At 40.5% G+C, this 130184-nt stretch overlaps 3 protein-coding genes across 5 annotated transcripts; 2 read left to right on the forward strand and 1 right to left on the reverse strand.

The window, feature by feature from the left end:
• Positions 1-1149: 1149 nt before the first annotated feature.
• On the reverse strand, positions 1150-48742 carry rabep1 (rabaptin, RAB GTPase binding effector protein 1). 3 transcript variants are annotated; one of them, XM_063486455.1, is made up of 19 exons: positions 48602-48742; positions 41034-41162; positions 40460-40663; positions 34136-34296; positions 32313-32432; positions 30673-30808; positions 28136-28314; positions 26673-26783; positions 24664-25125; positions 23726-23830; positions 23499-23615; positions 19425-19523; positions 16830-16970; positions 13947-14136; positions 13805-13816; positions 8200-8255; positions 5146-5244; positions 4653-4769; positions 1150-2467 (listed from the first exon to the last, which is right to left on the reverse strand). In XM_063486455.1, the coding sequence occupies exons 1-19, from the start codon at positions 48645-48647 to the stop codon at positions 2366-2368; spliced, it is 2586 nt and encodes an 861-aa protein (XP_063342525.1). In that variant the 5' UTR covers positions 48648-48742; the 3' UTR covers positions 1150-2365. The 3 variants fall into 3 exon arrangements, with proteins under 3 accessions (XP_063342525.1, XP_063342522.1, XP_063342524.1); XM_063486452.1 differs by having other exon boundaries at positions 41034-41189; XM_063486454.1 differs by lacking the exon at positions 13805-13816 and having other exon boundaries at positions 41034-41189.
• An 807-nt stretch (positions 48743-49549) lies between these two features.
• Positions 49550-67085, forward strand: LOC134636844 (ring-infected erythrocyte surface antigen-like). Its single transcript, XM_063487070.1, has 5 exons — positions 49550-49655; positions 50378-50499; positions 56322-56370; positions 59069-59145; positions 63702-67085. Exons 1-5 carry the CDS (start codon positions 49645-49647, stop codon positions 64202-64204), a joined length of 762 nt encoding a protein of 253 aa, XP_063343140.1. The 5' UTR covers positions 49550-49644; the 3' UTR covers positions 64205-67085.
• Positions 67086-80751: 13666 nt separating this feature from the next.
• Positions 80752-127627, forward strand: vps37d (VPS37D subunit of ESCRT-I). Its single transcript, XM_063488266.1, has 4 exons — positions 80752-80955; positions 91303-91474; positions 111619-111701; positions 122134-127627. The coding sequence occupies exons 1-4, from the start codon at positions 80833-80835 to the stop codon at positions 122668-122670; spliced, it is 915 nt and encodes a 304-aa protein (XP_063344336.1). The 5' UTR covers positions 80752-80832; the 3' UTR covers positions 122671-127627.
• The last annotated feature ends 2557 nt before the right edge of the window (positions 127628-130184 follow it).

The raw sequence follows: 130184 nt of genomic DNA on the forward strand, positions 1-130184 counted from the left end.
AAGAAACAGTGGCACTAAAAGATCTCATTTCAAACAAATGCAGATAGGCACTGTTTAAGTCGAACAAGTATTATTTTAATCATCCAATCATGTAAAGCTATCCTACTCGGGTCTAAGGATAAAGATATAGAGCTGGAAGTGGGCAGAGTAGGTAACCTTTAAATCTGCTACTAATGGTGGGCTGTGAACTTTGTAAATAAATCCAAGTGTTCTCAGCTTTTCACAGCAGAACTGTGACATTAAGCACGTTTGAATGTCAGATACTCAGAAGTGTTGAATAAGGTTTGTCTGAGTCTGAGCGTTTAGAAACAAGAGGTCATTGGTTGGAGAGTTTACTGACTGAGAGGCTGTGTCCTTTTTTAATCTGATGGGGACCATAATTTACAAAAAACTAGTGAGTGAAACTGTAAACTCATCAGGAAAGTGTTTACTGAGATCAAAGGGACTGAACGTTTATTTTTCCATTGATTTCAACATTAGGCCTCAGGCAGGCCTAGAGACTGATAATGTAACAACCACCAGTTGCTAAAGAAAATGCTTCCACAACAGGTTGCCGAGTGGTTGCAGAAGGTTGGTGGCGGTCTCTCTAGGCCCAGTCATGCAGGCTTAGAGACCAGTCGGTGACGCCCTGCTAAACACTGGGTGCTCTGCAACCTGTTGGAAAATGGTTGCTGGAGATTGCAGGCAGTTGCTAGCCTGAAATCGATCTCAATAAACTTCCTTGCGATTGCTTTGGTCGCTAGCAGATTGCCGTGGACACAGTAGTTTGCATGGATTAACACCGGCTTATCTGCAAATAGTCGTCATTTAAACGTCGTCATTTGCAACAAGTAGCAAACTCCAATAACTACTTGCCAACTGGTTTGGAAACACATTTTTACCTAGAGACCAAGTCGCCCCCTGCTGGCCATTATGAAGACTGCAGGGTTTGTTTTTTTTTCCTTTGTAGATCTGGTAGCTAGTGCTAGCATTTATACGATTTTGGTTGTGTAGAACCAGCCAAAGTGATTTTTACTGACTGGTTTGGTGTTCTCCATGAACAACTGCAGCACCTTCATTTAGTTATTCTTGGTTTTTTTTTTTTTACCCAATCACACATGAACCACAGGTCACTGATGGTTAGCCTCTGGTGCACTGAAGTCCTTAGAGAGAAAGACCCCGACACTTAAAGGTGATTTAATTTAATTAGTAGCTTCAGAGACAACAGAATCCTCGTAGTGATGAATGAACCGTTTCTTTACACTTTAGAAAAAACACTCGTCGTGGGGACAACATGTCTGCGGGCCATCCATCCATCACACCTTCAAAAAGCCAGCGATAAATTAAGATCTTCAGATATACATTAAGGAAAGTCAAAAAAAAGAAAAGAATACCAGGAACAAAGTGTGTGTTAAAAGCCATTACTTTGCCGTTTTAATTCTGTAATTTCCCTCCTCACCTAAACATCCGTTTACCTGACATGACCTGGATTAACTAGTGTTTCTTCTTTTAATTTTTTTTTTAAAACATGTTGAGAAACAAAACACAAGTTTGAACGTGACTAATGTTTCTTCACTGTATTTCTGCAGCTTTAAAAAAAAAAAAAAAAAAAAAGGTTTCTGTCAGACACTAAAGAGCAACAAACAGAGCAAAAACACAGCAGAGGGTGCTGAAGACATGAAGGGTATTGCTCGCATTTTGTTACGTTCCTTATTTTCTTATCCCGGTTAAATTATGTGCAATTATTTTCCATCCTTCATCGTGCTGCTGTCACAGAGTTAAAAATGACCAGAAGAGGGTGGAAATGTCACAGAGAGAAAAAAAAAGAGCAAGAAAACTGGAGGAAAAAGGAAAAAAAAACCCAAAACAAAACATGGAAAGAACAAGCAAGAGGAGAAAGGAAGCGATTATCAACCGCTTTGAGAACAGACGGAGGAAAATTTATGCATCCAATTATTTTCTATTTACCTGGAAAGAGAAGTCGCAGATGAAAAGTGCTTCAGAGGACGACAAACCTTTTTTTGGTCGAGCTAATACAGACAGTCGTATCTACAGTAGAAACAAGACAGACAGAACCCACAGGGAGAAGCACCTCCACCCGCTCCCTCCGTCCACATTTAGTTATTTACATTTTATTTTTTTAGTAGTGTTCTTCTTCATTATTCTATCTGTGGTGTGTTCAGAGACTTCTAATGTACACAAAAGGCCATGAGCTCCTCATGCCACGTCTGTCCATGTCCCTCCAAACTCTTCCGAGGAGGTTATGGGGGGGGGGAGGAGGAGGAGGAGGAGGAAGAAGAAAAGGAAGGGCCGGGTAATATGTTACTGGGTCGGTAAAATAGAAAGAAGGGGAAATGAAAGTGAAGGCAGTTGTCCTTCAGTGGTATCATGTCTCTGGAAGCTGATTGATGTCAGTCAAGTTGGTGTCATTGAGGATTACTTTGATTCGATCCAAGGAGTCCGCCTGTCGTATCCGCTCCAGCTGTACCTGAGGACACGGACAAACGGCGATTAATTCTCTGACACGGGAGGATTTCTCACACAGTACTTTAATGCTTTAATAATCAAATATCATCTGAAGGGAGTTTTCCACATAAAAAAAATGCAGAAAAGTTACTTTTTTAAAAAAAATATCCCCCTCCCCATTTCTTTCTTCTTTCTAATTTTAGTACCTTTTAATTTTGTTTTCTTCATTATATGTTATTTTTGTACAAGGTTTATTAGTCTTGTGACCCTTTATTCACATATAGAATAAAAACATGAACCATGTATAAGTGTTAGTACCTTGCATAGCCTCTCAGATCTCAGAACATAAATTAATGCAATTCTGTCAAGGTCTTTGGCGTGGATCATTTATGAACAAGTAATCCCTTTGTGGTGGAGCTTGATGTACTTAGTTACATCCTTTTATTGGACAGGACAGAGGACACAGCAGACAGGACAGAGGGGAGAGAGAAATGGTCTAAGGTAGACTTGCACTGAGGCCTACAGAAGTGCTGCAAGTTGTCATTTTTAAACATGAACAGCAGCTAATGTGAAATAATGTGTTTATTAAAGATTAAAAAACTCTATTTAAGCCTTTAAAATGTAACTGACAAATAAAATCAAAAGAAGAGTAAAGTAGCTGGTGAGTGTATATTTGAGTAATCTCAATATTTTGTGTCTTTGAGTAAGTAATGTGTTGTCCAAAGTGTTACAAAGTCACCAGTTCTCCTATAGTTTGCTGTTAAATTGACAGTGACGTCACTAAAACATTTTTTTCCCCTCATTGTTAAAACTAACAGATGAAGACTGTGACTGAAGCTTGTGTTTTGTTTTGTTTTTTTAAATAAAAATGATAAAAAATGACTAAAACAGCTCGGTTGCTTGAGGGTTAAATATATAATACAGTGACTCTTTGATTGCTTTGCATGCAATCTTAAAACCCAGTTAAGAGCAGCTGTGTCCCTTCTCCTTCATAATGCAAAGTCATTTTATGGTTTTACACTTTAACCACCTCGGCCATCTAAAGCTTTGCCCTGCATGTGTTTTATTTATTTTTACTTTTAGTTTTTCCATCCCTCCTGTAACGCCCTTAAACATGCTTCTTTTAAATGTTGTGCTACTTTAATAACTCACTTAGCATCTGGCCTGGGACAACAGCTGGAAGGCAAGCATTTGGAATATTTACAGCGGTGTTACAGTTGTGATACTGCAGTGTCTTCTAGCGTGCAATAGACCGCTGGTTGCGACCACAGCTACAGTCACTGCTCCCTCAGTTGTGGCTGCACCGGCTCAAGCCTGCACCGCTGTGTTTAGAAAGATACGTCGAGCAGCTAACTCTCGAGCTCTGTGGCTGACCACAGCCGGGACTGACTGCAGATCTGATTGTGACTGCAGCCAGATGATGACAGCTGTCCCCGCTGCTGTGGCTGCTTTGTTTGTCATGACTCGGGCTGTGACACGCCGACTACATGCAGCATCAGAAGCTGTACTGAAGCTACTGCGCTCATGAGGTCCTGTGGTGTGTTTGTAATACATGTGCTACAGACAAACCACAGTTTACTCAGCAGAAACACACGTTCAGAACACCACAGATTCACACCAAGTTACATTTCAGGCAGGTAGTGTATAAACCCACCAACTGTACACATGAGGTAAAACACAGGAGGGGACTGCAACAACCATGAAAACATTCCTCGTCATGACCTTTTGGGGGCTCTAGAGAGTATCAGAATATTTGCTGGTAAAAAAAATTAGATGTAAATTGGGTAAACTTCTTAACTACAATATTTTCAAATAAAATCTAAACATCCTGCATTAAAATTAAAGACAGTATTCACTGTTTCTGATAGATTTTCATAATGGTTTGGTATATTTACTGGCTTGTTATGTTTTATTTCTGTGTTTTTGTTTTTAAGACAGTATTTATTAATAAATGGACGCGTTCCATATATTTCTCCTCTGATTTTTACCTGTTATAGTCGACTGAGAAGCTTCCAATACATATACATAAAGTTGTGGTCAGAAGTTTACAGACGTTATTTATATGCACAAACAAAGAACCTGAAGTCATCAAATAAACTCAGAAATTTTTGGCTTTACGGTTCTTCTGTTTGGTTGAATGTAAGCTGAACAACTCTAACTGGCTCGTTGTTGACCTGGTGGAGGTTAAACAGACAGTCGCTGCTTACCTGAAGGGTCTGAGAAAGTTTCACAAAGTCCTTCTGAACCTGCTCGCTGACGTCCAGCTCGGTCTGCAGCCGCTGGGCTTTGTCTTTCTCGTCGAGGACTTGACTTTCAAGTGCACTCTACAAGGACGTGCGCACACAGGTTCGTTCAGAAAAGCTACACAGTCTCAGTATTTAAAATAAAATACTAAAGTGAAACAGAAACATCACAAAACACATCTGCTGAATAATTTTACGGGTGCTTTATTTTATATCAATCAGACTGGGCCTCATAAAGCTGTCAGTAAACTGTGACACGAGGTTGGGATTTTACTGAAATATGAGCTGCTTGGTGGATCAGATGCTGCATAATCTGTCAGATCCTGATAAACTGTATAAAATCCCACAACAGCCGGGTTAGATGACGATGATGATGTTACTGATCGAGTTAAAGTGACTTTTTGGACAGGGGTGGTTGTGGTGGATCAGCAGATAAATGTGCGTGCCCAACACGGACCTTTGCAGTGGTGAGCTCTTTGAGCTGCTGCTCCAGGCTGATCCTCAGGCCCTGGAGGCTCCTCAGTGTCTCAGTCTTCTCGGCCAAACTGCTCTCCAGCTACAAAAACAATGTAACGCAAATAATCAGTCGACAAATAAATGAGATGCAGAGATGTTGATAAAAGATCAAGGCAGATCCTATGAGCAGCGGTAAAATTAATAATAAGGTTTAAAGGCTTTGTTCATGGATTTTTGCCCACTGTAAACGACATCTGACCATATCATATCAGCACAGCATTTTATTAAGTACGTGACCTTTATAGCTCTTTATCTCAAAAAGGTCCTACATGTGCAATCATTGCAATGACTGAACAAATGATAATTTCTCTGTTAATCTGTATTTATTTATTTCAATAAATGCAAAATAATGTGCCACCTACAGGACATGAGTGTCTCAGTGGGAAAGTACAAAGACATTTGCAGGGTAGATTAGCGGCTTTATGTGTTGAGGCTTTTTTGGTCTCTTTAGGGCAGGGGTGGGGAACTCCAGGCCTCAAGGGCCGGTGTCCTGCGGGTTTTAGCTGTCTCCTTGATCCAACACAGCTGATTTAAATGGCTAAATGACCTCCTCAACAGGTCTTGAAGTTCTCCAGAGGCCTGGCAATGAACTAATCATTTGATTCAGGTGTGTTGACTCAGGGTGATATCTAAAACCTGCAGGACACCGGCCCTTGAGGCCTGGAGTTCCCCCACCCCTGCTTTAGGGGATTCCTATTGGCCTAACATCGGTAGATGTTTTTGATTTAAACATGACCGTGCCTGGAGAAAAAAGCCTTTTTTCTTTTCTTTTCTTTTTTAAGAGAGTGCCTCAGAGTTCTTTGATGTTTGAGAATATGTGTTTCGCTTGGAAAGAGCAACTCAAACAACAGTTCAAACAACAATTCCTGGAAGCAATCTTATTACAGGAAGCGCTCCTTCTTAAAAACGGACCCAAAACAAATATTTATCTTCCGACTGTGTGTGTTATTTCTCAGCTATGTTTGTTTTGTCTCACGGGGAAAACAACACCAGTTTGTTGCTAACCTTGCTTTGTTGTGTCACCCCATTTGCAAGATTATAGACCATATCTGCAGGGTTTTCCCCCTGTGTACGATCTGTGTGGACTAATCGGTCAAAGCCGATCTTCACCATCTGGAAATCTTTTGAAATATGAATTACTGTAAAGTATTTTCTTTTAATATACAGTGATGTCCAAAAGTCGTGAGCCACCCCTTATTTCTTTATAGTTTGCTGGGAAAATGAGAAATAGGTGCAAACATGCCATGTAAATACAGTAAATACAGTACATAAGGGAAATTCTAACTTTCTGATAGCTTCAAAGTCAATACCATTTTATGCCTGTCAAACTGTTATCTTTGGCATTTTTCAAAGAAAATATGAAATGGAAACACATTTGTGAAAAGCTCCTTGCAACAAAATGCTTGAAGACAGAGTAAAACTGGATCTCTCTGAAGCTGTCTGTATACACAACACTCGTTCATCCGTTGATTTAGTTTTAATTAATTTTTTTATACTTGAATGAATCAAATCATTCCTATGAAAATGATCAGGTACAAGGACAGGACAAAAAGTGGGTGAAAAAGCAGCTAATATCCAACAAAAATTTTGAAAAACCTTCAGAAAGCCTGAAAAACGATTGTGCAAAACACCTTGAAAAATAATTACAGGGGAGTCTGGCTCCATGGAAGCAAAATACAAAGAAACGAGAAAGAAGAAGAAAAGGGAAAGACCATCTCTGAACCAAGGATGGACGTAGGGGTACACCTATCACCATCTTACAACGCTGTACAATCCCCAACTCTCAGTGAAACGATATTCATGGCCAGTGATCAGTGGTCATGACATTTAGCACCCTATTGTTAGGAAACCGTACCAGTTTCAGTCGTTATGCCAGTGTGCTGTTTATAAGTTTGAGCAAACCTGCAGTTAGCGAAGTCTGAAGCAGTCACTCAGATGAGTGACAAAATGCAAAAAATTCAGCTAACGTTTGCTCAGATTGGAGCAAACTAAGGCATTAATTTTAATCCCACGAGTCCACAGAGTGAAGCAGATTTCCTCAGTCTGCACAACGCGCTGCAGAATCCGAGACAACGTTCATCTCTGCTAATCCTTCTTGGTCACAGCACCCAGGCCTAATGACTTCATAGTGTAAAACCCCTAAATACCTATTTTATACCTTTCTATTTTTTAAATGTATTTGTTTATACAACAGTGACGATACACAGTTACATTGCTGCAGTTAAACAAAATGCAACTGATACTAGAAGTACTATGTACTTTGCAACATCTAATTTGCAACCTTGACCTTGGTTAGAGTTAGAAGACCTTAACAACAAAAACAATGACAGCAATAATAATAAATAATAGTAACAGCAACGACTACAAATAAATAGAAACATTTAAGAAAAACCATTAAGTATGACAAAAAAGCCATTTCAGGAATCACAGATTTGCTTTTCTTTAAGTTATAATTTTGCTTTTGCATTAAAAATGTTAAAATCAGGTAATATTTTTTATTTAAAAGAAGCCTGACCAAATGTTTCTTTACATTTTGGTAACTTACAATCCTCATTAATAGCTCCCCTTGTGTTTACTTCCTGTTTGAGTATCTCAAACAGGAAAGGTCAGTTAAAAGAGAGTTTCTCACAGTTTTTTCACTACATAAGTTACTCCAATAAAACTGGAAACAACGTTGAGTTTGGTGAGCGTGAGTCAAACAGCGAGGAGGCTTTATAAGTAGCTTCTCTGTGGGTTCACCTCTACAGGTGCCCCCCTCTATATCATAGTCATTTGCTCCAAGTATTGATCAGTGCAGATATATTTATCAGGATGAGGAGAATGACCTTCTCTGTCCACACACAGGTTAGATTAAAAGAGTTGCAGGTACATGAAAAAAATAAAAACCTGTGCATTTCTCCGACATCTACATTAGTATTTAGATTTTTAGCATTATTTGAAGCACATTATCCAAATCTTTTTCCTTCACTGCATGACAATTTCACAGAAGACGTACCTGTTCCTTCTCCGCTTTTATTCGCTCCAGCTCCGTCTTCAAACTGGAGAAAGACGCTGTGGGAAGAAGACATCATTAGAGGATCACGCGGCGCTCATCTGAATCTCAAAGCCCAGATATTCTCTCTGGAATTATTACGAGATCCCCTGAAAGTTATGAATAATGCAACAAAGCTGCTTTGCCCGGAGCTGCTGTGTGTTGAGCTCAAATGAGCGCACAACTAAAAGAAACAAACAGCACAAGCATGAAACACTCCAGCTGTTAATGACTACACTGACTCACTGGCCACTGACAACAGAACCGGCACCAAAAATCATCAATCAAGTGGAAACACTTGTGTTTAAATAGAGATAAACCTCCTGGTACGTTTTAAAGAGTGTGTACTTTCTTCAGTCAAAATCTCCCAGAGAGAGAAGTCTAAAGCAGTGCAATGCAAACAGTTCGGTTTTACAACTAGTTTTATCAGTCATCAGAAAATGAATTAACAACGAGCCCTTTCATAATGTGTATACGAACCAGCTGTTAATGCAAACAAAATAACATGAATATTACTGGGTCTCTTGCTCTAAAGCATTAAATTAGATGTTAAATATCTCCTTAACCTCTGAACTTAAGCATGACAAGGGATAAAGGATCCATTAAAACACACTTGGGGGAAAAAAGCAGCTGTCATATAAATGTACCGTATTTTTCGGACCAGATTATAAGGCACATTAAGCGAAACAAAACAGTCAAATAAGTCAAACTTTACTCAACTTATTCTTCTTGCTTCCTCCACTTCCGTACCAATGATTCATTAATGTTGAATTCTCTCGCATCTGCTCTATTCCCATGTTGTTGCAGTATATTGATGAGTAACCTCGTATTGTGGATGGATTATCTCAGTTGTTCTTTTGACTGAAGTTTGGTCCATTTACAGCATCCTGCCATGCGATTGCATTTGTCCCTAACCATCAGGAACCCTCACATTAACTTTTATTAAGTGGAAAAAAGTTAGCATTCATCCTCCAGCTTCACTGTGTTTATGTTATGCTAACATAGCTGTGTCACTAGCGGTCATGTAGCACATCATTATATACCAGCTAGCCCAACTTCAGTAACCCTACAAACGTCACTGCTGTTTAGTTTTCTGTCTTCATTTATGTTGGAAGTGATAGCAAAGCTGTACGTTTAAATTTTGTCAGAAATCGCTCAGTCAGAACATGCTATATCATGTTTAGGTGGAAGCTAGCGAGCTAACTTCCCGCTACCTTCTAACTCCGTTAAATTTAATAAATTCTGTTTTCATGGATGCCTGGATGTTAAACTTAATTGTTACACCTGGTAAAGCACCAACACTGATTATTTTATTAAAGATGAAAGAATTTAGACAGTTTTTAACTCTCAGTGTTCGTTTGACTTTCAGACCTGAAGTGGACGGAGTTTTGGACCCAGATTACTCCGCGAGGCTCCTGACTACGGTAGCTGTAATGCTCTGAAAATCCATCAAGCCGTGCGGCTTCGTAGCTTACCAAAGTCATACTAAAACATTTTTTGACAGATTTTTGAGTGCCGTGTACCACATAAAATCGGTTCGAGATCAGTAAGCGCAACCAGAATTCATACATAAGGCCCACAGGATTATAAGGGGCTCTGTCGATTTTTGAGAAAATGAAAGGATTTTAAGTGTGCCTTATAGTGCAGAAAATACGGTATTTTACTTTTTTTAAACGAGAGAGATGATGTGTAAAAATGTATTTATGACCCCGTTACATTCAGCAAATGATTGCCTTTTTAAAATGTGCTTATCGTTCCTGCACTGTTTCCTTCATCTATGAAAGATATTCTAAAATATTCTAATGCCGTGACTTTATACACTCTTTATGGAAACCGGAGTTTGTGCAGACAGCTCTACCAGATATTTATCCTGTAGTTGGCTGGTTTAAAAGGGAGGTATTCCCTGAAACTGCATACAGAATAAAGTATTACGAAATTAAATCATGATAACTCTCCTCTTTGCTCTAGGTCTGTTAGTTATGATTCACTGCAAATCATCACAATGCTATGGCTGCAAGTAGAAATGGGTTTTGTTTTGTTTTTTTAAAAAAGAAGAAAATCACAAGTTTCTATGACCGTTGCCATGTCAATGAACAAAATACAGTAAAAACTAGAGAAAATTCTCGTGATATGGATGAGGGCTTTGCCATATCATCCCGTTCATGATAACATGTATAACTTCTAATGGGTTATCTTGTAAAATGAAAGATATAGCAACACGAGGTGTTTACATTCCCTAGTGCAACAACAAAACCAGCACAGACACATCTGAGAGGGAGAAGAGCCCCTCAGCTCCCAACGGTGACTCCCAAAGAGAGCTGCTTTATCTCTGTGAACGGTTTTTTTAGGAAGAAAACAGTTTCTCTTGAAAGGTGGAAACACAACAAACCTGTTTCACCACTTCAGCCCTAGTGGGAGTCGTCCCTTGAGAGGGTCGTTGACTTATCATGTGCCTCATCACATGAGCCAAGGTGTGGGAAAAAAAGGGAGTGGGGCATTATCAGCAGAGGTTTCGGGTGAAACCATTGTGAGATCTTGCCTCACCCTGTTATGTGACTTGTTGAGATCAACTGACACAAGATGTGAGTGGGCGTTAAGTGTAACCAAGGTAACATCCGACCCCACTCGGAAATCCATTTATTGTGGCGGGAATGAACTTTGCATAACTTCCGGGTCAATCTGCTGCATCTTCCCTGCTTCACCGCTGCTGCTGTCTCTGTGGTTGGCGTGCTTGTCAGAAGTTGACTAATTACTGACGCCATGTCGCTTGACAGTGTGAAATAACCCAGCCAATTCATTCAGCATTGTGCCTCCACTCGATCCACTTGATGGTGAGTCGGTTACTTTGTTTGTTTATTATAATTAATGAAAATGCGGAGCCACAGTCGCTCAGTCAAAACACCGGTAAACTAACGCTAGGCTAGTGAAGCTTAAGTTTAATTACTGGTTGTATTTATTGAATACCTGTTGTTTTTGGTTTTTCACTATGACTGAATGTTAAATTAACACTTCCGGAGTTGAGTGAACGATTTGATTTTTGTCCGTTTTGGATGTTTTTTGTTACTTTTCTAATTGAATGCCAAAACAGCCTATGGGACTTTTGAATTGACTTCTAGATTATTGAACTTGTTGCACAACAAATTCAATAATAATGTGTTAGATGTTTATTTATTGCTAATTTACTTTACTTTGATGGGACCCATACATATATTTGCGTATAATATTATTTGGAATAAAATTCATTACAAGAATGAGCTGTTATGACTTGTTTGGTTATTGGTTTATTAGTTGTTGTATAAAATATGGCATTAATTATTTGACGTAGTTATATATGGATTTATTTATTTTGTGATGGCAGTAGAACGCTGTTCCAATTTAAATGTGAATGCTAATTTATGTTTTTGACCTTGTTTAGGTCAGGTTTTTTTTCCCATGATCAAACCCCTGATCAGTGCGGGATGGCGAGCCACCCGACCACCACCGCATTGCTGTGGGACCAATGAATCTATGAACTAAAGCTAGACTTGAACTGTTGGAACATGACAGGTCAACTGAACTGAACTGGACTAAACCTTGTCCCACTTCCTTTTGGGACCAAATTGGTCGCTTTGCAGTATTATTATTGTTATTGTTGTTTATAAAATATATGTTTTTTTTGTGTGTTGTATCTCTGTCTATAAGGTCCACATTACCATAACATCCATCCATCCATCCATCTTCATCCGCTTTATCCGGGGCCGGGTCGCGGGGGCAGCAGCCTAAGCAGAGAAGCCCAGACCTCCCTCTCCCCAGCCACCTCCTCCAGCTTATCCGGGGGAACACCAAGGCGTTCCCAGGCCAGCCGAGAGATATAATCTCTCAAGCGTGTCCTGGGTTTGCCCCGGGGCCTCCTCCCGGTGGGACATGCCCGGAACACCTCACCCAGGAGGCGTCCAGGAGGCATCCTTGTCAGATGCCCGAACCACCTCAACTGGCTCTTTTCGATGTGGAGGAGCAGCGGCTCTACTCTGAGCCTAAAGGACAAAGGTCACTCTTTTGAGAGTGACCTTTGTCCTTTTGATGCAGACGTACAGCTGAGTCTTGTCCTGTCGAGGTGGCTCTTCTATGTTGTGCCATGCGTTTATGAAGTGGCTGTTTGGTTTCTCCAATCTAGAGGTCTCCTCGCTGCACTGCACAGTCCAGGAATGGCAAACTATTAATCTTTGTATCTTTCCTAGTGAACTTTATGTTTCTTTCCAATGAGTTGATGTGAATAGCAAAGGCTTTTACTCTTGGGTTCCTCCCACCTTGGCTCATGTGATGAGGCACATGATCAGTAGTAGGTCAACCATGCTGTCTAGGGAAAACTCACACTAGAACATCTTCAAGGAGAGGTCCACTCGCTTTTCTTTTCAAGATCCTTCGAACACCACTGAGTGCAACCAGGCTATAAAGACGCTACTAAAACTACACAAATGACTCAATCGAGCATCACTGAAACCACTCTATAGTTGTACTCCGTGTAACAGGATGTAAATGTTGGATGGAAACTAGTGATGCAGCTACGTGCTGGAAAAGAAGAGCTTCAAGCTTGGAAAGTTTGGCCAAGATACAACACCCATGGTAGAGAATACTTTTCAAAGACGCTCCTGCCTGCAATGAATAAAGCATGCCAAAACAAATCAGCAGCAACGCCATCGATAATTTATCTTAAGAAATATCATTATTGGGCACTTTCCTTGAAATACTGTGATGTAATTCTGAAGGGACAACAACAACCCCTAACAAAGACCGATAATTTATGGCAACATTTTTGTGATTAAAAACATCACGACGACACAAATATACTCCTCGTTCACTTGAAGGTTAGACATCCTAGTTTCAGTAAACTAGGCGGTGTGCAAGGGCAACACACAGCAAGGTACATTTTTCAAATAGCTTAACAAAACAGATAAGGCCTCAGTTACACAGGCCTGCAGACCTGTCAGCGACCATCTACCAACCATAAATCACAAGGGAAAAATTTGTGTCCTCAGACCAGTTGCAAGTGGTCGCAGGAGGTTGTTGGCAGTTGCTAGAGGACGTGCACGGTGGACGTGCACGGTGCTCCACCAAAAACCTCCTTGCAAATGCTTGGGTTATGGTGACAAGGAGTTTGCATAGAATAAAATGCAGACTTGTCTGCAATCCTTTGCAAACTACTTGTCAAGCGGTGGTGAAATTGTGAGAAGTGTGACGCAAACCTTAAGCAGAGAGTATTTGCCTTCAAAATAAAAGCTGCATCTTCTTAAATGTTTTGTTTGGTCAGGCACAAATTTTACGTGAAGGTGGATGTTTTCCGTTGTAAGTTTTTTTGGTACACCACCCAGCACAATCACCAACCTATAGCAACCACTTGCCAACCAGTCGGGGGACTGGAGGTTGCTACAAAGAGGCTAACTGGTCTCTAGGCCTGTGAAAACTACATTAAAAACATGTGAGGGGAAAGCATCATGTTAAATGCTGACTGCATCATTAGTCTGCCAACTAAGTCATCAATGCACACACATGCAGGCAGCTAAAGTGAGCTTGTTCAAACTGCTGATCATACCTTCCAGGATGTCTGAATGACAAATGGGGAAAAACAAAAAACAGAAACGGAAGATCGTTTAAAAAGGTAGCAGTTAAAACACAAATACACACCCTATAGCTGATCAATGACTTAAATACAAGCTGATCATTCAGAGTCTCACCTATTTCCTCCTTACATCCCTCGATCTCCAGCTGCAGAGTGTCCTCCAGGTTCTCCTTCAGGCACTGCTCCGCCTGGATCTGCTCCTTCAGAAATAAGATCTCAGCCTTCAGCTTCTCCTCCATGTGATCGGCCGACGTCCGTAACGCCACCATGTCCTCACGCAACCGCAGCACCAGGCCCTGGAGCTCCTGAAGAAGAATCAACGAATAACTTTACAACCACTAATGTGGACATCCCCGTCACCTCCATTGTATACACAACATTTTCTTTTGATGTGATGCGACTGTTCTGCAGGAAATGATCAGAAAACCTTAAATATCCAGGGTACCAGTACGTACTTCTATTCATGTCACAGACATTAAATTAGTGCAGTTTGCTGTTAAAAATATTATAAATATACACTCTGCGATATTGATTCGGCCCTTCATATTAAATATGGCTATCGTCTGTATGAAGTAAGTTACGAGAGCTTAAAATGCTGGAAAAAACAAAATTTCAGTCCCTCTTATGTATGTAAAACATGATATATGTAGGATGAAGGAAACCAACTGCATGGCTTCGCTTAAACTAAAGTTATTGTGTATAAAAAGTGGGCCAATTCTGATTGGGTTCGATGGGAACTTGTTTTTATATTTGGTTGATTTTATATGGGGTTACTCAGTAGTAGCCAGACAGAGGGATACTCTCCTGGGGGCTAATTTGTAACCCGAACACTGTATTTCTACCATACTTTGCTGAGTTATTATGGCTGAAAGGACTCTATTTCACAATGACAAGTTTTATAAACCTCTTTTGGAGTACTATAAACTGCTGTGGCCTGTTTTGGTTTCTGATAAATTACTGAACTTCTTGGATCATATTTCTCATTTGACAGGTACCCGAAACAACACCTGTAGAACACAAACTTATCCAAGCACGCATGAATGATTAAAACAGATACCTGTACATGGTCATAAGCCATCGCTTGACGTCTAAGACTGTTTACATTTGTAAGTTATGTGACAGCTGGGAGAGAGAACGGGCAGTTAAATGACTCAGAGCAGCGGTCTAGACGTCCAGCTGTCAAAAAAGGAGACTCAGCTGATGTGGCGCTGATGGGGTATGCGCTCAAAAACCACTCAGTTATTGGTCACTCCTCCCAACCCCCCTCCGTTAATGGTTTTTGACTGGATGGTGCTACAGATGTTTCTGATTGTGTAGGTTTTTACGAGATAAGACACGTTTATATTTAAACGATGCGACTCTGAATCCAACTAGTAGTTACTGCAAATTAACGAATGCAGTAATGGATATTCACGAGGCTTCTGAATGCATAAATCTGCCTCTGCTCTCATCATGATGAATGCTTAGAAGCACATTTAGAAGTGGAGAACCACTGAATGAATTGCCCATCACATTAACATGATTTCTGGTATCCAACAGTAGCTGAAAAAGAATGCACACCTACTATAACTGGAGGAGTTCTGGCTCTCACAAAGCAGATTTAAATGATTATGTATTAACCACCAACATGTTGCGAATGTCACAAGATCATCAGCCTCCGCTAAAACATGAGTCCGCTCTCTTTTGTAATGCTGAAGAGTAACTCAGCGTGAGGCTGAGAGTAACAGTGTGGGAGGAGATGTGTGTTTGAGGCGGGAGGGCAGCCCACGAATGTATAATAGATTTATGTGTGCAGCAGACTTTTTTTCCACCTCATCAGATCAGCTCAAAGTAAGCAGCGCTGCTGTTAATCACTGAATATGAGCTGGTGGAGCCACAGAGGTGTTACCACTGAAGCAATTAGCCGAGCGCTTCACTGCAGGGATTACTGTGTCACTTTTATCGCTGTCTGTGGCGTGAGAGCGGACAGAGCTGCTCACGCTGCGACAGCTTTTAAATGAACAGTTGACTCTACTGACCAAGAGCAGCAGGCTGTGAAGGTGCTTTTATATTTAAACCCTGCATCATCTGTATTCTTTACCAGCTCAGGCTGGGTGGAGATGATTTGCTTAAAAGTTGGAGAAACCCGGCGTAAATGTGGAGGAACTTTATACAAGGAAAATGCTTAATCTGTCTTCTTAAAACCTGGCACAAAGTTTAGATTTGAGCATCAAGCAGCATCATCCAACCCGCTGATGTAGTAAGAAGCACCGTCCACTAAAAGCACTTAACAGAAAGGCTTGCATATGGGACCATCGAAGATAGGCTCAGATTGTTACAAGGTGATTTTTTGGAGGGGATTGTTTTAATTCTTTAGTCTTTTGGTTTAATAAGTGCAGTCGAACAAACATTCACCGAGCTATCTGGACTCTTCAAATTTCAACCCAATACTTTTCCTTGTAAAGAAACTGTCTTCAGCAAACCAGCAGCAAATGGGAGCAGGTGATAAGGTTGTTCCATCTAAGCACAAGTGCAGACTTCCCTCATCCCAGCCTCCTCTTCTAATCCTCTAGCAAATCCTGGGTTGTCCTCCAGGGTCCTCTCCTAGTAGGACATGCCCGAAACACTTCACGATGAGGCATCCGGCTCTATTCCCTCTTGAATGCCCGGCTCCTCACCTCATCTCTAAGGGAGAGTTCAGCCACCCTTCAAACTAAACTCATTTCCCCTGCTTGCATCTGCAACCCCATTTTTCAGTCATCACCCAGAGCTCATGATGGTAGGTGATGTAGTGATCTCGTTTTAGGAGTCAGAGAAATGCTGTTTGTTTGTTTGCTTGTTTTTTGTGCTTAAAGTCTGTCCAAGTGCAAAGAACTGCACAAAAGCTATAACCATGAATAATTTCAGACTAAACAAAACTACAAATCTAGACTTTAAACTGGTCTTTGGATGCCTCCTTTCAGACACATTTCAGTAAGTTCCACTGTAGTGTTATGGATGGTGCCGAGGCTTCACGTACTTGAACAGTAGTGGGCATTTGGAAGTCTTCTTGCTGCTGCAGTTCTAAATGCAGCCTGTGCTTCCCCTGCAGACTCTCGTTGTCTCTCTGTAGTCGACTTAGCTCATCTGCCACCTGCTCCCTGGACTTCAGCAGCACCGCCTGAAACAAACAAGCACAAAGAATAAATCATCTTGTCATGTGTCACTTTTTTTTTTTGGCGACTCCTGCCATATGAAACCATCAGCCCGTGAACACATGTGAAGAGTGACTCACAGGCCAGTGTCTGCTTTTAGAGCCACCTCCACCTAAATCTCTCTGCAGAGCTAATATTCAGCTAGGTGTAGCTCTATAAATGAATTTATGACGCTAAGACTTCTGCACATCAAAGCCACCAGAAGCAAAAGGGATGCCTCTCATCAGTCGAAGACAAGACTGTTTGCAAAGTCTTTCAAGTTACTTTGATGCCTGTGCTGATGCAGCTTGCAGAGGCACATTCATTATTGAGAATGCTTCTGTTTCAGGTGCTTCCTGCTTTTCCTTTCGGACAATAAGCTAGGAGAAGAAATGTACCTTGCTTAGAAATGCACTTCACATATTGACACAGAGATTTTTTGCAAAACCTCTGTACATGAGCTGATATGTAGATTCGGACATATGTATTTAAATTTCCTTTATAGAAGACTAAATAACTGCATCTCGACCGCAAATATGTGAGGTAGGGACGTCAACTGATGTTGCATGTTTATTCAAATTTACTTACAAAAAAAAAAAAAAAAAAAAAAGGAATCTGGGAAAACATCGGGCTGATTTAATGACTTTTCAGGGTTTCCACTTGTGAATATAATGCTCCAATATGTGGATCGGATATGCGTCTGATCCTGACCTAGAAATCATTGACCATGGGCTAACAGAGCAGAGAGCTAACAACAACTAGACATCAGTGTGGAGATATTTTACGCCTGCTACACTTTTTCTTTGTATGTTTTTTTTAATTAACTGCAAACTGTGGTCAAAGCGAATCAACGTGAGTGACAGGTTCAGATGAGATAATGCTTTCTCTCACACTCTCATTACGTTCATGTAACACTTGCAGGAAGCTTTTAGAGCGCTGACAGTAACATAACATGCTGTCAGCACCTCGCACAATATTTCACTTCACTTTCTTGTGTCTCTTGTCATCTCCGCTCCACACACCGTGCGTTTATGAGGGCAACGAAAGAAGAAACTAACAAGACCGTAATTAACATCCGGATTCAGTTCATTAAAAGATATTATACTAAGAAATACCAGTTTGATAAAATGGATTTAGTTATTTGTGAGCAGGGACGCACTGATTCAATTTTATCTGCTGACATGGACTCAGTCTTAATGTTTAAAGCGACACCAGTCTGAGACTCAGCAATTCTTCATAAAATAAAATCAACCATAAATACATCAAATAATGTAAATTTATTGAGTTGGGTTTTATTAGTGAGAATAAAGTGCAGTAATAAATGACAACGGGCCAAGGATCCATCATAATTCACTGGTTACTGTAAGGTGGGAAATGCAGAGAGACAGTGGTAAGGCTTTTTGTCTGTATTGTCAACAATTAATTCTGTCTTGAGCACAGTTTGGGTGATCATTTGTGCCAAGGTCTCTAAAATCTGATCGATGCTGTAGGAGGAGCAGCGATTCTTGTGAACTGTGGAGGGTCAGATGGATGCTTTGCCACAGTACAAGCTCATTACGCTCGTTATGCTTTGCAGGCATCTAATTTCACTGGGATTCTACACACTGCTGTTATTTACAGTCACACCAGCGTCTCAGTTTCCTGCACATCCTCACACACACACGCCGGCACGTGGAGCTGACAGAGAGAGCAGAAATTAAATCATGTTAATCAAGACAACGACAACATGTTTGTTACCTAAGTGTCGTAAAAGCTTCCCGGCAAGCAATACACAGAACCAATGTAACCAGAAAGGAAAAAGCGTAATTGTTTTTTGTCTTTTCAGTCTTGTGAGTAGAGCAGGGCGATATGACCAAAAATATTTATCACGACATTTCTTAATCATTCAAGATTAAACTGGTTATTAAATAAGCCATCGGGTAGTTAACTGGTTAGTTTAACTGATAAATGTTGTGCCGTACTTCAAAAACACTAACATTTTTAATATTTTTGAGTTTTAAATCAAATATTTTGGGGCTTAGCACTGTTTTTGATTGGGCAAATATTGGGCCTTCTTAGGATTCAGTGCTGACTTAACACTCTTAATTTTACTTAGTAATGCAAATAACATTTTCTTCAGCTGTGCACTTTTGCTGCAGACAGGAGCAACTTTTTGACACTGAAGCAAAAGATTCTTTAGCCACAAGCTCTGTCACATCAGCAAATATTTGTAGTTGGGGAGGAACAGTGAAGTTACTTCTGTAGAGGCAGAAAAATGCAAATCCAATCATTAGTGCCTCTGAGGTGCAATTCAGTCTGGCAACACGTCGAATAAGTGACCAAGAGTCTGCTATCTGAGCATTTATTTGAGTATGTGCAGACTTGCCAGAGCTGATATTAAGATCCAGACACAGCTGGCAGGAACAGGCGACACAGAGCTCACAAATGAATATGCTGCTCACCATCTGTTCCTGTGTGTTCCTCTTAGCGTCACTGAAGGCTTGCTGTAGTGTGCTGAGCAGTGTTTCTGATTCCTGGACTCTCTGCATGAGGCCAGATACCTACAACACACATGCACAAAAAACAAAACAAAACCCATCAATAAGACAAAAGCAAGCAGGCCACAGTTACACAGACATGCAATAGTTCTGCACAGGGCACAAATTACTTGAAATAGTGAGATCATAGGTTCAGGAACTAGTACACTAGTTCGAGCCAGCTGTGGGCAGTGCTGCACTAAATTAACTTCTGGTTTGAGAAGTGACAAAATGCATTCACACACTTTGTTTTTTTTTTAAAGTTTGTGGTCAATGTGACATGTTCTGCAACAAGAAAATAATGAGGTTCATGTAGGGGCAACACAGAAGCAACATGCCGCTCTCAGGTACGCTGCAGGACGGCTGCACAAATGCAATCAGATCTCAAAGAACAAAGAAAATATATATATATTTCTCCATTACTTTCTGCAAGAGAACTGCCTTTCCTACAAACTGCATTTTTTTAGAAGTAAACCCAATAAAACACCTTCATACTGAAGGCAGACAGTGCATTTTCATGACTCTCTGAAAAGTGCATATGAGTGTGCAGAGAGCATGACTGCACAGTTTGTTGAACTGATTTGCTGGAGGCCTGAGCTGCACCCTGGAGTGTGCAGAGCAGCAGCGTTAGATAAGAAAGAATCCATTATCACACATCATCTGTGGGCAAGTTAGCAACAACAGTGTGTTCGAGGATATTAACAATGAAGGGCGATCACATCCGCTCCACTCAACACTTAAAAGCTTCCCTTTTCTCATTAGGGCAGAGACAGTTAAGTAACGAAGCAGATTCTGGGAAAGCTTTTCTACATTACCGCTCTCATGTTTTCTTGTGCGAGAATATTTGTCTGAACCAGTGACATCTAGTGATGTGTAAACGTTTTGGACATACTGGATGCTGCATTTCTACATAGCCTAACTGGTAACACGGGTGGAAACTCTCAGTGTAGAAATGAGTTCAGTCAAAGTGTTTGTGAGGCCACAATATGCAGAATATCTGCAGGGCTGTTATTACTCATTAAGCAGGGATGAAAGTTGGAAAATGTGCTGTGGAAGCTTTGACCCAAACAGATCTCGTTCACAGGGACCCTGCAGTTTTAAGTAAACAAAGGAAATACACTCGATATAACAAGTGTTAAGTCATATCTATCACTTATTTAATTCAAATGTGTGCGAACGCCTCTTTACACGTATGCAGACATAGTTCGATGCAGAGGCTACCCAATCATGTGATCAGTGATGATTCTCAGGCAGAATAGAGAAAAGGATGAGTTGCTGCTTTAACTGGAGGAGTTTAAGTATCTCCCAGGGTGTTCCTCACAAGTGAGGGAGGGATGGAGCAGGTAAGCAGCAGACTGATGGGTGTAGCATTGAGAGAGAGGCAGAATAAAGGCGAAGATGTCAGTTGATTGATTCAGTTACACCTGTAGCCACAAGCAATGGATACTGAAGGAATCAGATAGTTGATAAGATTCCTCTTAAAGGTGGCTGGGCTCTCGCTTACAGAGAGGGGCAAAAAAGGCCAGTAACCACCAGAGTTTGTTTATACAATATATATATAGGCCATGATATAATATACAGCACCATGAGGCGACTATTAGCAGAAAACATTAGTCAATCACTGACCGACCGAGGTGTTCCTCAGGGCTCAATAGATTCATATCAAAGATTTCCCCTATAATTGTAATGTCTGTTAAATTACCCAAGAAAATTATACAGAGAGCAATAAGTGTTAAGAAATGTAATAACATTACACTGCCAGCTCTGCAAACCACCTGTAAACCACCACCTCAGTGTTGTAAAATCAAAGATGCAGTTGTGGTTCTTCTCGTCATCGCATTCACAGGATTGAATAAAGAGGCTAAAAGCTTCAGGCTCACAACTGCTGGCCATGCTGCTGTTGCCCTGGTAACAGATGAGAGAGCTGATGGGACTGGGCATATAGAAATACAGACGTATAAGATTTATTTGGTCAACAGGGTGTCTACAGGTATACAGAAGTTAAATTTAGGACTTTTTTGGATCTTGTACATGAACAGACAAACGCATATGAAACTGACTTTCTGTGGATCTGTGAATGAATATCAATCAACTACAGTGACAGCAACAGTGAGTATGGGTGCCCTGGATTGAGCAGGTGCACGGTACTAAACTGTTAAAAACTGTGTTTCACAGTTTCATTGCCGGTTATTTCTCCTCCCGCTGTGGCAAGTCATCCAAACATCAAAGCAGTGCTGATGCAATGCTGCACCACCTGCACACAGATGGTGCCCATTTTATCACACAGGATGTTAGCACCTTCACATGTATCAACACATTACTGTTCGGAAGTACTAAACTTCCTTTCCACTGAGCCAATGCACTACACCGAGGAAGACGGCCTTAATAATTATACAGTAACAGCATTTTTGGTGGTGACACTAAATAATTTGAATAACTAGCTTTAACTAAGGCCACCTGTTGCCTTGTTCACAGTAGACCTTTCATCTTTTTTATAATAATCACCTAAATCAGGGTCACTAGTTTTTAATCACCTCGGCGAGTTCCTGTTTCCAAAAGTTGCTTTCTGAAGAAATTATTAACTTATATTAATGTGTATTTATTGAGCAGATCCATAATTTTAATTAAATCATTTGCTCTACTTTTTATACATTTTCTTTCTCCCACTATTCTGAGTGGTAGCCTGTAACCTCATAGTAGAGCCCTTTGCTCTCACATTGCATACTTGTGGTTCCAAGGGTGTTTACCTTATAATACAAAGTGTCTAAAAGTGACTGCTGTTGTGATTTGATCCTACTGAATACTTCCCGAGTTGCTCCGGAGGAGATATCGGGGAAAAGCAAAGAGTAGGAGATAAGAAGATAAACTGTTCCAGTCATTGTTAGCTGAGAAAATGGGTCCTTTTACAGTAAGACGGATGGAGAGCTAACACTGTCAGCGTGTCTGATGTGTTTCATGGAGATGTTGCTAAACTCACACTTCCTGGACAAACATGTGACTGTACCTGGCTTCAGGGCTTTTTTCGGGTGGACAGCGATGTTAATTTGAGCAATGAAGCAGACGTCATCTAAGTGACTGTGGCTATGGTGAAAGCCTGTGGATAATGAGTGGATCTGACAACCCTCTGCACCACTTACTGGACATGCAGCAGAGCACATAACGCTCTCTTCTCTTTCCCCTCACCCCTCTATATGGCTACCCCTCCTTGAGCGTGCATCGTGTGATCTTTGAAGTCTCAAAAAGACAAAAAACAAAACAAACAGCAGCTACGTGAACGCTGATTGCTGACTGGCTGAAAAGTTGGCTTGAACAGGAAAGAGATTAAAAGTGTTGTTCGCCACAAAGAGGAAGAAGTGTGGAAAAACACCACCAATAAGCTCAGACAGAGTGGGAAGTTTTTGCTAGAAAGAAATTCTTAATCTATTATGACTTAATCTAAACTTATGTTTTTGGCACTGCCTCCAGCTGACCTCACACAGCCACCACATGTAGACGTGTGTTTACAAAGCTCGGCACAGCACCAGTGCCATGCTGGGACCATTAAACTGAAGAACTTGCTTGAGCTGTTTTAGATTTTTCTTGAGTATGACAGCTGGGATAGCCTCCAAGACGATGGCTGGATGGAAATCCAATGAAAGTAACGCGTACATCAGCGGTTAAGGCATGAATATGAACTGCTTTTAAGTAATTCAGCAGCCTTTTATTATGTTTATTTGCATATGTGGTAAATGTGGAAACTGGCCAAATCTCTGCTCCATTGGCTTTGTCTGTGAGAAAAAATCCGCCAGACCTCACACCAAATTTAACCAACGAATGAACAAACACAGCTAAAAGCAACTCAAATAAATCCAATTAGACTCCAAACGAATGATTTTTCTACAGTAATTATTCTAATGTCATCAACTCTGACTTGAGTATGACACACTGGAATAAAAAGTGGGGGTTTAAAGTCTTTAAATCCACACGGACATCAGAACCAAGAGAACACATGGTCCTGACCTTAGCAGCAGTTTCCTCGTTTCCTGCTTTGACTGAATCTTCCAAATTCTGCTTCTCAGTCATCGTCCTCTCCAGCTGATCGTTGGCCTGACGTAGCATCACCTGCAGCTTCTTCACCTGTAGGACAGTAAGAATTGAGAACCCCTCTGATGAACATTGCAAGTCAAACCTTAAATATCTGCTTGATGTGATTAAAATGGCAATGGCATGAAAGAGAAAACCCGAACCTGATCTCTCGTCTCAGCCTCCTGTCCTTGGATGGCCTGAAGCTGCTTCTCATAGTTTGAGCACATGTCGCACCTTCGTCCGAGCTTCCTGCCAGCATTTTTCAACTGGCGACAGATAAACAAGAAACCCATGTGATAAAAAACTACTTAATACTCAATAACGATGCTCAGCTCTAAGATGTAACAAATTAAGGCTTTGTTATGACTGAAAACATGAAAAAATGAGTCTTGCAGATTTCACAGAGGGAAAGCGCTAAGTGGAGAAGGCTGATCTCCTGATATCCGTCAGGATGCTTCAGTCGGAAGCTGTTTTCAGCTACTCCCTTATTCACAAGGGGTCGCTTCACGGCTGGTAGCTTTCATGTATGACTTGGCAGATTTTTACACCACATGGCCTTCAATGCCCAAAGGGATCTGCCAGGGATCTTTCACTCGTTAGGCGACTGTGTAAACGACTGCGCTATAGAGCCACAACAGACTAAAAAACTTAATTAAGACCATTAAAAACATATCAAGCAGGTGAGATGTGAGTGGTCAGATGAGCACTACTCATCTGATATTTGCTGTTCTTGTTTTATTACTACATATAGTCAGCCATGTTCATTGTGTTTAGCGTTTATTATATTTCATTATCACCATCATTTTACTTTAAGCCACTTTGAGCTTTCCCAACTTTGGGGAAAAATTTGAAGAAAAAGGAGGAAAATGTGTTTTCTTTTCTAAATGCTGGTAAATAAAAATGAGAAACCCTCAAAATTGCACTACAACGTACATATGCTGCTCTAATGTCAAGGTACAAAGAAGAACTAGTCAGGAAGTAAAAACCTTATGCGCTGTAAAAATGTTACGTCCAGTCACAACCATTAAACCCTTTGAACCACCTTTGACCCCTGCAGCGTTCAGACCATTAAAGCTCTTGTAAAGCCTCGGTGAAGCACCTCTTGCTGTAGCAGGTTCCACTCGCTGTCACTGACGAGCCGGTAGCCGGCAGGCGGTAAGTAAGCGGTGTCTGGGGCGTGAGAGATGCTGGACAGCAGCGACGCCGTCTCCTCCTGCTCCGGGGTCATGGCTTTGATCGCCTTCTCCTGGTCTTTAGTCAGCAGGAAGTGACTTGTCGGCAGCTTGATTGAGCTGATTGACGCAGTCTCTCCAAAACTACTGTCTGTCACCCCGCTGTCGGCCCCAACCAAGGGCCCAAAGTCCGACTCGTCTAAGTGGCCTGCTGATTTGGCCTTGTGGTTCTGGCCGCCGAGACCCTGCTGGGCGGACAGCGAGGAACCGAGGCTGTCTGTGGACTGAACTCGCCGCAGGTTGTCCTTGTAAGGGTCCATGGGGCTGCCCGTCACCACATCAGTGTCTAAGGAGTGCATAGAGCCGTGGGCGCTGTGGTTCACATGGGGCTGGAGGAAAAAGCGGAAAAAGGCATCCTCAGGAAAATCTTTTCAGGAAAAAAATCTTTCATAGTATCAGATTTATTTAATAAGTGGGATGAAGCAGGGCAGACAATATTTTTTAATTCATCTTTTAAATATATAATTTACAGTAACACTCGCCAGAGTGTTCACACTTCTACTGTAAAGCCAGGGGTTAATGTGTTAGTCTCCCGAGTCTCTCACAGCGTGGGCCTCTCAGTGCCCACATCCGCACCCAAAGACCTTTCTACGTGGTGGCTGCTGGCTAGCAAAAACAACATGATCCCCGACCGCCTCCACCTCTTTTAACCCACATTTATTTATTCATTTTCATTTGAATAATAACTCAAGTTCAAGGAAATCCCCTGTAAAAATGTTGCCATTTTTAAAGTTCATTGTTACATGTGCCCAAGTCTGCCACATATTCAGCATCTGGTCATTTTCTATCATTGTTATTAACCTGCTTTCCTTCTCTGGTTCGTTCTTAGTGCCAGTTGGCATTGGACAATCACTCGCGTGCATATAAAGCTATAATCATTTTTCTTCCGTAGCTTTTTGCAGCTTTGCTGCTTAGTAATTATTCACTTTTTAAGGGGGTGAGGGTTTGGTTTTATTGGTTTAGTTTCCCAGTGCAAGATGAAGTGAGAAACCTGATGATCAGAGGTGTAATCTTCCTCTTCTGTTTGTTTTTGCCAGCGTTTCCTGTTCCAAAATTTTTTAACTTTACAAGTTAAAAATAAACCGAAAAAAATTAAGTTCCTTGAACGGCAGCAACGTGGCATTTCACATGCTGAGCAGTTTGGGAAGTAAATAAATAATCATGTTGGAAAAACTTGAGACTGTTGACAACATCGTGATTTTAAAGTCTGATTTTTGAGCGGCCTTACAACACGGACCAGTCAACTGGCACTTTATCCACCGACAGCTCAGATGCTGATTTTTATCCCGATTTTGTCCTGATTCTGCTGCAAAGTTAATACCATTTTCTTCAAGATCAGCCAGGCTGCAATGTGTAAAACGTTACTAACGCGAAGACAAGTTTCCCGACAATCTGACAGGTCTTTGGAAAACGAGCTCAAGCTGCTCAAACTTTAAACAGTGATCATAAATTTCTGACATCCAACAGATTCTCTCCAAAAGCAGATCAACTATTTATCACAACTCTCGAAAACTGCAAAACGAAATCCAAATTCAAACTTATTCCAGTGTCTGCACAGCTGATGTAGCTCGAAGCCATAAAACCATGATATCGTTACAACAAGACTTACAGCATGTCTCAGTAAACATGTTTTTCAGAAACGGGGATGACTGAAATCGTGCAATCAGATCAAATATTTACACTGAGATTAAACTGAATCATAAAAGTATATTTCTCAGAAGATATTGTTGCCATTTTCCCCCCAATTTAGGACCGATAGAGACACAACACATAACCTGGAACTTGAATGTGAAGATGGCTCAAAGCGAATATATTACAGACTAATCCAATTACAGACTGCTCAGTGGGGACGTATCAGGTTACTCTCTGCTCTTACCTCCTCGACGCTGAGGCCGAGGAATAAGTCCTCCAAAGGCTCGGTGTTGTCTCCTCCGTCGTCCTCCTGCAGGTCCTTCACTTGACTCAGGCGCTCCTTTTCGTCATCCTCCTTGGATGGAGAGACAAAATGTTTGGTCACATTTTGTTTTGCATTGATTAAATTCCCAGTCAGTGGACACTTAAATAGATACTCCTTTAAAATCTTAGATTCTACCTTAATAAATAAAATAATACTGAATTTTACTGACATCATCATCACATTTTATTGTTATAATAAGAATATATTTGTTTCCTTAGCACAGTCCTAAATCCTATAGTGTACTACACATGGTAAAATGGTAAATGGCCTGTATTTATATAGCCCAAGGACACAACGACCGAGACTGTCCAAGCCGGGGCTCGAACCGGCAACCTTCCGATTACAAGGCGAACTCCTAACTCTTGAGCCACGATCGTCCCCTAACTGTATATATTTAACTGTATATATTTAACACATGACCACCACAGCCCGGTACCCAGCTAGTCTTTTATGTGGTGCCAAAAGCAGCTCAGTTTTACCAAAGTCTGGACTCCACTACCTCTTTGTCAACAACACGGTGCCCGTGATGGCGCACAACCACTTCTGCTTTTGTGCGTCATGGTGGACAGAATCTGAGACACGATGGTGAATTTGTTCCTACGGCAACTCGCAACAGTGTTGGCTCAGCAGCTTTGTGGCGTCCTGCCCGTGTCACGTTTTTGGCACCAACGCCATTTTTCTAGTTGAAATACATGCAACTGGTTCTAGATCTATCTGCACTATTCCTGCTTTAGTGACAAAGGGCACAGAGTGAGGTGAGACATTTAACAGACACTTGATTTTAAACGTGGAAGCTGCAAGTCGGAGCCAGCTCCTGACCAAGAGCATCCTCAAACCTTACAGTTGTTTTTGGGAATACTCCACCTAACATCAGCATCCACCCAAACTGCTCTAAACTATTAAAGATGGATTGTTATGATCACTCCCAGCTCCATGATTTAATTACTGGAGTAGCTTTGCATGATGTAGTACTGGTACTTGGTGCAGACGCTCAGTTTATCTTCTCTCTGAAACAAACTGCCTGAAACTGAGTGTTTAGAGCAATCTGAGCCTCATTATTTGAAATGTTGGCCATGCTTAACATCAGCATGCAGATTTATAACTGTATATATTTAACAGAAAATAAGGAAACACATAAAAGATCTCCTTTAAAAGGTCGTGATTTTGGCTTTTTTTCAGTCCTCTGATCCACAGTTTGTGAACACTCTTGTTCTTGGCAACTTTTTCTGGCCTGGTTGGCCTTTCCCCACTTCCACAGCAGATAAACCCAATAATTTTATTAACTCTAACCACTGCAAAGACGATTACGCTTCCCAAGTGGAAAGCCAAGCCTCTTTAAACTATCTGCAGAGCTGACACTGTTGTTAGGCTATGTTATGTACCTGGTCTTTCTTCTTCATCTCCTCCACCTGGCGGAGCTGTTCTGATGACAGCACGCTCTCGATCCTCTGCATGTCCCTCATAAGGAGGCGGTGAGACTCCAGGAATTGGTCGTTGGCTCGCTGCCATGTGTGCTTCAGCTGGTTGTGCTGCTGCCGCTCCAACTCCAGCTTGTGACAGACTGAGGTCATAAACAGCAGAGAGAAAGGCAAAAGACAAAGTTGGAGCTGCAGACTAAACATGAACACAATGCACACACACACGTCCTCCATGGAGTCTGCAGCTATACAGAAGTCATATACAGGACATTTAAAACCCTTTTACTGGCGTTTTAAATCAAATTTAAGACCAAATTTGCAATGGAAATGCAAACTGGCATCAGTTCAAAATGAACACAATGGTAAAAGGAGCTTGTGAACGTTTATTAATGTGAAAAGCAAACAAAGAAACACCTTTAAGCTACAACACAGTTTGCTCTGCAAGCATTTCCAAGCACCAGCTTTAACCAGAGAGAGTAAACATAACTCTCAAGCAACAACAACGAGCAGCCTGGCTAGAAAACCTTTCTGCTTCATCTTGTTCATGGTTTCCATCGTTCTACTGCAAGCACTAAATCAGGGTTGTCTAACAAGCAGTCCAGGGGCCAGAACCGGCCTATAAGAGGATCAGAGTTGGCCTTCCAGCTGGATGGCCTTGCTAAGTGTGAAAGTTGCAGTGAAGTTATGAATAAGATAAATTATTGGAGTCATCCAAAAACTCTGCATGGGAAGGTTTTCCACTTTTCCACTCCATCTCTCAGTTGTAATGTGCACACACTTAGAGCAGAGGCACTGAATGTGGAAAAGCTAAGATATATTACTGCGGTTTATTTTTCTAGGGACATCCCAGGCTATTTATCATTTTTTATAAAGTGGATGACTCATAAACATTTCTGAATATTGTTCTTTACGGTAAAAGGAGGAAAAATTAAGAGAGTGGTTTTGTCACCTCTGTCATCAACTGACCGCTCGCTGAATATGAGCACTGGGGAAGTTTGTATTTTTTTGACTTTTTTTAGACATAACAACTCATATTCACTTGCCACTTCATTAGGTACACCTGTTCAACTGCTTGTTAATGAAAATCTCTAATCAGCCAATCACACTGTAGTAATTAAATGCATGTATGCATGCGGACATGGTCAACATGATCAGCTGAAGTTGAAGCCGAGCATCAGAATAAGGAAGGAAGCTGGCTTAAGTGACTCTGAACCAGATGGGCTGCTCTGAGTACTTGAGAAACTGCTGATCTGCTGGGATTTTTCCCCACACAACCATCTTTAGGTTGAAAGAAATTTGTGCAGAAAACAGAGAATATCCAGTGGTAGTCCTCGGGGCAAAAATACGGGAAAAAACAAAAAACAGATTGCTTCAAGTTGGTAGGAAGGCAACAGTAACTCAAATAACCACTTGTTACAACCAAGGTATGCAGAAATGCATCTCTGAATGCACAATAAATCTGGAGCCTTGAAGCAGATGGTCTACAGGAGCAGAAGACGCCACTGCATGCCTCTCTGAGGAACCTGAGGCTAAAATTCACATGCCTCACCAAAATTGGACCAGAGAAGACGGGAGAATGTTGGCTGGTCTCAAAGCCATTACACGTGGTAATGCAGTGAACTTAAAGTAAGTTCACTGAACATTTTCAGAACATTTTAATGACTGGGGGAACTTACTTAAAGTAAGTTCACTGTACTCAAATGAGCTCCACAGTCACCAGCTCTCAATCCAACAGAGCATCTTTGGGATGTGGTGGAATGAGCAATTACCATCTTGGATGTGCAGCAGCTTGGTGATGCTATCATATCGATATGGACTGAAATCTTTCAGGAGTGTTTCCAACACTGTGTTGCTCTCTGCCACCAAGAATTAAGGCAGTTCTGAAGACAAAAGGGCGTCCAACCCAGAAATAACAAGATGTTCCTAATGAAGTGTCCAGTGAGTGTAGGTTATTAGGCTACAGCTACTGTTTTACATATATAAAAACACATTGACAGAGACAGTCGAACTATCATTTTAACCAGGTAGATTTCATGAATTTCTTTAATGTTACCTTTAAGTTGTCCAGCTGATATTTCCAGACTTGCACACTCACTAATTACAGCAGACTAAATCATTCAGCACTGTTTTTGAGGGAGGTTAATCGTGATTCGGTGCTTTGCTGCTGGAGTTTAGCTCGTTTCCAGAAAAGCACGTTTGTCTTAACGATGCAGTTGCGACTAAAGCAGCACTGTGTGCAGAAAAATAGGCATGAAAAAAACAAACAAACAAAAAAATAAACACCCTTCCAAACTTAATCTAAAATAATTAACTATTTTTGAAAGCCTTTTATTAGTGAAGTGTTTTCAGAACATTTTAATGACTGGGGGCCACCCTGCCTTTAGCAATACAAGGACCTCTGAGATAAGCTGTTGTGTGACTGCTGGCACGAACAGCAGTGATATGACTTCACAAAGCATCTAATTTTTTTAATTCATCAAGCAATTTCCACAAGAAATTACCGTCATGAAGCTCCTTCCGTAGTTTCTCCGCATCCTCCTGCAAGACGGACTTCTGCGTGTTCAGCACAGCGACATACATCTCCAGATCCGTACGACACGACTTCTCAGCCTCCAGAACGTGATTGAGCTCCTTGACCTGTGAAAGACAACAAGAAAAATCATTTATACGATGAGGGCACATAAAAAAATCCTGGAATATAAACAGGAGCTGAGAGTCTAATAATCTAAGGTTACAACAATTTTAGCTGAACACCAGAAATCAGCTAAAAATTTACTTACATGAAGTCTCAAAACTTCACTACTTAAAGTGATTTATCAAGAAACTGTGCCTCATTTTTTATTTGTTTTAATCCTTTATTATATTTTATTCATGATTATGTTTCTTCATTAATCTGTGGGTTCATTTATGTAATCTTCTCTGTAAAGCACTCTGAATTACCAAATTGAAATAAATGTGAATTCACTCAGCTCCGTGATGACGGTCCGTTATGTCAGAACAAATTCAAATCTACAAACTGAAGCTTCGCTGTTGTCAGCGGACATATCCAGCAGAAATGGAGCTTCATTTCTTCAACTGGGTGAGAAACGTGTTGGTTTTTCAGCATTCTCACCCCCCTTTCAAACGCTATAGGGATTTTTCTTTTTCTTTTTTTGTCCTGAATCAGTAACTTCTGTTCCCTGAATCTCTGTGACAGATGTGAGAAGAGTAAAGCTAGGATGAGCCACAGAGACACAACAGCTGCATCAACGGGAGGTAACACAGGCTCAAATAAACTGGAATTACATCGTCCACCATAAGAAGCTGAAATACTCCATAGACTCAGTGGAAACTGCAGAGCCAGTGATAAGTAAGAGTACAGCAGTCATACAGCAACCACAGCCAAGCCTGTGTATGAAAATTTCAACTGGCAGTTGTTGGGTTTTTTCTTTTTCTTCACACCTTTGACTGCTGAGTACTTATTACAGGTGCTGTACAATTTCATTTCTCTTTTTGCTACTGCTGAAATAAATGTGAGTGCAAATTAGGGACCCTCCAAGGTAACATATTTAGTCATTAAACGAAAGAAAACACCAATCAAAATCAATTAGTCTGAAAACACTGAGAAAAGACGAGGTCAAACACTGCCCACATAAATATTAGCCATTAAGACAATTAATCAAAAACGTCACTAATCAAACAGTATTTTAAATGTCGCTGAAATTTGCTGTGCCATGTATACGATAGCACACACGCCCACAGTCCATTACTGTATTTTATATAAAGACTGTATAATAGTTTGGCCTAGGGTAGTCAACATTAGCAGTGCTAGCAGCAGCCGTAGCCTTCCTTCCTTGTTTATTAGCGTCCACACATCTGTGCTGAAACTGGTTATGCATCACTCCGGTCGAGCAGTTACAGCTGACATACACCCACTCACGACCTACATCACTTTACTGCAGCACCGCCCTGATTTGCACAGCTGTCTTTCACGTCTCATGTTTTAAGTATGAATGATTCTTTTAACCGCAGAGTATTTCTATTGCCGACTAGTGAGAGCAAAAACGCTCAATCATTAATCAATCAGCCAATACTGAAAATACTGAAGAAACCCCAAAAAACCAAACCAAAACGCAAAAGCATTGATTTCTTGCTGACTAACCTTCGAGGCCTCCAACTCCTTCACCTTCTCCTCGGCTGTGGCCAGTTTGGCCTTCAGGGCTGCGATCTCGTGCTCCATGGGCATCACTACTGAACGCAGCTTCTCTGCATCCTCCTGGGCCTTCAAAGTAATTTGCATAAGATAATTATAAATGTGCACACAAGGAAACATCTGGAAACATTTTCCTTTTAACCAGCAGATCTTTAGTTAGATCTGTATTCTTCTTCGGTATTAAAGATAAAAATAGGACTGATATATGATTTTTTTTTTTTAAAAAAAGGACCAGAGATGGAGGTCGAGAGGCTGGATGATTAATTTTTTTAAGGTGGTTTTTGTTGTTATTTTGATAAATTTTTGTTCAATTTGGTAAATCATGAACCTGAAAGTCATCAAAGCATCTCCTAAAAAGAGCTGCCAGTTGGTACTAATTCCTCGTTCACAGAACAGTAAATGACAAACAAAACAACTTTAAAACGTGCACTTTCCCACTCTGGTCTTCTAATGGCATATTGTTTTTATTAAGCTTTTTATTTAACCAGGATAATAAGAGTCTGGAGATTAAAAATCTGTTTCCTAAGACTGTCCTGGCACAGACAGTACAATCCACAGCAGTTTCACAGACACTTAACACACATGCACAAAACAATATAGAAAAAATACCCAATCAACAAGAAATACAAAGTACAACACCTAAATTCATGAACTTCAATGCAATTAAAGCCTAAAACATCAGCTTATTTGTATCAAGCTAAAGAACACAGTTAGTGATATTTTATGAAAACATACCTGCCTCCAGGTCATTTAAAATTAGCTTTAATTGGTTCGAATAGATCAGCTCCTTGAGTTTTAGTTATTTTCAGCTCCTCAGCTTTTAGACATTTAAGGGCTCGAAGCAGATGTGTTCATAATCTGATTAATAATCTGATCCAACCAGATGATCAATAATTCAAAAATTTGCATGTTCCTGCAATCATGAGCTCCTCAGATGACCACGACTCCCCAGTTGGGATGTTATTCCTCTGAAGTCACAAAGATTTGCTGATTAATTAGGACATTACAAATATGATAACATATATTTTAATGTTAAAAAAAGATTTTACACTGGGGGTTTTGCACTGTTAACCAAAACCTTGTTACAATAAATGAAGAATTATTGCCGACTCTTCACCTCAATGATTGAACTCACATCACTAGGAGATATTGATCAGATTTCACAGCTTCCTCTGCAGCTACAAATGGCTTAATAAAACTTCTTCTTACTTTAAATCACAACAGCAGCACAGATCTTGATTACAGAGCTCTTCTTAAAAATGTATCCCTGTCTTAATTAAGATGTCTCTTAGAACGTGGGTGAGGGAGAGGGCCAGCAGTCCTCACTCCATTTTTACTAAGAACGGGCAGATCTTTAAGACAGCCAGTCAAAACTGCAGCATGTGAAAATAAACCCTCTTGTACTGTTACCGTTTGGATGATTTTTTTCATCCTGGCAATGAAACACAGTTAAAAATGCATCTGACAACAAATGACACACAGTCCCAGCCATGAGCAGTGTGAAACTTGAAAGCTCTGATATGAATTTTGGAATTGGCCTGCAAGACTCAGTATTGCTTAAGACACAGGAAGGAGTCCAGCTGGCCGAAGCATCTGGGACATTGCGTTCTGTTCTCTGGTATCCATCTTGTATTTTTTTTTTTTTTTGGGAAGGAAACTTGAGAGGAAGCAAACAAACTTCAGAAAGTTAAGATTCCATATTAGCAGAAAAAAACAACTCTTCTATTTAAGGGAGTAGACAAAACTTTGAAAAATGCACGTAGCAGACATACTTTCTTCATTTCATCCTCCAGGTTCTCCTCCTCCTGACCCTCGGAGAGCCGGCGCCTCAGCTCGCCCAGCTCCCTCTCCACCGCCTCGCGATACTGGTTCCACTGGGCACGCTCCTGCTCCAGGCGTTGGTGGAACTGGACCTCATACTCACACACCGTGTCTGCACGGGGAGAGGAGAGGAAGCAGGCGATGAAACCGAACAATAGCACATTCATATGGAGTCATGCAGTCAAGCATGAATACATATAAACAGGAACAACATTTCTGATATAGGTGGGGATAATTTTCATTTCAAAATGTTTTTGTGATGATTATTCATGATAAACAAGTAGACAACAGATTTTTAGGGTTGCATTTATTTTTTAAAATCAGTTAATCTTTCGACTATTTTCTTGGTTTACTGTCTTAAACTAGTTCAAATTTACTTACAAAAAGTCTATAATACCCTTGTTTTGTACAACTCATTTCAAACTGGTTTCTTGAACTTGACAGGGAGTTCACCGTACTCAAATGACCTCTGCAGTCACCAGGTCTCAGTCCAATAGAGGACTTTTGGGATGCGGTGGGCATTCACATCCTGGATGTGCAGCCGACAAATCTGCAGCAACTGTGTGATGCTGTCATGTAAATATAAACCAAACCTCTGAGGAATGTTTCCAGCTCTCCGTGGAACCTGTGCCATGAAAATTTAAGGCAGTTCTCCAAACAAACCAAGTACTAGAGATGGACCGATCCGATATTACGTATCGGTATCGGTCCGATACTGACCTAAATTACTGGATCGGATATCGGCGAGAAATTAAAAAATGTAATCCGATCCATTAAATATCAAAAAAGCACCTCACAAAACTTGCGACACGACGTAACTCGGCTTGTAACCGTAGCACGTCGAAGCAGTGTGCTCACGTGATAGAGCGGCTGTGTTTATTTGTAGCCTCGCTAGCAATCCAGCATTTCATCTCCGAGGAAGTTATCCCAGAGAGAAGTAAAGCAAGTGTGTAAGTTCATCTCTGAATGTTTGTAAAGCGTACCTACGTTAAGCTTAACAACCGATATATGGAGCCTCTTCTCTCTCCCTCTCTTGCCGCTACTTCAATCGTGAAACTGCTTAATGATCAGCTGATCGGCTTTTCTGTCGCGAGTCCGTCTCTCTTCTTTGTTTTTGGCCCACTTTGCACCAGAAAGAGGAAACCAGCGGCTGAACAACAGCAGCATGTTTAACCTTGATAAGCTGTTGTTAGAATTTATTTAATATTACTTTCTAGACCAGGATCCTTTTCTACGTAGCTGACGGCTGGTAACTGTGCAGGGGCGGATCTAGCAAAGTTTAGCCAGGGGGGCCGATAGGGCATGAACAGGGAAAAGGGGGCACAAAGACATACTTATCTTTCTTATTCTCATTTAAAATGTCTAGCTTTTAATAAATAATTATCTGAATCTTACACCCAAAGTTTTAATCTGATGTAAAATGTATAGAAGTCCATTACTGTATATAGTAACTGTTAAGTCTAATATACCCTAGTAAGCTATAGTACTTTTTCCTTTGGGAAAGTACCATCTGTGCAGTCTGCAATTCTGTAGAAGAAAGATGTTGAATATATTTAATTATTCTTGAAAAATAATTTATTTCTGTGCATTTTTTTCACACTGCATCAAATTAAAGTTGATTACGCCGATTAAGCATCATGAGGTGGAGGGTGGGGGTGGTTCCCTTTTTTTTTTTTTTTTGCTGGGAGTTTGCAACCCTATTAGTTAGGTTGCTTAATATTTCTGCTAAGTACTTTTTAAAATACCAGAATAGTAAGGATGGAGTAGGTTTAAGTCTATTAGATTGATCAGTGTTGCTGAACTATGAAATATTTTGGGTGCAGTGTATTTTTTACATACAGGTATAACAGAATAGCTTTAGTGTTGTTGTTTATTTAAACTTGAGTATGAACTTATACAAAATGCAGCAAGATATTAAAAAAACAGTTTTATTGATTAAAAAACACACTATATCGGATTAATATCGGTATCGGCAGATATCCAAATTTATGATATCGGTATCGGTATCGGACATAAAAAAGTGGTATCGTGCCATCTCTACCAAGTACCACCGAATAGTGGAAAGATATACCAAAGAAGTGTCTGTTGAATTTAGAATTTTAGCTCTATACCAACATATACGGTTGGATCTACTTTTAAAATACACTTTACATTTTCCCAGTGCTTTCCCAAATGTAAAACTTTGCAATTAAAACAATCTTACTGCATGTCACTGTGCAAGCTTTTCACATAAACCCTGGGTCCTCAACATAACTTTAACACATGTCAGAAGGTGCAGTGAACACAAATTGTACCACTATGCCATCTTAATGGTGGTAAAAACTAGTGCAAAGGTCAGTTTTATCATTCAGAATCAGGTGACATTTTTAGACAGTGCTCACTTAACTGTCTCTTTACAGGCCAACTGCTTTTATATTGCAGGAAACATCAGTCATCAGCAGTGAATGGTGTAATGCATGACCATAATCGCACTATTGCACTCAATTCGCTAATCACGCTAAGCAGTTATGTTCTTACTTGCTTTGCAAGGATGGTTTGAAACTTTGATGTATTATGGCCTGTGTGTGTGTGAAGTACAGTCACCTGATCTAGCTGACCTCTTTAGGTGACAAAGCAGAGAGGAACAGGCTTGTAGGATCATTCATTTCTACTGGTGCTTTGCGTAAATTTTCAGCAGTTGCATCAGAGGTTAGTCAAAACAAGTTATAGCACGTGAATGATCTCCTTTTTACCTACATGTTTAATAGAAAGTTTATCATCTAGCCAAGATTCCCTCCATGCCGAAAAAATCTGTTCGCTACAGTCCTCTAATCTGACACTGGCCTGGATCAGAGGGCTCAGTATGAGTATGAGCCAGCAGATGAAGACACTACACACAGGCGTCACAGGTAGTTCTCACTGTGAAGTTGAGATAAGTGAGTAAAAGAAAAATTGTCTCAATCTGAAGAGACAATATTCATATTTGGTTGCATTTATATGGAATGACTCAACTGTTAAATGATTGTTATATGACAATGTATGTAATACTGCAGTTATTAGAAGTTTTAAGTGTAACCTTTCTAAATTTGTTAATAGTGCACTAAAAAGTAACAAATTATGTGTAAATAACATCCTTTTTCTTAGAGTAGCATCCCCAACACTGTCTGAAGATCATTTCCTGTAGTTTCAGGAGTTGTTAGTGCACAGACTTTGGTCATGCTTCCAGTGTGAATGCAGAGCAATGATGACACGATGAAAGACAGCAGGAGATATCTGATTGGTTTTTACTACTGATGTGCAAATTTGGTTCTATGAGGTGCAACGTCATCATATTTGTTGAATTTTTTTTTGTAAGGACCACCCGGGGTGTTCTTCAGTAGACACAAGCAACATCAACAGAGGCAGTTACACCTTACTATGACACCTGATTATGCCTACGTAACTTTTACAGCCACTTCTAAGGCCACCAGACTCCTTTAACAAAAAGTGGAACTTCGCTTGACAGAAAACGAAAACCAGAATACGACTTTCTGGTTTTACCTCATTGATTCAAATGTCAAAAGACGCATAAGAAATCAAGGAAATCAGCTGTGGAGCAGCAAATTAAGTGAGCTGAGATGTTAAATTACTGCTGTAATCCAAGGAGACTGAACAGTATAACAGTTCCCCCTCAGAGAGAGCTGTCTGGTAGCACAAAGATAAAAAATATTTTTTAATCAATAGTTACTTATTCACATTTGTTTATGTTATGGTTTCACTGTAACCTCGCAGTTAATGTAGTGAACAAACAGCTGAGAGAGCAAGCCTAGTCTAACTGGTTTGTCTGCCTGTGTACGGATGAGCTGCACACATACCACTTCAGTCAGGCTGAGGCGACAGATGAGTTGAAATTGTATGCAGTGTATGGATTGTGCGTGTGTGTGTAGTCTGTGTTTCATAGAAACCCTGGCAGCTTGGGTAACATTAGAAAAGAACACCAAATTTATGGTTGTGTGTATTAGAATTATTCCAAATAAAGTTTGAAAATGAGTTTCCCAGTATAGCGTCTTAAAGTATGGGAAAAACCCTGGAACAACCGGAGTGATGGAGTGTAGTGGTTTAAAATATTCATCTACAAATGCAAAGGTCCCTAGTTCAGTTCCAGGGGTTGACACAAACCCTCTGGGTGTTGCATCAGTAAGGGCACTGGTTATAAAAATCTGCTCGTGAATTAACAGCTTTCATACCCCGCTCTCTTCATGCCTTTAAAATCAAATGATCATTATCTACCTGAAGCCTCGGTCCCTCCCTCTTTAATTACATTAAGCACACCTGGCATAAGTATGCACTGTTTTCACAGTCAACAGCTTTCATTCACCCTTTACTGCTGCACAGACAATCACAGGACAGCTTCATTCATACTCACAAATATTCAGTGGATCTACTGGAGCTTATTTCAGCATGCTGATAGTACTGTGTTTGTTCAATTTACTTTAAAATCGAACAAACTTTCAGTTGTAATGGTAAATGGACTGATTCTTATATAGCACTTTTCTACTCTCCCGGAGTATTCAATGCGCTCTATACAACATGCCACATTCACCCAATCACACCCATTCTCACAAGCACTTTCTCTCTGTGCTTTCTAACTACATTCACACACATTCACACTCCGATGGATGCATCGGAGAGCAACTTGGGGTTAGTATCTTGCCCAAGGATACTTGACATAGTTGGATCGAACCACCAACCTTCCAATCAGTAGGTGACCTGCTCTACCTCCTGAGCTACAGCCACCCCAGTGCAACTCACATTGGATCCATCTAGGCGCTAAATGAAAAGCTCTATTGAAGTACAACTAGACGTTCCTCAAATTACATGTTTTTTTCTTGGTGTGTACAATGGACTATAGGAACTACCCTCACTATTAATGACATTTTGATACTTCTGCAGCAGTAACAATTACTAAAGATGAACTGTTAAAAAGGTTAAACATGTGTCAATATTACATTGTATTAAAAGAGCTATTCCAACATACATATGAATATTTTCAACATTGTTTTATGTTTTAAATCAGTAAAAATCAACAAGTGCTAAAAACAAGAAAACTGGATTAAATCAATTAGATTTACTTCACAACTAAAGAAAAAAGTCGTGTCAAAGATTAAAACGAAAATGTAAATATTCCACAAAACTTTAGGAGTACTTCTTGTGACCAACAGCACATCGAGACTGAGTTTAAGCATTGATTATATCATCTAATTTTAATTTTGGAGCAGCGGTTAATAACCCCACTGTGACTGCGCTACAATCAGGTCATGTTATTCTACATTAATCTTTATTCCTATTACATGCACAGCTCTCATGCACAGGTTGGTCCCTGCACGTTGCAGATATGCGAGCTTTAATTTGTTTGAGATATGATCGTAAAATGTCAAAGTCAAAGCCTGACTTAAAGGTGTCTGATGTACCACCAAAGATCACGCTCTAGTACGGGGTGGGGGAACTCCAGGCCTCGAGGGCAAGTGTCCTGCAGGTTTTAGATGTGACCTTGATCCAATCACAGCTGAGTTAAATGGCCAAATTACTTCCTCAGCATGTCTTGAAGTTCTCCAGAGGCTTGGTAATGAACTAAACACTCAGGTGTGTTGACCCAGGGTGATATCTAAAACCTGCAGGACACTGCAGGTGGTTTACAACAGGTGGCCTTGTACTTGTTCCTCTAGTCCAGCTGGTGAGTAAAAATTGTTTTATTATGGCGAAAAATAAATTTGCTTTCAATGCTGTCTGAGCCAGCATAACATGGCATACACGTGAATCATGAATCTAGAACTTGTGGTAGAAGTCCATGTTGACAATCTGAACTTAGAGGATGAATTCACAGAGCATGACCTGATGAACGTTTTTAAAGAACGAACAAGTAGTTTGCAAACTGTGGACTTGTTGACTGAAAATCACAGAGTCATAGGGGGAGACCGAGTCACTTTGAAACATAAGTTGATCCCAGGCTGCACAGCGCCAAGTGGACTTCCAGGGATTGATCTATGAATAGAAGCTGCACTGGAAGCCAACCAGACATGAAGGGGACCTTGAAGGTGAAATCAACAAGCTTTAAAATCAGGTAGAGCTTTTGTTTTTGTTTTTTGGACCTGCCTTCAGAAATGTTTTGACCACACCACTTAAATGTAAACAATCTTTTAGAGAATATATTCATAGTGTTATCAATCTAAGTAAATACCCTCCCGAATAATAAGCAAAAGAGCAATGATATTAGGAATAGAGGTTTTCACTGCTCACATAGCGTCAGCTCCATTTACCTTTCATTATGGCCTGCAGGGAGGCCACCTCCTCCTGCCATTGGCTGCGGACCTGGTCGATGGCTTCCTGTTTGGTGTTTTCCGACACGGTGGCCACAGCTTTGATGGTCTCTATCTCAGCCCGGGCCTGAGAGAGCTGGGTCTGGACGGAGCTCAGCTCGGAATGGGCGTCCTCCAGTGCAGATGTCTGTCTCTTCAGCTCCTCTGGAGAGAGGTGAGACATGAAATGAATGATGGGAGGAGAGAGGAAAAATGCACATTGTGACACTTGTGTATTTCAGACTTTTTTCCTTATTCAGCACAATTTATTACAGAAAAAAAATTGTTTATATATTTTAAAAGAAGAACCTCTTTCTACTGTGTAAGCCTTGGAGTCATTTACAAGGCCTGTTTAGTCTCTCTGTGGGGAATTTCAAAGAATCTCCCACTGTGCCAGCTAGCAGGCAACCAGGCAGTGTTGCACCTCAGCATGCACAAGTTCAATTCAAACTGACAGCTTAAAAGGCCAAAGATGCTCCACAGCTATGTCCAACAAGACACTTTACATTGTGTAGAGTTTTATGACCATCCACACCTTCCTTGGAGAGGTAAAGCTCTTTGAACTTGGCCCGCTTCTGGTTGAACTCCACCTCCAGCTGCTGCTTGAGTTTGATGAACTCGGCCCTCTCCTGCTCCAGAGCTGCCACTCGCTGCTGTAGCACCGCTGAATGATAATGAAGGAGGAAAAAAACTAAACAAAATTAACTGCTGATTACATGTAGCTGAAAAGAAATCATTCAAGTCAAAGGGCAAACATCCACAAAAATCAGTGCACTCATTACATCGTTTATCTCATTACTAAGGACTCAAATCAGAGGGTGAATAAAAGCTAACAAGCCCTAAAATGATATGAATACAAATTATTATTGATGCTTTTGGGATAAATGTGGTTCTTAGAAATTATGACAACTTTAAATTTTATGATTAAATATATCTAATATAATAAAACCAATAAGTACAACGATTAAATCACTGAATTCCTTGTTTGGTTCAGCCATAATGTTACGCAAATGTTAAATGTAATTAGGATGAAACATGTGTTATTACATCCAGTACTATCTAATCTACTGATCATTAATGTAATAATGTGACAAAACAGCACAGAACTCACAAATTACAGACTAAATGTCTCTGGATAGCGATACAGAAATGAAAACATTAACAAATAATTTATTATTACGAAGTAGCAAATCGCAAAATTTGGGAACTTGAACTGGAGACTACTTTTTACTTTTAACAAAAGTTCTAAATAGTGATTTTTGCAGATTCATTTATTAATATAAGAGATCTCATGTGGTTTCATGTGGTCAGTTACTTAACTTTTATTATAGCAGCAAGTTTCAGCTCGTGACACCTTTAAAAACAGAGTAAAGTCCACCAGTGGCCTCTTTTACAAGGCTGTCAACAGTCAGCTAAATGGAAACTTTTTCTTAGATAATTTTAAATAACTTCTAGAGATATCATATGTAGAAGCTCATTTCATAAACAATCACATTTACTGATTGTTTTTAACCTTTTATGGACACAAATATCTTGCTCACACATCTTTCAAGTTCTTGGACTGCATCAGTAAATCTATGGTATAATAGCCCACCTTTCTTCTAATTTGTCATCAAATCAAAAAATACATTTAAAAAAACAAAACAAAAAAACGTTCCACGTGACCATCACCAATTTGATTGCAAAAAAATCCAGGGCAAAGATACACTTCTTAAATGAAATAATGAAATATTTCAGGTCATTACTGTCACAAGTTTTGTAGTAATGTTTTAAAATTTTCAATATGGAGAAAGCTACTTACTATTTTGGGGGGTAAGGATCTAAAACTATAGCTTTATGAATATGGACTATCACGATATTGTGGACAAATAAGTATTTAAAAAATTTATATGTAGAAAATATTTAGAAAATTTTGAATGTAAGGTTAACAAAAACTTGGTTCTTTCTAATAATGAATGGTGTCATCCCTGTTTTTCAGATAAATCTGGTTCTTATTAATTATGAAAAACATCTTCACATCAGTTTTATCATTTAATATATCTAATATAATAAAACCGATAAGTACGCCCCTTAAAGATTATTCTAGAAAAACATCTAAAACCAGACTCACCTTTATTACTTACACACTTGCATTTAATGAACCATCTTGATGAACACCCACATTTAAATTAAAAACAGCACGTCTTATTACATGTGTGCTACAATTCACAGTGGATCTACTAAAGCACAAAACCTTCAGCGTCAAATTTATAACATATTTTACTCCATTATCAAACTTTAACTCAAACTTGACAAGATCTCCAAATGCTTTTTATTGTTGGCATCACCTCATCAAGCGCTGGTACGTGCAGTGCAAGATATTTTAGCCATCCACTGAACTGCTGGGACGATTTTCATGATTGACATCCCTTATTTCAAATTTTTAACTATTATTCAGTTTATAAGTTTGGCCCTCAAGGATTTATCCACATAAATACAAGTACAAAAATAAATCAACAAAATAAAGGCAATATTTGCTGGGAAAACACAAAATAGCATAAAAAAACTGTCACAAATCAATACTTACTTGCAGCCTTTTTGATTTTACCAAGTCTGTTATGGCTAATTCTTTGAAATGTGGATTTATCTGAATCATAAAAGGTAAAAAACAAACATGGATAACTCCCAGAAAAATCTAAGTAGACGTGACCTCAATGAGCTGTAACCCGCTCTATGGTATGGTAAACCATAATCGATATTTGTTAAAAATCTCGCTCTGCTTAACTCGGATGAGCTGGACATTGAAGCGTTACAAACACACGCTGCCATCAGTAAAGTTGCAAAGCGCAGTCTTGTGGGCAAACTATCCAACATCGAGATGCAGAACATAGTTAAAGGGCCTTTCGCCTCTCTCCTTTTTCATGTTTGTTTAGCCAGCCATTATAAATAGGTCAGTACTAATATCAGCTGATAAATCGTGCCCACCGATATATCAGTCAGGCGACACATAAAATGAAGTATAAAAACTTCCCGCCAGCAAACACAACCAGACACTGGTTTTCCTACAGTCCTACATTTTCCTACTTCTTCATCTCTTATTTAAAACCGCAGCGATACAGATAAAATCCTTAAAGCCAGACAGCCAAACGGAAACATTTACGAGCAGCCGGACGGTTCAGCTCAATTCCACCATGGTCATGTGACAGCCAAACAAAAGGAAACACTAACTCCATCGCCACGTATTCATAAGTTTATGTTGTATTTAAGCACAGCGTATATCAAGCTCCTTTTCTCACACTTACCTCAAAAGCTCTGCATCTTTTCCTTCTTGGTATTAAAATAAAAGCTGACTGCTCTGGTGTGTAACCGATCACGTCAGGAAGCCACAAAGATCACATGATAGAGCGCATAAAGAAAGTCAGTAATTAACCAATTTAACAGCAACGCCAGTTCATGATGATGCAAATATAACCGAGGCTCGACCTCACAGCAGCGTTTTTGCCTTTGCTTGATAAAACAGTGACGGTTTGAGACAGAAAAGTGGGGACAGAGTGGGGGAAGGCACACAGCAGAGGGCCCTGGGTTGGACTCAAACACCAAGCCTAGCAGCATACGATCATCTGCCAAACCAGGTGAGTTAAACCGACGCCCGGCAACAGATTACTATTGTAAAAAGGAAGCACACCCACTTTAAATTCTAAGAGATTAACAACAGCATGTGACATATAACACCGTTTCTCTATCTATTTGTTTAAAAGTAAGCCAAAAACGCAGAAGCAGGCCTCAGTTAGCACCTTAAATGTTAAAGTTCATAACAACATAATTAGAAAAAAACTGGCCAAATATGGCTTAATTGAAAAGGCTGCCAGTAGAAAGTGTCTTCTCACCAAGAGAAAAAAACAAACATGGCAGAATGGCAAAGTTGTATCTGACCAAACGACAAGACTTCTGGAAAGCTGTCCAAGGCTAATAGGACTAAAGTGGAGATGTCTGGTTTCATTTTCAACAGTTTCACAGTCAGGTCCACACCTTGCTTGTCACATCCATGTTCAAAATGCCAAGAAAGCAAAGGCAAAAAATGCTCAAGGCTTCATAACAAGATCCCACACAGAAGGTGGTTGATATCATGTGACACCACAAAGGAAGGAGTGTTTAAGAAGCAAGCCTTGATGCAGGGGTATTGGAAAAAGGTGACATTTAATAACAAAAAATGTAATAACACATTACAGGAAGCTGAAATAAAGACAAACGACAGCCTTGCAGCAAGCCACCACTTCATCTATTTCGTAGATGAAGTGGTGCAGCCTCACCTGCATCCTCCTAAATCAGCACAGGTAAACAGCGTGGTAACTTCCTAACCTGAGCAGAGTAACCCAAAATATAAACACACATACGGCTATAATCCTAGTTCCTGCTGACATACAACTTAAGTTTTCACAGTACTCTAAGCAGTTCTGTGAAAACCTCAGTTTGTTCTTACTGCTCCACAAGTTTAACAGGGTAAATAGTAGCCAAGTGCAGCTAATCAAATGCAGTTGTTTAATTGATCAGCAGCATGTGTGACAACTTCTATAAAAGACTTGGCCGTTTGCTGGTCTGTGGTGTTCAGGTGTGTGTTAATGCCATGACAATCCAAGGAGTGGACGTTCCAGCAAATTCACCAAACGTCGAATGGTGGTGCATTGCTCAGAGAAACTGCAAAAACACCCAAGAAATACATCTCAGACTACAGGGCTCAGTTAGCATGTTAAATGTTAATTCATAACACTACAATTAGAAAAAGACTGAACAGGTATGGCTTGTTTAGAAGGGTTGGCAGGAGAAAGTAGCTTCTTAGGTTTGCAAAGCTGCAAGAACAATGTCCTTTGGACATACGAGATCAATGTAGAGGTGTGGAGGTGTCCGACCATAATGAACAGCGCCACATCACGCCACATCACGGTGATGGAGGGGTGATGATTTGGGCCTTGCAATCCACCATGATAATCCAGTCTTTTCTGTATTCTAGAGTCAGATGTGAGGGCATCTAGCTGAAAGTTCAAACTTGACTTAACTTTCCTGCAACAGGAAAATGATCCCAAACAAGCAGCAAGTCAATAAGAGAATGGCTGAAAAAGAAAATAATCAAAGTGCTGCAACGGTCCAGACCTCACAATGAAATGCTGTGATGGGATCTCGCATTGAATTAATTCCAGCCACCTCAATTCCAACCTCAATGAACTGACACAACATTGAAAAGGAGAGTGGACCAAAAATCATCCACACCAAAGTCAGAGACTGATACAGTCATACCAAAACCAATTACTTCACGTTAATGCTGCTAAAGGTTGTTCTGCAAGCTACTGAATCAGGGTGTGTACTCAGTTTTTCACACATTGCTTCTGCATTTATGCTGTTTCTTTCAAATAAACATGATTTGATGTCACATGATTATATTTAAACAATTCTAGAACTTGGTAAATCAGAATAAAAAAATAGCTGCTAAACCTTTAAAATAAACTGAGTAAATGCTATCTGTGTTTGACTCACCCCTTGCATACAGTTAGAAAACAGGGCTTCCCTTCATATTTTAACTATCCACACTGTTTAAATGTTAGTTTCATGTGAAAATATTGTCTGGTGGGAAAATAAAACTAATCATTAGTGAGCCAGTCTGCTTCACAGGTGAACTGATCAGTAGAAACACTGTCATTGGCCAGTCAACTTGCCAAATGTACATTTTTACTGGTCCCAGTCCACTAAGGCATTATATTGAACCCTGATACACTTCCACAAAACTTTCTATTATCTTACCCACACTAGTAAACCAGTTAAAGTCACCCCAGGCACCCACAGGCGGTCAAAGCTATTTTATACCAGTTTCAAGTTAAACAGGCCCTGCATTTTAAGTAAGTAATTCCCTCAAACCTCACGACTGATTGAGGGTAGGCCCGTTACTAATTACTGTTTCAAATATTCAAATCCTCCTCTTTTACTCACTGCAGGCAGCGCTTTGCACTTTGAACAGACACCATCTTTTCTCTGGCTGCTTTTAATATATATTAACCTCCTAGGACCTGCCGTCCACATATGTGGACATCACATTTTGGGTTATTTAGACCAAAATACTCAATTTTGCTCTACAAGGCCTGATATCCATTTACAAGGACATTATACTGCTACTGTTCTATCAAAATTTTAAATTAATATCCTCATATGTGGCTCTGATTTTCATAAAAACAAAAATAAGGTAAAAAAAAAATAAATCTGGTAATTCTTTGTTCTTACATTTATCGGGCCCCAATATGCCCAAATATCAAAGAGAAATTAAAAATGCATGCCGTGGAAGAGTTCGGGTCTTAGGAGGTTAAGATAAAAATCAAAGCGCCACAAAGAAGTTTCTTTCAGTCTATTTTACCACCACCCTTTGTAACCCACTCCCACAGCAACTTCTGCTCAACAGGTGCCATTGTCAAGAAGTAATGACATGTGTATGACTGCTCAGCTCAAAGCAGCACCGTTACTAACACCCGGCTCTCCAAAAATCTACAGGTATCTGCAGCTCAGTGGGTGAGCAGGTGACCATAGCCCTTTGCTGTGTGTCTTTCTCTCTCTCTGCCTAAAGTCAAATGCCAAAAAAATTATATTGAAAAAAAAAACAGCTTTGTTGAGAAGTCATTAACACAACCAAAACAATACCAACAACACAATTTTGCATCACACCAGATGATGCCGAACACAAAGTGCTTGTACGGCAGCGAATATGCAAGACCTTTCCATTATTTATAGAGGTGCATGTGTGCCAAATTAAATAATAAATAAAACAGACACCTTTTTTTTCAGAGGCTACATTTATGGGTCGTCACAGGAAATCATCTGCCCCCATCTCACCCAGCCCCTAGTACCCTCCTCTGTTACACCAACACTCTTTGTGTCCTCCCTCAGTACATCAATGAAACATCCTTCTGTCAAAATTCACTCCCACCCTCGTCTCCATCGGCACCACCCTCGTTGCACTCTCCTCTTCATCTCTCTTGTGTACTGCTCATTGCTTTGGATTGTTGATTCCAGGTAAACTCCTCGACCGCCACTATTTCTACTTGTTGCATTTTCATTGTTACACCTGTCTCCCTCTCATTCACATACAAATTCTATTCCTGTTCTCTCCAGAGCATACCTCCACCTCTCCAGGCTCTGTTCCACCTGCACCCTATTCTCCTTACAGATCACTATGTGGATCTGTGGCAAACATCACAGTCCATGGAAAATCCCGCCTGACCTCATCTGTCAACCTGTCCATCATCAGAAGCAGCTCAGAGCATATCCCTGATGTAATCCCACCTTGAACCCATCTGTCACTCCTACCACACACCTCACCAAGTGTCATCTTAAAACATTATGTACAGGTCTATTTATACAGCATAAAAACAAAGGTGACCACTAGGAGATGCTCCCATCCCTCAATCTCTAATGTGTGTGTGGATTTGTGACAGACTCTCAAGCTACAGAGTGTCTGTAATATTACCTCCGAGGACGCATAGAGCTTAGATTGTTTTGCATGTATTAAAGTACCCCTGTCGCAGTCTATTTTGTTTAACATAAACCTGGACTGGAATTCTTCACACAGTTTGTAGAAAGTGGGAGCCCCACGTTCAGGTCCTGAAGCCCCAGATGCTCTCAATGCCGCCTCTGGGTCCCTGGACCTCGGCTTGATAACCAAAGGGAAAGCCTCCTGCAGGATTTGTCAATATCCCGTACACACCACAGAGCACGGCCACCGATGCGACCCATATGACTGACCCTGTCAGTGCAGGGCCGGACTGCCAGAGGCCAGACCTTTAGATCAAATTAGACTAGCCAGAGCTAGGAGCTAACCAGCTAGGTGTAACGTTACTAAAGAGACAACCACGTTAGCTTGCATATGTCACACATGCACCTCATGTTCAGCTATACAGAGCTTCAGTAAGTTCCCACAAATTTGTGAACCACTGCGCAATGTTAAATACCCAGCATGAGGCAGTGACACGTCGCATTGAGGATGCTAACTAGCTAATGTTGTCAGTGATGCAGAGGCCGTCGCTGGCTTCGCTGCTCCCAGCCCCTCAACACACCCACCACAACCCGCCAAAGACACAAGAAATTTACCGTCATGTTGGGACGACTGAGGGGATCCCGAGGCCTCCGAGGCCATGGTTTCCTGAGGGGGGCGTGAGGCAATTAGCAGGGCGGTGGGATCAGAGCTAGGAACGTCCAAGAAAACAAGCTAACATCACAACTAGTGTCAAGCTAGCGACGAAAGAGTGCGACTTCTGGTTTGACTTTCAAAATAAAATCCACACTTGTGAACGCTCCAAAACGCCTGCGTTTATTCGTAATGTAAACCAACATAGGAATAAATACAAGACGAAATAATCATATATCTACTCATTTCGAAAGTTACTTTCATATCTGTCCACCACTTAGCAGTTTTGTGCTAATATTTTGAAGGCACAGAGTCATTTTCTTATAAGTAAACAGCGTTAGTTTCCCAATTCCGGTGTCACCTTTTTAAAATAAAATCGACTTGATTTTCCCCCCAAACTAAATCTCGCTTTCAACAATTAATTCTTAACAGAAAACAAAAGAGATATTTATCAACAGGTGATATAAATCCCAATTATTGTGAATGTGCAGCTGCACAGGAAAACACCTCCCTAAAGATTACACTATGATAAACTGCTGTAAAGTCATGATTTATAAGAGGAACTGAAAATGTGAGAGACCTACACAAGAGTCCAGTGTTCAGTGCTGACACTGGCAATGTTTTCTTGTAGTTTAAGGAATATGTATTAAAAATGTTAATTTGAACCTCTTTAAAATATCAAAAATCTGTGATGACATTTCTATTCCAACCAAATAAATAAAACAAAAACAATTTTCTCCAACTAAAGTATTAACACAGATGTGTAAATTTGTCATGCGTGTCTGACTCTTCTTATAGCCTCACACAAACACCCACATGATTTGGTCACTGGAGCATGACAGGGGGTGGGGATAATCCAGTCTCAGCCTTCATGTTTCTTTGGTTAGGTAAGAAAATTAGACGATGGCATGCAAAGATGCAGCACATGATGAGTCCTGTCATATCTAGACACCATCCGCTTTCACCTTCTGTTTACTGAAACTGCCGTCCTTCCTAAACCAAAGATATGGAAAAAAGGTAAGGCACTTATTTGGAGTATTTGGAAGTTGACATGTATTGAAATAACACTTTAATTGCATTTTTTTGTGATAAAAGTCATTCTATTCTTATCCATAATTAGAGATAATACTTATAAAGTGGTTATCAGGTCTAACTGCAGTGAAAGGTGTCACGTGTCAAAGCAGACAGTAAACTGTTATGTGCTTTCATGTCCAAATATCACTTTATCTTGCATGGCTGTATTCTGAATCAGCAGTATTTGTAACTGGAAGTTGGCAGGAAGCGGCTGTGTAGAGAGGATGCCGGGCATGAAGATAAACGGGGGAACAAGTATTTATATCATTCCGCTCACAGCGATAAAGGCACATAAATACATCCGTCCAGCTGGAGTAAACAATTCACTTTAAAGCTGACCTTCTCTTTCAGCTTTAAGTAGCTCAGATACTTTGGCTGAGCTTGTCTGAAGTGAGAACAAAAACTGAGACGTTTTGATGGTTGGCAGTGCAGGAGGCTCAGAAGAGTCCCTGGAGGTTATTGAGATGCCTGTTTGATTCTCAGAATGCTAATCTTAATACAAAAATAACCCCAGGACTTAGTCAACACTGAAAAAAAGAGGAAGTGGTTGAATGGCCTTCTTTCCGATCCCCAGCTCTGTGTATACTAAAAAGCAGCGGCTCAGATGTCCTTCTCGTGGTGAAGTGTTCAGACTTTTTTGTTTCTTTTTTAAATCCTTCAAACAGTGCGATCATGGCGCTTATCCGCAAGTACCTATGGTTATGGGTGGTCGTTGGCATGGTTTTCGTGTCTGTGATGATCAGCATCATCTTCCTTTTCATCTGCAAGTGCATATCAAGAAAAAGAGGTAGGTTTGAATCTCTGCAGCGCACCTGCCACTAAATACTGAACGAGCCTTCATCTGCACATCAACGACATACATTTTTACCGCTTTTTTCCTGTTCTCACGAAGATTTATTCTCTTCCCCTTCTTATAGCAGAAATGTTGAATTGAAACCCTGATAAGCGAAATGTCAAAACATTGTGCAACAAGTGTTTGGGAGCTTTAGAGAGTGCGTGAAGGTGTTTTCCTGTAAGTTTGTGTAGAAAAGTTCATTTCAGGGCTGGTATTTGTCCATTTGGTTGTGTGAGCTGTCAGACAGCTTTTTTAAGGTGTGGACAGACTGAAACTGTTTGCGTGGTTCAGGAACCAATGCCTTTTTTTTCTGTATACACTGTGTACACCCTGTAGCCAAACAGTCCAGTATTTTTGTCATTCGTATTTGCTTTTTTTAGGCATGACTGCTATTTTAAGCCATGTATGTTAAGATTTTTACCGGTATTAAAACAACTTAAATAATTTCTTGTTATTCTTTTTAAATTGCTGATAAAGCTCATAAGGTAACACTTAAAAATGATGCATATGCTTTTAAATTTTTTCCCTGTCACAAGTAGAAAGATCTAATTCCAGATGTGAGCATGTGCAGAACCCCACCATTCTGCAGTGTTAAATTGCTTGAGAGGCTTTAATCTGTGGTGGCCTTAACTCTGCTCCTGAGTCTGGATGTTCACATATGACATTATTTAACTATATATGCACAGCAAAATGAAACTTACTAAAAAATATTTTTTTTAAAAGAGAAAAAGAAAAAAATCCTAGAAGTAAAGCAAGGTTGGGAAACAACACCTCAATATATGTTGCATACTCGTGTCATTTCCAGTAATTTTATCTGCACAAAAAGTGTTTTTAAAATATGTTCGTTCAGCAACCTTAGAACTTAGTTCAGTTTGTGATTTGGAATAAGCCAGAACTAAACAGAAAGTGTTTTCTGAAGATGATTTTAATTAAAGGTGCCTGCGTGTGCGTTTTCTTACTTTCTGTCACAGGCACACATATATATAAACTTTGCACAAAAAAAGTCAGGAAAGTCCTTGATTACTTGATTGCTTCTTGCAACAGAAAACTAAAGACTTATTTTCTTACTTTTTATGCTAAACTTATATACATACAGATTGTTTCTGTGAGCTAAACTCACTTTCTAGTCTTAAGATGCTATGTGATGACAGTGAGAGGAAATGTTATATGGCACTTACTGAATTCAAGACTGATACAGTAATAAGATGCCATCATTGCAACATGTCAACCTGTGAAATTTCTTCCCTGCATGATCAGTTGTAAGTCTTATCATTGCAAGTATGACAGCATCTAAGAGCATCAGCAATGCAGCCACAAAGTGGCAGACCACATACATTTATAGAGTGGAGTCACTGAGTGCTGAGGCGTGTGGTGTCTAAAACTCACCAACGCCCTGCTGATGCAGCCTCCTCAGAGTGTCCCGAGAGCTTCATGGCATGGGGGTCTCCATGGGCTGAACAGCTCCTCTAGGTGTAACGTGTAGGTAGCCCTCTACTTTTGTCCATATAATGCATCCTAATATGGTCATCTAAGGCACATAGCTCTACACCGATGCTTTCTGTTTAACAGGGGCAGCCAATCAGAAGTAGGATAACTTAAAGAGAGAAGAGTTAAAATGCCTTATTTAAACAGAGGAAATAACTAAGGGACCGTAAGACTGGTCAGAATGAGATTGTTTTGAGCTGTGAGTGATGCAAAGTTACTCTAGTTCAAAAATTAAAAAAAATATGGAGTTACAGCAATCCCTGTATAATAATGCATACACTATTTTTTTTCTGATACTTTAAATGTGTTTTTGGTAGCACTTTCTATTACAGCATGGTAATAAAGGGGTAATAGTAGGGTAACAAGGGGGAAACGAGAGGGTAATAATGTGGTAATCTCTAAGTTATTACTATGCAATTACCAAAGTAATAACCATGTAATATCCAAGTAATATTACACAGAAATTTGTGTAATTGGATAATAAGGGCCCCAAAACTGTGGGTAACAATGTGGAAATAGAGCTCGGTAATAAAGTGGTAATAGTAAGGTAAAAAGGAAGTGACAATAATGTAATAATGTGATCATTTCTAAATTATTACCACTTTACCTGCGGTAGTTTCTGTGTAATAAGCACAAAACAGAGCTGCAAAATGCAAAACTGTCTGCATCTATTTAATAGCACATCAATAACCTGTTAATAACCTATTAATAAATGTGTTTGATTGTTACCTGGAATTATTATTATGGAATTATTATGTTATTAAATAGAAATGAGCAGTTTGCATTTTGCAGCTCTGTTTCCTGTTTATTACACAGACACTACCTGAGATATTTCTAGGTAATAACCACACTTCTTTAAGTTAGCTTTAATAGGTTATTCATATGTTATTAAAGAGAAACAGGCAGTTTTGCATTTTGCAGCTCTGTTTCCTGCTTATTACACAGAAACTACCATGGGTAATTCAGTAGTAATAACTTAGAAATTACCACATTGTTACGTTCTTCTTTCTTCCTTGTTACCCTACTATTACCTCTTTATGACCGAGCTCTAGTTCTATATTATTACCCCCAGTTTTGGGGCTCTTATTATACTATTACATACATTTCAGGATAATATTACTCAACTGTAACCACTATTGCTACCATGATATTACTTGAATATTACATAGTTATTACTTTGCTAATTGCATAGTAATAACTTAGAAATTACCACATTATAACCCTCTTGTTTCCCCCTTGTTACTATTATCCCTTCATTACCGAGCTGTAATAGAAAGTGCTACTGTTTTTTTTACTGTAAATATACTGCTATATTTTTAGTAGATACCTCATATTACATCCTTCTCACTGCCCAAACAAATAAACGAAAGTCTGATAAAACTGACAATGTAGCAAATGTTGTCTGTGATGAGGAACCTTGACCAATACGTAGCTGTTCGATTCTTAACTTGTGCAAAGAAAACAGCACAGTCAAGTCAAAGTCAAAATACTGTACTATGTATAGTTTGTTATACACTAAAATACACTAATGGGAGTGATAAAAATGCACATGTATTTTTTAAACTGTGTTTGTCCTGTGGTGGTATTGTACGGTCTCACCTCTGTATTATGCCCTCAGGTAACTGAGGTTATGAGCCCAAGAACCTCTCTCAGTGACCTGGGCTTTAATGTTATTTATCCTGGACTTAGGAATAATCTTCCTTCCACATAAGAATCTGCCCACCAACTGGCCGTTTTGAATCATCTTCCTCTTTTTAGTTCCTTTTAGTCACTCATGGTTTGGTCTTTTATTTGACTGTTTTTTTTTTTAATTTTATTTTATTTGACTGGCTTGTTTTTTTCTTTTTAAATAATCCACTTCTGAAGATCTGGCATTGCAACCATCTCCTGTGGGTGAGAATAAAATGAGTTTGAAATGTACACTCTGTACATTAGGTCATGTTGTGTGCCTGTCTGTTATGTCAGAGACATTCATAAAGTTGCTTCTCAGTGAAGGAAGGTTTTTCTTTATCCAGGTCATGACTCATGTACTGTACAGACTGTAAAGCAAGCCTGGGATTTTTAGGCTTTATGAATAAACACCTGGTTCAGAAAAACGTAGTTCCTTCCAGAGAAAGCTGTGGTCAGATTTGTGGAAGTTAAGAGTTGAACCCACGCATCTTCAGGCTTGACTCACCAGAATCACGCAGAACACGAGGGCAGTGTTGAGACTTTGCCATTGGAAATGCATTGCATCAGTGTTGAGGCGAGAGATCCAAAGGCAGGACCTTCCACAAATAACAGCAAACCTTTATTCATGCCGAAAAGTCTAACACAAAGTACAAAAAATGTACAAGCAGAAACCAACAAGTCCTCCCTGTAACAAAGACTAAGGGGAAGGACAGGGCTATATATTCACATACAGTCAGGACGAACTGAGCAGAAGCAGGAAAGGAGACGTTACAAAATGTTTTGCAAAAAAGAAATGAAACCAGAAACATACAGAATTTCTTTTTAAAAAAAACAGAAACCACTAGAGTGTATGAAATGTTTAAATAGCTCCACTAAAAGCAAGTGTCAGGGGGTTTGACGCTGGGGAAAATCTTGGACAGATGGACAGTAGTCAAAGAGCAAGACAAACTAGTGGTTTCTTTGTTTTTTCTAGTTCTTTGTGGTTTCTACTGATATTTTGTCTTTTATTTGTGATATGAGGTGATCAGCAAGATTGAAAGAGGCGGTTTACATGACCTGCTGTGATGTGAGGATTGCCAGGCAGGAGTCAAAGATGAAGCCCACAGATGAGGTTCATGGGTGTAGTGAAGGAGGGCATGGGATGAGGATGTTAGGGATGGGCGATCGTGGCTCGCCTTGTAATCGGAAGATTGCCGGTTTGAGCCCCGGCTTGGACAGTCTCGGTCGTTGTGTCCTTGGGCAAGACACTTCACCCGTTGGTGGTGGTCTTCACCCGTTGTCTCATCTTTAGCACCTGTTCCTCTGCCTCTGTGGCTGCTGTGAGTTTCTTGTCCCTGTGTTTAGTGTTGTTTCGTTTCCTGTGTCAGTTATGTTTCTTGCCGTTTGGACCATGCTGATTGCTTTCACAGGTGTGTTATCCCTTTCCCCCTGTGTGTCTCATTTTCAGTATACTGCATGGTTTTTGTACACATCATTGTAAAAGAAACTAAGCTTTTATTATAAGTGTCAAAATGCAATATTGTTTAAATTCTAAAGCCTAAACCCCCCAGAAATCAGAGAAAGTAGCTTCATAGTATCTAAATCTAGTTTTCCAAGTTCAGTGTCACTAAACGGTCTAGCTAATGCTAAGTCCCGTGACCTGACACTGCAGAGGTAACTTTTTTTGTTCTCAGCAGTTTTATGGGCCCCTCAAGACAGATCAGAGTGGTTATAAGATCTTATAGAAGGTATATGTTATCTTGACAAGAAGAAAAAATAGTGACATCTTTGCTACAAATGTCCTCCATTATTTTATGAATCCTTTCATGTTGTTTTTTTCCTTGATGGGTTTCAAGCTGTTGGCGACCAGCATCATTAAACAGGAACCTGCACACCTGACACACAGGATTGGTTCATTCCACTTATTTACTATGCCCTTAGATTCAAAACAAGTTTGAGCAAACTGAAATGACCCTCAGACACCAGTTTCATTTTTAATTCAACTACCTCTTTTTTTAAAAACTCACTGCTAAACCAACACATGCACGTGTTCCCCACAAATCATAAGCCGGAAAGGGAAGAGAAACCAAACCATGACACACTATAGAAGCTAAAGTACGTACTTTAAGAGGTTCGTTGCAAGCCAGAAGAAAAACTATTATAATTGTATGAATTACTATTATTAGGGGGTGCCCTCCAGATCTGATTAGCTTAGATGAAACTTTAATGATCCCTGTGGGGAAACTGGGCTGCATCACCACACAGCGGGGCTTCGTACTGGTTGAGCGTATGCACATGTATAAAGAGCTAATAAAATACAACACAAACGCTAATCATAGGTAACAGCATGTGGAGATAAAAGAACAGTGTACGTTTGAAAACAGCAGAGCTGTTTGTTTATTCATTTATGCATTTAAATATGGTTTGTTTAGATGCTTTAAACATACTTAAAAGTACTTTTTTTTCATTTTATCCTATTTAGGCTGCATTTTCCTACAAATACTCTTATATCATATTTGCATTTATTTTTCTCCTTTGTTTGAATAAATCCATTTAAATGGCCTTTTGGTGCAAATATATTGATCTTTTTTCCTAACTGACCTTGAATTAACTGTGTTTTCTTTTTTCCCCCCCAACAGGCAGACACAAAATCAACGATTTGAAAAAGGAATTCAACTTCAAAACTGAGTAATGCATAAATGTATACTTATCAAATAACAGTGAATGCACACAATGGATTGTACTGTACTAAAAACAGGCGCAGGTTTACATTTAAAGAATCAGACTTGTTGTTTTTATTGCTATTGCCTGAGTTATGCTTCAGTGAGAAGTCTATGTCACTTCTATTTTTATTGTATTTATTAATAAGCAGTGTTTTTATCAAACAGGGAGCTATTTCTCCCATTTTCATTTGCAACGCTAAGCTAAACTAACCAGAAAAAGTGCTTCAGTGCTGAATCAAGAAATTCCCAACACAGCTGATGGTGTTTTTAACAAGCAAAACTAATTTTAAACCAACTTTATTTGCACAAATTGGGTTGCTATATGTTGTGTGTTTAAATTGACTCTGCATAGCTAGCTATAATGCTAACTGTAAGCTGCATTTGTATACAGTCTATAGCAAAAACAAACTTTCAGACATGAGTTCTTACTGAAATACAGCTGTTTTAATATTCCTTGGAATAAAAAATCACAAGCAAATATGATAATACATATAGCAAACATGCTAAAAAATAGTGTATTAGCTAAACTACTCCCACCATTCACTCTGTGGGCTGTGATGTTCTGACACATCCAGGATGTAACCAGTATAAAAATATGATACATTATAAATGTAGGTTTCTTTGTTTCCTTTCAGGGGGATGAAAAAACTTGGCTGGGCAAGTACAGTATCAAAATCATTTTCCCTGTTCCCTGACATCTGCGTAACCATTCATGTAGCGTAATAGTAATATACAAAAAGTAACCAGTCCCCCAGAAGAGCCTATCCCAGCTGCCATAGGGCTACAAAATATGCCAGCATATGTCACATTTAGACTTTAAAAGTTTATATGTCACATTTATGGTGGTTCTGTTACATTTTTCCAAAGTTGCAGAAAAATCTCTATGTGGTTTGGTTAGTTTCCAAGCATGGCAATGTAAAAGCCAGTAATGTTACAAAATTACCAAATTATAACCAAATGTAACACTGTTACAACAATCTGCTCTTAGAACCCCCCCCCCAAAAAAAAAACAAAAACAAAAACAGTCTTTTTGTGTTCATAGAGGTGAATTTCTCGCGGTTTTTTTATTGGGGGGTGGGTGGTCGACATGAGCTTGTAACTGATGGATTTCATTTGCGCTTACATGCAAACACTCCTTGAGAGTTGTCCGTCATACTAGACATGATACAGTCAGCGGTTGCTAGGAAAGTGTGTACCTTCGTACCAAGTGTGTACCAAGACAATAAGTACAGTAGCAGACTGAACTAAATTCCAAAATATAAGAAATAACAGTAATATATACAAATAACACAATTATAAATATCCAGAAAATTACAGCGATTTAATATATATGATTGACATTTTACTCTAAACAGTAAAACTTTGTTATTTTCACCCTAGAGGATGTGTAACTATTACACTGTGTACTGTGCATTAGTTGGAGGTCCACGTATTGATCAGCATAGTAGTGTTAGCATTACATACAGTATATGACATTTATGTTGTACTATTTGGAAACTTTTTTCTGCAAGGCTTCCAAAAGGTCTCTGTGTGTCTGTTTATTTTACGACCACAGCAGTGTAACCAGTTGATAATGTTACAAACTTGTGACCAAATGTAACATTGAACTAGCAGCTCGCTCTTACCACAAAACTTAAAATGACAGCAAGACTTGGTAACTGATATATTTCAGTAGGAAGTATAATTCATGTCTGCATCATGTATCCAAACCAAGAAAATGAGAGAAACCAAGGAACCAGAGTTTTAAAAGTACTATTGTGTTAAACATTGTATTTTAACCCAAACACTGATTCTTTTCTAAACCTAACCAAATAGTTTTAATAGGCAAAGGTAAGAAAGTTGGTTATATAAGTAAGTTAAACGTAGTTATGTCCTAAATCTCAGCAGTTTTAATGGCTAAACTTTAAAAATGGATAGTTTTTTTTTTTCACGTAATAATAGATTTAAAAATTTAATGAGTATGAAAGTCTGTGACATGCAGTATTCAAAGTTGGGTCTCTAGTGTGCACAGTAAATTAGCTTGCTCCACTACCTATCCCTCCAACCTACAAAATTTGTGCAAGTGAAAAAAAACTATAATTTTGTTCACATGGATACAAATCAGATTTGGGCCAAACCAGAAAAGTGCTGTTAATTCACAAATAAGTCCAAAACAAAGAATTCTATTGGCTCTTTAACAGCAACTGTACCACAAATCGTGAAGGATCTTTTAAAGCAGCAGCAGCTGGCTTTTCCACAGACAGATGGAAAATCATGTTCAGTGGAAAGTTCATGTCCAAAAGCAGGAATTAAAAGTTGTGACTTCATGAACTACCATCAGACTGTGTTGGGCATTTTGTGCTTTGAGTTTCATTTATAAATTCTAGTTCTTTATGTTATTTACTCAGCTTTCTCTCTGTTGCCACAAGTCATCCCATATACATTGTTAATATTAATATTATTATTTTCATAATCAATATTCATTTAAACATTTATGTTTCCCCATATTTTCCATCTAGTCCTTATATATTTAAGGGACCATGTAGCTTAAACATGTCTGTTGTACCAAAGTAAGCTCTGCAGACCTTACATTACTGTGTGCTCACATCCAGATTCAGACATTGCAGATGTTCTTTAATGTAGATTTTTTCGCTTGACATTTTCTCTTGTCTACAAACTTGCAGGAGCAACAAATACCAGGAGACAAACATTGAAACAGGCATTCCTCCTCTACCTCCGCGGACACAGTTTCTCATAGCAGGCAAGACTTTATTATATCTCTCAGTGGCCCCTACAGATTGCCCCTCCTCTTTTGAAACCGCGCTTTCTTCTCTCACTTTCAGATCATTGAAATTAAAGCCTCATCCAGTCTGCAATTTGACCATAAACCACAAACTAAAGGGCAGCGTGTGTTCACCAGTTTACATGGCAGTGACAGTTTTATGCACAAGATTCAGATCCAAGACAGCACCACATATTCTGATCCAAGCTGAGGTTTCAAACTTACTAAGAAGTGTTTATGATGTCTGTTTTGTTAAGGATTTGGGCCAAACAAGGAAAGTGCTCCTTATTTTACAAGTCAGACCAAAACGAAGAATATTTTTGGCTTGATGACGACATTGTAACTGTACCACAAACTGCGGAAGGATATACAGCAGTCTGCTCCTTCTCATTTTTAAATTCAGACTTATTAAAAGTAGAATGGGAGGCAGAGCCTTCACCTTTAAGACCCCAGCTCCCAGTTTGGATTTGAGAGACGCTACTTTTAAGATAAGGGTTAAAACGTTCTTTTTTGATAAAGGGTTAGATCGGGGACCATCTTTACCTTAGAATACAAAAATGATAACCCTTTCAGGCGGCTGTTGCTGTGAAACTGAACTGAGCTGAATTGAATAACAGAAAACATTTATGAGTTTTAAAAATGTAAAGTCAAACTGGTGAACTTCACAAAACAAGTAATAACCTCAAGATGTTTTGCCCAGCCAACACCTGACAAACATCAATAATATGGCAAGCTCAGACAAGGAAGAGAGAAAAACTTCTATTTTGACTTGCTATGCCTGCCTTAGCTGTAATGCTAAGCTACAGGGAGCACAGCTGTTTATTAAGAATGCCCCTTCACCCACAACAGCAGCAAGAGGTGGTGCACAGAAACAGCCGTCTTAATCACAGTGCTCCGCTAACCACATAAAACACAGAACACATACAGCTGCAGTAATGTTATACACTAACACAAAAATGGCAAATCAACACTGGATAACTGTAACTGTCGTATAGCACTAAAGCCTAGAACACATAAACATCACGTATACAGTCCCATAAGTCATCGGGCCAGCAGCAATAGATAGGTTTGCTTCTCATTTAAATTTTTCCAGTTTGATATGTTAATTTTTTATGTGACATCAGCACTTTGCAAGTAGTAATATTAAAGTATTACTACTATTAATAAGAATTGCACTTAAGAAAAAAACTGAGGGGTCAACAGAGAGTTTTCTCTTTAAACAAGCTGAGAAAGTTGATTCTGTTGATCTGAATGCAGCGTTTTCAGCAGAAGAAATGCTTTTGTCACTCATCCGAGTGACTTCTTCAGTCTTAGCTAACTGCAGGTTTCCCCAACCTTATAAAAATTTTCATAACGAACAAAACTAGCACCTTTGACTAACGATGGGCTGTGAGGTCGGTTTCATTACGATTGATATGCCAGTCGTCATTACCGTTGCTCATGACTTGCTCATCATTGGTCATCAGTACCATTCACAGAGAGTTAGGGAATGACTGCAATCACAGCAGTGTAGGATGGTGAAAGATGGACCCTTCTGCTTTTCTGGTTGCTAAGTCTGTGAAGATGCATTCATGTATGTTGTAACATCCTGATGACATGCAGTTTGTCCTCCAGTAGATGATGAGACTCAAACTTTAAATACTGATCAGTATTGTTGGTTTATGGTACACACAGACTTTCAAATGTCCCCCATTGCTGATGGAAAGCTCACCATCCGAGAAAACTAGCCTGTCATTTTTTACTCCTCCTCCGCCCTGGAGAGCTTGATATGTTTGTCCTTCAAGTTAATGAAATCAGTGAATTCTGATATGTGCTGAGGTTTGGTTTTCAGCCAGTTGTTGTCCACATACCTGAACTAGTGGCTCAGTGGTGTTCCAGGAAAGAATAACAGAGCCCTATTTTCTACTTTTTCCATTTACAAGTTAGCTACACTGAGCGAAACTAAGGAATCCATGGTGCACCCATGTTCCTGCCCATAGTAATGGGATTGAAGATGCTGCGTTCAGATGAACAGAATCAACTTAGTGGAGCTTCCTTACCTTGATGATAAAGCATTCATCGTGACAGACTTTACTAGCTTAGTTAATGTTTTATGCAAGCTTGTTTCCACCACTGAAAAAGTCATTTTTTGGCATCAGCAAGTCAGTTGAGGTTATTTTGTTTAGTAAGTCTAAATTTCAAGATTAAAACCCAAAAATCTATATAATGGGAGGCAAAAAATGTTTTTCTCTGTTTTGTTTTTTTTCCAGTGGTGGAAACAAGCTTCCATAAGGATTCTATGGAAGCTCATAGTTTTGGTTTTTAGCCACAAAACCAAACAAACTATTCAAATTTTTGCTCTGGCTGTCAGTAACTTTGCCCAGCTTTGTTCATATTCAACCAGAAGGGCTTCACTAAATAAAACCATAGGTAGTAGATAAGATGGATGTAGTCACTCTGGCAGTTATTGGTTGATAAAGGAGTGTTGAAATTGGATTTTATGTATGATCTGATATATTTGTGTTAGTGGCTTTCCTGCATTATTATAATAAATGTTGGTCCCGAATCAACACTGCCATAGACTGGTCAACTGTTTGGGGAACTCAGTTTGCATAACCAAGAAGTTAGCTAATGCAATTGAAAGGTATCACGAGCAAGCTAACAGCAAGCTAAACTTTGTAATATATTCATTATAATGTATAAATGAATAAAAATAACACCTGAAATCCTTACTGTTTGCTTCAGAAGAAAGTTCTATGTAGACAACAATTTATTTATTTTTTATTATTAAAACAAAAACATTTTCCCCACTTTACAAAGCTTTGACATCATGATTGGTCGATTGGATTGTTGATCCTAGACTAATATTAATAATGATTATGCAGGGACAACAGCAGCACCTGGATATCCAATCTGATTCTGGAACGGTACATGTGTGATTGTTAGCCACTGAGCACATCTTGAATAATCCTTTCTTCTGACTCGTAAGCCTCAGTTATACTGTCCATGTTTGCAAGTCCCAACATCCAAGGACCTTTGTATTTTCCTGCTTTAAGCCTTCTTTATCAAATTATCAAAATGGTTTCAAAAGTCTCTCACTTGCCATCATGAGAGATAAGAAGCCTCATTACATTAACCACGTAGCTTCCTCAGTGAGTTTTTGTGATCCAAGATAACCCCTGAATATTCAACTACGTGGTCATTTTGTTTGTTTATTTTTACATTCAACATAAATATTTGCCTTTTGTTTAAACTTCATAGCAACACTGTAAGTTTTCTAAATATTCAATCTGAGGCATGAAGGTTTAATCTTCATGCCATCTTCAGGGGAGTTCTTACTGCTGCACTGCCATGTTAAACTCATCTAGTAACTAACTTCTAACACGATCGATCAGACAAAGACTGACTCACTGGTTCCCTGTTTAATCCAGAACTGAATTTAAACCCTTCTTCCCATATGCATAGTACAAAATAAGCATATCTTAAATATCATATTATCCAACCAGAGCACTTCACTCTCAGACTGCAGTGATACTTTTGGTTACTCAAGTCTTTAAAAATAGAATGGGAGTCAGAGTCCTGAGCTATCAGGCCCCTCTCCTGTGGATCCAGCTCCCTGCTTGACTTAAAGCTTTCCTTTTTGATAAGGTTTACAGTTAGAGCTGATCAGGTGTCCCTAAACCATCCCCTAGTCGTCACTCACACAGGCCTGGAGACCAGTTGGCATCCTCTGGTTGCTAGGGGAAAATACGTATTTCCTGATTGGAGGTTGGTTGCTGAAGGTTGTAGCTATATTTACTGCAGCAATAAATAATTTTACCTTGAAGGCTAATAGTCTTTGTTTTCAGTATTTATTGTGCTTTTCAACATTTTACTACTGTTTGGTGAGGAGTTTGTGCGTATTTGCATGCAGGTCTTCCATGCGACCGTGGCAGCCTGCTGGTGGGAGGTTTCCAGTGCACCACTGTATAACTCTTTGCAAATAATTCCACCTAGCAACTTCCAGAAACTACTCATCAGCTGGTTTGGTAACACACTTTTCCCCCTTGTGACCTCTAGTTTCCAATGAGTCACTGACCAGGCCAGTCTAGGCCTGCATGACTAGGGCTGTAGCTAACAATTTTACAGCTACTGTCAGCAACCTCCAGCAACCACTCAGCAATCACTGAGGAATAGCATATTTTTCCCAGTGTGACTGGGGCCTTAGGTATAGCCTCAGGCTGCTGGGAGATGTGCCACAATGCACTGACCATCTCTTCTCCACCCCGTTGTGTTTCTTCTGCCATCACTGCAGGGTAACTTTTATTCTCTTTCTTTCCTTGTTTTTGGTCTCTCTGTGCTCTTCTTTTCTGTCTTCTCTTTCCCCTCACCCCCATTGCTGCCCACTGCCCCTCCCTGAGTATTTTTCTGTTGAGGGTCTCTTCCTGTTAAAAGGGAGTTCTTCCTCCCCACTGTTGCCAAGTGCCAAGTCTAACTGTAACAATCTTCTACTGACCAGCTACCTATATGCACTGCAGCAATAAAATTAACCTTAAATGTGGAATTTGCTGTTTCAGAAGCCCAAAGCTACGAGAACCTGGCTGAGGAGAGCCAGAGCATCCACGACTACGAGGATGGCAACTGTGAGCAGAATGTAAGCAACCATGAGGAAAGCATCCACGACTACGAGGATGGCAACTGTGAGCAGAATGTAAGCAACCACGAGGAAAGCATCCACGACTACGAGGATGGGAACTGTGAGGAGAATGTAAGCAACCACGAGGAAAGCATCCACGACTACGAGGAGAGCACAGAACTCCAGGCTGACTACGTCAAGATGGAGGGAGACATAATGTTTCCTCCTCCTCCAGTCTTCGACAGCATGAGCGGTAGTGTTTTGGAGGCCCAAAGCTATGAGAACCTGGCTGAAGAGAACGACTATGTGGAGAGCGTGGACAATCAGCCGGACTATGTGAAGATGGACGAGGAAGATCAAGCAGGAGACAACATCTCCACGGAAGACTATGATGACATCGGGGGTGAAGAACAGGATGAGGAGGACTATGATGATGTGGGATAAAACCCAACACAACGAGATGGAGACACTTTTGAATTCTGCTGAGCAGAAATTATCCTTACCGCAGATTTCTCTTGTCATTTTGTATTTTTTTAATAACATTCATTAAGAAAAAAGAAAATAATCGAAGTACTGAAGACACTGAAATCTGCCGAGTGGTGTCGAGACAACTGGTTTGATCTTTAAGACGGTGATTCTTTTTAATATATCGCAAAAAATTCTGTTTTTCATCTGAATGTTGTAATCATTGTTTGTTTGTTTTTTACTGAATACATTAACAAGCAGTGACTTGCACAGGGTCCCAGATTAGGATGATATCTGGGTTTGCAAACTACATATGAAAGCAATCAAACAATATTTCTTTGTCTTCTTCTGACTTAAATGTCAGAAGAAACTAAGATCTTTAGTTTTAAACATGAAGCTTTTGCATATATCATGTGTAGATCATTCCCATGCTTTTTGAGAAGGACAGGCCATGTTGCTGGAGGCTTTCGTTATGCTCAGTTTGGCGAGATTTGGTACTTTTTTAATGAGCTGAATCAACTAGATCAACAGTGTAAGTAAGGTTTTTGTTGTATGAAACACAAAAAAACTATTGGAGCTTCAAATTTGATCCAAACTAAACATAAGACTGCCACGACCTGTTTGAAATCTGAAAGTCTGTAACTGCAAGAGCCTGAGATGTTTTTCTTTCTTTATGTGTTTGTTGATTTATTTATACACATGAACATTGATATAAGATTAATATGTATTTTTTTGGTTTTTTTGCTTCTTTTCTAAACTAAATATCAGTGTAAAGGGGGTCTCCCCCTGTCCAGATCCCAAACATTATCAGTGAAGCGTCTGACTATCAATCATATGGTGGGTTTGTTTACTTTTGTATATCAGTTGGTCCGTTTGAGTGGTTAATGAATGGGGGAATCAGCAGGCAGTGATGACATGTATGCATGATCAGATCCCGAGCAGTGAGTGAGTGGGGCACAGGGGCAGTGATTACAGTGTTTGGTTATATGTATGCACAGTATCTATACAATCCTGTGAAAAACTAAGGATTGATTTGTGATTCAGTAGCTTATAGATCCACCTTCAGCAGCAATAACTCAGAGTAACTGTTTTTTGTATGACTTTGTCATGGTTGTGAAAAAACTTTGCTTCACGTCTTTCGTTTACGTACAGCTCTCTTGAGGATGCGCCACAGCATTTCAGTCAGGCTGAGGTCTGCACTTTAATTCTTGTCTTTTATTCACCATGATGTTGTAGATTTGCTGCTGTGCTTGGGATCATTGTTCTGCTGAGTCAGCGGATTTGGGCCACGCTTTAACTGCTGGACAGATGGCCTCACATTTGACTCTAGAATACTTTGGAAAATACTTTGGTATACAGAGGAGTTTATGGGAGACTGAAAGGTGTCCTGTGACTGTGAAACAAGCCCAAATCATCACCCCTCCGACACCGTGCTTCACAGTTACTGTAGTGTGTTGGTTTTTGCCAGATGTACTTTTGCACAATGTCCTTACATTTGCAAGGACATTGTTCTTGCAACTTTGCAACCCTAATCCATGCCACCATGTTTATTTTAGACAGAAGAGACTTTCTTCTGGCAACTTTTTAAACAAACCATACTTGTTCAGTCTTTTTCTAACTGTAGGCAAGGCAAGTTTATTTATATAGCACAATTCAACAGCAAGATGATTCAAAGTGCTTTACAGAGACATTAAAAAGCAAAAACAAATAAAAAGCTTGATTTAAAATGAGAAAAAAAAGGAACAGTAGATAAAATCAGTAGTTAAAATGTAAGTTTTGAAATTTAAGCTTAAAAGTGTGGATTTGGTGCTTTATTCAAATGCAGCTGAGAACAGGTGAGTCTTCAACCTGGATTTAAATAAACTGAGTGTTTTCTTTCTGGCAGTTTGTTCCAGATATATGGAGCATAAAAGCTGAATGCAGCTTCTCTGTGTCTGGTTCTGACTCTGGGAACTGATAAAAAACCAGATCCAGATGACCTGAGGGATCTGGAAGGTTCATACTGGGTCAGGAGGTCACTGATGTATTTTGGTCCTAAACCATTCAGAGCTTTATAGACCAGCATCAGAACTTATGAATGAGCTGTAGCTGTCTGACTGATTTTTAGGTGGACCTGTAAAGATGCTGTTACAGTACTGTACTGTCATGAACTTCAACATTTACCATGCTATCTGTCGCCCGAGATCTGGCACTGGGTTTTTTGCGGTTTCATTGAGCATTGCACCGTGTGACCCTGGCTGAATTTCCTGGGACGTTTACTTCTGGGAATATCATGGTATTATGTTAACACATATCTGAATGCTCCAGACCAACAAACTGCCAAATCGTCTGCTTTTATAGAGGTGCTCACACTCCTGGCTGTCTATTAACTGGAGTTTCCCCTGATACATCCATTGGGATGTGAGCGTGTGCGTGAATGTTAGACAAGGTGTTTGGGTACAGAAAAAGCATGTGTGTGATTGGGTGAAGGAGGTAGCAAAAAAGCACTTTGAGTGCCCAGTTACAGTAGAAACGTGCTGTATAACTCCATTTACCATTTGATTCATGTGGAAGCAGTAAAGATTTACTTAGTATCTCACAGGACTGCTTAGAGTCCCACATGACTGTGTAACACGTACCCATATTTAAGCTGTATGTCAGCAGGAACCAGGATTATAACCTTATGTGTATTTATATTTTGGGTGACTCATCACAGATTAGGAAGTTACCATCTTCTTTACCTGTGCAGGTGGCAAGAGGATGCAGGTGAGGCTGGAGAGACATAAGAAACAATGAGAGGAGGTGGTAGATTGCTCGGAGGTTGCCTTTTGTCTTTATTTCATTGTCATTTGTTAATAAGATTTTTGTTAATAAATGTCACTTCTTTGCACACATTCCTGCCTCAAGAACTGCTTCATAAACACTCCTTTAAAAACTTTGTGGTCTCAACCCCCTTCTGTGTGGGGTCTGGTCTGTCAAGGCCTATTATGAAATCTCAGGTGTTTTTGACTTTGTAATCTTGCTGTTTTGAAACTGGATGTGACGACCGAGCAAGCTGTGGCTCTAACTTTTAAACTGAACCCTCACTGACTAACAAACCTGTCAGCCAATGCCCTGAGTAATCCTCCTTTCTAAAACTTAGAATGACTAAAATGTACAAAATGATTCAGTGTTATATTCGATATGATCTGTAATGACCAGAGATGGGCAGTAACGTGTTACTGTAATCTGATTACTTTTTCAAGTAACGAGTAATGTAAGGGATTACTATTGCAAAAACGGTAATTAGATTACCGTTACTTTCACGTAGGAACGCTGCGTTACTGCGTTACTGCAACCGTGATTTTTTGCGAGAATGTCTCATGACAGTGACGTAAGCGAGTGCGACGTTCGTGACAACAGCTGTGTGCAGATCATAGTCGAGTGCGGGAGAGAGTATGGCATGCAGCGTTCAAAGCGTGGAAGTACTGACCCTATTTTGAGTTTGATTCCATAAAAAGTGACAAAAACATTAGTGTCCGTTGTGCGTGGGAAGAAAACTTCTTTTTACAGCGAAAAAACCCCCTAAACTTCCAAGCAAGCAGCGAGTGCGCTACGACGTAATGTGAAATTCACAGAGAAACTCGCGGAGTCTTCAACTGACCGCTGCGTCACACCTGCACCAGGGTAAACCTCCGCCTAACCCACTCCTGCTTTATAGGTGAAAATAGAGCAACAGGACCGCTAGTCTTTGATTTTATTTATTTTCTGCTGTGTTTTACTTGCATTTATTTGAAAGAGTGAGTGTAAACACAAAAATTTTTTTTATTTTATATGCTGGAATGTGCAGAAAATAGGTTTAAATGTTAAACAAATTTCTTCCAGTCAGAGAATGTTGCATATAATTAAATTTTTGCTTGATGCATAAAGTTAAAAGATTTAAAGTTTAAAGTTTTAAAAAGAGACGTTTCTAAGTGATTACATTTTGTATGATGGATTATGCAGAAAAAGTAGAATTGGGCTGAAAGATCTATCACTTTATCACCTATTCAGGTTGTAAATCGTGTTTTTAAAAAGTAACTAAGTAACTAAGTAATTAATTACTTTTGAAAATAAGTAATCAGTAAAGTAACGGGATTACTTTTTGGGGGAAGTAATCAGTAATTAGTAACTGATTACTTTTTTCAAGTAACTTGACCAACACTGGTAATGACTGAGCCTTTTCGGTGAGTAGCATTGTGGGTAATTGTCTATATAACAGAAAAGCCTTTCTCTGTTATAATTTGATCATTTTGTCACTTTAGAGTCATGTAACATACTGAAATACTTCACGATTTATCTTTCTATGACAATTTTACCATTTGTTTTATTATGCTCTGTATATTTCTTATAACCAACAAATATATGGCAATCTAATAGTGACTCAATATGTTTCCCTAAAAGTTTGTAATTGTCTATTTAAAGCCTGAGTTTTATCATTATTTTGTGCTACGAAGCTTCAGTTTTATCAAAAAACTATTTAAAATAACCAAAATGGTAAGCCACACTGTAACACACACGCTGTGGTTTGCTGCTTTAAATACTCACTTGAACATGAAATAAATACATTTGAAGACCAAAAAAAAAAAAAAAAACCCTGCAAAGAAGTTTTGATGAAAAAAAGATGACAATACTGAGCTATTGTTGGTTTAGAGTTATACAGCATAGGGAAACAGCAGCAGTGGTGGCATTTTAACTGACATCAACAAAATAACTTGTAAGTAACAGACACATGATCAACGCAGTGGTCAAAGTGAAACTGTAAGTTTAATTAGAGTTACTTTTACAGATGGTGTCATACTGTGCATGCTGGTTCCCTTTAAGCCAGACTTTTGGATAACTAATGCCTGCTGAGGACTGGACAAAGTCTGTAGGCATTCTGGTGTATGCCTCTCCTCCTGTAGCCACACTGCCCCCTGTGGGGAGGTTTGTCTTAGCACCTAATTGACTGTAAATATAATTTCCTTAAAACCCAAAAAGATATAGGGCTGAGGGAAGTAACATAAAACTAGATGTGGGAACATGAGGAGGCTGTTTGGGTCTGTTTGAAAAGCTTTATTGCCAAGATTTTTAAGTTTTTCAAGGTCATTCCTCTGAATGACCTTGAAAAACGTATTCATGCATTTATCACCACTAGACTGGACTACTGCAACTCTCTCTACTTGGGCCTCAATCACTCTTCTCTCTATCATTTGCAGCAAAATGCTGCACACCTTTTAACTGGTACTAGAATGTATGATCACATCACTCCAGTTTTAGCTAACTTGCATTGGCTTCCTGTCAAATATCACATTGATTTTAAAATCCTCTTTCTTGCTTTTAAAATTTTAAACAACTTGGCACCTAGCTATCTAACTGAACTTCTCTATTTGTATAACCCCAAAAGAGCACTAAGATCTTCTAGTCATGGTCTCGGCTGAAGTCCAGAGGTGATCGTGCCTTTGCAAATGCAGACTCTGGAATAACCTTCCTCTTGATATTTGTACTTCTGAGTCTATTCAGTCTTTTAAATCACGTCTTAAAACTCACTTTTTAACATTGACTTTTGAATAAAACTGGTTTGACTATCATCCGGCTTGTTTTTTTTATGCTTGTCACCTGTGTTGTTTGTTGGTCTGTTTTGTTTGTTAATGGTTTGTTTTATCTTTTCATTCTCTTTTTGGCTGATTGTGAAGCACTTTGGTCAATACTGTTGTTTTTAAAATGTGCTATAGAAATAAATTTTGATTTGATTTGTGTTAGGGTGCCTGGGTCGTCGACCCAGTGTTTTGTGTTTTTGGTTCTTTGAGGAGGCCCCGGGGCAGACCCAGGACACGCTGGAGAGATTATATCTCTCGGCTGGCCTGGGAACGCCTTGGTGTTCCCCCGGATGAGCTGGAGGAGGTGGCTGGGGAGAGGGAGGTCTGGGCTTCTCTGCTTAGGCTGCTGCCCCCGCGACCCGGCCCCGGATAAAGCGGATGAAGATGGATGGATGGATGGTTCTTTGATTTTGTTTATTTCATTATATTCTAGCTTTCTTTTTCTTATGGGTTATTGGATTATTCTAAGTGTAGGTTGTCTTTGTGGGTTTTGTTAGAGTTTTAGTCTTCTGGTTTTCTGTCTGTGATCCATAGTTGCTGTCTCCCCTGTCTGCTGTATCCCCGTGTCAAGTCCGCATCTGTGTCATGTTTCCTGTTTTACTCTGAAGGTCTGTGTCTTATGTTAAAGTCTCTGGTTTTGCTTCCTTGGTCTCGTCAGCCCTGATTTGTCCCAGCTGTGTTTCCCTCCTGTCTCTCATTCCCTGATTGCTCCCTCTGTGTATTTAAGCCCTGTGTTTTCCTTTGTCTGTGTTGGGATTGCCATCACCCTACGCTGTGTGGTCTGCCCAGCTGCCTGCCAGTTTGTTATCTGTATTCTCAGTTTGTTTAGTCTTCTGTTCTGCCTGTCATCCAGCAATAAAGCTGAGTTTGAATTCACGTTTGCCTCCTGGAGTCTGCACATTGGGTCCTCCATTTCACCACTCCTGCCTGCACGCAGCTTTCACATGACAGATTTGACAAAACGAAGAATAAGTTAACTTCAGGGAGAATCAAGGCCAATACAACAAATGAAACTAACTTAAAATAACAACTGATTAACAGAAAAATTACAAGCCTACACCTCAATTCCCTATAAACTTCCCCAGGTTACAATAACAGAAGGCAAAAAAGGACAAATCAATTAGGTTAACAATGAAAATCAAGCTAGCCAGAAACATAAGCTGAACGAAAAGCAGGCAAGCAGAGCTAAGGTTAAACATTGATACTCTGACAATCATAGCTGGACTGGCCATCGGGCATACCGGGCATTTGCCTGGTGGGCTGATGGGGTTTTGTGTTTTTGTTGTTGTTGTTTTTGTAATGGTATAAACAATGAAAGGTGGTGGATTGGTCAGATGCTGGCCGATGAGTAAAAATAACTGTTGTTTGGTGGTGGCAATGGCGGCTTCCACTGAGGCCAGCAGGTGAATGAGGGAAAAGGGAGGCAGGAGGAGGAGAGACCCGAGGCGGGTGCCGGTCCGAGTGTCAGGTGAACTGAACTTCAGGTAAGAAGTTATTTTGATTTGATATACCTTTATTAGTCTCACAAGGGGAAATTTCATGTTAAGGCTGCCGACCTATTGCACGCAATGGCGGCGCCATCTTACCCTCCGACCGTACATACATTACAGTCCCCCCAGACTGAGCTCCAATAGGGAGATCAGTTTGAGAACAGAAAAAAACACCTCTGCACATAGCACATGAAAAAACTCTTAATACACCAAAGAAACACATGACAAGCAACAGGGATGGGTAAAGGGTGAGAGACAGCCGATGTAGACAGTACATCCGGGCCTGCAGCCTAAGCGCTGGTCTCCTTGATCCACCGTCAGCATCGGAGGGGAATAAGCGTTGAAGGCGTTTGGAGGGGGGAGGGGGGATGAGTGTATATCTGCATGTGTATATATATGTCTGTGTGTGTGTATGTGTCCAGAGTTCAGCTGAGACAGTGTCCTTCGCCCTGCCAGGCTAAGTAAACAGTCTTCCAGCCAACCCAGGTGGCCTTGCATAGAATGGGAAGAACAGTCTCAACACCGTCGTTATCAGGGTGTTGTTGTTCAGCTCCAGCCTTGAGACCGCAGCTGGTGCCGAAGGGGTCTCTGCATGAAGTGATGATGGTTTTAACTTTAGTGCGAACAACTCATATGAATTTCAAAGCTGTTCTTACAGTCCAACACTGGTCTCTCAATCTCCCGTTGGAGAGCCGTGAGCTTTCTATGATGTTATCCAAACTTACGTTCTGTGGTGTTGTCATTCTTGTGCTCAAAGAGCAGGTTCTGAGAACTCACGACCGCAGTGCGCTTCCCAAGATGTGATCCAATTTGCGCTCAGTTATCATGGTTCCGAATAGGTAGATATCTTCAGCACTCAGGCTCACCCAAGCCCAGACTTCTCGTTGAGAAGGGGTGTCAATTGCATTCAGAGACCAGTTGATCAAATCCATAATTCCTTTTTTAGGTTTTAGAGAACAGACTGTGAGAGAGTGTTCCAAGGAAAAGTAATACAAAAAAAACACGAGACTAGGCAAGGACACAAGAGGCTAAGCAGGGAAGCTAAGGGAGAGGAGGAGAGGAGAGGAGAAAAGTGCGACCGCCTTCGCCAAGAGCAAGAGAAGAGGCCTGCAGTCTATCTGGGTCAGATATAAACCAAGTTTAGGTGGAGTTTATTTTCGTTGTGCTAACTATTTACAGTCAGTTACAATAACTCGTACTGTGTGCTAGCATGACGGAGTTTCTATACAGCTGGGTGGGTGCTATGATGTTACTGATGGTGAACTTTATTTTATTCATAAGGTTTGTCAATAGAGTTGCCAACCGTCCTGTAAAAAAACAGAATCGTCCCGTATTCAGAGAAAATATTAAGCGTTTCGTATTGAGCTGAAAAGGAACACAGTTTGTCCCGGACTTCAGCTAGAATGGAAAAAGACACAAGGCTGGAGTTATTCTGCGTCTTTGCGCTGCAGCTGTTTCTTCTTCGCTCATTCTCTCCCCCTCCCTCTCCTGTTGCTACTTCAATCATGAAACTGATCAATGAATAGGTGATCGGCTTTTCTGAAGCAAGTCCGTCTCTCTTGTTTGTTTATCTCCTACTTTGCGCCAGATAGAAGAAACCACCAGATGTCGCGCTAAACAACAGCAGCACGTTTAAGCTTGATCAGCTGTTGTTAGAATTTATTTAATAATATGCTGCTGATGTTACTGAGGCTCTCTCTGCAACTACTCAGCTGTTGTTTGCTGGAGCCACAGCCGTAAAAGCTGCTGGTCCTGATATCAGTTTGGATATGTGGTGAGAGGGAAACATGAAGATGAAATCAGGAGATGTTCTTACTGAATCATCAGAGCTGAACAGGTGATGGAGAAACAGGTTTACCTTTTAGGTGACATGAATGAGTTGAAGGGAAGTTATGAACTGTTTCTGAGAGACAAATAATACCAGGGTCCTTTTTCTACGTAGCTTACTGTTGGTAACTGTGCAGGGGCGCGGCTAGCAAAGATTTGCCAGGGGGGCCAGGTAGGGCATTAACAGGGAAAGGGGGGCACAAAGAAATACTTTTCTTTCTTATTCTCATTTAAAATGTCTCGCTTTTAATAAATAATTATCTGAATCTTACAACCAAAGTTTTTATCTGATATAAAATGCATAGAAATCATACATATACCAACAAGACAGTGTACATCACTGTCGCAACAGCGTTTGTTTTCATTCAAAGGCTTTATGGCTTTTCCTATAATACCTGGTGGGCCTGTCTCTAGTCAAAATGCCCGGGCTGATTTTTTGTCCCAGTCCAGCTCTGCTGACAACCATAAAAAATGGCCAAAGGCCCTGAAGTGTAGCTTCAGTCAGCTTATAGAGTCCTTGGAGAGCATGACACTGGCTGGAGGACTTAGACCTCAGCTAATGACATGAAAATCAGGATCAGCAGAAGGGAAGTGTGAAAGTCAGAGGTCAGGACCTGGAAACAGCATGGCTTTACATCATTTTAAAGGAATGTGGCACAAGGTGGAAGTTTACTTTGTTTTGTAGCTTTTTGCCCCATTTTGCTTTCCTGATTATTTAAATGAATAATTTGCACACAACTTTTGTTCAAGCTCAGATTTTTAGCACTTAAGTTAAAATCAGTGATGTGTGCCATGATTACTTCAGTGTTTGTGTGATTTGGGGTGTTATTATGTGCAAAACAAGCCACTATTACACAATTTGGCTATTTTCTGTACCAAGCACAGGAACAGGGGACACGGTGAGAGTCAAGTCATCTCACCGAAGGCGTAGTTCATCTCTCCATCCACGGTCTGAGCTTAAAGCAGTTTTAAACTTTGCAAATTTAACTAAAGCTCTCAACAGACTGTGAACAAATGACATCTGTGGCTGCACGTCCAAAATATCTTTGCACTGTGTTGAGAGACATTCACTGAAGGTGAGCTAAAGCCAAGCTGTACTTTCAAGTAATACCAGTTTGTTCCACAAGATGGTGCAGTGAGTCAGGCAAAAGAAAACACACAGTACTATGCAGAAGTCTTGAACCCAAATTTGAAATATTTCAATAAAAACATCATCAGTAAGTACAGAGGAGGAGAGAGCTACAACAGTGAGTCTCTACAGCCTTCTGTAAAGCACAGTGGAGGCTCTATCATTCCGTTCAACCACTGGTGATGGTGATCTTATCAAAAATGAGCATCACATTTTGAGCCACCATCGAATCGCAAAAGACTTTATATTACTGCATGGCAACGGTTCCAAACAAACTGTCAAAGCAGTAAAAACATACCTGGAAAGAAAAACCTACAATGAAACACTACCAGTTCTGGATTGGCCTCCCCAAAAGCCCAGACCTTAACATTTATATGCATTTGCATATCTAAAGTAAGCATTGCATCTACTTTCCATAGCAAAACATAAAGAAATGAGGGATGGCTCAACACTTTTGTACAGTACAGTATCGTTTCATCACTGAATTAAATTCTTTAATTATTGTGACCCTTAGCTTTTGTTTAATTTTTCCAATGCAAGGAATGAATACATTTATATGACTTTTGCACCATACCAATATATATATTAATGTAAATGCAATTTACAGAAAATAAGTTCATAATAAGGATTCAGCACCTTTTGCGACGAGTTTCCTCATGTGGACAGTTTTCCAGTCTGTTCTTCCGATGATGTATTATGTTCAGTTCACACCAAACACAAAGCAAAAACTGTCCCTGAAGTGTTTTTAGAACTCACAGGTGTTTGTCAGCAGGTGAAGGAACTTTAGTTGGACTCAAGGAACTGTAACATATTCTCTGGATTTAATAGGAGGTCCAATGAGTTTGCTCGCTCTTCTACAACCCCTCTCCTTTTATGTTCTGTCTCTATGTAGATGAAAAGTAAAGCAGAATCATAGAATTTAGCAGGCATCTTACAGGCCTTTGCAACACATCGGTGGGCTAATTTTTTTCTTCTTTTTTTTTTTGTGAAAGATGAGATTTTCGAAATATTTGCTCGCTGCAGATTTAAGTCCACTCTTGTCTTTTAACAAACCTTTGCAGGTGTTATACTTTTTGCATCTGCACAAAAGTTCCCCTTGGATCTGAATGATATAAAATTTCACCATCAAAATAAATGAGTGTGAGGCTTTGAGCAAATGTCACCTGCTCTCTTTTCCACCAGCACAAAGCACAATTATACCTGCTTACAGCTGCAGGTCCCACAGAAGTAGGTGCGCATTAGTGCAGTGTCTGCATGGAAGCGACTCTATGGCCACAAACAACCTGAAGGCACATGAAAATACACATAAAGCCTTTGATGGTGAAATTTTTATTATTCTGAGCCAAGCAGACTTTTATGCAAAGAATATAGACGTCCTATGTTATGATGCATGCTCAATAATCCAAGTAAGAAAATGCCAGAAAGTCGATTCTGTTCATCTTGATGCGGCGTTTTCAGCCTCCAGGGTGCCTGTAATCAAACTGTTCTTCATGTTTGGTCTGAACACACTTCTAAAGCTCAATGATGAGACTCCAGGGACAAAGTTACTTGGCTGGAATTATAAAGGACTTGGTCATCTGAAGGTAATTAGCTTATTAACTTATTAACATCAACTAGACTTTGTGTTTTTTTTATTCAATTTAATTCAATTCAATTTTATTTATATAGCGCCAAATCACAGCAACAGTCGCCTCAAGGCGCTTTATATTGTAAGATAGACCCTACAATAACACATACAGAGAAAACCCAACAATCATATGACCCCCCCCCTATGAGCACTTCGGCGACAGTGGGAAGGAAAAACTCCTTTTTAACAGGAAGAAACCTCCAGCAGAACCAGGCTCAGGAAGGGGCGGGGCCATCTGCTGCGACCGGTTGGGGTGAGAGAAGGAAAACAGGATAGAAGACATGCTGTGGAAGAGAGCCAGAGATTAATAACAAGTACGATTTATACGAGAACCTTTATAAATGATCACACAGTTAACTGAATCTATGTATTTTTTCTATATTTTCTTCTTTCTTGCATATTAGGACCCCTCAGATTCCTCTTGTGACTCATTGGAGCGGCATGATTCATTGTTTGAGTACACTGGACTATTATTGTGGTTAAGTGGTTTAATGTCACCCAGATACCTCTGCAACATGCTACATGAACCCTGATCAGTGAGCATTTTTATTTTGATTAAATATCACAAGTCGTAAAATGCCAGCAGCAGTCATGAGTGCTTTTATTTTGACACAATACCTCAAACAACAGGTTTAAGTGCAGTTTTCTTTTCTCTGAGTTCTTATTCAGTCTTATTCTTTACATTTTATGCAATTTTGATGTATCTCTCCCCCCCCCCCAGAAAAGCCCTCAGTTTGACCACTCCGACAGCACTTTTGATTTTGATGAGTCAGGAAATGAGTTTGGTTTGGTTTCACTTTGCTTTCTGACATTACAGTTGGCTGCAGCAAGCTTAGCATCACCACTTTTGCTGACTGTTGCGCCATTTGTTGCCAAACAGCGGTTTTACGCATAAACTTTGGTTTCAGTGGACAAAGCTCATGCACTTTTTTTTGTGGTTTTAAGAAAATGTGTCGAAGACAAAGCAGCCACAGACAGAAAGCAGTTATTGTTTCTCTCAGAAGGATCATAATCAGTGCATCCATGCAGGAGAGCTTGACGATTATGAGTCAGCTGTGTGTGCTCGTGTTTCAGTTCTTTTCTTTATTACTGGAGTGCCTGTGTTGGCTGTGAGTTTCTCAGAAATCATTAACAGTAAAGGGCAGTCCATAAATTTCCCTATTTTAAGTGACTGATTGCCATATATTTCTATGCATATTGGTGATATGTGTGTGGGGGTTAGAAATGTATGTTTCTGTAACATTGCATGCTTTGATTTCAGGTTCAGGTGTCTTCAGTTGAACACAAAGGTAGATTTGGTCTGCAGCAGAGGGTCATCCATCCACACATGCACATTTTCAATAAGATAAACATGGGTGCTGGGTTCAGCTGTGGCTCTTCAATTTTATTGTAATTTCTCCTGTTTTGTCATGGCTAACAGACCTAAACTACTGGAAAACATCTGGAAAATAAGAAAGAGGCTCGGTCAAGGTTTAGGGCTGGATTTCAGACAGTGACGTTGGACATCTCGTCAGAATTGATGGAATAATGAATACGGAAAAGTACCATCTGATTTTGATCTACCGTGGATCCGGAAAGCTTCTGAGTGGCATCGACTCTATTTTTCAACATTGACTGACATCCCCAGAGCCCAGACCTCAACATTATTGAAGCAGTGTGGGATCATTTTGACAGAGAACAGAACAAAAGGCAGCCAATATACAAAGAAGAGCTTTTAATGTCTTTCAAGAAGCCTGGAGAACTATTCCTGAACACTACGTGACTATGAGAGTTCAGACTGTGCTGAAGAATAAAGGTGGACATATCAAATATTGACTTTAAAGCTTGTTAGAATTGTAAAAACTCTGTTTTTGCATTAAGAAATTTATTCTATGTATGTATGCAGATGTTTCAATGAATCGCTGAACTCTAATATATATATATATATATATATATATATATATATATGAAGAAATTAGGGAAATGAGAGATGGCTCAAGACTTTGCAGAGTACTGTACAACAAGTATCCTAAAACATCACAATCCAGGCACCAAGGATAGGTTTGTAAAAGTATTGAAAGACCTTTATTTATCACGTGCTTGCAGAGGTACAAAGAGCTTCTTGATAGCCTCACTCACCATGCCTGTGCAGCACTAATCACATGCACCATTTTCTTCAGCCTCTAGGGGCAGTGGTGAGCACAGCATTTTTCTAGCCTTTCAGGAAGCACGTAGCCCTCTGATAGGCTGTTTATTTTAACATAGAGTACCCTGAAGCTTAAAATGCGTGTAACAGCTTATCGTAGGGCTTTGTACTTCCCGGGTGAAGTACTTACTTTAACCTCAAACGACCCTGGTTTGTGATTTTAGTAAGTAAAGGGCTCAGTCCCTTAAAGGTTGAAAAGCATTTTTAGATCAAACAGTCAGCTATTCCTGATGATTTAAAGCCTCGCTTTAAAAGTGACTCACAAATGATCTATAACGCACTACTAAATGGTTTACATACAGTTATTAAAGTGACAAATTAAAATGTCTATAAGACAGTGATTACAATAATTACCGAAAAACGCACACTTACTTTTTGGGCTTCATGGTTTTTTTTTTAAAGAGTAAGTAATTTTAGCCTTGTTTAACCTTCAAGTTTTTATGCAGCTGAAACCACGAAACAAGTTTATCTGCAATGAAACCGCAAACAACACACAGACGCTGATATCTCAGACATCAGTCACTGCTCACTTGTTGTCTCAGATGTTTACAGGATCTTAAAGGATGTGGTGGCACAAACAGTTTATGAAGGGAGTAAAACAAATGCAGAAAAAAAGCTTCTGTATAAAGGCCAAATGCAAGATGCAAGTCTTTCCTGTAAAATCATATTTTATTTTAGAATCTTACAACTACAGTTATTTAAAACACCTGGACTAACACCGCTTTTGCATGCTATAAGCTCCCATACAGGTATTAGTGTTTATTAATGTGTAGTGTTTGTAAATAATTTTAATTTCTAATCTACAGATACATTTTATATCTTTATAACCCTGTTTTAAGTTGATATTATTTATTTTTCACCTGTCCTTTCAAAGCAGATGTTATAGCTGTGATGTTAAAAATTTATCTGCTCACATCTAATTTGTAGTGTGATATAAATCCTTTACTAAAAGCTTTGACATAGATTTATAAATCATAAATAGATCTGATTAAATATATGAAACCCAAGTTTAATGATTTGGTCAGAGACGTGTTTGTATTTTATATGAAGTTTGTCATTGTCGTCCCAACATAGCTTTTATGTTGAAAGGTCTGAAACGGAAGTTAAATCAGAGCTAAACACGCAAGTTTCACTCAGATAAATAAGACACAATTTTGGAAGAAAATCATATCAAATTGAGGTTAAAGGTTGTTTTACATTTAAAAAATATATATTAATATAGTCTATATACCAGCTCCTGGGAAACAGAACCAAGTGAAAATCATTAAAATGTTTAATCAATAACCAATGAAATGGTTTATGCTTCTAAATGTGCAAATGTTTTTTGTCAAAGTGCTGAGTGGACTAGATAGATAAAGTGTTTCTGGATGTTCTCATGTTGCAAAACTTGAGCCAGCTTTCTTTGCAGCAACACTCTGCTTTTCATTTTATTTTCTAACAGAGCCCTTTGGGTCTGCAGCGCTCTGCTGCTCCGATGCAGAGGGTTCATTAAAATGAATGAGGAGGAGGCCATGTTTGTACATGCAGTGCTTGTGTCTTTTGGAACAAAGTGATAAGGTGGCCTTCAGCTGCCTGATATTCAGGCTGTGTGCCAAAGTGTAGCTTTAATGCCCTCATTATTTTATTACGATTCTACTTTTAATTATTTAAAGGGTTAATTGATTGTTGTTGTATTGATTGTATTGTATTCTGAATGTGTGCTTTTTACGGTATCTGTGCATGCCAGGTGTGCTGTGTTTGGCTTTGGGAGACTGCACACTCTGGTAAACAAACTCTAGTTTAAGGTGCAACAGGCAGAAATCTATTCAAACCACATCCATCCCACTCTCCCAGGTGAAACACCACCGCTATAAATCCGTCTTATCTGAGCTTTTCCCTCTAATATTCTTTATGCTGCTGGATTCTGCTCCACAGAGTCTCCTGTCATGGATAAATCCTCTAAAGCCTAAAAGCTCACAAGAGGTGCAGGAGTCTAGTTCTCTTTCAGACCACTCGAACAAAAATGAGCTGAAATACTATTAAGGATTTTACCCGAGCAACCACACCTGAGCTGATAATAGGGCTGAAACATGGATGGAGTAAAAGATGGACATAGCCTCCAGCTCTCAAAATACAAAAGCCAGCACGCAAGTGAATTAAACATGCATTCTTTTTAACGGCCAGCAGGAGGCGACTCATCTGGTTGCAAAAATGAGAAGTCATATTCAGTAGAGCACAAAGTTCATTATGTTCCTTTGGTTCATTCTAAAAGTCAGAAAGGAGGATTATCGAGGGTGGACTCAACAGTGGTAAAAACTCTCAGCTTCAGGCTCCGTGACGAGACGTTATAACAAGTGCGTGATGCTACGTCCATCTTTTATGCCATCTAATGCCAAAATTGTGCCACACTTCCTCCTATTCTTACAGAACACTCGTGCTACAGCATATGAACTCTGGTCTCCTTTAGATGTGCCTCATAGTGGAGACTTCCTATAGGACCTAGTTATGTGTTCTTAAATTAGTTCATGTTTAATCAGATTAATGATTAAGATGGTCTACCAAAATTAATCTAATTTTCTTTGGAGGTCCCTTGTGCCACCCCTTGTAAACGCCCCTGATGTCAGTGCGGTGGAGGTGTTTTATTTTGAAGGAATTGACAGGAAGCGTGACGGCTGATTGGTAGACGCTGTGTGCGGGACGGTCGCTGTAGCGCATTCCAATGTGAGCAGAGATGTAACCGCTGTGCGGACTTTATGTTTCCCAGCCGTGTTCAGCCGCAATTTCAAGGAATAAAATGTCCAACTTGAAGGAGGCCAGCACTTGTCCTGACGGCTACAGGGCTTTAAGCGCGAGTGAGCTAAGGGAGCTTTTACAAAACGACGACAAAATGGACCAAATCATTCGGCTCAATGAGAAGGTAGGGATCCTCCGTGCTCCCCCAAGAACCAAAGTGCCGAGAGGAATTTGCTCTGTGTTGGCGCTTCGTTAGCTGTACCTCCTGGTTTTTTAGCACAGTTTTTTGGGGTTTGTTTGTGGTCATTGCTGAATATTCTGCTGTTTGTGGTCCTCATATTTGGTGTGCGGTGTGTGAAACAACCCAGCTTTCAGTGCACGGCTCATCGATTGTCTGCGTGGCGAGCGGTCGGATTTCCAATTCGTTCTCATTAAACTCCGCGCTATTAATATTTGCGGTGAATGATTAATTACTGAAGCGAATGTGAAACTCTGGGATATCTCTGTGTTTGGTTCTTACAAGTGGTTTATTTCAGTCTGTAAACCTTCTCACTGGACAGGAAGCTTCGTATCGTGGTCTTGAAGCCCCCCCACATACGCGCCGTCATGTGGCTTGAGTCCTCGCTCCGAATTCCCTTTTAGAAATCTCGCATTGCAGATTTTTTTTAATTTGCATGTGGGGTTAAACTCGAAGTGCAGGATGACTTTGAGAGAAAAATTAAAGTAATTACCTGCTATTTAGTTCGGCGATATTTGAATGTACATAACGTTACACATCCGAGTAAAATTCCCACTTTTAAAACTGGATATGCTTAATCTTTTTGCTCAAGAGACCCAACTGTAAGTTAAGCGGCAGTACTTCATTAAAGAGTTGTGTTACTGCAGTAAATTGCATCTTGGTGTATTGCATTCAAGCCGAATTGAGGAGTGGTAGCCAATCTTTAGAAAACGCCCGAAGACGTGTTTGTAGGTTTCTGTAAATTTGCGTGGAACCGTGGTAAATATAAATCGGACATTTTCTAAAGGGAGTTACCACTCTGCACTTTAGAGAGGCGCATTTCCAGGGGGGTTGCATGGTGATTTTTGTGGTGTCAAGCGACACCACATCTCTCTCTCTCGCTTCCCCCCCCCCCCCCCCCCCCCCCCCCCCCCCTCACACACAGACACACGCTCATACTCATCTTTCCATCACTTAGAGTTATGGTAAACCTCATGTACACCTAGCTAGCGCGTCTTATCTTACCCAAGCTTTCAAGAAATCTGCATATTCAACACAGTTTCGCACCACTTCCTGAAATACTCGTGACCTGTAATGTATTGACCTGTGTTTCTGAACATGCATTTTCTAACATTATTTTTCAAGACATCTTTTCAGTCTGGTATGCAATGATTTGTGTCCATCTACATGACATTAACATTTTCCCCTAAAGGTCAAAAAAGTCCACACTCGGAGGCTGGGTGGTTTGGTTGGTTTAGTGAATCATTTACAGCTCACATCAGAGACCACCATTTGAGTCCCACATGTCAGACTATTAATATATGGAAAAATGAAATGAATTATCAAATAAAACATGCTTTTAATTCTCACTGAAAACTACTCTGTTAGGGTTAAAGACTTAAATAAAAATAAACTCTGTAGTTGTTACGGACAGCTAAAACTGCTGTTACACTCCTTTGAAGTCCACTGCCTGGGGCGCATGCTTATTTGGTGCATTGTAATGTAAATTCACCATGGACAAGTCCCAAAACACAGTTACCCTCTGATGACAAAATTTTCATTGCTCTGACCCAAGCCAACCATTTGACGATTCACATGGCTATTAAAGCTTCTGGGTTAGGTTCAGGGACTAAAAAAAATTGCTCTGTTCAGTTTAGGCAATACACACTAGTAACGTTTAGGATATCAAACCATCTAGGTTTAGAGATGACCAAACTGCTCATTTTAGTTTAGAATATAAAAGAAACTGGATTTTAATGCCTAAACACACCTATCTCTTAGGTTTAACAGACTAAATACTACTCCTAGAGCTGGTCCTAAGGCCGGATAAATGGATAGGGTTACAAACATGCAGATTGTCAAAAATTAGATTTCTGTACCGGATTGAGGCCTGGGTTAACAACCACCGGTGCTGCTGTCCAACAGGGTGCCGGTGGAGCTGTGTTACTGTTGGCTGAAGACAAAGGAAGAGGAAATGGGGAAGCCGTGTTAGAAGGCAGCGAGAGAGATGGGGGTTAAAGTGGGACTTTAAAGGGAAAGAGCTGGCTCATGTGATGAAAGGTAGGTAGATTAGGTGTAGGTGTAGGTGCAGGGACCAGGTGCAAGGAAAGCAAGGTCTGGAGACTTGGTGGCGGAAGGCAGCTTGGTTTGTTTTAGGGATTAAACACTAATCAGTTAAGTTTAGAAAAGAGCACTGGTTGGGTTAAAGCCAGTGGTTGCCATGGAGATTGTGCATCCATAGCCCAGTTGTTTGGGCTTTTTGTGTGTTTTTCTGTGAGATCAGTTTGATGCATTAGGATCTAATGAATCAGACACTTGCAGACAGATCTACACCAGTTGTAACCAGACGTCTTTTTCTTGGGCCCCATTCGGATGAGTTTTGCCTCGGGGTTGCTCAAACAGAAAAGGCTCTCAGTTGGGATTCAGCAGCTATAGAATTGCAGTGCTTTTTCACAGCCATGGGTAGAGTAACAACAACAGCGTGTTCACTGAAACGTAACCATTGTGGATTAGTCATCCTCAAACACTGCAAGTGTGCTTAAATCGATGGAGCTAAATAATTAAGAAATGCAATTATTTAGCATTTTGTTTGCAAACCTCTGGACTGTAGCAGCATAAAACGCAGTATTACTGAGACAGGAGAAGCTTGAGAGTCACATCATTAGAAACGAGCCTGGCTCTGTGTTGTAGATATAATTAAAATCTGGAGTTTTGAGCAAGTTGGTATAATGAAACCAGACTCGTGCCAACAGGTCTTATTTCTGATGTGCTGTTAGACAGTTTGACTTTGGGGGGGCTCTATGGGAGTAGGGCAGGGGTGGGCAATCTCAGTCCACGAGGGCCGGTGTCCCTGCAGGTTTTAGATGTGTCCTCGAACCAACACAGCTGATTTAAATGGCTAAATTAGCTCCTCAACATGTCCTGAAGTTCTCCAGAAGCCTGGTAACGAACTAATCATGTGATTCAGGTGTGTTGACCCAAGGTGAGATCTAAAACCTGCAGTTACACCGGCCCTCGTGGACTGAGATTGCCCACCCCTGGAGTAGGGTCACTTTGGGAGCAGCCTAAAGTGGCCGTTAGAGGAACTGCTGTTTGGGGTATTTTGGGGGTTGGCTTAGTTTTTAAGCTCTGAACGTTGCTGCTTCACCGATGTATGGGATTTGTTGAAAAAAAAAATGAGCAGCTACCAGTCAGGTTGACATCTGTGAGAGCCATTCATTCCTCTTTTGAAACGACTGCAAAGATGTTTGCTTGTGGGAACATCAGAAATCGCTCACACGATGTGACAACAACACAGCGACCCACTGGAAAGCTGATAAAGTTTCAAAACATAAACTGTAGACTACACATGCCGTAATCACTGCTTGCTGTTTCATTAACCCTTATCAGTGAGGAATGGTATCTAAATCACTCTTCAGACTAAATGTGGGGCAAAGGCAGTGTTTATGTGGAACCTGAGGGGTATACTACCAACATAGTTCAACAAAGCCAGGATTTCTTTGCTTTAGCTGGCTCTAGCTGGACTTTCTGTTTCAGGCTCTGTGTACACTCACATAAAAAGGGTGTGTCAGGCATCACATGACTCTTCTTCCTCAGAAAATGATCCCCGCGAGAGATGTTATCAGATTATGATGATGATAAAATGGTGATTTAAAAATCTGTAAAGAACATGAAAAATGCAACAGTGAAAAGCAACAACATTGCAAATGAGACAAGCTATTAATGCTGCAGAAGGTCATTAATCTGGTGATTTAGCACCCAGAGTGATAAAATAAACAAAGAAATCGAGTTTTCTATGTTAATGCTGATTTTTATCAGTGCTGCTGTTTTATGTCTAAGATGACAGCTGCACATTAGAGCTCTTTGGACTGGACACATTTAAGCATTGAATGTTACTGTCTCATAGCCTAATAAAGGAGTCATGGAAATAGCTTTAGTTTCCTGGCAGATCAAAGTGAAATTAATTTGAATGATTAAACAGGTATTTTCACTGTGTGTCTGTGTGTTCTTGTAGCTGCAGTTCAGAAGTGTAAAAGGGACCTCGCAGCAGATTAGAACCGACTATAAAGACTGTTTTTACATTTTCTACATCACCAAATTAACACAAACACAATCTTGTGATAATGTTACAGAGTTTGCGTTTTATCCAGCGGTTTTACTCAGGTACAACTTAGCAGCTTGCACATATAAAACATATTTGCCCGGCAGATTATCCGTATTACACTTAAAGCATGTTATAAATAAAAGAATCAGTAAAAAATGTGACGCGTTCAGCCAAAACTTGCAATGCAACCTGCTCCTAACCAGGTTAGGTGTTCAGCATGAGTTGCCATGGTGATTTAGACACTTTCATGACACAGAACTTAAATAATCGAATCATAAAAGAAAACAAACATAAATAATCAGTCTGACATTTTATTTTACTGCCATGCATCATCTGTTCAAGCCTTAAAGTGTGAACCTGAGCCAGTCTTTAGTGGTTAGTTCAGAGGAAACAGCTTAAACAAATTCTTGAGAGTCATATCTCAGTTAATGTAATATCTCAGCTGGTGTAAAGATTGTATAGAAGATTGTATAGAAACACATTTTAAGCCTGTCTTAGGGGTAGTTTGATCTATCCAAATAATATAATGTTAAAGATATGGCATTGAGTTTTTATGGTCCCGTGCAAAGACTCAGAACACTTGTTCCCATTTACAGCAGTTATTTTAGTTATGCATGAGAAATGTTCACTTTAAACAAGAGGACACAGGATAAAAATGCCACACAGTCCCACATGAAATGGGATACCTGACCATCCTATTTATAATCAGCTACACATCAAGCTACATGCTGTGTTGTATTTTCAGTTGCGCTTCATTACTTCATGTTCGGATGTAGTTTTCTGGTGTCTGGAGATCTTTCCACTTTGCTGGACTCTTTAATCTTGCAGACTGGTAAAAATGATCCTCGGAGGGGAAACCAGGTAGAGACAGACCTCACGTAACCTCTAAACTTCAGATCTAGGTCATCTTCCCAGTGATTCTGTGTGAACATGAGAATCACAAGTAGCTGAAGACTTGGGGGAGGGGATGAGAGCGGTACATTAAACATGGGGGGTGGGTTTATGTCGTGGAAGCTGTCAATTACTGAGCGCTGGCATCCAATAGATTCATTTACCTTCTTTGTCTTTGAGTAAAATTACTCAAAATTTGCTTGACAAAATTTCATGAAAATTGGTGAGGAGGTGGTGTTTGGGTGAAGGAGTAACCCATTACATTTTGGTGCAGACTGGATGACTTTAAAACTGGGCTAAGGCACTGGTGCTCAAGGTGAACTGCTCTCCCTGAGAATCCTTCTAGTTCTTTGATGAGAGAAGGTTTGAATTTTAATCTCCATTTTGCCTTTTTAAAGGCTATTGAGGGTTTTCCTGGCTCAGAGTGGGCCTTCAGTGGAAGGTCATTAAACTCGGGTGGTCTGCAGAGAGTCTGCATTGTTGTTTGACAGAAATCTTTGCGTTTCCCCTTAAATTAAACCACAAATCCTACATGATAAAGTCTTAGTAAAGGAAAAGCTTCACTATCAGTACATGAGTTATAGGTTAAAAATAGAGGTGTACAATTGTATTTAAAAATTCAAACGCTTTAGAGTCCTCTTTTGTAAATAAAAGGAGGGCTTTTTAATATCTCGTGTACTTGTCATTTACACATTCATCAGGTTATTTTGGAGAGTGCTGCTAGTGCTGGTTTGAAAGCTTTATTGTTTAATCTAAACGCTTAGTTTCAGCTCCTCTTCCTCAGAAAATTGGTATGACGATAATGCTGCATTGCTGGTGTAGACCTCTAAAGTGCCATCAACCGAGAAGCATCAGTGTAGCTGCCATCATGTAGCTTCAAACTTCCATTTAACGCATTAATATAACTGAGAAATACATTTTATAAAATGCTTTTGTTGGGTGATAAAATCAGGACTTTAGCTATGATTTTACATGACTCTTAATGCCCATGCAGTCATCTGATAACAAAAACAGCAGTGTGTATAGACCTGTATGTGGAGTAGGAGAGAGGCAGATAGATGCAACGTTATCCCCTTTATCTGTTTACACTAAACACACACTGGTTTCTCATTTGTTGAGGAGATGTTACTGTTGGGATTGAACCATAATTCACTGCATCATCACTTTTTGGTATACTGGGATACAATCCGGACCTGCACTGGGTAGGGTTGGGTTAATGCTTGAACTGATGCTAGTACCTGGAATTCAATGCTAGTACCCTTTAGTATTTAGTATTTTGCTTATTTTGGCCTAAGCAGATAAGTTCAGACCTCCCGCCCCCAGCCACCTCCTCCACTTTATCAGAGGGAATACCGAGGTGTTCCCCAGCCAGCTCAGAGATGTAATCTGACAGCCTGAAGAAGATGATGCCAGTGTCTCACTAGCTGCATCATGTTCATTCATGGATTCACTTTTCAGGCTATGAAATGCAGTACACTCTTCACCTTTTGGTTATATTTTGTTTGATCAGGTGTCTGATGTGTTGTCAAGACCAGCTTTGCAGTTTGTGCTACAAATTTTGCAGACAGCGTTGTGTAACCTCGCGCAAGATTACTTTGGGCTTGCCGCAGCAACGATTGCAGTTTGTTTGTTTGTCAGCACGTTGCAGGAGTGACGTCACTAAAAGCTGTTTTTTACGGTTTATTAAATGCATGACATTTGTGAGGTTAATGAATAAATGAGAAAATAACGGTTTTGTTGTTTTTTTTTAATAATCAAGTAGCGTTATTTGACATTTTTCTCCTTCATGTGGAGATTAGTACAGCTGCCTGCTGTGACCAAGAAAAAAAAAAAAAACGCCCGCTGTGAGATAAGTCAGAGTCAAAACAGTTTCAGGCAAGAGCCAAACAATGAGCTAGAAGAAGATATAAAGCTCTGAGAAGAGTGGGCGAAAATTCGCAGTGGGTTCACAAAATCTGCAGGGGGGCGACGCCACATTACACACTGTCGTTTGATCCATTATTGTTTTTATAAAAATATTTTTCATATCTCCTTTAAAGTCTTAACAATCATACAAGCTGGCTCCGTGACAGGAGACTGTCAGCGCAACACTGCTTCATTTCTTGCAGGTACATACTTGGTGTTGCATGAAGAATTCTTTAATGGAAAAGACTTTTAAGGCCTTCAATTTCTTCACAGACTGAGTGTTAAATTGGCGGCTTGAGCCTCGTTTAAGATAACAGGAACACCTTTTTTATTGCAGTTTACGTGGCAGAAAACAACAACAATGCGTCGCCTCGTCTTCTCCAGTGCAGAGTTCCTGACTCTGAAGTGTCATTTGTCTTGGGCGGTAAACACCGCCAGCCTATGCATCAGAATACAGAAAGCACTCCCTCGCTGAAGACTGCAGCAGTTGTTGTTTGGTAAACTGGGCGGACCAGCTGAGGCAGGAAATGCGTCCGTTTGGATTCCTGTTTAAGGAAAGCAAGGAGCTTTATTGGAGTGTGAGTGTGAGTTGAGCTGTATTATCTTTTGATTCCTGAGAATGAATGAAAAGAAGATCTGACATCCTGTTTTTCAGCAGCTCAGACAGTCATCCTTCTTTCGACCTCAGGGCAAATTCTGCAAATTTTTTGAGACTCATCCATCTTTTTGATGACCCGGAAAATGCGAGACAGATGCACCGTGCAGCATGGACTCAATGCAGAGGGCTTCAGGCCCATAGAGGCTGACCGCTGAAAGCGAGCAATTGAGCAAAAAGAAAGTGGCGGGAATGTGTGAAACTGACTCTTTTAACTTTGTGAAACTCACAAAGTGGCATTGTGTCTGTGTTTGAGACGCCAGCTGCTATTGCTGGGACCAGACTTAAAGGGAGTGGCTTTGATTTTAATAATTTATGGTGGTCTCATGGTCCAGTGACAATATCACATTTACCACTCCTCCTCCCCATTTACCCAGATCTCAGTCCTTGATCAACGTTACAGCTGCAAACAACAGCCTTGGCGTTAGCTTTCTTTTATGTTCCTCTTTCTTTACACAGCAGTTTTTGCTGGTAGCCATTCGTTGTGTTTGCGATTAGTGATCGTATGAGTGGCTGATCCTCGCTTTTCCCTCATAGCACAAAGAAACTGTAGAGGAGGAAAAACAATATACGCTTTTCAATTTAAAAATCCCGGAAAAACATGAACATTAGAAAAATATCATGTTTTCTTTTTAATGAGAGACATTGTAACAATATTGTGGTGAAATAATGAACATGTGACTGAAATGCATCACTTTAACTGTTTAGGAATTTGAGGCATTTTTATGCACAGGCCATCATTTTCAGGGACTCAGAAGTAGTCCGACTAATAACTGATAAGCAGCATCATGGCCACAGAAGACCAGTCCCCTCATTCTGTTAATTCATGACAAATTAAGTTGATTTCAGGTGCTGAAATTGCAACAGAAGCGCCGAAGGGATGTCAATATATGTGAAGGTGGCCATCTGGAGACTGAAGAGCCCAAATAATCCAGTCAATTAGAAGGAATCACAGAGGACAAAGTGGATGATCACAGAATTATTATTTAAATTTTCGAGAAAAAAACCCTTCACAATATTTAGCGTGTTGTCAAGAACACTGGAGGGAATAGAGATTGAAAATGTGACGTCATTGAGGGGTTTACCCGCAAAGGATTGTGGGTATCCGTGGCAAGAGGTACTAGCGCAAGCAGGCTTTCAGTTGAAATCAGTTACACAGCGATAAAAAGAAACAAAAAATGCCAAGAAGCTGTTGTATTATTAACTGCACAAGCCGGGCGAACGCCAGCCGCGTGAAGCCGACGGGTAAAGCAATGGTTTTTTATCAGATTCCGGCGTGGAAGAGAAATTGTCCAAGCCATGTCTCGGAAGTCACGAAGAGGCGACGGATGGCCTGGACAGTAAATATTCAGCTTTGAATAAATAGGGAATTGTCCTGACAGAATATTGCGTTTCGCTTCTGTTATTACCATGGTACATTGACAAAAACATATACTTTTATTCACAGGATAAAACAGTTTTTTGTATCACTAATTGCCCAGTGCGATTACAGCATACAATATTATTGTCACTACTACATTTCTGTAATGCGTACCAGAAATCATTTCCACTACTAATTAATTACCGTTGAGCTCAAAGTTCCTATTAATAAACGGTTAACGAATGTGTATTTATGAAGACGATTTGTGAGACTGGTAAACTTACCTTTGTTCGTACGATGGTCTTTCGTTCTACACGGTGCATTTCAAGGTCCTGTACCCATCCGTCGGTAAACTGTACCTGGGCTTGTTGCAGTGACCTGAAGTTACTAAAAACTTCATGAGTGTATGCACTCACTCCAAGAACCATATAATCATAAATCTGAGCGTGGTGAAAGTTGGGCAGCACGCTGACGTCTTTTGTCCACTCTGTGTGCTCGTAAGGGTCTAACCCAGGGGTGGGCAATCTCAGTCCACGAGGGCCGGTGTCCCTGCAGGTTTTAGATCTCACCTTGGGTCAACACACCTGAATCACATGATTAGTTCGTTACCAGGCCTCTGGAGAACTTCAGGACATGTTGAGGAGCTAATTTAGCCATTTAAATCAGCTGTGTTGGTTCGAGGACGCATCTAAAACCTGCAGGGACACCGGCCCTCGTGGACTGAGATTGCCCACCCCTGGTCTAACCCCTTCACTCCTTTGAATTTTTTCCTCGTACCTTTTCTTTGCCTTTTCGTCGAGTCTGTCTTTGTACGGGCCGGCATTGTTCTCCTTCGTTTTGTACATTCCTCTTTTGGGGGGCAAAGAAAAAGCAAGAAGGTATTGAAACCGGCGAATGAACATTTTGCGGTGCTGCAAATGCTTGCATTTGATGCGGTACTTTGATTGTTTTGCCACGGGTTCCCGGCATGCAATACACGAAAGTCACGTGGTCTGTCAATCTCTATAGGTGTATCATTTTTAAGGTCCACAATCAGTCGATCTCTCACTGAAGTGTTAAAAACATCCTTCTAGTTAAATTTTTTGTCCACTTGCTTCTGAGCCTCTGAAAATGAGGCGCTATGTATAAAAATGTCTGTAATTCCTAATGCAGGTGATGCAGTTCTTTCTTGAATTACAGCAGAAAGTCTGCAATTCGCATTTTGATGGTTTATACACACCACAGTCAAAGTCGGAGGCAAAATTGCAAGAGTTGTGTCATTGGCCAAATACTTTCACTGTTCTGTGCAGCACTGTGGCTGCACAGCTGTTCATAAGCCGGTTGTCACGAGAGTCTTTGCATGTACGAGGGAAAAATGTCAGCTAATTTAACACTAATTGTTTTTCTTTCCCCTCACAGTTTCAGGAGCTCCAGTTTGACAGGGAGATGCTGCTGACCTCTAACCGGAGTTTGGCCGAGGAGAGCCTCGCTCGGCGACCTCGCCTTAATAACGGCAAGCTCCAACTGGCGGAGAAATACCGGGAACTGTCCAACCTGGCAACCACATGCTGGGAAAAACAGAGTCAGCTTGGTAAGTTTGCCCCCACCGCCGAGGAGACAAAGACGGGGAGGGGGGAGGTCAGTTTTGGGTTTTTCCTTCTTTTTTTTTGTTGTTTTTTTGCATGGATGGGGTGCCAGCGCAGAATCACTGTCAAGACATAAGTCAAGACGAGTGTGGTTGTGATGACAGGGTCACTGGTTCAGAGTCCAAAACCGGGTGGGTAAATATGGGCTTTCTAAGTGAGAGTGCAGCACTGAATTTTTCATTTTTCTGATGATAGCCACAGAGATTTCAAAAGGTTCAACCAAAAGAAAAAATTCCTCAAATCCAAAGGAAAGGTTTCATCCCAACCACTTAAGGTTGAAACTAATTACACACGATAACCCACAGCGGCTCCTCGTTGTCTCTTCCCCATGTGATTGCACTAAGAAACACACACTCGCTGTCGCACACTTTGAGACACAGAAAGCAAAACTAAATTTAAATCACGTTTGACTCGATGCGACACCCTCGCTGGTTCAGAGGATGAGATGAGGGAAGTTTCACGTCGGGAGTGCAGAAACACTTCAGAGTGTCAGCGAGACGAGCCTTCAACCGCCTCGGCGTGACTGGAGTTCGGTCATGGGAACGAAATGGAGCATATCAAATGCCAGCAGGAAGCTTGCAGCAGTTGTCAAGGAATTTGTGGGGTGAAAGGGGTCTTGTCTTTGTTTAGGGAAGTCATGCTTTTGACGGCGCGGCAGCAGCAGAGGATGTCCTCTAAGCCATGCTCCTAAATTTTTAAGCCTCATGAACGAGTTTAGACATTCCTCCAAGAACAGTTGATAAAATAAATCCTGCTGCATGAGTTTCCATAGGTAACGGCGGCTGCTGCTGCTTATTTGTAAACCTAATGTGTGAGTTTGTATGGATCAGGTCTAGTGCGTGGTTTCTGACACAGCTGCCGGCCAGCGGTGGAAGTTGGAACTTGGGTGGAATTTTAAACTTCCTGTCAATGTGTGCACGTTATTACACAGATGCTATCCCACCTCCCCTGCAAAGCAGGATGGGCGGGGGTCCGTACTTCCTCTCCAAAACATCTGATTCTCATTTGGTGCTGGAGGAGTGTGGAGGGCGTGGGTGGGGGTGGTATGAATGAGGCGAATAATCGTAGCGGAGACAAACGTCGGAGTGGATCAAGGCAGACAGCTGTATTGTTTAATACATCCTGCAGTTTGGTGTAGGGAGCGCTGGCCTGGGTGAGCTGTAGTTGTAGTCCCCGGGTGGAGCTGAGGCCTTGAGTGTTTCTGCTTCAGTTTCTCACAAATATTATTGGCATTGTTTTCCACTGCTGCCTTCTCCTGTTACACTAGAAACCAAGAGCTCTGACTTCCATGGGATGGCCCTAAAAAACCCACTAAAAACATGAACATATTGTGGCTTGTTCAGAAATATTTGTTGAAGATGTTCTTTTATGACAACCATCAGGTTTCTAGAGAAAAGGAGGAACAACACTAATGAGCAGGGGGAAATAAATGAAGGGAAACTTGAGATCGTTGGAACGTGACACAAAAGAGGAGGACTATGTTGCCAAAAGAGACTCCAAAGCTGGGATTAATGTTCGCAGATCACGCCAACTTAACTGCCTAACCAGACCAGTAAGATTTACTAGTTGGACCTCTTTAAACGGCAATATTTGTAAACATAAAAGTTACCTGTGTGTGTGACAGGTGTGGAGGTGAAAACTAATCCCTGGACCAGTCTCCAGTTGCACTGAAAACACAAATTAGCCCAAATAGAAACTAGTGTTGGTGTGACTTTGCACAAACTAGGTAGTGTTTAACTAGTAAACACTGATAAGGTACACAGTACTGATGGGGTACTTATAGATGGCTGCCCACACTCAATCAACAGCCCTGTTTCAAATTTAAAAGTAGTCACCATGAAAGAGAGGGAAAGAGGGAAATTACTAACGGCTACTAGAGACAACTAGTCTACATCATCCATTGGTTACTGAGGTCCCATTGTGCAGCCTCAAGCTGTTACTGTGTTAACATCATAGATCAAGTGTGCAGAGGGTCAGTTTACCACTGCCTTTTGTAGCCGGAGGAGTAACCCCCTGCTGGTCAGTAGAAATAATACAGCTTTAACCCCTTCATTTAACAAACAATTCAAGCCAAAGGAAACCACAAGGCTTGGTTAGGTTAACACATTTCCACTTCTGTTATAGAATTTCCTTTTGGGTTTACCAATATAGGTTAAAATTACATATTAATCGGTATACGTGAACCTAACCTTAAACAGGTCACTGGGAAACTGGCGGATATTTAGAGGTTGAGCCACTCATGTGTTAGACTCACTTTTCAGACTGAGAACCTCTGACCTTGAGGCCCAACAATAAGACATTAATGCATTATTTAAGTACTCAGCACTCTGTGTCTGGACCGCAACCACATTCGAACTCCGCCTTAGTTTTGATTTCTGCTACTCGATTTCTGTTACTGTATCTGTGCACAGACAGGCAGGCATGTAACTAGAGACTATCTTCTGATGGGATCGCTGCAGCTGTGGCGCCACTGACTTCTCTGACCTCATATTTAGATGCCACATAAAGAAACTTTAAAGGGACACTTAGATGTATTCAATATACATAAGAGTTGGCGACTGCCACCCTCTGCAACCCAGATAAGCAGCAAAGAATGGATGGATGTATTAAAATATGATGTGAACATCATGGACACAGACCCCTTGGCTGCCTCCTCCTTCCGTAACCATTTACTCACTACTTCAGTAGCCATTTTCACACTGAACCTTTATTTTTCCCCAAACTAAAAACCCACCAAATTATTAAAAAACACATTTGTGGCCAGTTTTTCTGAGCGTGTTTTCCATGATGAATTTCTTGTGGCTCAGAAGATGGAGGGAGTTGTCATCTACTCTAAAGGTCAGTGCTTCAGTCGCTCGCACCTCCATATGAATACCTGAGCTGAAAAGGTCCATTTGCTATTTACAGATACTTAAAATGACAGCAGCTTCAATCGGTCACGATATATGAAAGCAGCGGTAACTGTAAGTTGTTTTTAGTTGGAAGTCGGTCCACAGTCACAGGCGCACGCGTGAAAAGAAGTGGTATCTTGGCTATATTTTACTTGGACAGCCTATTACCAAAGCAGAAGTAGTCCAGCGGATTCAGGTAACCGTACTGAACAGCATTTCTCAGTCAAGTCATAAGTCACATTGAAATCAAGCTCAAACATCAGCTGATAGCATTTCCCATTTCCTGGATTATAGATTGCATTTGAGGGGAACAAATCTCTGAAACTGTCGATCGGCTGTGTTATCAGTTCTCTTTGTTTGGGGGTCGGGGAAGAGGCTTCTTGGGCTGAATCTCATAATACTTTAAATTATTTTTTACATTTTACAGTCTGGATGCCTCTAGTTTCATGTCACAAAAGCAAGTGAAACATTTGCTCCATTAACTGCATCGTTCTTTCAGTATCCTCATAGTCTTTCGTTAATGAGAAAATAATTACTGCAAGGAAACACTACCTGATAGTGATGTTCCCTTCGCCCTGCCTTCTTCTGGGCGACGGTTCACTTCATACCTCGGTTTTTCAAATGAGGCATTAAAAGCTTTGCTTGGGTATCACAGTATGGAAAGATTGAATTATGGGTACAATAACGTGGACGTTTGACAAGAGCTATATTTGTCCTTATTGCTCCATACTGCTCTGCATTGAAACACAAGAATGATGCTGTTTTCTTCTTCTGTGTGGGTCGTCGGCTTTTGAGGAGACTGATGTTTGCCCGAGGCACATTAGCTCCAGTCTTATAGAGTGGTATCATGTATGTAGCCATCGAGTGCATATTTAATTAACCTTTCAGTGGTTTTCCCCTGGGTTGACAGCTTTGCGGTGGCCCTCAGCTAGGGAGTTGGGGGTGGGGTATCTTTTGCCTATCAGCTGCTCTTTTTTTCAAATTCAAAGCTGAGCAAGAGTCACCCCCCATTGATTTATGTGGATTAACCCATATATGGAAGACTTTATTGCTCTTAGAGCAGTAGTTCTCATTTTTTATTGATGCCTAAAGAATTCAAACCCAATGATTTTTAAATTAAAATGGTCTAAGTTGAAATTCACATTAAATACAGATTATTGAAATTGCCAAACGTCACCAAACTCTTGTTTAACCTTATATTTTTCACCCGGTTGGCCTCAACTGACCTGCAGTGGCTCAACACTTTGCTGGTGGGGCCCATGGTACATTTTGAGAAACACTCTCTCCTACAGTAATGCAACGAGCTGTCTTCATTTAAAATAACCTTGTCTTTATGTCGGTTGTCTCTGCTTCCTGCTTGCCTCTACTGACTAGAAGCACAGAGTGAAACAGACATGCGGTGAAATCGAGAGCACAGGAGAGACTCTTGTATTGTGGTGAAGTTAAACTAGTACACAAAGAGTATAAACAGTACACATGTAATATATCATCTTCACTTCATGCTCATGAGAAGCATTTGGTCAGAAAGACCGTGATAAAACCGAGAGCAGAGGAGAGAAACTGTAAATGAGGACAAAACACATTAGAGACCCTGAAACACAACCCTGAAATGAAACTAGTGCACATGTTTAAAAAAAATAAACAAAAGTAATGCACAGTCTTCACATGAGAAACGTGGTGAAACCAGGAGCAGAGGAGAGAAACCAGCTGTAAAGACTGTACTAGTTTCATTTCAGGACCATGGAAGCAAAGTGTATATAAAAAAACATAAATCTAACATTTTTGGTGTCTCTATGGAGGGACAGTCTGTCAGTAGTTGGTGGGAACATTTGTGTGTATATTTCTTTATTTTTCAGTGATTTCTGCTGCGAACATTGGCAGTATGCAAGTATAAATAGTTAAAAGCTGCTTTTGTCCCTTTCTGGAGTCAAGGGCCCATTATTTTAATGATTACTGATTGGTTTCACAGTAGATCTGCCACCTTAATTACTGCAAACTGGAAATATGTTGTGTAAGGTGCCAAATCTTGACTTGTAGCAATAGTAAATGAGGAGCACATGAGCACAAAATGGCCCTCTGGAAAGCGATGGATGATCTCATAGTCCTTGCCTGTTGCAACTGGGAACCATTTTACCCACTGTTAAGGCTGTAAACTATGTAGACTTCATACGAGGTTTGATTTTGAAGAGATATCAAAACTTTTGCCAAAGCTGAAAACATGAAAATGAGGCATGGCAGCTTTGTAACGCCGTTTGTCAGCGCTGCGAGCGGAACGGTTGCTGGCACCAGTTTAATCAAACCGTTGTAGGTAGTCGGATCGTTGCGGATCGTTTGAGGCCATTGAATGTTTTCAGCTGTTTGAATTCTGTGGTTTACTAACAGCGACCTGACTGCACCTTTTTTCTTTTATATCCACGTGCCGATCGCTTTTTTACATTTTTTTAAATTTTACAGAGTAATAAGAATGAAAGCGCAGATATTAATTTCCTGTCATAAAGCAATTTATAAAAGCAGTGGCCTCTCAATAAATTCTCTTTACACCCACATGTTTAGGACAATCAGAGGTCAGCATTAGACGGGACTGTACTTGCTGTGTCTTGTTTCATACTTGTAGCTGGGTGTGGTCATTAAAATGGGATTATTGGCTTTCTTGTTGCTATCATAGCAGATCTAAATGAATGGGAACTGTGAGACGGGGCTTTTATGTTCCCTTCCTTTGTGGACCCAGCTGACTGAGACTATCCAGCACCTCTCCTGCTGGAGAACAAAGTGCCTAACCAAGCTTTTTGTTCGGGACTTTCCATACTCTGATTTAAATAAAAAGGATTACACCCTCTGACTGAAAGTCAACAAGTCACTTGTGGGTTTGAATGATTTAAAAGAGCTGAACGTTTCTTCAGGTTTCTCTGCGTGTGGATTTAGACATTTATGAGGCGCTTGGCATTCTGATACCATTCGCTTTTTGAATGTGTTAGTTGGCTCAGTGTCTGTTGCATATTTTAGAGATTCAGAGGAGTGAAGTGGTGTCAGAGGAGATGCAGAGCAAAGTGAAGATGCTGAGCGTGTTGCACTCAACTTGGGTGCATGTTTTTACCTCCGCTTTCAGCTCGAGGGCTGCACGTGAGAGTATTTAATCCAGGCTATCGGTGTGACCGTTGTTGGCTGCTTCACCACTTGCCCTGTACTGACCTGGTGGTGTTTAAACATTTTCTTTAGCAGCTCACATATAACTTAATGTGCATATCGATTTTCACAGGGGCAGCACTCTGAGCAGAGATATGCAGACCTCCCTTTTCCAATGCACAAAGCAACCAGCAAACACAATGAGGGAAGCTAACTGTCAACAAAAGACAAGTGGGAGCAAATCACAGGTACAGACGATCAACCACAGTTGGAGAAAAAATGAGGGCGGAGCAGACGGTCACAAAGGAGGGAAAAGTTAGATTAGACATAAGAGAAAACTAACCTTCAAAGTAGAGCAGGAAATGACGAGAGAACAAATGCCACTAATTTCAAAACAGAAATCATCTCAAACACCCAGGACGCCAGAAATATGAGCTAAAATCCCGTCACCAGGCACCCACTTGTTTTTGTTTTTGTTTTTTTTTCCAAGCGTGTTCAGTCTGTCCTCTTATCCAAGATACTTTGCTTTGGGCCACTAAGGCTTCTGAGAAAATTCAGCACCACCACATTGTGTGCACCACAGTGAGGTGGTGATTTTTGGAGGGGGCATGCAAAACTAAACATATTTCTCGATGTATAATGGTGACACTAGTGGGGACAAATCAAAGCAAACATCATCTTGTCTTCACTAAGATTAGAAACTAGTGACCAAGCCCACGAACGCTCATAAGGAAGGTTACTGAGGTCATGAATCATGAAAGCTGATGGTTCAGTTTCTCATAGAGGTCTATATGATTGGACCTTTTTGCTGGTGGGGTTTTTGTTGGCACAGATTGGACCTTTGTGGGGTGACTAGGCACATAAGCACAGTGAGTCTGCATACAGTAGGAATCAGAGTTGGCTCATTTGACAGAAATTTTGGGCCTATTTAACAAAAGTGATTTAAAAACCTATTTTGACCTAGCAGGCCATCAAATGCAGTTTTAGATTGTCTCTCTGCAGGTGGATCTGATTCCTGTTGGGTTTGTATTTATTTAAAAAAAAGGCATCTGTATCATTGTAACAAAAAAGCAAGTGCACAGCAGCAGGAGTGTTCGAAATGGGCAAAATCCTTGAAATAGATTGACTATGAAGCTGCGAGTGGAGGTCTTCAACTTGTCGGGCTCCAGCATTAGAGAGCGGTCTTAAAGCCAAGTTTAATCCCATGAGCTGTGCTGACCGTGGAGGCTGGAGAAACATCGTTAACCCTCAAAAACTCAAAGAGCAGAGAGTGAGGGGGCAGGGAAAAGACGTGATCGAAGGGCCACACCACAGCAGCAGATGGGAAAATCATCTTTACACTTCAAATCTTGTTTCTTTGGCTTTCAGCAAAGTGCTAGTTTCTGTTTTGAGCATTTTTAGAAGAAGCTGTGAAGCTGTTATCACACTTGTATAGCAGTTTGTTGCATTAGAGAGGACAAACACAAGGCTTGATGTGCTGCAGGGAGTCTAATTCACTGCTGCCGACTTGCTAGTTAATTTTCAATCCTCTGATACATGCAAGTCCTGCAAGGGCCACATCTGCAATACCGTGACCTATTTGTGTGTGATCGGCGACAGATCACTTCCCCGACATCTTGAGCTGCATTTCTTAACTTGATTTCTTGTGTCAGTGCAGCAAATTTAGCAACCTTCGAGGGGAAAAAGATCGCATTAGCTCTTGTGGAGCGTTGGCTTCCACATGTTTGTGTTTCCAGCTGCTGCTCCATTAGTCGTACTCATTGATATTCTGCAGCCTTCGACCCGAGAGGACATTATCAGCAGGTCAGGCGTGCAGTGTGCGGACGTGTCGTGCTTAAAGGCACGAATAGACTCTGTAATAAAAGCCATTTCTGTTGGTCATACAGAGTAAATCGGTTCACTCTGGATGTGCATTCCCAGGTCACTGATCGGCCGAGCTAACGTATCGCTTTTCGGCATGCACACTGGAGTTATGAACAATTTATTTATTTTTTTTTTTTTTAGCATGGTTCACTGGGTTTTATTCATTTATTTCTGGGGATAAAAGCAAAGAAATAAAGGTTGAATAGAAATCATCAAAAGAGAATAAACACTGTAAAGATAAAATGGAATCTGGCACAGCAAATAAGAGAACTGCATAAATAGGATGATGATAATATTCATTTAACATCAATAGCAGATACATGGAAATCAAATTTAGCCCTGACAGTCTCACAGAAGTCTCTGTGATGGAGTTGCTTTAAAATCGATCTGAGAACAATCCCTCAAATATGAATCCAGCATTTTTCAACTACTCGATGTGTTTAAATCATCATTAACCATACCAAATATGTGATTGATTTATTTATTGGCAAAATCACGTATAATCACTTTTGATTCTCCAAAAATGGATTTACAGGGCTTAGAATCAAAGATTGTGTTTATGGCATGAATTTAAAATAAAGATCAATCTGCATAAAGATCAGTCTGACCTTTCAGTTAAGAGTCTTTTTAAGCTAAAGCTTATATCTCTGCAGTGATGTGGTGGAGCAGGACAGACGCTGTGGGCCAGTTATTCTGGAAGCCAATGAGCAGGCTGACTTAAAGTGTAGGTAATGCAGCTTGTTTCAGACGGTGACATAGCTGCACTGGTGCTTATTATAAATCAAATTAGGATTATTTTGTACTGTGAACCATGCTAAGCTACTCTGGTAGACACCCAAAAGCTGAAAAGGGCAGAATCGTGATCCTCTGTCCGCTGTGTTTACCTACATAACCACACACACCTCTACATGTGTTAGAGGAACAGGTGGGCTTTTTGACTCACTGCTCTTTCAGAGCCCACGGGTGTTTTGGACTTTGCCCTGGTGCACTTACTCGACCGAAATAGAAGGTGCTAATCACACCCACAATACCAGAGCCCAGGACCTACCACAGATCACTGTGCTTGTGCAGCGAGAGAAGGGACTTTCTGACTTTTGGTTGCCGCGATGCGTTATATCATACTCGTGATGATAACGATGCACACTTTCGGTCTCTCCTTGAAGGCATCCTTTTGTGTCACACTCTGCTGTAGACGTTAAGAGTGTCAGAGAGAAGTGTGAAGTCTAGGTTAAATGTCTGATTGTCTCTTTCAGAGAGTGAAAACAAGTTTCAAGGTGAGGAGAGATAAAACTGATCTCTCATTTTCATGTGCAGCGTTAAGGATGTTTCTGCCTGCCGATCACAGCGGGGACCTGCACTGCAGCAGTGTTCGTTTTTTGTTTTTTGTGACTGCACACTTGTCTGCAGAGAATTGACTTCACAAACTATGCACGCGCCCAGCACGTGGACTTCGAAGATGTATAACTGCTCTTAAGATCTGTTAATCTGTTTAATTCTGTTAATCTGAACGTTTTCAGTTGGAGAAATGTTTCATCACTCATCTGTGTGACCTTCTCAGTCTCAGCTGAGCGCGACCTTATAGATGGCACAGCTGCAGAACGACCGAAACTAGCGCCACCGACTAACCATGTGCGATGAGTCAGTTTCACGATCGGTAATATGGAAACTGTCGCGACTATTGATCAGTGGCTGGGAGTGCTATTCACAGAGGTTTGGGCAATGGCGGTTGAATGGTTACTACCTTGACTGCCTACTCAAACCGGCGTTTCTGTCCAGGATGTGCACACAATGACTGTAAAGAGCCTGTGGGTGTAAATAGACTGCAGAGTTCTGGCCTGATGCTTAGCCAGAGGTTATTATAATTCACAGTAGTCCTCCTTACACTCAACAGCGTACACTGTATTGCTCTGTTTGCACCGAGGGACCCGATCCCAGGGGTGGTAGCTTGTGTTGGGGTTTGAAAGACACAGAGACACAGTATCTCAGCTGTTCTCATACTCCTGACACATAAAGGATCATCTCTGGTTTTCGCCTGGGCAGCAGTTATCCTTCTTCTCTCCTGATTCGCCTCGAGCGTTCGTTAAAAGTGTCCTCCTAGCAGGTTAGGTCTGCAGCATAAGATAACACAGTGAAAAATTAACCACCTTCATTATACTGAAGGTCGAACTTGAAGTTAGCTTACTAATCCTCTAATCCTACTGATTTCAGCTTCTTCTTCCACTTTATGGGAAAGATTTAACTCTGTTTAATGTACCTCAGTGCTCGGCGGTGCCTCAGCGGGGTCTGTTAACATGTTGACATCAGCTGTTTGCTGAGAGCTTGTTTCTTTGCCTTCACGGTAACTGTCACATCGATCAGTGTTCCCGCAGCACCAGGCCGATAACAACACGATGCTGGTTTTGACTGCACATCATCTCAGATCAGTGTAGAGGATTTTAATGCTGACTGCGAACCTGCCCCGACTCCGTGGGCGTCCGTGTAGTCGGAGCTTTAAGGGGCATCGGTGTCTGACGAGTCGAGTCGATCCGGGTAATTTGTTTTGGCTGTTGAACTGCAGACCAGTCCAGACCGAATATAAATAAATAAAACGGTGATTTTTGAACGTGTTCAGTGCTGCGTGTGCAGACGGAGCCGTGACACTGTGCGGAGATGAAATATGATGCTGAAAACAGAAGATTCAGTTAAATGTTACCTTCATGCGACCAGGTGGAGTAATTTTTATCTTTGACCATTAATTCATCAAACCACCTCTCCTACAACTTCCCATAGTTTATTTTACAGGATTTGGCCCATTGATAACTGGATAATGGAAAGTTCTATGAAAAATGTGCATGTTTTTGTTTTTTAAAAACTTTTTTAGGCTTTTATTTCATTGATATTTTCTTTTTCTTTTTTCTTTTGTTTCTGCACAACATATTTTAAATATCATGTTTGTTTAGATTTAGTAATTTTGAAATGGGCCATTTTGCCACAAGCAGCAGACATGGCTCTGTTACACCGTCTTGTTCATCTTTCAAACTAAATCCAAATCACATCAGTTAAAATTGCCCGTTAACATTTTTTCCAGATCCAAAGCTCAGTATAAAAATGCTTTTTTTTCTCCCCTTGTCTGACCAACAGTTTAAAATTCCAACTGTCTAACTTGCTTAACGGAAAAAGAACAAATTATTAACAAATGGAATCAGATATTTTTAGGCATTTTAATTAATGACTGATTGTGTGCTCAGTTAGCGATTAACCCTCAAGCAACAGTCCTTATTTTAAAGGCTCTTGTTTGTATTTATCTTGCCCACACATATTCAGAAATTATTTGATGTAATAATCGTAGTTTTCAATCATTTTTATACATAATGGCGTTAACGAGACAAATTCCAACATCAGCTTTGCTGCTTTCGTTCACTTGGGCCATGAAGTGTCTGCCTCAAGGCCTCTGCAGCCGTAAAGCTGCCTACTTTAGGTCTGTTAGCGTCGGTTCACTGCAGAATATCGCAATGCACAAGGAGACGTGGAAAATTAAAGGCTAATGTTATAAATGACCCCACACAACTTCTGTTATCCTTGCCATGCCAGTTCCTGTTAGAGACGAAGTCGTGATAAATTTTGAACATCTTTGAAAAAGGCCCTGAAAGGTCAAAGCTGATTTTTCTTTTTTTTTTCCATTTATCTTGTTTTTGTCCAAGTATCATTAAAAAGAACTCAAAATATATTCAGGTGATCTTTTTGGGGGCGAAATAAACAGCTTAATCACAAGTCAGTATTGGCAAAAATAAATTTTCTTCAACTTTAATCACCAAGTAGTTTTATCCTTAGAGAAAAATGTGCTTATTCTTTTTTGCCTATAAGTAGACTGTCTGAGATTCAGTCCCTTCCCCGATACCCTGATACAGTGGAAGTGAAGGAAGTTTAATCCTGACGCCACAGAAAATGACTCCAAGGAAAAAATTTTAAATTTTATCTCCTGAATAAATGAAACCAAAACTGCCTTGAATGTGTATTTCTTCCTTTGAAGAAGAGGGGAACTGTGATCTTTGTGAACTGACCCTTTAACAGCAAAACGCCAAAGCGAGGTCATGCCGGTCCGTCCATCTGTCCATCTGTGAGCCCAGCCCTCTGTTCAACCGCCTGTTCCCAGAGGAGGATTTAAAAATGTTTTGGTGACCTGCTGAACTGTGTTTACGGTTCAACTAGAGCAGGGGTGTCAAACTCAATTGCACAGGGGGCCAAAACTCAAGGCACACTTTAGGTCACGGGCCAAACAAGATAAACATTTATTGAACACACTAAAACAATGTTTTTTAAACATAAATATGAATAAAAACAGACAGGAATATTATTCCAGATTAAATAAACTTAAAAAAATAAACTTTAACTTTAAATATTTTGCTCTTTATAAAACTATATCCTGTCAAAATTATGCAAGTTAGAAATATGAACATGTTGCCAAAAACCCCAGAAGAAAATAAATGAAAATATATACAAGGTTCGAGCTGCATGTAGACGGAGCTGGGGCATTGCTTCAGGAATGGAACTAATAAACTGTGCGGCCCATTCAGTGTCGTACTTTCCCTTGAGTGTATCATTACACTGCAGCTCCATCTGAATCTGCACAGGTGCAGTTCAGCAAAGTCCGCTGACTTGGTTCAACATTACTTGGGAAAGTGAGGCAGGTTGCACTGGTGCATTTGTGACAGCTACACTTGAAATGCCTTCACCGCATCATACATGCCATGTCCATGAACTGACAGATTTCCTTGCTGAGCTCAAAAACTCCATTGAGAATTTTTATCCCAACTCAGCCAACGGACCTCTGTATGATGAGGAATGTCGGCAAACTCTGAATCTATTTCCCACATAAAAGACTGAAATTGACAGTGATTTAAACTTTTAGCTCAGATAAAATTTACGGTTTGCGTCACGGTGATCATTACATGCTCCATTTTTAGGATTTTACCATACAGCCTTACCTGGTGTATGATGCAGTGATATGCTGTTAACTCACCGGTACAGTTCTCCTGCATCTTTACTCGCATCCTGCTGACTAGTCCGCTTTTTTCACCGCACAACACCGGCGCTCCATCTGTTGTAAGTCCAACAAGTTTGTCCCAGGGCAGTTTCATGTCGGTTACACTTTGACATACGTTTTAAAAAAATGTCTTTTCCTGTCGTTGTCCCGTGCATCGATTTAATGTTCAATATTTCCTCTCCAAGGATGAAGATGGCCAGCTGTGCAATGTCCATCATGTCTGTACTTTCATCCACAGCAAGAGAGGATGCAATAAAGTTTTTGCTTCTTTCACACAACTGTGTTCTTAAATCAGTGGCCATCTCACAAACCCGATCAGCAATCGTATTTCTCCTCGGGCTCAAATGTGAACCCGAGGAGAAACGCAGACAAAAATCTGCCTTTTGTCTGGACACAAGACGTCGCACAGCTTCATCACGCAGCTCTTCAGAGTGGTACCGGGCTGATTTGGCTGTCTCCTCTGCTACAATAAAATTTGCTTTCACGACAGCTTCACTTTGTGATTTTTGCTCTGGTGAAAAAGGTCTGCTGAAATGTCAGATTCTTCTTTAGACTTCTACTTTCTGTAGTTTCTGCTCTGCATTTAGGTTTTTCAGCTTACGTTTTGTCTCGTAGTGCCATCTTGAATTAAAATCCTTAATTACAGCCACATTAGCTCCACTAATAAGACACACGGGTTTACCGGCAATGTCTGTAAACATATATTCAGTCACCCACTGGCGCTGTAAGGCTCTGCTTTCAGAATCAACTTTTCTCTCCACCATTGTGAGCGGCTAGCTTCGCAATAACAGAAGTTTGACTTGATTGATGCGGGAATGTTCCCAGTTAGCCTAGCGTTCAGCAAGGAGGCTGCAGCGCTGCATTATGGGATCTGTAGTTTGTTTATTATTAGCGCCTCACATCACCGGGCCATGCATAACAATAATAATACATCTATATAAAATGATCTCGCGGGCCAGATATAAATGTACGCCGGGCCGGATGTGGCCCGCGGGCCTTGACTTTGACACATGTGCTCTAGAGATTCTGCTAAGAAAGAAATGTTTAGTTTAAAGGTTTATCTCACTTTCTGCTGTGTTTAGTCAAATTAGGAAGCAAAACTTGATTTACATAACATTAAATTCCAGATGGAGCACAGTGTGCTGCACAAAGTGTGAACTACCACCGAGCATGCAGGAAAAAATAAAAGAAGTGAACCTTTTCCAAGCCTGAACCATAAAATAATGGTCGGAAATTATAATTTTTTAAAAAAATTTAGTGCTTATTAAACCTTCAGACATATTAAAAAATTAAATTCAATTTGCAAATATTGGCTGAAGTATAAAAGGTAAAGGCAGCTTCACGTTTCCAGAGACGGTGACTGTTTCAGTAGAGCACAGTCGCAGTGTTGAAGTAAAGAAATCAAAACACAGAGTGATAAAAATGAGGGTTGGGTTTTTAAATTGATCAAAGGGACCGCGAATAACTTCAAGGAGATCATTTAAAGTCTTTCGAGTCTTTTACTTCCTCCTTTTGTCTGCTCCCTCCTTTGATTGTCTGCCTCGCCCTCATAACTCACCTGCGTTTAAGTATTTCCACCTCCGCTTCCTTCCTGTGGATCAGCCCCTCGCGCCTCAGGCTTCTTGTGCCAAAACAAACAAGACGGCTTGTTTCAGACAGGATGAACTGAAGTCCAGCAATAAGACAGACGAAGATTATTTTGAACTCTGACACATGATCTAGTAGAATCCAAGAATTAAAATATGGAGCTGGAAATGAGAGAAGTAGAAGTAGACAGAGGATTAAGAGTTACTATAGCAGAGCAGTCACAGCAAATACACACTGATGTATTCACATGGGTACATACAGCATCTGTACTGAGGTGAATCCATGCCAGGCGATGCAAATGGATACAAATTCGCAATCTGCATTTGCTTCACGCCGGGTCTTAAAAGCCCATCAGCTTGGATTTTCCCATAGATTGTCCTGACAGCACGGTTAAGGACAGTCTTGCTGTTTATGGGCAGCTGGGTGCGAATGATTCAACTCCACTTTTTTATAGAAGCAGTAAAAAAACAGTTAGGGCCTGGAGAAACAGAGAGCGACATCGTGGGAGTTCTTGGTAACTTCTCAAAAAATGTTACGGTAACCTGAATTCAGCCTTCAGTTGTACTCCTCTAAATGCTCATCACATGGTGTTATGAGTGAAGAGTAGAAGCTAAAACGATATCATTTTTGAGTTAAACATACTGCTCCTTTTTTTTTTCTTTTTAGCTTTGGGAAGAAGGAGTTCACCTCTGCGCTTGCCTCTATTAACCAGCCTGACCTGTAGGGCTCTTACATGTTAAATTGCTTTCAGGTTTGTGAGTGGGAGTGGGAGTAAAATGATTTTTACTTTCAGCCTGCACTCCTAAACGTCCCTTTCAGCAGTTTGATTTATCTCAGATGATGCAGCATCCACAGATGACACTGAAATTCCTGCAAAGTGGCGTTTCATAATTGAGCTGTGCACTGACAGAGGTATGATTCGTATCTCTGCCTTATCGCCATTTTAGCTGGAAGAAATTTGGAGACATCTACTAACAGATGGCATGATGTCGATTTCGGAGGGACTTAATTTTACTGAAAATTGTTTGCGGCATCACACGAGAATAGATAGAGATAGATAGATGGATTCTGTTTGCTTTTAGTGTGAAGCGTCCACAGGAGGGCAAAAAAAGGGAGGCTTGGGAAACATTAGAGTCGCAGTGCGACTGCTTCAGCGCCTCATTGTCTCATATCAGCTCCCAGGCAGGACGTGCGACTCCATCGCCGATACCATTCGCTCGTTAGTACAGCTGACAGCAGCCTCCAGGTCCACCCCCCATCAGCTCCTGAATGTAGGCCACATACAGCTGCTCTAAGAGCATTTGTTTGCTTGGCTGTCACCTCTCATTACACCCCCATCTCCCAGCATCTGCAGCGTGGGGTCAGCAGCAGGGCCATGCCTGCTTTTCACTACACCTGAGCGGATGTTTGCGAGCACTAGAACGTAGCGTGGCGTGATAGGTTATTAATGTGGAGGTGACGGTGGTATCCGTCTGTTAAGCGATGGAGTAAAGACCCCGTTTTCAGGTCCAAGTATCTCCGGTGATGTTCAAACAGTTTAAGACTCAAGCATACTTCGTGAGTAGGACATCTTCAGCCTGAAAAGAAAATAGTCGCTCTCGGGCCGACTAGGTTTAGAATCTGGACCTTTTCACTGTGAGTAATCCGAAAACGTGCCGAAAAACAGTTACTGACTAACCTTGTTGTCGATGGGCTCAGACGTCCTCTTGGCCTGAAGTTTCCGGCGTCGTCTTCCTGCCATATGATGCCATTTGGACCATTTCTAACCCTCAGAAGTGCCTCGCCATGTGTTTGCTTTTGGGAACTCAAGGAGTGTTTAGACCTGGAATCAGCTAATAGTGCCAGCTTAGCTCTGATGAAGCTTTTCATTTCAGAATCCCGGTAACGATGATTATCGCATTTAAAGATTGCGTGACTGACTTCACTGCTTGGGTGCTGACATTCAGTAAGAGCAAGCGAGGGGGAAGCGACTGCCTTGAACCCCCCCCCCAATACAACTAGATGGGGGGTAGGATTTTCCCGAGAGGCTCAGAGTTATTAGAGTCGTTACTGTGACCTTTATTTGCCCCTTGGTTTCGACTGAACCCGGTCTGACTTGTGTGGGGGGGATTAGCGTGGCTGTCATATTGTCTCTCGGAGGGACAAGACACACTTTGCAGTCAGCTGGGTCAGTTTGCGTTCGCAGTGACGACCGACCGTGATCCCCAGAAGGTGAACACATGCTGCGAGAGTGCGAGAGAGCGGCACTACATGCATATTTATATTTGCACGCTGCATCTGTTTGTGATGATGTTCGGCAGTTGGGTGTACCATTAGGGATACTTTCTCTTTTTTTAATCAAATTATATCAAATCAAAACTCAAATGGAAACCTCTAATTTGAGAGGTTTTAGACATTTTTGTCTTTATTACTAAAGGCGTCTTCAAATAAAACGATGAATTCGTCTGTGGGATGCGATCTGAACCTCATTTTGTTTTCATTTGGGCAAATTGGCACCGTTAGAAGTGTGGCAGATTAGCTGTTTGCAGTCCTTGTTTACACTAGGCTCATAGACGTGCAGACGGCTTTGATGCCAAAGAGAAATGATTATTCTGAGGCAAGTGCTACAGTTATGAGCCTCTCGTTTTTTTTTCTTTCTTTGATTTCCAGGCAGATTTAAGGAGTTTTATTCACAATCGGCTTCAAAGATAATGACATCCTCTGGCAAGTGAGAGTCGCGCCGAATCTAAAAATAAGTGTATCAGTTCTGTGTGTTCAGTTTTGACTACGAGGAGTGTCGTTTTATGCAGATTTTGGCAGCTACACCCCCAAATTCCTGAATTACCTCCGTCTGTGTCACAACCCCTGCTGTTCAGAGGCAGGGGGAAATCATTTGGCAAAAACTACAATCAGTAACCAGTAGCTGGTTTTAAAGCATCTGCATGCACATTTCCTTTTAACCTCTGAGTAACTTTAGCTCATAAGTGTCCATCGCAGAAGGAAAATGTGAGCTTTGCCAGCCAGAAGTTGGAGACTGGAGGAAATAAGAAGATTTTATGGACAACGCTGTGCAGAATATGTTGTAGTTTTTGGAAGCTCAAGGCAAACAAACCACCCAACTGTGTAGCCCTTCAATAATACAAGAGACATTAAAAGAGAGACGGGGCACTGAGAGATTTATGAGTAGGTTTTTCTGTTAACCAAGAAAAAAGACTTGAATGTTTTACAAGAGTGTCCTGGTCAACAAAGACAGTAGTACAGTCATAAATATTATAAATTAGTAGGATGTACGCCCACATTCAAATCTATACACCACTTAAGTACAGGCAATAAAAATGAAATACAGCAACTATCAAATTTATGACCTTCAGTGTTGCTTACTAAGTTATTCATTTTTAATCATGGTTTTTATTCCAGAAACAAAGGTGATACTATTCATGCAAAACATTAAAATCCTGGAGTAACTACATCCAAATCACTTAAAATCACCTTAAATTCATTGAGATCAGTTCCTTCAGTTTTATTTCATTCTGCAGCTGATTTCAGGAGACGAGAGCTGCAGTTTGAACGCTGTTTTTCCAAATTTAGTGTCAACCTTTGGGACAGAAAGAAGAAATGAGTGTAGGAGTCTTTGGGGGAGTTCAGCAAAGCAATAGATGCTGCTTTATGAACACCAAACTGAGAAACGTTTAAGGTGATTGTGATGATGTACTGATTCTCTGGTTTCCTGTCTGTAATGTGAATAAGCATGGCATTTGTTCAAGTCATAAACAGCGCTTTAAAGCTGCATTTTTATTATTTTATTTTTTTATTTTTTTATTTTTTTATTTTTCGATGGCCACCAAGGAACCAGTCATCTGGATGGAAAAAGACTGCTGTCAGTGGGAAAAGCTTTCTTCACGAGTTTCTTAGTCTTTAATCAGAAAGGAAGAATCCTGGGGGCGTGCTGGTTGGCAAATAGCTTGTTGGTCACAAGATGTTTGCCCATTAGTTGGGTAGCCGCCTCTGAGAGCCTCTGAGAGCCGCCTCTGGCTTGATGTGAGGTGAAAACACCAAAATGGAAATGCAGAAAAAGCGCCGCTGGTTTTTAATCACTTTGTTAAACTTTATAACTTTGTTATTTGTTTTTTATGTGCACAAAAAAACTGGTAATGCCAACCAAACATAACAGTTGTACGTTTGGTCTTGAATATATGCAGACTACTGGCTCCAGTATAACCACCATGCTGGTCTTTGGAAGTCAACGCGACGTCACCACAGCTGTGTGCCATTTATACCAGCGCTGAGGGCATGGATTGGGAATTATGGAGTTTTCAAACTGTTGCAACGTTTCCCGCTGTATAATCTTTAAATCTAAATCTCAGAGCTTCTGTGCTGATAGATTAATTAAAATGGCAGCAAAAACTGAACCAATTGTACCTTTTGTATATTCAACGGCAGCAGCACAATGTACAAAGTTACAAAAATCCAAGAGGTCAACAAACGGCCAGAATAATACCAAACCGATGGCTAGTTCCAGCAGAGGTGACCCTAACCCGTACAGAAGAACAGCGAGCATAATGAGTCTTTCCCGTGAGGAGCAACTTGTCTCTCTTTGCTCTCTGTCCAAAAAAAGGAAGCAGACGTCATCCTTCCACCCACCAGTCTGGTACTCATGATAGTTTCACTCGCATGGCTGTTGCACAGTGCTGCTGTGTCATCAAAGCACTGTCTTCTTTCATTTTTAAGGTTGTAAACACGGTAATCTTTTCCCATCTCTGCCTTTCAAACAGGTGCACGACGTGAGCGTGGCCCCACTGCGGTTCATTAGACACTTGTGGTTCACTCGGCTTCACCTTGAAGTCCATATAAGTGATTTAAGCCTACAACCTGTCCGATCATCTGACTTTGTCATTGTTGAGATTTTTCCAGATGTCAAACCATTAAATTAGAGCGTTATTATTAGATTTTTAACGTTAAAGGAGTGTTGAGCATTCATCAGCGTCTGACAGTTTGCTGACACGTTAAAATGTCGAAACATAATCTTGTCAGCCATCACGTCGCCGCTTGCTCGCTTAGATGCGATGCTGATGTGAGCCGGTTTAAATCCTTTGGTGGCATTTGCATTTATTTGTGATGCAGTTCTTATGATTCTGTGAGCTGCTGTCTCCTTCTTTTTATTTAAGAGTTTCCTGCATTTGTTTTTTTTATGATATTGACAGAGACTTAAATCATTTATGTACTTGTCAATATGATAAAAATGCAGGTATTTTTGCCCGTCTGCGAGCACAAGTGTGCTCTCATTGTGATGTTAACTAAGAAAATGCAAATGAGAAAATGAGAGAATGGCAAGAATGAGCCCCCGGATCAGCCCAGCCTCGTGGTCAAACCAAACTGCAACCGGTTTCCCAAAATAGCTCAAAGTAGAATATTTACAGCCCCTGTTTCCCCTTTTTACTAGCCAGAAAACGTCCACCCCATCACCAGCGTCTCCTCGTCAGCACATACCCTAAAGGCTCTTTGTGATTTGGAAAATAATTTTCTCTACTGCGGTTTCTTGGTTTCTGGATTTTTTTTTTCTTCTTTTCCAGCTCCCTTTAAAGTAATCTTCATGCATCAGTGTTGTTTCTCTTTGTCGTTGCAGAGGCTCATGTGCAGAAGCACAGCCTGCAGACGGCGCAGAACCTCCTGCAGGAAGAGGTGGCACGTGCAGAGGAGCATTCAGAGGTAAAAACACACAGACGCGCAAAAGCTGTGAAAACTGAGCTGGTTTCTCTTGTTCTTGCAGAGAATCAAACAGTCTTTCATCACGTTGGCAGCGCTCTTGCGGCTGCTTCTCAAAAGCCTTTAGTCTAGCTGACAGCCCACCCTCTTCTGTACAGTCTGATCTCGAAAGCCACGAGGCATGCTGTACATACAGTGAGCTCTACCCACTTCACCAAAGCAGCCTCAGCAGCGATGCCCCCACGTACACGTGTTTAGTCAGCACTGCATTCAAACTGCTGCCTCTCTGTTAATTGCCATTTTTCTGCAATAACTACCAAGTGTCCTTGCACCATTGAATTCTGAAGACAGGGCTCAAATCCATTTAGCTGCAGGCAGAAAGAAGAGAAGAAGCACCATATCTTAGATGAGAAAAGACACAGAATTTAGCTCAACATAGATCAATGTGAAGATTAATGTGAGGCTTCAGAAAGCGATTAAGGAAAGACAGAAAATGTTTTCATCTTTCCAGACTTTTCTCCCGACCCTCTTGTTTATCCTAACCTGACTGTCATTGAAAACACTAATGACTAGAATATGCAGTCCATGCTACTGCAAAACAGGCGTCGTCTCGATCCCTTTCTGGAGATTTGCAGAGACTTTTTTAAAGTTAAGGATTAAAAAAACAGAGCAGACATGTCTGCAGGAGACGTACAGGTCTGTCTCACCTCAGTCCATCACAAATATACACCTAAACCTATCATGTATGGTCACTGGCCACTTTATTAGGTACACCTTAGCATCTTTTCCAATAGCACCTTCTCTCCTCAGCTCGGCTCAACTTTGTTTTTATGGTCTTTCCATCAGGCATCAGACAAACTCCTCATTTTAGAAACTTGGTAACGAGGGAAATGGCCCACTGCCTCTTCAAAAAAAACCCCAGCAAGAATACAATCACCTCAATATCCACCCTTGTTGTGTTGTTTGTATCGCATAAAAATTACATCACAGGACTTTTGGGCCACCCACATCGAGGTGGCACTAAATTGTAATGGAAAACATCCAAAACTCAAACACTGCTAGTGGAAAAGAAGCACTTGATAGTAACGTGTTGTCTTCAGAATTGCCTTAATTTAGATTCAACAAGGTGCTGGTAACATTTCTCAGATTTTGGTCCACATGGACACGATAGCATCGTACAGATTTGTCAGCTGCACATCCATGATGTGAATCTCCTGTTCCCCTACATCCCAGAGGTGCTCTATTGGATTGAGCTCTAGTGACTGTGGAGTCCATTTGAGTAGAGAGAACTAATAGAGATGTTCAAGAAACCAATGTGAGATGATCTGAGCTTTATCACATGGCATGCTATCCTGCTGGAAGCAGCCATCAGAAGATGGGTACACTGTGGTTATAAAAGGTTGGACATAACATGAGCCAATAAAATATCCCCAGATATTTAGCCAGCAACTCGTTGAGTTTGTTCAAATATTTCCTTTCTGAATGAATCTGCTAAACAACAGTTTACCACAGTCACACTTCATTTTCATGCATGTTATCTGGCTACTTTGATCAGATGCTTTGTGTCAGTAAGAGCGAGCCCATTTCTCATACAAATATCCCCAGATATTTTATTGGCATATAGATATAGAACTGTCTCAACCAGTTCTAGTGAGCCTGTGTGAACTGTAGCATCAGTTTTCTGTTCTGCACTGACAGCAGTGGCACTCGTGTGGTCTTCTGCTGCTGTAACCCATCTGCAAGTTTTGACATCTTGTGCATTCAGAGATGCAGTTACTCAAGTGTTTATGAGTTCATGTTGCCTTTCTCTACACAGAAAGTCCCAGTAAATCAGCCAATCACCAATAACCTTTCTGATGTTTAATTTAAACTTCAGCAGGTAGCCATGTTATTGGCTGATTAGGTATTTGCATGAGCAATGAAGAGATGTACCTAATGAAGTGACCAGTGAGTGTACGTCTGTTCCAAACATAAGGGATCAATCTCCTTAATTGCCAAAAAGTTGATGCTCATTCCTACTTAATTCCTTACTCTGCGTGGCCAAATCCTATGACTCACTAAAATGTAAATAGTTTCCAAATAACTCTAAATTCACTCTGTGTTGGTGGGGTGATCCCAAACAGCTGCCTGTTGACTTTAAAGGGAGAAATGGGCTGTCTTGTAAATTAAACTTGATAAGAATTTGTAAGTAAAAACTTTAGTTTAAAAGATTCGCCACATCCAAACAACCCACACATGCCTGCATGAGCAGCAGAAATGAGACTGACAACAATGTTTTTGGACAGTCTGATCACAGCAGCTCAGGACACTTCACAGCTACAACTGTCTGTAATTGATTGTCCACTAGAATATAATTTAGCCAGTGCCTTTGATTTGTTCTGCAGGAATAAACCAGGCTGTGAATGGATGATCAAGATGAGCTCATCACTGTAGTAAATAATACCTGCATGTAGGCCTGTACTGTGTAATTCCCATCATCCACTGGCATGACAAATATCCACAGCCCAGTGAGCACGTTCAGCTCATCCCATCTTCATGACTGTCCAATTTAAGATGATTACTAAACAGTGGACAGTGCCGTGCATGGGTAGATTTTTGGAGTCGTACTTCTCTTGCCTGCCTGGCCGGCTCATCGTGGATTACTGGAGGATTTTTCACAGGCAGTGTTTATCAACATCACATCGGTCATTTTTAAAGCCCAACTGGAATTAAACTGACAGGCTTTTTCTGCTTTACGCACACAATTCAAATGGGGAAGAAATAGCTGGACAATCAGCAGACAGTTCACGTAGAGGGAGAGGAAAAGAGAGCTAAAGCGGCTCATTTTAGATGGAGGATATAGCTTGAATACGTAGAATAATATTGTAAGGTAAAGAGTGAGAAGCTGCATCAAAGTACAGTATGAGGTAAATAAAGATTAGTTTGAGCTACGAGTTACCAGCTGCACTGGTATACCAGTGATAATCTCATGCATTATAGAATTTATTCTAATACAGTAATACACCATAAAACCAGCCATCCGTGCATTTTCTGATTCATATCTGGGTCTGGGCTGTGCAGGCAGCAGTCCCAGCAGAATTGCCCAGACCTCTTCCTTCAGCACTTCAGAGGTATTCCCAAACCAGCCAAGAGACATAATCTCTCCAGTTTATCCCGGGTTTACCCCGGGGTTTCCTCTTGGTACGACATGCCCAAAACACATCAGCTGGCTCCTGTCAGTGTGGAAGGCTTTTCAACAACTTCATATGCACTGCTCAAAGAAACTTAAAGGAACACTTTTTAATCAGAGTATAGCATCAGTTTCCATTTCCATCAAACAATATTGCATCTCGGATGAGAGGTGAAACGTCTTCAAGCAACTTTAAGAAGTCCAGACGCTTTTCTTTGCAAACTCCTTTGACTACGATGACCTGGATGACTGAGGACCTTCACAGACATAATTTACTGATGATAATGGTTGTAGCTGCTGTGATACTTTCTACCAAAACAGGCGCAGCTTGATGACATCATCAACATGCGCTATCGCGATAGAGCGATATAGTCAAAATCTCTATCGTTGGCCAAATCTATATCGTTTCTATCGTATATCGTTTATATCGCCCACCCCTAATTGCATCCTTTCCTTCCTAATACATTATCCAGTATGTATCAGTGTAGTTATCAGCGTGATTATTATTTTTTTTAATTGCGACGTGATGTTTTCAAAGTGTTCCTTAATTTTTTTTGAGCAGTGTATTTGGATTCTCATCTTATTTCACCAAACAGAGTCAAACTGATAAAAAAAAGTTTTCTTGGTCTTCTGGTTGCTGTTTAGTTGAAGGCTTGTTTTATATTTTCCCCTTCACTTAGTGTGAAATTAATGACCAAATCTTTGATTATATGACTGGTATTGGTCTTTTCTTTTAAACATCTTACTTTACTTGTAGCGCCTAAACATTTGCACAATCCTGTATAAACTCTGAGTGCTTGGAGTATCCAGAGTGTGCTCTGTGTAAACATAAAACACTTATAAGTAGACTTGAGGAAGGCCTTTGCTGGAATAAAGCATCAGCAGCGATGTTTTGACATTTATCTTCGTCATGGCGGTGTGCGGCACATACACAATGTGCCACGATAACACAGCGGTCCTGTTTAAATCCTGCACGCTCCTCTGGCCTCAATCAGGACTCTGAGGGAGTCTCATCCCCATCTTCAAACCCACACTTCTGCACCCGGCTCAGATTGATCCGCCCAGCACGCCTCCCTCCCCCATCTCGTGTGGCTGCAATCAATACCAGCACGACTCAGTCATTGGATCGGCTGCTCGCTGATTGATTAAGCAACACCCGGCACAAACCAAGCAGCCTCACTGAATGAGAAAGCACACCTGAGAGCAGACACATTGGTAAACATCCCGGTCTGCTGCTTTACAAACAGCCTCAGAACAGCTTCAGCTGACGGGATTTTAAACTATTGGGCGACACATGAAAGAATTTGTAAAAATATTCAAGTCGGCGTTGAATAAAAGCTGTACAGTTTACTGGGCTCGAATCCATACAGATGAAGCTGTTTTATGTCTCCACGGCTATCTGTGTGGATCTCATTTCAGATTAAGCCCTCACAGAGCGGTCGGTTCAGTGGGAAGCCATCTTGATTTTCATGGTCGTTCGTCAGGAGAGCTGACATCAGATACAGCTGTTTCCCAACATCATCTCTCAATTCACACTAGTCTCTCTGTGGCCTTAAAACTTCTTTTTTTTTCTTGGCCACCATGACAAACAGATCCCAGCCCTCGAAGACTCTGCACAGCATCATCTTCTTATTTTGTCGCCTTAAGTCAAACATTCTTCCATATTGGGAAGATTCCTCATCAGGTACCGACATGAAGATGGATATCTGATGAAGGAAACAAAACCCAAACGTGTGTTTGGCTTCCACGCTCGCATAGATTAAATCACCTGTCAGCCTCTGAGCTAACCTTGTTTTACTTGCGTGTACAGCTCTGAGCTGAGGGAACACAGCGCACGCTGGTTTGGGATTTTTCTTTCAAGTTGACAACGCTAGTTCACAGCTCCATTTTCCCAAAGGCCTGCTGGTAAAGTGTAAAAGCTGTCAGACAAAAACCCAGAGGGAAACATTGGTTCTTGTCATGTTTAGTCTTTGTCATACAGACCAAGGTTATTATTTTTTACTAAAACAAATGAGGAATAAAAAATTACCTAAGCAGTATTGTGCTGTTATAAATACTAATACATGATAACAACCAAAAAATGTGCATTCTATAAGGAGATGTGGCGCCAAGGTTATTACATTCAACTAAAACTAAGTGTGGCAAACATTTTAGACAGGAAAAAAGAGATGGCTTGGAGAAAAATGAGCAAATTTGTAGGATTTGAATTCCATCTAACCCTTTTCATTGGCCCAATGACTATTAATGGCAAATGTTTATAGGTTTCTTACCACACCATCTGCACTTAAAAAAACAAACCATAATTCCTGTAACAGGTACAGATGTTGGATTGAAATTTGTGCCACAAACAAGGGGCACCTTCGTGAAGGTGCAGACTACTGGGCTGAGACCATTAAGAATATGTGATTGTCACTTTCATATAAAACAAACGGCAGCAAGTTAGTCGCACCTGAGAAAAGTAAGAGCAAGAAAGGGAGAAGCGCTGGCTCAGCTATGTTGGGGGTCCAACAGGTGCTCTAAAGAAGACTAAACAAAATTCACATAAAAATGTATACAAGCCTTGTCTGCCTTCGCACGTCTATGATGTCGACCACCCTTTGCAACTATGATGGCTTCAACTCTTCTGGAAAGGCTTTGTGCAAGGTTTAGGAGTGTGTTTGAGAATATTTGTAAGATCAGACACTGATGTTGGACTAGAAGGCCTGGCTCACAGTCTTCCCTCTAATTCATCCTAGAGGTGTTCTGTTGGGTTGAGGTCAGGACTCTGTGCAGGCCAGTCAAGGTGTTCCACACCAAACTTCCTCAACCATGTCTTTGTGGACCTTGCTTTGTGCATTGCTGCACAGTCAGGTGGGAACAGTAAGCGGCCATCCTCAAATTGTTCCCACAAAGTTGGACGCATGAGTTCTTTTCATTGGATCTAAGGTTCCAGGCCCAACTCCTAAAACCCAACCGTCAAACCCAGACTCGTCCTTCAGACTGCCAGACAGAGAAGTACGATTTGTCTTTCCAGAGAACGCGTCTCCGCTGCTCTAGAGTCCAGTTATGGTGTGCTTTACACCACTGCTTCTGATGCTTTGGATTGCTCTTGCCGATGTAAGGCTTGGAAGCAGCTGCTCGTCCATGGAAACACATTCCATGAATCTCTCTATGTTCTGTTTTTGAGCTAATCTGAAGGCCTGGTGAAGTTTGGAGGTCTGTAGATAACGGCTCTGCACAAAGTCAGCGATCTCTGTGCGCTATGTGCCTGAGCATCCACTGATCCTCTGATTTTTACATGGCCTACCACCTCGTGGCTGAGTTGCTGTCATTCCCAATCGCTTCGACTTTGTTATAAAACCACTAACATGTGACTGTGGAATATTCACTAGTGAATAAATTTTATGACTGGACTTGTCGCACAGGTAGCATCCTAGCACAATAGCACGCTTGAATTCACTGAGCTCCTGAGAGCGAACCATTCTTTCACAAATGTTTGTAGAAGCAATCTGTAAGGCTAGGTGCTTGATTTTATACACCTGTGACCATGGAAGTGATTCATATGGGTGGAAATCACCTGGCGTTAGTGTTCAACGGTTAAGAAGCTGGGAACACCAGGAAAGATGCCAGGCTTTATTATAGATAAGTATGCAGCTCATACATGATGTTTGACTTGCATGTTAGTCAAAGTCGTGGCTCTTCTTCCTGTCCTGACTTTGGTTTCTGGACGTGTGCTGCTCAGTATGAACATTAAACTTAAATGTCACGTATAGTTTGCTCACTCCGGATGAAATTAAAAGCACTCTGCCTGTAGCAGCTGTTGTTTATTGTCAGAAAGGCCAATGTATTCTCGGGGACTGGGGCTCTGTTTGTTTCACAGTGTCCACGCCAGATGGAGAACCTCTCACAAGTTGCAGTGGGGGGAAGACACAGCGGGAGGAAATGTAATAAACCCCAAAATCCACCAGTCACATGACAGTGACTGTTAATGGAGGGTACTCTGCAGGAGTAAACATCCGCTTTAACAGCTGTTTTTGTGATTTAACCCCTCACTGTCACAAATTCATGCGTCTGTGTATCAAACTCTTCTGACCCACTGAGAAAATTACTGTGAAAATAATAAATTATATACAGTGTTTATGACCCATTTTTAACCCTCAAGTGACCAAGCTGCTCTGGCAACTCAAATCACCAACTGGGGGTCAATTATGACCCAGTTATATTCCATACAGGAATATTTCTTTAAACATTGCCTCCATGCTTCAGTTTCTTTCTGCTTTTACATCTTCTTTTTCAAATATTTTGTGCAGAAACACTAAAAGTGAAGACTTCTGCAGCAGTATATTTTGCAGCTCTAGCAGCAAAACATTGTAATACAGTGACTGCAAGTGGCAAGTTAGAATAAAATCAAAACCTATGCTATTTTATGATAATAATGATTAAAAAATCCCTTATTGTCTTTTATCCAGTCAAATAACAATAATAAAAAAAAACTTTATTTACACAGTAAATTTCTTAACAAAGTACTTCACAGAAGTGTAGGGGCTTATTTTAAGTCCTCAAAACACTTAAAGTTTAAAATAAAGAACAAAGAAAAAATGAACAAAGCATAGAAAACCCTGATGCACATCATTCAAAAATACTATTTTATTACTAAAATGATATTAATGTATTATAATACACAATTTGCTCCTAAGTACCTTCAGTTTTATTTATTATTATTAATCAGATTTTGTTTTGCTTCTTTTTTTTGGGGGGGGGGGTTTAAAGATGAGACAAGGATTTTGTGAATAAATCTTCTGTATTCTGCTACTTTAGGCCTGTCAGCCATGGCGTACTACAGAGCATGACAATATAGTGATCAAAAAATGAAATTGAAATAAAATTAAATGTACTGTTGAAAAATACGATATTTCATGTTAACTTTAAAAAAAAGAATATGAAGAGCTGTTGGAAGTAGATTTGTGACAAATTCATGGTGGGAAGCAATTTTAAAATTAAAAATGTATAAAATGATTCAGTTTGGTCACTTTAAAATTGAACATTTAAATCTTTTCAAGATTTAAATGTTCAATTTCATGGCATGCATTTTTAATGTCTCTTTGCTATTTTGGCTGATTAGGAGCTGATGAATGTAAAAACAAAGAATTACCTTTTTTTTTCTTTTTTCTAACCGGATTTTTTTTCTGAGAAAAATTAGATCCACATATGAGGACATTTGTTTTATTTTTGATAGAACAGTGGCAGTATAATGACCTCGTGGAAAATTAAAGGCTGTAAACACATCGCAGAAAACCAGGACCATCACAACAGTACATAATTGTACTACTTTATTTTCTTAATCTGGCCAATTTTTTTTTTTTTAATGCACAACATGCCAGCAAATAAAGAAGAACATGCAAATACCTGATAATAAAGATTGCAGGTTTTGAATCAAAAATCAGGTTTTATTGAAGGTTTTATTGCTGGTTGATGTCCAGTTCAGTCACGCTGTGCTCCCTGCATCACTCTGTGCTTTGACACATGTGGCAGAAACCAGGTCAGTGGCAGAAATCAGGTTATAGGGGACATCAGAGGACACATTTAGACCTGAAAATATCCATCAGCCACCTGACAGAGAAATCTGGTAACAAATTTATTAACAAATTTAGTTTTCAACCAAAAAAAAGCGAAACATTTACTAGATTCAGATCTTCAGATGTGACGATTTCTATTATTATTTAATTCCAGTTTGGTTTTTTGGTTTTTTTTAAATTAGTTCACGGTTTTAAAGCCAATTCAAAGAAAGTTGGCTCAAAAAGGGAGAAGGCTAACCTGACTTGTTTCAAACAGGGGATTTATGAGGGGCTGTGTAAGATACACAAGGATTATTTTGATCTTTGGATCATGCCGAGCCGCTCTAGTAGAGTCAAAGAATTAAGACATGTAGCCAAAAATGAGTAATTAGTCCCTGAAAACAGAATCTGTTTCTTTACAAATATGCCAAGGTTTTAAAAAAGTTCACTGTTCAGTCCTCACTAAGCTGTGAGTTAGATTAACTCTATTTCACATGTAAATATTAGAAATACAGTGACACACAGCTCACTGATCTTCACTATCATCTGATCACACTCCTCACAGCTCTTTTGTAGCTTTTGCCATGCACGTTTAATTAAAATCCCATTTAGAAACCTGATTATTTGTATACATGACCATGAAAATGACCTCCACCTTTATACCGCTTCTATGAAAATGCAGTTAAAGGACGTGTGCGTGTGTGAGAGAGAAGTCTAACAAATGTACAGTATCCGTGTTTACATCAGCTTCAAATGCTCAAAGCTGCATGGAGCAGGACGGCGTACCAGAGGTATCTGAACGTCTTTAAGCACCTGAAAAACGTATTATGTCCTAGATTACACTCACGAAAGTCGAATATTTTCTCTAGCTTTTCTTAGACAGTGGTGTCTGCTTTGTGTGATTTTTGTGCTCTCAGGAGACGGTAAACACCTACAAACAACCGAGCGTGGTTTGACAGTGGATTGTGTGCACACGCTTTCAGTTTGCACATCAAACACCGTCAGCTACACAGTCGAATGAGCTCAACAACTTGAAAAGAGGAGGTGTCAATTTTAGCAAAGATTTGAGTCAGTTAATTCTGTGTGTGTGTGTGTGTGTGTGTGTGTGTGTGTGTGTGTGTGTGTGTGTGTGTGTGTGTGTGTGTGTGTGTGTGTGTGTGTGTGTGTGTGTGTGTGTGTGTGTGTGGATGGATGGATGGAAACCAAATGGGAGTAACTGCAGGCTTGTAAAGAAAGTGGGTAAGCTTGCTTTTAATCGTTAAGTTTTAAACTTAATTTGGTGAACTCTAAAGAAGCTATGTAAGTATTGTGGAATAAATCTGAGTTTTGGTTTCTGGTATGTGTAAAAAAAACAAACAAACAAAAAAACAAACAAATAAAAAAAACCTGACTGTGATTAATTCAGTGATTACTCCATGAATAAAACTTGTATCGTCAGTGCTCGGTTCAGCCAGACGATGCTTGTATGGTGCTGAGAACACACACACACACACACACACACACACACACACACACACACACACACACACACACACAGTCTTTAAAGCTTTGCCAGAAGTAATAGTTGTAGGACATTTGTAGTAGTATTAAATTTAGCAGTGAAATATTGTGTCTGACAAAGTTCACCGGTAAACATCCCTGATCAGATTGAGCTTGTTTGAACGAGTCCCGCTCTGCTTAGTGTGACGTCCTGTCTGCTGATGCCGCTTTATTTGTCTACCCTGCTTCACAGGAGCTCCTGGAGAAGTTCATGGGGGGAAACGTAAGCCTGGACGAGTTCTTGGACTCCTTCCAAAGCTCCAGGAAGACGTATCACATCCGCAGGGCTCAGGCAGAGAAGCTGCAAGAGCTCGCTCAGGCCAGGAAGCAGCAGGGGAAAACCAAGAGAGCGGAGGAGTGCAAAGCCCCGGAGGTAAAGGACTCGGAAAAGCCGCAGGAGCCTCAGCGGCCGAACGGCTTTTTAGCGCAGGGACCTCTTAGAGTGTTCCAAGTACGCTATGGCCTCACGCCTGCCATTCTACTCCCTCATTACCCTGTTTCCCCGCCCGCCTCGGCGCCATGCCTTCAAAGTAGCGCCCCCACCGCTGAGCCCCAGCTGGGACAGACCCACATCCTCAGCCCCAGCGCCCCACTTCCAGGACACGGCCACGCGGTGGGCCTCAGGGTTATCGGACAGCTATCGGGAGGCTGGCCGGCTAACGGGCGGCCCGTTCGAGTGCAGCAGCTTTACAGGCCGAACCCTCAACAGCCCGAACCGCCGTACCGATAAGCCGGAGGAGGAGGAGCAAGGGGAGGATGAAAAGCCGACTCGAGAGGTCTTCCGAGACGTTGGAAGCAAACGGTGGCTGTCACAATCATGTAAGCAAAGACTGATCGAGAGACGGGCAGCGCTGCAGACGTCCGTTTCTGTTCTCCATCCATGACACACAAACGTAACACATCGAGGGAAGGCGAGCAGAGGGAGCGAGGCAGGGAGGGCTAGGGATGGGCTGTGATAGCTGGTAAACAAATCTCTCATTAAGCCTTTTTTTTAATTAAAGAACAACAAAAGCAGAGAGAGGAGCCGGCTGCAGATTCAGCTGGAGGAAAACTTGATTTGATGGAGGCTGAAATGAAAACTTCGGTGTTTGTTCAAAGTTTTAGCTTCACACTCAAACATTTTCAGGTTCTTATCCAAAACTTCTCGTACTTTGATTTTTTTGTGCCAAACTTTCTAACCCTTTGAGATACAAGTAGCCCAACTCTATTTTAAAGAAAAAACTAACAATTTGTTTTTTGGGTTTTTTTAAGCGTGTTAGTTGGTATATTTGTTTTTCTCCCACCTGCTGGGACTGGGGAGAACAATTTTCACAGGCCCTGATGACTTGGAGATCTACCCGAGTCACTTGAGCAACTGCAAAAGTTTGCAAGAAATCGCTAGATTGAAATCGGAGAGCCTGAAACAATTTAAAAAAATTAACACTGTGCCATCAACACTGCTGTGTTAGAAAGTTGGATGTTAGGTGCTTCTCCCCTTCACAGCTGCAGGAACGAATCTTAAACCTGGAAATGAGTTTGCACTTCCGGTTCTTCTTAGCTCAAATTAAGGCCCGTGTTTTACGTGAGCTTTACACTTTTTCCTCGTTTTGTTCCACAACATAAAAGATGCCAGTAAATAGTCCACTCGTGGATTCTGTGGAAGGGCACCAAACACCCAGCGAGCTTTAGCGGTGATAGTGTGGTGTTAAATCTTTTATAGCCTAAGATTATGTTGCTCAATAAAACATGAGCTTTTCTCTGTTACAAATCTTATTTTTCTGGCTTTTTTGGTTGTTGAGGCACATACGGCGACATGAACTTACTGCTTGGCCTGCGAATTATGTCGTCTTTTCAAATTTCTGTAAAAGAAATGTCTGAAAAATAGAGCCAGCAGCAGAGCAGAGGGCGATCGTGGATAGAGACCTGCAGGAAGAACACGGGCACCAGTTAAAGTGTGATATTCAATATTTTAAACTCTGATTCGGGCTGAAGCTTGCAAACAACACCAGTAAAACTAAACAGACATACAGTCCAGTACAGTTTCATGAAAGCTGTGTTAGCGTCATGTTGTTATAGTCTCGTATTTACCTGCCAGACTTGTTCAAGTTCAGCTCAGATGAGTGTTTTTATCCCCAGTGATCCGGGCCACTCGTGAATTTCGCTTATAAACAAACATATTTATACGACAGGCCGTTCTCTCACCTCTGCAACGCGCCAGCGTGGAGTTGGTGCTGTTTTTTGCCTCGTTAAATCACCCCGAGCGTTTTAGAGTCGCTGGTGAAGTACAGTAGCCTGCAGCTTTTAATTAAATGTGTCACATACATTTAATTAATATTTCATACTTTATGCTGCTCGGCTCATGTTTATTTAATCAAGCTGCCACTAAAAACAGCAGCTTTTCGTTACTGGAGATTTGACACTTGAAACGCTATCGAACCTCGTCCCTAGTGAGAGTTTTAACTGTTATTTTAATATATTTCAAAGAGATCGAGGTGAAGCACAGAGTTGCGAAGCACATCTACAAGCCGGGCGAGACGGACGAGTATGTCGTCGTTAATTTGTACAGCCGAGGACAGACGGAGACGCTCTGTCACCGACGTGAACGATGACATCAATAAAGTGGCGTTTAATATAAACTCTCGTCATCTGTCGCCTCATCGAATAAAGCGACTTTCATTCTTCGCGACCGCCGAGCAAAGTTTGAACAAAGGCGCAGCGTAGACCGGAGCAGGTGGTATTTATTAATAATTCCCAGACTTGAACCTCGCAGTGTTATTTGCAGTGTCATGTGTGTTAGAATCACAGACGATTACCCAAAGCCTTCTGCCTCACATCAGTGAGCGATTTATTTATTCATGTAAATCCTATTTTAAATGGCTGACTTCAAAGCTTCTTGTTTACCGTGCTAAATGAGGAGCTGCTTCTCCTTTTCAAAGCAGCCCGCTGTTTTCATTTTTGTTGTTGTTGTTGTTTTATTTTTTTTCCCCTCTCTCTCCGTCAAACTGAGCTGCAGAGTGAGGCAGACTTGATCTCTATGAGAATGCGAGCCCTCAGTAAAATGAGAGGAGGTTTGGGAGGTTTCCTTCTTCATTTTCTCATCACGCCATTTTGCATCATTTAAAGGAGGGGAAAAGCTTTGCATTGTAGTTGTAATGACTCTGCTCTTCAACATACATTTCGCTGATGAATAACTCATAAGTACGTGCTTACTAAAGCCTGACGAAGTACATGAAAATGCCTTTTTACAGCCCGGCGCCCAGTTACATGAAGCGCGTCACGGTATGGGAAGAGTTGTTATAACTTAAGTGGTGTATTGGAGGAAACACTTTTAGATGCACTAGAAGTGTGAATGGATTCCAAGGCTCTGAGTTCTTTAACCTTCAAGTGACCGAGTGCTGTGTATTTATACATGTGCGGGAAAACGAGTTCGTCCATCTACTTCTGCAACTTTTCATTGTTCTTTATTGGAACTGGTGCTGCAAAGATGATGTAGAGTTCTGTTTTTTAATGTTATTTGTTAGAATTTTTCACTTTTAATCTCCACATTTTTTTTTTCTTTCTCTCTTGTTGTTGTGGCTACTACTAGTGACTTGCATTTTTTTTTTTTAAGTGGATAAAAGTGATTTAAAACCATAATTATTATTAATTATTAGAAAATTTCATCACAGGTCAAGAAAACCCCACAAACTTGGACAGAGCCGTACAAAATGTGTTCCCATGTAGTTAAGAGCTCGGTTGCTTGAGGGTTAAAGGTTGTGTGTTTTGTTTTTGTTTTTTCTGTTTTGTTTTTTACATCTTTTACATTATTTTTTGTTTTTTTGCACATCATTTCTGTCCACTAGCATTCAGTTCAAAAAAGTCGACTCCTGAGATCTGAAAATGGTTTTATCTCACTACAGAGAAGCAGGGATGTTGTGGTGTGTTTGGGGTAAACGCAAAGCAAAGTTTGCATGGCGCGACCGATTGTCGCACATTTGCATCCTGTAGCGCTCAGAGAGGCGAAAATACGTTCTCGTATGTTTGTCACGGTCATGTGAGCGATTATCTAATAGATGTGTAAACGCTGTCCATTAAAGCAAATTTTAACCCTATTCGTTCGACCCCTCCCATGTGTTCTCCTGATGCCACAAGTGATCAGAAAAGGAGGAAAAGCTTATCGTTTGTGAGCAGCTGGAGATTCTCTTTTATATAAAGACAGAAAAAGGGAGGGATCTGTATCTGCTGCAGTCTGGATTAAAGTAGTTGTCTTGCTTGCTGCTAGTGGCCACATTGTCCACATAAAAAAAATAAGTGACTTCATTCATGAGGCAAAACCTCGCTTTGCACTTACTCTGAACACACCATTAGACTCAAAATGTCTGGGTAAAAAATACCGGTCATTGCTTTAAGAGTGCAAACACCTTTTGTATCCTGAGATCTTAGTATTTTTTTAATGGTTTAAAAGGTTTGCTTTTGTACTCCTGCTATTAAAAGGCAACTTGCAGATGGCGCATTACCTCTGATCCAAATAAACCCGCCTTTTCTCGGCCTTTTCATTTTAATGTTTGACTTTTATGAACTAATGTGTGTTTGTTTGTTGTTTCCACGTGTCTGTGTTTCTGTTTGTTTTTTATGCTGTTTGTGTTTTTATTTATTGTTGGGAAAACAATAAAGTAAATACAACAGACGAGAAGTCGGAGAAAAACACAAGCAGTCACTCTGTTTTAACCTCGCGCGTTCACGTAGGGCTGTTCGATATAACGATATATATCGGATGACGATAGAAAAACGTCTATCGTTTCATTTTACGCTATCGTTTGTTTCGTGGTGTCGCAAAATAAACTGTTTATGGCAATATTTTTTCATCATTTTGATGGTCACTGTAGTGGCTATATTAATTTCTTAAAGTTCTCTCTTTCTCTTATATTTAATATAACCACACTACGGACGGACAAGCGCTTGTTTTTTATGCGTTTTCGTTAGCAACAACGACGGTAAAACCACGGCGTGTCCGTTTGTTTATTTTCCACATAAACCTTTCACAATAAAGCTCAAGATCCTGTTGAGGCTTTTCAAAATAAAACGAGTCACGTGAAAGATGCAGAGTATTTACGGATGAGAAGCAAAAAAGAGCCGCCAGGTGCTAAAAAATAAACCTTAGACTCAAACGTTAGAACAGACTTTTCTCCGCAGCATGCTGTGTAATAAATACTTACAAAGAAAACAGTGGCCGTTACAACTTATGTCTAAAAATGTATAGTTCCATGCATCAGCTAAAACACTCGACTCCAGGTACACGACGCCCAGCTGGAAACACTTCACGCAAGTCGAGATGCCCGAGATTCACAGAATTTACAGGAAATGTTACATTTTTGCAATTTATATCGTTATATCGACGATAGATTTCTTAATATCGGGATATGAGATTTTTGTCATATCGCACAGCCCTACGTTCACGGGTCTTATTTTATTGTTGTTGATCGATAAAAATCGTGGGAATAACTCAGAATTTTATTTTAAAGTCTGTGTTCAGGTGTTCAAACATCCAGAACGATCTAAAAACAGAAAAAGATACTTTTTTAATTTCATTTAAAATATTTAAAAGATGGACCCACCTAAAACCAGGATTCTGTTTTGATTGTTGACTGGATGAATCTCACCTCGTCTTTCCATTACTTTTTTTTTCCACATGTGATTTCATGCCTTGGGCCACACTAACTTAAATGATAAAGTATCCTGTTAATGTGCAAAAATAAAAATAATAAATCACTAATTCCTTAATAATTAGAAACTTTTTTAAAATATGCTGATATGCTTTCGTTTGGAGTTGAGACATTAATCAAACGTCTCTATGATCAATATAAAGGAGATGGTTTAATCCCTCTCTGCTGTTTTTCCTGCACAACTAAGAATATGGAAAAAGCCTGAATTGTTGAAATCTTCCTTTAGCTGCACCATTTACAGAAAATTAACATCTGAAAAACATCTGAGCATAAACTGCTGATGTAACTGGGCGCTGGCTCCAACAAACATGCAGTTGTGTGTCCACTCAGGGTCTTTTTTGGGGCGGGGCAAAGTGGTGCTGCTTGTTGAGCTGTAGCACAGATGGACCCAGGGTGACGCCGAGCTTGAAGCCATGGACCTCATGTTGCCCCTTTTTACGCCAGTGGTTCTCAAACTGTGGGGCGTGGATGCCCAGAGGGGACGTATGGAGTGAAACTAAATCATGGTTGATATTTGTAGAGAAAATGAAAGCATACTAGTATATAGTTTGTTCTGACATTCAGATTTTTACTTGTGTTCTGGACACATAGAATTTTTAAATATTTTATTTGTTTGGGAGGGTTTACTTATTTTTATGTTTCTGAATGCAGTTTTTCATGTTTTCTGACGTTTCTGAACAATTTCACCTTTTTAATTTTTTTTTCTTATTTTATGGGTCAAAATGTTTTTAATGCTTCTGTAAACAAGTTGTTTTGTTTTTGTTTTTTAACATTTCGGGCTGGAGCTTTTAACATGTTTTGATGTTTCACATGCTTTGCTTGTTTTTCTTTGTGGGTTTTTTAACATTGCTATAGGTTTTCACACAAGTTTTCACCTTTAATTTTTTTTCCAGTGTGATTTTACTGACAAATTACATAATACAATACAATATTTTTCACTTTTAAAGGGTGAAAAACTCAACATTTGAAGTTGTCACTGTAGCTTGTGACATGGGGCCGTGGGTATTTTGAAGATGGCATAAAAAGTTTGAGAACCACTGCTTCACCAGATCCCCCATCCATAACCAGAGCAATGATACCAAATCACCTCCAACACATCCCATAGTTGCAGTAAGATTCTGGGGCTTCAGAGGCTTAGAGGCCCCCCCCCCCCTTCTGTCTGAATCCCCTCAACCCTCCAAATTCACTGAGGTTTTATTCAATGCTGATGATTTGTGTAAGACTGGCTGCTTAATGTGTTTGGAGAATCCTCAAAAACGATGTAAAGTGCTTGTTTCTGAGCCTGTGCTTCTGTTTGTTTGGTCTGTTTTTATTGTGTGTCTCTTTTCTAACTCGGACTCATCCCAGCAGCCTTCCCCCCCCCCCCAAAAAAAAAACAACAAAAAAGAGGAGTACTAAAACAGATAAATGAATGTCTCTTTATAATTTAAATTATGAGCCAAACGGCCTCAAAACATTTCAGATGATTTGCATCGCAGCATCCGCAGTGGAGGAGCCGTGGCTGCAGGCGCCCGCACCAGATGATTATGAGTGACGTCAAAGCTGATCAGCGCCACAGTGAGTGAAGATGAGCTAATAATATCCAAGTTGAGTCATTTACATGCCTGCATCAGCTTATGGTACAGTACAGTATGTATGACTGGATCCACGTGGCTGTCAGAAGCACTCAAAGAGCTGAAAGCTGTAAATGTCACTTTACTGAGGGGAAAAAATTAGAGTGTGCTTTAAAAAAAAAAACGTCTTCCTTTGAGTGATATCTGAGGGTCTTTTACTTTTCAAAATAAAATGACAGCAGAAGCCTCATATTTAAACTGTGGGAATACACAACAAAGCATGTCAACTCCCACAGCAGGGGAACAGATGATGATTCAGATAGTGAATCATTACATTCATGTTAAAGGGCAACATGCCATTAAAAGTCCCGAGTCTGGGAGAAAAGCTGTGCCATTTCTATAAATGCGTTTTGTCATTTGAGTCCGAGCTTGCTTCGTAAAATCTCCAGAGCAGGTTTTGTGCTGCACACCACATGGCTTTAATGTGCTGTGACGGCTACTTTCCAACCCAAAATAATTGAGCTGAACGATCTAAAGACACAATTTGATATTTTCCAGCCTCTCTGGAAGCTTTCAAGTCACAGCAGCTTGTCAAAGATGGAAACGTTTCAGTCCCCGCGTGATGGATAGAGCTGTGACGTTTCAACGTTATGTTAAACAGAAGTTTCTTGCATGGATGCGGAAACTTGAAATCCAGACTCTTTCTTACAGTTGGAAGTGAGTACTTACTTTGAGTTGTTCACAGAAAGTTAAGTAGGTTACAAGCACACAGGAGAAGTCAAGTATACCTCAGAGCTGCACAGAGGAAACAGGAAAAACATTCAAAAAATGACTAAAAATAAACGAAGAAAAAAAAAACCCCCAACTGGGAAGTAGTAGAGCGACAGTGGTTCCCAACATGTAGGTCAGAACCCCGCACGTGGCCACAGTTGAAGGGTCCTGAGGTAATAAAAGCCAAACTGTAAGTGAAAAGAACAATTCTCCAACTAAACAATTAGTCTGAAATGCCA

Source organism: Pelmatolapia mariae, linkage group LG10_11, assembly GCF_036321145.2.
Source record: "Pelmatolapia mariae isolate MD_Pm_ZW linkage group LG10_11, Pm_UMD_F_2, whole genome shotgun sequence".
Classification (NCBI taxonomy): domain Eukaryota; kingdom Metazoa; phylum Chordata; class Actinopteri; order Cichliformes; family Cichlidae; genus Pelmatolapia; species Pelmatolapia mariae.

Excerpts from the sequence above, each read along its gene's own strand:
- rabep1 (XM_063486452.1), bottom strand. The coding sequence starts at position 48,647 with ATGGCCTCGGAGGCCTCGGGATCCCCTCAGTCGTCCCAACATGACG. Across the intron at positions 25,126-26,672 it reads TCGGCCTCAGCGTCGAGGAG|CCCCATGTGAACCACAGCGC; the intron begins GTAAGAGCAGAG and ends TTTTTCCTCCAG. Across the intron at positions 19,524-23,498 it reads ACGAGGAAACTGCTGCTAAG|GTATCTGGCCTCATGCAGAG; the intron begins GTCAGGACCATG and ends TGTGTGTTGTAG.
- LOC134636844 (XM_063487070.1), top strand. Across the intron at positions 50,500-56,321 it reads GTGCATATCAAGAAAAAGAG|GCAGACACAAAATCAACGAT; the intron begins GTAGGTTTGAAT and ends CCCCCCCAACAG. Across the intron at positions 59,146-63,701 it reads GACACAGTTTCTCATAGCAG|AAGCCCAAAGCTACGAGAAC; the intron begins GCAAGACTTTAT and ends TTGCTGTTTCAG.
- vps37d (XM_063488266.1), top strand. The coding sequence starts at position 80,833 with ATGTCCAACTTGAAGGAGGCCAGCACTTGTCCTGACGGCTACAGGGCT. Across the intron at positions 80,956-91,302 it reads TCATTCGGCTCAATGAGAAG|TTTCAGGAGCTCCAGTTTGA; the intron begins GTAGGGATCCTC and ends TTCCCCTCACAG. Across the intron at positions 91,475-111,618 it reads GGAAAAACAGAGTCAGCTTG|AGGCTCATGTGCAGAAGCAC; the intron begins GTAAGTTTGCCC and ends TTGTCGTTGCAG.